Source organism: Onychostruthus taczanowskii, unplaced genomic scaffold (genome assembly GCF_017590055.1).
Source record: "Onychostruthus taczanowskii isolate IOZ18803 unplaced genomic scaffold, ASM1759005v1 scaffold8, whole genome shotgun sequence".
NCBI lineage: Eukaryota > Metazoa > Chordata > Aves > Passeriformes > Passeridae > Onychostruthus > Onychostruthus taczanowskii.
Genome location: NW_024505892.1, coordinates 15238300 through 15356989, shown reverse-complemented (window position 1 = coordinate 15356989; position 118690 = coordinate 15238300). Strand labels below are relative to the sequence as shown.

The 118690-nt window shown below is 37.7% G+C and overlaps 1 protein-coding gene across 6 annotated transcripts; it reads left to right on the top strand.

Annotated features, from left to right (window-relative positions):
• The first annotated feature begins 8619 nt into the window (after positions 1 to 8619).
• On the top strand, positions 8620 to 118431 carry ADGRG6 (adhesion G protein-coupled receptor G6). Of its 6 annotated transcripts, none has more exons than XM_041423943.1 (25): positions 8620 to 8797; positions 14484 to 14584; positions 50869 to 51210; positions 56770 to 57390; positions 61920 to 61988; positions 64863 to 64946; positions 72047 to 72132; positions 73495 to 73547; positions 73628 to 73681; positions 82536 to 82678; positions 83351 to 83465; positions 86506 to 86567; positions 87906 to 88113; positions 88578 to 88743; positions 91734 to 91874; positions 94913 to 95029; positions 96135 to 96180; positions 97889 to 97995; positions 100750 to 100877; positions 102188 to 102456; positions 104033 to 104147; positions 105168 to 105451; positions 109371 to 109472; positions 111401 to 111553; positions 115662 to 118431. In XM_041423943.1, coding segments are annotated over exons 1-25 (3747 nt in total). In that variant the 5' UTR covers positions 8620 to 8795; the 3' UTR covers positions 115841 to 118431. The 6 variants fall into 6 exon arrangements, with proteins under 6 accessions (XP_041279877.1, XP_041279875.1, XP_041279872.1 ...); XM_041423941.1 differs by lacking the exon at positions 64863 to 64946 and adding an exon at positions 113544 to 113590 and having other exon boundaries at positions 115662 to 115792; XM_041423938.1 differs by lacking the exon at positions 64863 to 64946.
• The last annotated feature ends 259 nt before the right edge of the window (positions 118432 to 118690 follow it).

The following is a 118690-nucleotide window of genomic DNA, read 5'->3' as shown; positions in this document are numbered from 1 at the left end:
AGGGGTTTGTTGGTTTTTTTTTCCCCTCAAACTTATATTAATCTTACTATTTTTCAAAACACATGCAAAATACAGATTTTTGATAATTTAAAAGCTATGTTATATTTTTTCATTTAAGTAGGTCTTAATATAGGGTGAAGTTGAATAACATTTATTTTGGAATGTCTAATTGAAGATCAACTATTTGTAGAGGAAAGGTGCAGGAAGAAGGGGCAGGGAAGTGGGGGAAGCAAGGTGGAAAAGAAAGAAGGGGGAAGAGGGCTCAAAAAAACTATAGTTATTATAGTTGCAAGAATAAAGCACCAACATTTCACACAGGGTTAAATGGAAAATATGCTCTTTTCTCTTTGCATATTTTCCTGTGACTTGTCAAGCCCTAATTTTGAGTTAGGGAAGCAGGCATTCTTTCTTTCCCCTTCCCCACAAAATTTTCCAGGACTTATTTATTCCTCATGAAGAAATAGGAATATGAGAAACATATTCCTCATGAACCTCAAGTCTTTTTCTCATGCACTCTCTCTTAAATTAAGGAAAAAAGTATTGATATAAGCATCCAACACATGCCCCATTGAAATAACACTATATTACATTAACTCCGTTCCTAAGACTATATTGTATGACATTTTACTGTGTCTTACTCTACAGTAAAAACAGAAGAAAATGCATAAAATTTCACACAGGTCTTAAAATATTTTTAAAATAAAATTAAGTGTGACTTGGGCTATGATAAGTAAAAAGAACAGCCTAAAAATGTAGTCTTAATTACCCCTCACTAAATGGAAAATTCAGAGGACTGAATATTGATATTGCAGTACAAATAGATGAAGTCTTATTTCTATAATGAGACTTACAGCAGTGTTTAAAAAGAAATAAATTAAAGCCATGTATCTAGCTCAACTTTCACAATGAATTGAACATGTTCAGATGCTGGACTAGGTCTTCCATGACAACTGTGAATTAAAGCTGTCCATAAAGCTTTGGTGTCTGTTTTTCCACTGCTGATTTCCTTTCCCTGTTTTGCAGCTGGTCTGTGGAACCACTGATAGCTCTCATCCCCCACAATCACACAATCACAAAAACATACTCCTGTTCCAGTAGCACTCTCTAGTCTCCAGTAGCACCTCTTAATGAGGTTGTGCCTTTGCTTTTCAGGACTTTTTCATTGAGTTTTACCTTTGTTTTTAATTATATTCTGCTTGTGAACGGAAAAGAGAAGACACGAAGAAATAGCCAGGAGGTCAGCAGAGATGTGGATTCCTACATCATCATATGGAAAAATTCATGTTTGGGTGAGACAGATAAACATTAACTTAGTGACTCTGAGTTCATTTTGGCTCATCTCAGTGGTATTCCTTTGAGTAAATAAATTATAACCTGTTTCAGATTAGCTGCTTTCCCTCACAGCTTTTTCTTCTGCAGTTGCAGAATGTTGTATTTGTGTGTCAGTTTGGAATAAGATATGGTGGCTTAACTGGAGGTTCTGGAGGTGGGTGACCCACTTTCAAGTGGAGCCCAGTGAGCTGCACATGGTTAAGTAGCTGTATAACAATATATATTGTGATACAACTTTTCACTTCTCACCACACCCTCCTCCAGGTTCCAGCTGTGTTCATTGGTAGGAGTCCATACATGCACCTACAAGAATCACAATTAGTTTTAGAATTTGGGATGCCTCTTCATTGTGTGCAATACCTGCAACCAGTGACAAAAGGGGACCAACACACGGGAAAGGAGCTGAAGGAGAGAAAAACCATTTTAAGGAAGATATGAAGAACTTGTTCCTACTGCTGCCGTAGTGTCTTAGATTGAAAAAAATTCATTACTAATGCACTTCCACCTCCCTATTAATTTTTACTATGAGGAAGACTGAGCTCTACAGGAATGTATTTTTAAAAATTCAGAAATGTTATAAATATAGCACAAAAATCACAAGGGAAAATATTACCCTAAGATGTTTAGGCTGGACAATTATTATGAGGGTACTTTTCTGTAATTTTGTCCTTAATCTCTCTGCCTGTCAGCTCCTTTTTTAGAACATTACAGTAAATTCATGTATTCACTCAAGGGTACTGTGTAATCAACCATTCAGATATAATGGTGAGGGTAATTCAAAATGTGCATTGAAAAGTTCAGGGTTTGGACTGCTTTTCTCAAATCACTCTTTTAATGGAAAACACTTTTTAATTTCAATTAACTGTTCTCATACTGACTGGGGCTGCAAATCCAAAGCATTGATTTAATCACTTCTCAAAATTCACACCGGAGTCTGTCCTACTTAGTCCAGCTTTTAAAGAACCCTAATCATTTAGTTTGAGGAGCTGAAGTCTGTCAGACAAAGTGTTACCTGTATCACTCCATCGTGTTCTTCAGGCTCAAGAAACTGTCTCATTTCCTCATCTTGTGGAACAGATAGTACATGCTTCTGTTATTTATCATAATGCATATGCACAGGAAATGGAATTTAAGTTCTAAAGATGGGTCAAATTTTCACTTATACTTATGAAAAAATATTGGGTAGTTTTGTTTGGTTGGGTTTTCTGTATAATTCATTGAAAACTGGAATTGCAAGGACTTTTAATCATATCTCAAAAAAAATTACTTCACAGTAATGTTTGAAAACATTGGTGTGAAATTCCTGTGGTTTCAGCCTGAACACAGTGAAAAATTTCAAAAGAGCTGTGGATAGCTAATTAATCACAAACAGTACTAGCTCATTTTCTCTTTCATTTTCTTAAAAGTTAGAAAGGTTTTATGTTTTCTGCTTTCATCCTACAACTCAGATCTTTGAACACTTCTTTTAATTTTATGTTGCGTTTAGCATCTATTTTCCATTCTGCATGGAAGGATATTTTTTTATGACATGGGAAATAATTAATTGCTTATGATTTACATGCAATTGTTTCAATTTCTATGTGATCCTGTGATTTTTTTTTACTTGTGCTATTATTATAAAGAGTGATGAATGAATTTCGTGCAGTTACCTCTGTCTTCAGTTCTGATAAGCATCCAAATATTTTGATACTTGCTCAAAACTTATCCAAAGTTTCCTAAGCTCTTGAGTCTGCAAAACTAGTCTGAACACTCAGAGAAGAGCTTTCCTCATGAGGTTTCCAGTTGTTCCACTAGTGGAACCTGATGGAAATACCATGAGGTCAGCTTTTCTTCCAGTTGTTCCATATATTTAACATCTGGACAGAAAACGGAAGTGAGAAATCCTGCCCAGAAGTTGTATAAAAGGAAAAGTTGGGTTCTTAAAATAGGTGAAGAATGGCTTGTTTTTTAACTTCTCCAAACTGGCCAAGGCATGACTGAAAAGAAGATCAAGAATCTAGAATTAGAGATGAATAAAGTCAGCTGGTACCACAAAAATATAGCCTGCTCAGCTGAAACCTGTTGCTCCTTAGAATTTGGCTATTTGTGAAGTAACATATGTGGGGAAAATTTTATATTTTGTGCCATTTTACAGTCTTTCAGTGATGAGTATTTATTCCAGCCAAGTATTTGTTCATTCACGAGCATGTTGTACACAGATCTTGGTGGGAAAATGGTCTTGTACAAAATTATCAATGTGTTTCTTCCCAGTACCAACACTCTGGAAGAGACCCTAGCTAAGTGTTACCTTTTCTAAATAGCTCTAATTTCAGAGTTGATCTGCTGAGGAGATGGGACAGTTTAGGTGGTAATGAACTCAGCATTGAGATTACTTGTAGCCACAGAGCCACATTTTTAGACAAAAGAATTGATAGATAAATTATTTTACTAATTTTTTTATTTGTTGGAATCTATTAATTTCAAAGTGTACTTGGCAGAGATGAATTATCTCTTGTTGAAGCCCTTCTTTACACTACTGAGTCTCTACACCCTGTGCTTTGTATCACACCATGAATGACAGATTCTCTTTGCATATCCTCTGATTCTACAAGCTCTTTCTTCCACATTTATCTTCCTGTTTGAACACCAGATACCAGCTCAGATTCAGGCTGCAGATTCCTCTTTACTGATAACATCATCCTACAGAGTTCTTTATAGTAAGAGTGCATCACCATGCAAAGTGAGCACCACTCCCAAGTTCATTCATCTGAAGCTACAAAAATGTTATGAGGTTTCTCTTCCCCTTTATAGAAATGAAAGTTCAGGAAGCAGGCACCTCCAGCACCCTCCCACCCACACAGATCAGAAATGTGTGGAAAAACACCAGTGGCAGCATGCCCCAGCAGGCTAAGGTTCAGGACCCCTGGAGTGCTTGATCAAAAATAAGGAGTTGAAATGGGCTCAGAAAACAAGACAGTGATCAAAGACATGAAATGTTTTGTGAAAACCATCCAAATTAATTTGCTGCCTGATCTGTCTCTTGCTTTGTTTGAGGTCACAGACTTTACAGGATTTTATGGAGTGCAGTGTGTGCAGGCACTGTATATGCCATGCTCTCAGCACTTCATCAAAGACATCTCATATGGCACAAAGCACAGCATTTTAGCTGGTGGTAACCTCCCTGACAGGAAATATTTCATAGCCTAAGTTTTATGCACATGAAAGCACAAAGAGAAAGTACCAAATGAGATAAACATACGAGTTTATGTTGGCTCCTGAAATCCTGCACATGCACTGTAGAAATATATTAGAGTTACAATTAACTTTATGCTTGTTTTCAGGGGACAAATAACTAAATTCAAGAACATATAGGTCAGTGCAGTCCTTTGCAGGCAGTTTCACCACTTAAAAACATTAGTTGATACAGTGATCACAATCTCCTTGCCTCCCAGGTTCTTGGAAATCATTCTGGCTTGGTACTTGGTTAAGCATAGAAACTGTGTGCTATAACCCCTATCTACTGGGTTAGGGGCCTCTAAAACATGCTCACTCACCCAGCATCCAGCTATCCCTGCCCAGCACTCAGGTGAAACCACTGCATTAAGGCCCACAGTGAAAACTAACTTGACACCTCTTCAGCATCTTACTAATGGGAATGAGCCCTGTCTGGATGGCACTTTGAAGAGAAAACATCTCTCCAGAAAAAAAAACAAAAAACAAAACAAACAAACAAACAAAACCAAACAACAACAAAAACCCAACAACAACAACAAAAAAACTAAATAAAGAAAAAAACACTTCTAATCCTGTTTGCGCTGCATTTACACATGAAACAGTAAGGTAAGCCCCTTACTCACTCAGATAAGAGAAAATAAAGAAACATGAGCTTCTTGGAGACCTTCTGAAAGTAGAAAAGCCAGGAGGTTTGGTCAGATTGTCCTCCAGACTGTGAAAAATGGATACAGCTGTGCCCCGGGAAGGGGCAAACAAGGCTGATTAGTGCTGGGAAATCTGGGAGCTAGTTAAGTCATCTTTAGAGGGCCAACAGATTCTCAGAAAGGAAAAGCTGCAAGAGAGATTACTTTATGTAATTTATGAAATCAGTTTATGTAAAAGTATCATGAAACAGCGCTATACGTTAGAAGTCTGAAGTAATTCTTGGACTGATGTGAATTCTTGAATCCTTTAATTGATGTGAACTGTTGTTACCAACAATTCACATCAATTCTGCTACTTCACCTTTTAGATCAATGCCCAAACCTCTATCCTCAAAACCAGCATTTGGGAGCTCACCTTTGAACTTTCAGACTCAGCTGTGTAACGTATAAAAATGACCAGAGAGAAAGCCAGGAAGAGTTGTAGAATGCAAAGCCAATTTTTTTTCCATTGAAATTTTTGAGAATGCATATGATCTTGAATTTTCTTCATGAGCTTATAGCACTTTTAATGTACTAATATTTTCAGCTTCCTTTTTATTGTTTCAGGTTGTTTTATCTTTTACACTGTTACAGGCAAAAAAAGTTTCAGTATTTGCACTTCTCTAGAAAATAAACACAGATTTTCCCAAATACAATTGATATAATATAGAAGAGACTTTCAAAACAAAAGTTCATTGACAAATCATGTGTCTCAAATGTTAAAATGTAGTATCCAGATATAAAATATTATTTCTTACTATTATTTCATGAAGCATTCTTTAAAATTCTTATTAGATATTTAAATGAGTCAATGCAAAGTTGCACACAATATGAGGAAATGACGCTAGCCGTAAATTTACAGAAACACATGAACAAAGCCATAAAAAATCAGGGCCTGTAAACTCATGCAAAATATTTCACTAATCATCTCAGAATATTCATTAAACACTCTGCAATATTTGAAGAATATGCAACCCCTGTACCTAAGAATATTCAGACCTCACTTTCTTGAGGTGTAATAAAAAGTCATGTAAAGCAACATTGTGACTACAGATGTGGTAAGAAAATAATAAAAAGAGCTGCTTGACTTTCTGCGGGTGCTGCTCACTAGATATCAATATAAAGAACCCTTCTGGTTATAGCACTGCTTCCCAGACTTCTGTAATTTTTTCCCTTTTAATCACATTGTGCAAAAGACAGCCTGCAATGCTAACCTGAGTTGGGTGTTGTAATGTAGCCTGTGGTTTCTCATGCTGAGACACAGATCTTAAAATCACTGTGATCTACTCAGAAACTCTCACTCTTACTAAGCAGCAGCCAGAAATGCAGCCCTCTCCAACTACCCACACCATGCCAAGTTGTTTCTATTGATTAAAAGCAGATGTGGCACAGTGAGCTGCTGCCAGATAATGATCAGCATTTTCTCATTAGTGATTGGGTTCCCTTCGCTGCTGTGCAGCTCTGAGACTGTCTTCAGAAACGTGCTACTTCATTGTCCAGAAAATCTGCACTGCACATTATCCCCACTGGACATCACAGGCATTTCTCACTGGGCTGCGTTCAATTTGGAATCCAGAAGTAGCAGTACTCCTGCTGTGGAGGGGTAAGCAAATTGATGTTTGCGAAAGTGTATGACAGCAAAATCAGAACAGGAGAATTAACCAAGAAATAGCTGAACAAAAACATGAAGGGGAAAATCCCATTATTTCTTTTTTTTTTTTTAATTTTTATTTTTTTGAGCTTGACTGTCAGGTTCTGGAATTGCAGTCACCTCTAATGCCTGCCAAGTAGGAAAGGAAGATGTAAGTTTCCAACGCCAGCAGATGAACACTACACATGTATCACTAATCTGGATATGAATGGCAGATTGATTTCTTCCAGATGCTCTTGATTTACTGTGTACATCTCATACCGGGTGGGTTCAATATGCCCAGGAGATGGTGAGCTCATGTACAATGAGTCGAGTGCATTCTAAAAGCACAGACTTTGCTGTGCATGTAAGGTAAATGCAATAAATGCAATAATCTGCGGGCGTACAATTAGCGTATTGTAGGTTGACATTGTCCAAGCCTGCACCATTGCCCAGGTGGATTTGGCTAACCCACTCCCAGCAGTTCTTGTGCCTATGTTCTGTGCCAGGAATTTACAATGAAAATAAGCCTATAGATTTGTTTTAAGGACAGAGAATAAAAATTGACCAGAATAAGTGAATATCATTGTTCAGTATAAAGTTCATGAATTTATTTATTTTTTTTTTTTTTTAAATGGGGACTGTTTGCTTTTAACTGCCATTGCATGCTGATACGTTCATTGAATAATTTACTGTGCCAGCTCTTTTATTTCCCATCCTTCCTAATCCTGCCTGCTCAGATCCATGGACTACTGTGAAAATTTTGGATTTCTCTGATGACCTTTTGTTTTTCCCTTCCTATCAATTCAATGCTTTCCTACCTACCTGTAGTGAAGTCCCATGTCCTACAGATTTTAACTGAGCAAAGCAACTCAGGATCATTAGCAAATGGTACAAACCACCATCCCCAAGAACGCTACCAGGAGCGAGGCGTGGGCAGCAGTCTGTGGGTGCAGCACACCGCCTTGCACGCTTTAAAGTGGGTCAGAGCCGCGCCACCTCCACCCACCCATCTCGTGTCCCTAGTGTGTTCGGTGCTTCAAAGGAAACTGACACACTTTAAGTGCCTCGGAGTCTGTGTCAGCAGCTCTGGGACACAATGGGACAGGTTTTTTTCCTAAGGCGAGCAGGTGGGCTTATGTGCGCTTCCCTCTGCAGTGCGCAGTGTGTGCAGGGTGTGCTCGTCCCCAGGGCCCTGCTGCCACCGCGATGCTGCCAGGTGCTCATGCTCAGGGTGCTGTGACCAGCAAGGGCAGTGTCCCCAGTACGGAATCTTCTCAGTGGTGGCCCATGGGAAACTTTTTAAAATTTCAATTAACGTTCTCATACTGACTGGAGCCCTTTCCGGGTGGCTTTGGGCCTGCGGCTGTCATCTCCTGAGGGGTGTCTGGGGGCTGCACACCCCTGGCCTAGCCCCTAACCAGTGAGCCGGGTCGCTGCACGCCCGTGTCAGCCTGTGGTGCCGCCCGGGGAGCGCTTTTCCTGGCCGGGGTGGGCATCCCTCTCCCCAGAGAGGCGCGCCGGTCCCGTGGAGCAGCTCCTCGGAAGGGTGCTGGAGGCCCCCGGTGGCGGCGGCTCGCGGGGCCCCGTCCTGCCCCGGGAGCGCGGTGGGCCGGGCCAGCCGCGGGGCCGCGCCGGGGCCGCCACCTGACTGCGGGGCGCGGGCGGGGCGGCTCTGGCCCTCGGCGGGGGCGGCTTCCCTCCACACCGAAGTTTCCCCGACTTGTGCAAAGAGAGAGGCAGGTCCCGCCGCGGCGCGGGGTGGGAGAAGCATCGCGGCGGAGGAGGAGCGGATCGGCGCGGGCGTGGAAGAGAGGTGGGCAAGGAGCGATGACCTTTGCGAGGAGCCGGCGAGGGAGCGGGCCAGAGGCAGAGCGAGCGGCGGCGCGGGGGGATGCTTGCTGAGACCCGGAGGAGAGCCGCCCCGTAATGTCACCATGTAAGTCCCCGGACTCTGGGGCGAGGGCTGCGGCTGCCGCCCGGGGCGCTGGGGGAGCGCGGATAGCCCCGCGGGCTGCATCGCGGGGCCAGGAGCCCCGGGCGGATCGGCAGGGCTTCCCACCACCCACGGTAGGTGGTGAGTAATGTCAGGGCTGAGCCGTGCAGGTAGGTAGGGCTGAAGGAATGGGGAAACGGGGAAGTTTCAGGGAGCTCGGAGGGCAGGGCTGGCTGGGCTCTGCCCCGTCCGGGCTCCTTGTCCGTCGGCGGCTGCCCTGCCGGCTCCCGGGCGGCCGCTGCCGTTCCACGGCGCCCTAACCCCGTCCTTAGGACCGCTCTGGTGGATTTCCCCGTGCTTGCGACCAAGTAGCGAAACACTTGGCTCCGCTGGCCCCCTGCCCTGAGCGGCGGTGCCCCCGCATCCTCCCGGCCCCTGCCTCTGGGGCCGGGGCCGCGGCCGCTCACGTCGAGGAGCCCTGGCACCGCAGGCAGCCTTCCAGGTGAGGTGCCAGCACAAGTAGGGAAAAGTAGGGGAAGGGAGGGCAGGGCAGGCTGCACAAAGCATTCGCATCCCCGCCGCGACCCTCGACAGCGCGGGCAGCGGGGCCAGGGGCGCACCCTCGGGGGGCGAGGGGCGGGCGGGGGCGCCGGGGGCTCCCGCTCCTACCGGGCTGCAGCAGCCCCGGGCCGGACAGTGCCCTGGCCTCCGCACGCCTTCCCCGGGATATTGCTCCTTCAGTGACTGTCCCTCGCCGAAGGTAAGGCGAGGTGCTGAGGTTTGGGGTTCGGCGTTCCGCCGGTGCGTTCACAGCCAGGAGCGAGAACCTGGGGATGCGCCCGAGGGAATCGGTGCGAGTGAAAAGGGCCGGGGGTTCTCACACCGCGCCGTCAGGTTATGGAAGAAATCAGGAGTTCCTAAAGATTTAGTGTTGCGGTGCTACCGGGTTGGAAACAGCCGGCAGATTTGTTGCCTGCAACTGGGAAAAGTTCCCTTTGAAAGGAAAGCCAAGGGACTTAGATGGATCTGATAGGACTGATAGTGTTTAAATTAAAAGACAGCGTCTTTTTTTTTTTTTTTTCCGTCTCTTTTGATGAGCATGAGGGTGTTTTCAAAGCTGCCTGTAAGAATAATTAGGAACAAGTAGTGCTTAACAAAATGAAAGTTTTAAGGGGTATTGTGTAATTAATCTTTCAAGATATTCATGTACTACAGTTTAAAGCGATGGTTTCAAAGTTAAAATCAACTTCTCTATTAATCTTGGGGAACTAAACTGAGTTGCAATCATCTTTCACTGGCAGTTCCACTTGGGAGTGATTAAGCTTAAAATATTTTTGTTTACAATCTGTGTGAGAAAAAAAATTGTGAAATTGATGTTATCTTTCTTTTAATTTAAAGTGTCATCAACATTTTCCCTTAATAGCTTTAGACATGTCAAAGACCAAAAAAAGTCACATCAGCGTGCCTGAGGCAGAATTCACATCCTACTCCAGGGAATTTTGACAAAGTTTTGAACACAGAAGATGGTGTATTCGAATTTGTATTGCATGTTTTGGATGGTACAGTCTACAAATTAAACACTCCAGCATTATTCACATTTTGTGTATGTTGTCCTGCAGAGCTGTATATTCCCTAAAAGGCAATGCTATTTTGTCTGCTAGCTCGCTGCTGGCATGTAGAATAAAAGATTTAGTAGCTGGATGTAGCAAAACTCCCAGTAATTCCATCTTGAACTGTGTCAAGTTACTATCCATTTATGGTTTAGATAATTTACATGTCTATTTTGCTCTTCTGAAATGAATTGTGAATAAGCTCATTGTCTCCCTATGTTATAGGAAATGAAAGTAGCTGTGGACTAGATTGGACTGAATTGGTAGCTAGAGTGCATAGCTGGTCATGTCACACAGTCTCTACACTGGGGAATGCAAGTCTATAGAAAAATTAGTACTTCTGACTTCAGAAAAATCAGACTCCACAGAAAGCCGAAACCCTCAAAATACCCCAAAAAGTTAAGAGGGGTTGCTGTTTTCAGACTATATCCATCTATAGTAGATGTACTTCTACCACAGGTGTCCTAATAATTCCCAGATATGTTGGGTGAAATGTTTTGGTTCTGTGACAAACTAGAGTGATTTCTTCAGAACTGCTAGTCTGTTACCAGCTGGGGACAGAACAGGGATTTTTCATTTAAACCGATACAAAATAGAGAAGAAAACTCACTATGAACAGTGTTCAGCAATTTTTATGTAACCAAAGACAAAGACTGAAATAATACATGTCTTTTCTGAGATCTTTGTTACAGATCCATCTCTTTGTTACAGGGTCCATCCCTTTGCTTACCTAAACTCCTGGTGTGTTTTACTACATTGCTGTTCTGAGGTCCATTCCCTGTTAATGAATATTAAATGATAGAATGCATCTTTTTAATGCTATTTAAAATAATAACACAAGACCAAAGAGGTCTCTTGGGCCATCAAATCAGTGCTGTCAGGGGACCATATCATTCCTTGATAAGCCGTAAACAAGCTCAGAACTTGCTGATTTTTCTGTTGAACATTATTGAATTACTGTTTGCTGATTTTTCTGTTGAATTATTCATATGCTGTTTGTATTCAATTCTAAATGTTGATTAACACTAGTAACCAAGAAAAAGAACCTTAAAATAAATATGGTGGCTACTAAGAGGTGAATAATGTCTGCAGCTAAGGTGTGGTTTTTTTAAAGCCTGGGATGTATTTATCAGTTACTACAACACTGTATCATAATTGTCTGAAATGTCAAATTATGAAAATATCAGGGATGGATTTTGTTGTGGAAGAAGCCTTTTTGTTGGCAATGTGTTATCTGACTTCCATCCCTGACAACTTCTTGCGTGAACAGGAGTGTTACACATCACAGTGTAAGGCTGTGAAAAGTCCACTTTCTGAATTTTGACTTTTTGGCTCTGCAAGATCCTAGAAACATATAAATAACTTATTTCGTCACTAATTTATAGCACTCAGCTAGTGGTTATACTTTGTAAAACAGTTCTTCAGCAATCTTCTCCAAAAGAAACAGATCTGACTCATGGTGCCCACATTAGTGGAGTGTTTTGGTAGCATGCGCTTCTGTGTTCATTCTTGTCAGAGTTTGATAAACCTTTTCCTTGTCAACTGAGACAATGTGCTATAAAGAGAATTGTTTTGTCCTTCAATGATGAAGAAGTGGAGAAGACAGTTTGCTATTTTTTATATATTTGTTTTGTTATTTATTTTGGTGGAGAAATGTGTATTTTTTAATAGCAATTATGTAATTGTCTAGCTTTTCACTCTGAGGAAAAGTCTTTGTAGCTACTCCTTTCTGCCTTATTATTTGCACTTATTTATGCTCTGCTCTGTTGTTGCTTATCCATGTTCTTGAAATCATTCTTGACTAGCATTTTTTACATGGGTGAGGGTGAGGAAACAGACTATAAACTATCACTCTGGAGTACCACGGAGTACTGGCTTGTAAGCATTACTGCAATGCAAGTAAACAGTAACAAATAGAAACTGGCCAAATTAAATACCTCTTTCAGGCTAACATAGAATTTCATGTTCTTTCAAAAAGGCACTAGAGGAAATGTGACTGGATACATTCACACCAGACCTAAGCAGCAGAAGCTTGTCATGTTATTTTTTCCCTATCTCAAATGTGGTGTTTTGGATTCTCCAGTTATTAAATGGGCAAAAACTGTGTATGAGCTCACAGAGATATCAAGAGTGATGATACAGACAATTTATCAGTTTGATGGAAATCAACATAGATTTATTCTGAATTAAGAAATATTTGTTTGTTTCTTAGTCTGATAACTGTTAAATGTGCTCGCTCAAAATAAACCAGCAACAAAAACCAGTAATGCAACTGCTTCTACAGGTTTGCATTGGTAGATTAAGCAGCAGGATGCCATGTATGTCATTAGTACCTTCAAACTCTTCTGTAGGAACAGAAAAAGTGTCTCTGGTGTGTCATGCTGTTAGCCCAAACACTTTCATTTCCCCACTCTGTGAGTATAGGTGTATGCTGTATGTGTTTGCATGTGTAACTGTTTTCATGTCTTCAAAGGACTTCTGTTCAAATTCAATTTTCTAAAATAAATATTAAAGTTTTATTAAAGTTTTTCATTAATATTAAAGTTTTGTGGATTTATGTATTATATACATTGGAAAGCAACAGTTCTAAAACCTCAACTTTCTGTTGTCTGAGATTTTAATAGGGATTTTTGGATCACTAAGTGGAAGGACAATAATTCTATTGTTTGATAATCCAGTTATTTTGTATGTCTGGCTTCATGAAAGAGATTCTTGTATTCCAGAGCCCCATGTTTTCTGAGCTTGTCTTCAACACTTGTTAAGTTTGACTTTACAGTATCTCAGAAAAAATAAATCTGCTTCAGATTCCTAATTTGATACAACTACCCACAAAGAACTGAACTTCTTTTGTAATCAGATACCTGTTCTGTGTAACACTGCACTCAAGGGAAGCCTAACTGATTGCAGCAGTCTGCTGAAGTGTCATTTACCTGGGCCCATTGGCATCTAACCCACAGGAGTGCTTTGATGAATTACTACTTTTAAAGCTGAAATATTATTAGTTCCTTTACAGTAGTTTATCTCGCTGCATTGGTTTCCCTTTGGGAATTAACAGAAGCTTACACTGGAAAAGGTTTTATATTTGCCCCCCAGCTTTTGCTGGTGCATTCACAGCAATATCTGTGGAAAAGAAGGAAAAGTTTTGTCCTTATCTACCTCAGTATAGGTAGATAATATCTTAATGAACAAAAGCCAGTTATCATCATCAAATACGAGAGGAAGGAGTTGGTCAGAATAATGCATGTTGTATTTCGTTACTTGTTACTTCCTTTTGCTTGCTGCTAACTTGTTGAATAAAATGAGACTTGAATGTAGTGGAGCACCATTCATTTTGGATGCATGGTTAAAGGTCTAAAGAAGTTATTAATAGTTTTGCTTTCTTTTCTGCCCACAATGGAGGAAGCATTTTGGTTTAGCCGTTAAATATCCACTAGCCTGCAAGGGAAAGAAAAATTTAATTTCCAGCTATAACTGGTAGAGCTATAACTGCATTTATTTTATGAAATAATAAGGATGTCCCTGACTCCTCTGGCAGCACAGGTGAGCTCCTAGATTTTGGCAAGGAAAGTTTCAGGATTTTCATAAAAGTTGTCAGCAGAAGATGTCATAGCTGTCAAAACATTAGAACTGAAAAATGGAAATCTTTGTTAAGGGCAGAGGCAAATTATCATCTACCATCTTTATTTAGTTAATAACAAAGATGTACTTATTATGTATAATTAAATAGAATAAGTGTGTTTATGTGAGTAAAATTTCATATCTCAAAAAAACCCCTACAACTTAACTCTTTCAGACTGTGCTCCTTGTTTCTCTTACTAAAATACAACCCACATCTATCTGCTTAGAAGCCCAATGCTGACCAGTTTTCCATTTTACTGTCTGCTAAGAACCAGACAACATAATTTCTGACCATTTTTAGCAGACTTTTTTCTCCATTTAAGCAATACTAGGGCCATCCATAATTTTCGCTACATTATTTACTGTTTTACAAGTTACTAGTTTGACTAACAACAGTCTTCCTCATTTTCGTGTCTTGTAAAACTCCCTGAATTCTTGGTTGATTTTCTTTTTTCCCACAGGATGTCGCATGGAAGTGCAATGTGGTGCTATCACTGGAAATGGAAGCTGCATCACTGTCTCTGCTTGTTTACCACATATGTTATATGCATGCAGCAAGCAGGTAAGTTAGCAATTTATCTTCTTGCATAAATAAATGATCTAGGAGCCAAAGTTTTAATGACCAAGGACTATGCTTATGTATGGCTGAATTCTGTACAATATAACACTTTGATGAAATTGATGCATTATGATCACTATTTGTGATTTTATAGCTCGGTTCCTGTGTTCTGCTACTGCTGAATTTTATTTTTGCCATTTTTTACAGTTGTGCTGTTATTAATTGTTACTATTTTTTTTCCTTCAAATTTCTTCTTTGAATTCTTTAATTTTGTTCTTTCTTTATGTTTACCTTGTTAATGCCTGCCTCTTTTGAATTTCTTCTGGTTGTTGAAATTCTGTGGCTAATCATGTAGTTCTTCCATTTTCCACAGTACGGTTTATGCCTGCAGATTGTATTTAATAACCCTTCACTGTAGTTCGAAGTGGTAAAAAGATTTTATGACTCAAATAATAGAAACATATCTCAGCAAAGTATATGCAAGTTATGTGTAAGATAACTGTACACTGTAAAGAACCATCAATTTAAACTTGACATCATCTTGATCTGTGGTGACACTTCAACACAGCATAATGTAACATTCTGACTGTTTTCTTTAAACATATGAATGAGAGATTTCATTTAGTAAATGTCTTGTCCTAACCACTGAAGTGCAAATTATTTTAGGAGATCCAGCTGCTTTGCTGGAAAAAAAGATGTCTGGAGTTTATTCTGGAGCATATGAAAATTGGAGCAGCTTGTGGTGCCCAGCTAATTCTGTATCAGATGGGTAGTTTTGCTTTGACAAGCTTGCCATTGGAAAAAGGATTGTTTATATATAGAAAGCGATTCTAACTTCTTTGGTAATGTTTTTCCTTTTTAAAAAAGTGCTTTTTTTAATTTTTAAACCTGCACTTTTTTTAGAGATAAAACAATGTTGTCACTGTGCAGTAGCACTTTCCATATTCATGCCACTTTAATAGGTGTTTTCCATTTCCATTAAACTGTAGCCAGAAATGCATTTAGGATCTGCTGTCACCTGTGGCTTCATTGACTGATGGATTTTGTGTCCTTGTGTTCCTGGCCCATACTTGATCTTGGGCCATGCAGCTGCCACTCTTAGCACAAAGTAAATCAGCAAAACCTCCTCTAATTTACATCTGCTGTGTGCTGTTACCTGGTGGCTAGAACACTAGGATGCCAAAGTTATTATCCTTTGCTAATTCCTCTTCATAGCAGATAATTGATAACTGAAAGTACAGGTGGCACAGCAACCTAAGCCCTGTGAGCCAGAAGGTCTCAGTCAGTGTACTGTGAGGACAGAGAAAGCCAACCACAAACTCACCGTGCATTCAGCTAATTGCACCCTGGCTAGCTGTGCTGGTGCTGAACAGGTAAGGTCAAAAGCCCTGTGCCAAACTCCAGGATACACTTCCATAAAATCATATATGCTCATGGCTAACCTCTTCAGCAATAAAATGATTGGTGCCATTGGATTGTAAAAGCAGCCGAAGTGTTCCAGTCTCAAATGCATCCCTGTGGGGGCTTTTCCTTTCTTGCCTCCACATGAACAGATTTGAAATCTACAAAACTTTCAATAAATGGAAAAATATTTCCCTGTTGGCCTGACTGATAAGTAGATAAATAAAGTACACTGGAAAAGCCCAGGTTCAATAGAAAGAGTTTGCTGTTCAGTAGTGAAAGAGATGATAGGTCATCTGCTGTTAATACTGAACTGAAATGAAAATGAGACATTTACCTTTACAGGAACATGTCATTTGGCAGTACTTGTCTGTAGACCCTCAGGGTTCATATTTCTTTTTATGTTGATGTAAAAGCATAGGTTATGCTGCAAAATTGAGTATTTTCATCTGCCTTTTCTATTAGAGCAAGACAGACAAATCAGGAAACACTGCTGCTCCTGCATTTTTTATTTCGTGCTCTTAAAAGGTATTGGTCACTTTGGCTGTGGATTCATATGGTATTCATAATCTCTCTGGCAGCTTAAGCTTGACTGAATTTACAGTAGAAATCTCATAAAAAGCCTGACATTCATCCAGATTCTCTAGTGAGCTGTAAGCTTAGAAAGCTATTGGTGCTTATTAAGCTTTGCCCAGAGGAGGTTACATACAAGCAAGGGATTAAGATCATCGGGTCCAGGTTTTATGGATTATTTAAGGGGCTATTCATATGGATAAAGATATCAGTCACACTGTGACATGGAAAAATGCAAAAGTAATAATTTTGTAGTTTAGTTTGAAGAAAACTACAGTACTGGGCCTGCTTTCAGAAACAAAGTTTAGGAGAGGGATTACACAGCAGAAAACTTAGAACAGGAAAGAGATGGTCTGTGGAAAGAATATTCAGCCACAGATTGGTAAGGTACTGACAAGCAGGTCCACAAGTGGAGTGCATTTCAAAAGTATAGGTCTGATACCTCAGAGGAATCAATGGATGGGTTGTGACACTTGAAAGAGAAAGAAATTATTAACAGGAAAAAATTATAAAAATATAGCATGTAGTTTAGTTAAGAACTCAGCAGCCATAAAGTTTGGGCACACTGGCTTCAAGTTATGTGTCAGGGGGAAGTTACTGCACAGCTCAGTTAGTAACTTGTCAGGGTTCCATTCCTGTCTGAGGTAGATGTCCCTGATAGTCTTAAGTGGGTCATTTAGCTGTGCCTCAGTTTCCCTGTGACGAGTGTATGTCTCACCTCCCTTGTAAACAGTTTTCCTGTCTTACAGTGAAAGGGCTGCATGGCAGCTGAGATGTCAGAATGAGGGTGTTTTAAACAGAATTAGTTAAATCTGCTTTTATAGGAGACTCACATATTCCTAACTTTTTGCTTGTTTGTACATTTCATTCATTTCAGAGAGCCCAGGAGAGAAAAAATGGAATGAACAGAGTTCTAGAAAATGTAACTAATGAAGGCAGACAGAAAGAACTAAGATTTTTTGGTCAGTAATAGACAAAAGAGGGAATGCATAAGAACTGAGAATATTTATGGAGGTAGGTGCGGTGGGAAGGGATAGACTGATCTCAAGTTGAAAGGGCAAAAATAAATGGGCTTAAATTAGAAGAAGATAAATGAGGGGACGACATCTCATCAAAAGGTTTAGACAGCAATGAAATAGATATCAAGAAAGACTGGGAAATCACAGTCCCTAGAAATGTATAGTAATATCTACCAGAAACAGCTTAAATCTACAGTACTCTTTCCCTGGGTCTGAGAAATACATTATATAATTTCCAAACTTCCCTAATATCTATAGTTCCGTGTTAATCATCGTTCTGGAGAATCTCTTTTGGTTAAAAATCTGGGAAATGAGAAGACCCATTGGAAATTTCACGTCTTGGAATACGACAGTGCTTTTCCTGTGTCTAAAAAATTGTTTTGCTGTTTGTCCTGTCACAGTGGCTTCAATTTATCTGACATAAAGTAGCAGCAGTTCAGTATGGAAAAATCAGTTGTTTCAGGTGTGTGTAACCTCACAAAAACGTTCAGTTTAGTCCCTCCCTTGCTTTTTTGCTTTTCTGCTGTCATAATAAAATGTCAATTGTTTCAGTATTGTGCTGTCTTTTGGAGTTGTCTGCACTCTCTATAGTAACTCAGGAACAGAACTGGAGTTTTCTCAGTGACCTTAAATGCAAGTTGCAGTTTGCATGATTATTTTCCAGTCCAGTTATCAAGTGTCTTGTCAGCACTGGACTTTCAGAGTTTTGAAGACTTGAACATTTGAGGAGATGGCAGCATCCTCATAAGAGTTTTCACCTTCTTATGTCATTAGTAGTCTTATAATTGCATAAGTCAATAAATATTTTAAGTTTTGACTGCTGTGCAACCATATTTAGTTTTATTCAGAATGTGAAAAATATTTATTTTAATAAAGCCATGAGGACATCTATAAGTCTTAATATACTATTTCTGCATTATGCCCCATGCTGATGTTACCAGAAAATTACTGTGGCTGTAGCTAATGCCAGAATGAACCTTTGTCCTTTGGTCATCCATCAGTAAAGTGCACTGGTGTCACATTTCCACAGCCTCAGAGCAGTTTAATCAGTTCTCAGGAGCTCACCAAAGTGTAAATTTCAATTCTGTTACAGCCCCTGGAATCTTAATTTTAGTGGTGATTCAAAGCAAAATTTCTGTATTTAATTCATTGAGGAAAAAAAATCTGAAGGCAGATCCTTCACCCACAATTGTGATGATGATCCACTGTATGAGATCATCTTTGTTATGCTCCTTAATTGTGTCTGTGTAGATAAAGGAGGGATTAAAGTCCTCCCTTGTTTATGGGAGGATTTCAGGGTGAATCTGTGGGTTCAGAAGCCTAATAAGAGATGGGAAGTCAGTATGGTGGGAAGTATTGCTCATGCCACCAGCGCTAGCAGCAAGAGTTAGTGACACAGTAAAAATGGATTGGGCTTTATCTGGCACAGCCAAGTCAGGAAGTGTGGTTTTTTCACCACGGATCTCAAGCTGCCTACCCCAGACAGGGGCCAAAGATCCTATCACTGGGCAAATGATGAAATGGTTGTCAGCACATTCCTTTATCTTCCTCCTTCTTACCATGTGCAGAGCAAGAATCCAAGTGCCAAGGCATTAGCCCAGGCGGTTGGCACAATCCTCACATACAGCAGGGGGTGGTTTTACAAAGTTGTTACTGGTGCTTTGTCAAACTCCTCTCATGGCATCCCAGGGGTGGGAGCGAGTGTGCATTTATTGCTGAGCAGGGTAAATGTGGCTGATAGTTCTGTCCCTGACTCAGGCATGGAAATTCTTATTTCTGAAAGTTATGGAAAACATCAGGAAATTTTAAAAGTTTGGAAAAAATATTCAGTCTGGCAGTCTTTCCTTACAGAGGCATACATAAATCATGAGTAATTGAGAGATTAGTCAGAAAGAATCTATGTATTTAATGAATTGCTCTAAGGTTTTTTATTCTTTCCTCTTTCTCTGTCAGGTGTTGGGTTTTTTAAAACATATTTTAATTTAGCTTAAACAAAACATATAATAAGCTATCTCTTTTATGTTCTGTTTAATATCTAAATTTTTGCTGGCTTGAGGCATGTGTTTAGAATTTCTGTTCATACAAATCTTGCAGAGAAAAAGTTGCTAGTCATCTTTCTTGTATTTCCCCTAGTTGACAGTTTGTTAATATAAAAGTAAATGACTGTTGAAATGAATTTCACAGGAACCTGCCCTTCATTACTTCTGTTTACTTTTTTTAGCTGTAATCTTTTGGCGGTGTTGATAATTCTTTTCCCTTCTTAAATGTTTCAACTTTTTGCATTAACCATGACAATACTGCCTTAAAAGCACAGTGATTTTCCCCCTCCTCTGATATGCCCTCGCAGCCAAACTGATATGGAATGTGCTCAGGCATTTCTAAGCTGACTACGACCTCATTGTACAGGGTCTCTGCTTGGAACAAAGGCTAAATAATGTACCTCTCAGTACACCTTCAAAGATATACCTTCAAACAGTATACCTTCAAAGAAAGAACAACCTGTCACAGAAGGTCCAACCTTTACGACCTACAGTATTTTAGAATCTGTTTATAAATTATTTTTGCCTCATTTTCTCTGTTCACTGTTAGAAATTAAAAAAACATAGCCAAGAGAAGCTTAAATATTTGTCAATACTATTTATCACAACACATAATAAAATTACCTACCTTAGCAGCATATCCAAAAATAGCCTCAAGATGACTTGTGGCCATCTGGACTGTGCTTTACAAAAGGCTGCCCTGATAGAGGTTATTATGTGAAAAAAAAAAAAAAAATTATGGTATTTGTCACTTGCTCTCAATAAAGTGAATGAAAATTTTAGAAGATGTGTTTCTGTCTTATTGGAAAACTGAGTCTTTGAGAATGCCACATTTTTTCTCCTGTGGATTACTAATGTGAGAAGCATTGTATCATGAAGTGAAGGTGTTAACTAGAAATAGAAGTTTTCCTAACATAAAAGTTCCTAACATACAAGTCTAGCAATTGTGTGATGTTCATTTCAATAGGTGTCACAATTAATACTGTGTAATTAAACTGGTTGATTTAATATCCCAATTGACTTTTTAGAAGTAATTTCCACTGTAAAGTCAGCATTTCTCAGTTAATCAGAAGGGCTGATCTTGCAGATTTTAGATGCTTATTTTAATGTCCATTATTATTTTTGCTAGAACATAATATTTGTTTACTTAGTGTGATTGCTTAAGCTTTTTGCACAAGGTGTAACATGTAATGCTTGCTAGATCAAGGCCTCAGTTATCACTTTCTGATAAAGAAATGTTAACATTTACATTTTCACACAACCACAACACAGAGATGTCTGAGGTAGATATACTATACTGAAATGAAGAAAAAATATATGATGTTTATTTTTCAATAATCTGAAAAAAAGTGAAGAAATTGTGACTGTGTATGAATAACATCTGATTACGTTATTCACTTGTACTGTTTCTGAATTTCTCTCATCGTGGAAGAGAAAAATATCTCTGCTGTGGGAGGAAAATAAAATATTTTAGCTATAGACTGTGAACATATTCTACAGAGTTAACAAAAATATTAAAATAATAATGTTAAGTTACATCAGAGAAGTACATCCCTTGCTGTGATATGTTGAACGAATACTACTTTTCCTGCCCTAGGTATGATAATACAATTTATTTTAATAAAGCCATGAGGACATCTATAATTCTATAAGCATGCATATCAAGGGAAGGGCAGGCTTCCAGAAACCCCTCTTGTTTTGTCTGTGTTCAGTGCTTGTTGGTCTGCTCAGTTCCTGTAAATGACAGAGTAAGCTCTAACTCTTGCTGCAGTGCAGGAAAATAAGTGTATAATTCCGAGTTAGAAGTCTGCCTGTGTAGTCTGGCCTCCAGATATCTTTCACACAAGTCAATTTCAATTGCCGTCTCTGAAAAGATCAAGCCACTTTTCACTCTAAACCCAACTCCACTCCTGTATTTTTGGTACCACTGTGATCTTGTGCTCTTCTTTTATGATCTTTCATGTTGTAGGTTTTGTGGAGTTTTTTGGTTTATTTTTTTCTCCTATCGTCTGGGGCTACAGCTGCTTGAACAGTATTTGACTGTTTTCAATTTGTTAGTTGGAAACAATTTTCCTAATTGTTCTCAAGATTGCAGCTCCCAAAGATATTTACCAACTCCCATTCTGTGAATTTAATTTTCAGTAATTTCTGAACATCTTTTCAGTTATTTACTGGTTTGTCCAAATTCCAGTGTAGCAAATAGTCAAATTTGACAATAGAGGCCACTACAGTGGTAACTCAGATTGCATTATCCTCTAAGACCACTGCTGTATTAATTAAGATGTAAGACAGTTAATATTGTATGGACGTGTCAGCATGGCATATTTTCAAAGAAATTAATGTGTGAAAAGTTCTTGTAGACTGATAAATTGTGTATTGGAAAATAATTTACTCAAAGAGTGACAAAAAGTTCCTATTTTTAAAACCATTTTTCTTTTGAATATCCCCAAAGCAGTCCAACTGTCTCCCAGTACAGTTTTTTTCCAGAGCTAAATATCTGCAAGACCTTGCAGGGTAGATCCATGAACACAGGGTAGATCCATGAAAAGATTGTCACACAGCTAATGTAATTTTTGAAAGGCTACAATGCAATCAGATTTTTTTTTAGTTCCAGCTTTTTTCACTCATGAATATGCTTCTTAATGGGTGTCAGACTGAAAGCTGCAACTCCCTGTCTCGAACAGAGTTTGTTTTGTTCAGATGCATGTCTGGCTTCTCAGAGCTCTTTTAATTAAGAACTGTGCAGTGACAAATCCATACTATGAAACTCAAGGCATTTTTAAATCAGAACTTGCTTTTCAGGTGGAGAGAAAGACCTCATGGTTGAAGTTATCACAGAGGCAAGTGACTCTGTGACTTTTTTTTTAAGTGTGAGGGCAACTGGTTTTTCTGATTGTCTTGTATTTACAGGAAAAGTCTATAAATGGGTTTAAATTTTGAATATTTTTTCTTCTTCTGATTCTGTCTAAATATCTTCCATATCCAAAGTATGATAGTCACATATTATACTGCACTTTATAGAAACTGAAAGTGTACAGACAATCCTGAAGTCACTTGTCTGATGAGTTGTTATACAGAAAGGACAGAAAGGAACAGTTAAAGTACAGAAAGGAACAGTTGTGTGTCTTTTGCAATGAAATCTAAAATAACTGAGAGATTTTATTCTGGGTATGGGTCCCCACCCATCCAATATTTTGAATAACAAATCATCCAAGTGGCGTGAACTTATCTTGTGCATTAGCTTTGGTTTAAAGAACAATAATATTTCATGTATGTATGTAATATACACACAAAAATAAAAGGGCAAAATTCTGGTGTTGAAAAACTACATCATTTGTACAATGGGTTAGAAGTTGTGGAGTTTTAAAAAAAATTGCTTGACTGATAAAGGGACATAAAGCATAACAATACCCATGATGGGCCCCCTCCCTCACATGGGTAAGCCTGGTATGTCAGATGTGCACTAGCTGCTCTGGTTACAGCTTATTATATAACTGGTTTATAAAGTGTATTTTTTTTTCTTTGACCAGTCAGGTTTTGTCAGTACACTATTTCCGTGATGTCTAGTATTTTGATCATATTTTGATCATTTTTGGTTGTGCTTCTGCTAAAATTTTGCCATTGGAACTGGCAAAGGCATTGTATATCAGAAATGCCACCAGTCATGTCTTCCCTCTGTCTCTGCATGTGAGGAATTGTTAAGTGATTATTTCACTACTATACAAATGAATTGCATTTAATCCTTCTTCATTCCTGGAAAGGTCTCTGGGGAACTCAAAAAGGCAGAAGTAAAATTGGTAGAATAATAAATTTCTCCTTCCAGTGGCACATGGCAATCAAAAGATACTACTGGGGATTAAAAAGGCAAACATCTTTCTATGTATACACTCCCTCTCTAATAAAATACACACATATTTTTTCATATGGGTAATAACAAATTATAAGTTTCTAAATCTCTGGCCCAGATCTAGTAACTTAGAAGTCACCTACAAATAATATCTGGTATAGTTGTCTTTAGTTTTGGGTGGGTTTCTTTCCTTATTTATTGGCAGTGTTGACGTATGTGACACAAGTATTCTGTTTTACACAACTCCTGTGCTTGCTGACTCCTTTGGCTATTACTTTCAACAAAAGTATTTGAAGTTGTTCTTTTTTTAGAGCTTAACAAAATTGAATTACTGGCCATTTAATAATAGAATCAATAGTTGAACTCAAAATCTTAGGAAGAAAATGCTTGGCTGCATAAATCTTTTCTGAATAGCACATCATAGCAATGGAATGTAGCAGATGCCAGAAATGTAGCTGAGAAGAGTCCCGTTTTTAAAGCTATTGTTTTCAAAACATTTGTCTTGCCTTATCGTCCTAATAATTGTTCTGGTGTAATAAATATTCTGAATCTGAAGGAGAAAATTACAACATTAATGTAAAAATTTTGCCATGTTCTCTTAAAAGCATTAATTTTCTTAAATAAGTATTCTTTTCAAGAAAGCGAAGGAAAATAACTTACTAATAACAGGATTGAGAAGATAATGAAATAATTTTGTAGAAGGTGTATGCTGTGCTTTTTTATGCTTAGGAATGGGGAAATTGAGACAAATCTGCTTTAATCTTCAAATAGTTTTTGCACAACTTCTGGACTAAAATATAAGGAAATTCTTAAGTGGCTGTTCAGCTGTGTATGTTCTGGTGGTTCCACCATGGAACATGGTGTAACATTCATTTTACTGGATCCCCCCAAAGTCAGTGCAGGTTTTACTGTCCTTGAATAAGAGCAGAGTTACATCACTGTGAAGCTCTTTGGAAAATCCCTCCCCAAATGTCCAAACAGAAACTATTTGGAAGTTAGTGTCTTGGCCAAGCAGTGCTCCTGTGTCAGAGGAAGCCAAAGTTCTGCCCCATGGCTTTAAAAGGTTTAATTTGCATGGTACTGCATCACTGTTCAGTGTTCAGAAAGGAAAAAGGCTTAAAGAATGAAAGAAGAGTTGCTGTGTACACTTGGCAATGATTATATGTTGTAACTTGTGGGTTTTGTCTGCAGATTACTGTGATCTCACCCAGTGAAATGGAAGAGGTTTTTGTATTCTGTTTTTTTTTCTGTGTAATCCCCATGTTATGTGAATCCTTTCTTGGTACTTAAGAATTTACTTGATCTCCAGAAAGAAATTCAGATGCACGAACTCTTCTGGAAGGATTGATACTGAAAGCCTTTTTCTTCCAGCACTGTTCCTGCTTTTTTTTGGGACATGGTACTGTTTGTGGGAGTCAGAGTGCCTCAGATTCCCTGAGATCCAGTGTTAACTGAATATTCTCAGCACTCTCTAAAACTGAGCCAAGGAGAAGCCAGCATTTTTGCTCTATCACTCTCTTTTTCTCTTTTTTTACTACATCAGTTTGGGGATTGTTCAGTAATTGTCAGTGTCAGTTAAAATATCATGAGGATCCAGTCATCCACTCTGGTTTTAATCCTAATGCGCAGATGAAAGCTTTGTTTCTCCTTTTGAAATGAATTGGTTTTGATTATAGTGGCATGATTTTTTGAGTTTTCCTCTTATTTTACTTTAGTGCATGTGTTTCTAGTGAGAAGACAGCTCAGCCTGGCCAGAGTTTTAATCTTTAGGGTGAGGTCTACAATGCTTCTTATCTTAATCAGCTACTGTGTTTATTCGCTCGAAATATGTGAAAATCCGAAGAAACATCTTTTATTAGCAGGGATCAAGCCAAACTTAAAAAAAAAAAAAAAGGAAAATCAGGTCTTTTAGCAATTTGTGTTATTTCATATTAGATTTCTGTTAGTTTCCCTTTGCAGATTTCAATATGAAAAATTATACAAGGACAGCAGAATGGGAAAATAATGTTATATACTGTAATAACAAAAGGGTCTTAAACTAGAATCTGGTCATCAAAACGTGACCACTGTGAGTCACAAACATAAATTACTTAATAGCAGTTGATGAAACTTTTTATTTTCCTTGCCAGGAAGCTCTTGTGTGGTATTTGAAATTTGTTCGTCATACTTTGTCATAATTTAATTCTCTTCATGTTTGTGATTTAGTTTTTTACACTGACCCTCACAACAGTCCCCATTTATTAATCTTATATCATTCCTCACAGTAATTATGATGTTGGTGTGTAAACTGAGAAGCGTGTCTACAAATACTGATAATAACAAATATGACAGTCAAATGCTGTGCAAGTAGACTTTGTATGGCTGAGGTGCTATATACCTTCAAGAACCAGTTACTTAGGAAGCAGGGAGATACTCTGCGCTATTATCTACCACTGCTGGGCTACGTTTACCAATTTGTCAACAGTTATGAAAAACACCGAAAACCAATATGCCCAGTCTAAACACTGATCTAGGAAATACGGTCCCTTATGGATCTTTGTTGGACTTATGCTATGTATTACACACATGAAGCCTTCAGTAAGATTAACAATTTTCCTGTTATGTTTTTAAAGCTATAATGCAACTCAAAGAGGATTGCCCACCTAAAGTCATAAGATAAATATTAAATAATAATAATGTGGTATTTTATTATTTTTCTCTATGTAACATGAGCTTTCTTAACTAAACAAGTACTAGTTAGCATTATCACTGCTGGAAATATACAGTCTGCAGGTAGCATCAGCTCTGTGCTTGTGTACTGCCTTAAATAAAGCTACTTGTTCTTTGATGTTACTTTAAAATATGCAATTACTATAAATTATAAAAATGTTTGATAAAATGATTCTAGAACATTATATGTTTATGATACAACTTGAACTTTAACAGAAGCACATGTTGAAATAACATTTTGTATAAGTTTAAGGACAAATGTCCATACGGAAACACAGTATTGTGTTTATTTGGATTATGCAGGTGGATCTCCTGTGTGCACTGACAGATTTGTAAATCCAGCCACAGAGCACAAAGACTTTGTCCACACTTGAAGTAAATTATGTTATTGAGTATAGGCTGCTTTGGTCATGGAAAAATATATCTTATGAGACTTGAATGAATAATGGCTTTCATTGTGAGCATCTCTTTATCAGCAGCAATAAGAGAGGTTTGAGTAAATATCCAGGCTCCCAATTATAGGTGGGTAATGCCATATCCTTGTAATCTATCTTTTCTAATTATGACACAGTATGTTTATTTCTGAAATGCCACATGCTATTAAATGGCTCTTACTTGTCTGTTACTGCTTTAAAGTAACACAACCTTTTAATCACACCAATTCTGTCAAAGAGTAAGACATTAAGGTATTTTTATTTTGCAGTAATTTCCTGTCTTATGTGGAGGTGAAGAAAAGCTTGGGATTCAGCTAGTGAAATATAGAATTATAGTCTAGAATCAGCAGTTGCTAGTTTAGTTGATATGTCAGAAACCTGTGTGGTAGACCAGCAGGGAAGGTTTCCTCTGATTGTTACACAAGTGCAGTTTTTAAATTTAACTTTTTGTAAATACTAGAATAAAACTTTAGTAAGAAAATAGATAAAAGAAAGTACTAAGTCTTGAAAGCTGTTAACCCAGTAATTAGGAAATAACAGACTTGAAGAATTCCGCTTGCCTATGGATTTTTCCATTTTCACATCCATGGTGATCATGCAGGGTGTATTACAAAGCCACCTGCTTTTTGTGTCTGGCCATCAGTTTTTAACAAGGTAGACGTGCCAGGAGGCTGCAAATGAACATGGTTTTTAAGGTCTTTGCCTAAAGTGTGGCCAGAGGTAAAATGTGTACACTGAATTAGGAACTGGATTGCAAAAAGATCTCATGGCAAGGGTGGCTGAAGGCTGTGCTGGAAAACTGAATTCTGTCTCTATTTTGTGTTATGGGTGGCTCAGCAAATGAATTTCATGCCTGTCTTTAATGTGTCTCAGTTTCTGTCACTAATTTAAACCTATAGAATGATTTGCGTCTCTGATTGCAGCTGAGGTGAATAGGAACTGTCTTTGACTATATTAACATCTATATAGTGCTGCAAATCACAAGTTAGATCTTGCATGTCTGAGACACCTAACATCAAACATTTTTCTGAACTTGATATTCCTCAGATATACTTCTGTAAAATGAGTTTAAGAATACTTCTTCCATCACAGCCGTATTGTAAGTTTTTTTAATAAAATAACTGTTGGAGAAATGTTCAAGTGTTACACTAATGAACACCACAGAAGAGCTCATGAGGAAGTCAGTGATAATGCCTCAGGAGAGAACTGGAATCGCTTCAAGGTTGAGGGTAATACATCGAAGAACAGAAGTAAAGCAGGATACTGCAAAGTTGCTTATTTCATGGGGTTTGTCCTTCCTGTGCACTGAATGAGATCCTGCAAAAACAGTAGTAGGTGATTATGTAATTGAAGATTTTTTTTCAATTATCTGTGCTCAAGGGCCAGAGGAAGGTTAACTCTGGCATTTCCTGACTTCAATCGTCCTTGATTGTGCAACCCTAATGGTGTCTGTTTTTGGGAGGGGTTTATATTGTTGAGATGACTGTGTATTTGTAGATAAAATTATAATTACATTAGAGATGTTTAGTTAGAATTCTAATGTATCCCATAAGAAGAGCAGAAAGTCTGCTTAACAAAATGTAACTTTTTCTTGTTTCATGCATTCCCACTTAATCAAGATATTCTCCACTATATTTTTGTGACATTTTAAGGAAGCTGAAGATGACAATGATTGGAGTAATCAAACTACTTCCCTATGAAGCAATTTGCTTAGGACTAGAAATTCCTTTTTAATTTAATTATTTATTGCAGCCTTTGAGTGATCCAGCAGTTAAAACAACTGCAACCTGGTTCAGTACAACCTATGTAACACCAAAACACAGTATTTCATAATAAAAAGGAAAAAAGGAAAAGAGATATTTTATTGTTGTAGTTCCAGCATGCTCCTATCACTTGAAAGATTTTTTTTAATTAATTTTTGTATTCTATGTATAACTTCAGGGGAAGTTCTGGTTGGTTGAAAAATATAATTTCTTCATCTTCATCTTCTCTGGTATTTTCTCCAGGGTGATGCATGGGTGCAGTTTGGTTTGGGGGAGGGGGAGAGTTTAGCTTGCTTGTTTGCTTTTTGTGTTTGTTTGTTTTTAAGGCAGTGTAATTTTATTTTATTGTTGATTGGTTTGTGTTGTCCTGTTGGAAATAGGAAAGAAAACACTTGGCATTAGGAATGGAGAATTCAATGTCACTCTTAGTAAAAGAATGACAAGAGAATATCTGTCTAGGGAAAAGATGTTAAGGCTTTTACTTCTGCAGTGTTAGTTTCTGAAGGAGCACCTGGGGAGTGTTTTAGTCTGGAGGAGCAGGTTCGGTGTAGACTGAGGTTTGAGGGGAGGTGCCATTTTTCCAGGAAATGGGGTTCTCTGAAATGCATACAATCTTTCTATGTGTCTGTGGTAATGGCAGTGTGCCCAGAGCTTTGTGGAGAGATTCCTACTTCTTCAGCAATAAATAAAGTAAATAAAGAAGTACAGTTAGTAAAGGGTAGGATATCTTTGATGTTAAGATAGTCTGTTAGATGAAAGACTGGAACTGGCATGCAGTGCCAAGCACCCCCTGCTTCCTTAGTGCCTTTGGTGCCAACATCCTCAAAAAGAACAAGGATCATAATCCTTAAAACAGCAGATTGAAAAAGGATTTCCTTTAGAGCTGAGGTTGTTTTTTTTACTCTCCAGACATGTAGCTAGTGGTACGACAAATGAGTCTTCTAGAAATTATGAAATGTCTAGTAACTGTCAGTTTTCAGATTACAGATTGTATGAAATCTTTTTTTTTTCCTATAACTGTGGACAAAGTCTTGATACTCATCTGCCTTTGGAAGAGATGTAGGTCTGTTGCTTTAAGATGGGGTCAAACCAGCCCAGTGTTCATGTCTGGGCATCTGGAATAGAAGAGTTAAAGCAAAGCCTGTGTACTTGATACTTTTCCTCAAAACTCCAAGTCTTCAACTCCTTCCATTTTGGGAACGCAAATCTAACTGAGTCTGGCGTGGCTTGCTGTTTGGTCTGCAATGGATTTCTGCCAACTTGGTGCCCACTCCCTTTGAACTTGCACATCCACAGTTGTCCTCAGGCAGGGAGTGCCAAGTGTCCATTTCCTACTGTATGGAGGACCACCTTGTTCTCCTTACTTTGAAACTGGCTTCTGTAACAAAGGGTCACTAAGTGATGACAGTGAGCAGGTACTCCTTATCTTTCTTCTCCCTGTCACCAACAGACCTTTTGTAGACCTTTGTCCTCCATTACATTGTCTCTTTCCCAGTTTGAGAGTACCTGGCTACTCCCTCTTTTGCCCTGGCCATCTCCACCCAGGACCCACACCCATGCATCCTCTTCCTGTGGCTCAACAGCTTCATGAAACCCAGTCTGGGACATCCACATGTGCCCTGGGCTGTCACCTGGCTGGGAGCAGTGGGTGCTCAGTTGCCCATGACAGAGGAAGATCTGGAAGGGAAGCCAGGCTGACCCCAGCACAGACAGGGTCCTCACTGACTGGATACAGTCTCACCACGTCTGGGCTCCATGTCAAAAGCAGGTCCGGGGTGCATCCAAAGTCTTGTTAGGAGCAGCCAGAGACAAAGGCCAGAGACAGATACACCTACAGCACATGTCCGGCAAGTACTGAAAGCCAATTAAGGGCTTTTAGTGCACTCAGGACACTGTCATGCTTATCTTTGTTGAATTTTATTTGTCATTTTATTGCCCAGTCACTCTGTCTTATAGTAGACTAATTTTTCTCATCTTTACAGTTTGCCTTCAAGGTATCTACTGTCTGGAGCAGCTTTCCATCATCAGCAAACTTTGTCTGTACTCTTGTACTGCTTTTCCACATACTTTCTGGATACACTAATTAGTGTGGATTCCAGCAAAGACCCCTGTGGGACTCTGCTGGTGAATTTTTTGTGTTTTTACACCTTCACATTTGTTCCAATGCCCTACTTCCTAACCAGTTACTTATCCATGCCAAAACTTTGCTTTTTATACAATGACTTCTTAATGGCCTTTAAAGCTTATGGTGAAAGTCTTTGCCAGAAATTTTCTGGCTATCCAAGGGAAATATGTCAACTGGGTCATATTAGCCCACATAGCACAACTGAAGCCTGCAGAGAACTCCAAGAAGTTTATAAGACAAAATGTCACTTTACAGAAGTCATGTTGACTCCCCAAATAGATTTTGTTTATCCAGGTGTCCACTAATTCTAGCATTTCTTGTACCACAGATCCTTTGTGGTAGCCAAGGCACTGGTCTGGTCAGAGGGAAAAATTGTAGTAGACTAGTTTTACTTGACTGCTTGTTACCAGCAAACTGTACAGGTGTTAACATTATTAGCGAATCTTCAGGATGTATGACTTGCAATTTCACTCCTGTTGCAATGCTCTAGATTAAGACTGCATCTGGTAAAAATGGGCCCGAAAATAATAACATGTGTTTGATCATGTTGACAAGCAGTGGAAAGGACTGAGTGGTACTTCAGGTCCTCTATTAAAATGTAATGAAAGCTTCGAGCAGCTCGCTGGAGTGGTAATTCGTCACAACTGTGAATATTAGCAGAACAACCTTCTCAGTTGCAAGGAATAGCTAGACCGCCCTCTCACATTCAGTTGAAAGTGTCAAATTACTGTTTTTCCCTCAGACTGTGAAGGGGAGAAAAATGAAATCACTGCAGAAGGAATGGATTTCTTCTTTCTTCTGAAATTCAGAAGAGACATAAAGGAACTGTGATGCAGAAGGAACCAAGTTAGTCTGCGATCCACTATGTATGTTATAAGCTCTTTCTCACAAATGAGGGAACAAACCTGTTATTCTGCACAGTGCAGATCTGGTAGCCATAGGACTAATGGTCCTACCTCTCCCTAAAAGGACAGAGCACTTTAGAATATCCTTGTATCAACTCAGATATGGTCACACAGATTATTTCTTATTGGTGGGCAGGTCAGCGATCAGCTGGTTCAGACATCAGAGGTTTATAGACCTTTCTATTTGAAAGACCATGCAGATGTCAGCTCTAAGCAGAAGACAGCATTGTTGTGCTAGTTTTGGTTTTTTAGTAATACAAATATCAAGAAACTTCTGATACTATTACTTCCTGTAAAGTAGTTGCTTTCTCAGAACAGGGCAGCTTGTTGCTTGTAAATAAAGTAGCAAGGTTTTCATGTGCAGGGAAAAACAAAATTGGCTTAAAGGAGATTTAACTGTGAGACAAAATAAAGTTAAATATTTATACACTGGAAATGGGATTTTTTATTGTCATCATTTTTCATGAAATAGTAACATTTCACATTGCATCTGTGCTAAGAGTCACAGATAACAATGAGAATAGGATGATTTCTCATTATAGCTGCAGCTTTGGCTTTTGAAATGAAACTGGACCTTTGGTTACTGTCAGGGATACAGTCCTTGGAGAAGGACTAGCTTCAGGCAAAACAGAGTTGATTTGACCAGAATTCTGCTGTAGGTAGCAGACCTGCTGCAGTCCGGCTACATAAGGTGTGGGGTTACCTTGCTGCCATTAGGAAAGGGATGTCAATGTATGGTTCATACTTTTATCACCTTGTAGTGATAAAAGCAGTAGATGCTTGGCTTTCCAGACCTCTCGTGATAACGCTGCATCATGCCTGTATTGCTCAGCCCACTCTGTCCCTTATACTTTGCTGAAGCACCTATCTCACAACCCTTTTTCTACAGACAGGCAGAGTAAGACCATTCTTACCCTGTTGATAAGGTTTGAATGTAAGCATGGCGGTATTTATTTTTGTTGATTTATCCCATTGGAATGTTTTGTACGATCCACTCTTTTAGACTAAAGTATTTATATTCTTGCCTCTGTTATTATTTTGCATTTGTTTCATCAGTTGCCTCAGAGGTAGCACTTGCGTAGAGTCAGGAAGCTTGAAAGAAAAGGTGCAATTCTCTGTCTAGTTATAAATGAACTCACTTCTGGCAAATGTTTGCAAGTCATAGCTGGTGAAGAATCTAGGAGTTGCCTGATTACTTACAAACAACACTTATGCCATTTCCATAACTAAAAACTGCTTAAAATTGCTGCTGGCACTACATGGTAGTTATGTTTAGAGTTCAGGCTGGAGCAGACATACCAGATGATCCAAAAAGAGGTGTAAGACTGCCACCATTACTACTCCATAGCATAGCGTAGTATCTTCAGTGGTGGAACAGTTTCAGAGGCACTTAGGCTGACATCACCTTTTTGTTTATACGGCATTGCAGGCATGCAAGTGGTACCGGAGTGGTTCTGTTGGAAGGAAGGCATTCCAGCCGACCATTAAGCACTGCTCTGCAGCTTTCATAACTGGTCCAGACTGAAGAAAATGTGCAAGCAGTTACCATCAGAGCTATTATAAGAACTTTTCCTTCATGTGGTTGTTGCAGCCTGATTATAATGACTCAATTACCACATGCTACAAAATGTTGTAATTGCTGTTAGTCCTGCATACTGTCAGAGCCTGTTTTGGCTGTTCTGGCTGAATAGTTTTGAGTCTGACTACAGGAGGTGATCCGAACTGCCTGGATGGAGAAAAGCCAGCAGTCATGAGAGTCACAGGAGAGCTGTGTAGCACACCCAAAAGCTTTTCATACTACAAATGGATCTCCAGCTCTCTTTCTCACCGCAGAATGTGCCGCATAATAACACTTAAGAAAACTACAAAGAGAAAGAAGATATGAGAGTTACTGGAAAGCTATTTGGATGAGGAATTGAGTTGCTGTTATTAAATAAGGTTGATTTTTCTCCCCAAAAAGATTGGTTTTGTTGAAACTTGAAGGGTATTAATTTTAAAGAAAAGCAACAGGATAAAAATTCTGGCTTAAGTGCTTTAGTGATGGAGAAAAAATGGCTCTGAAAATCAAAGCAAAATTGTAAATAATTGTTTTGAATTTTCTTTAGTATTTTAGAAAAGGTTTTCTAAAAGTTTTAAAGGCAATAACAATCAAATGTTTTGACACTTATGAGCAATTACTTTGCAGAATATTTTTTGAAGGAGATTTATTTTTTTCCTTCTTTTTTTCTGAAAAAAACCTTCCCATCTAATTACTATACTACTTATTTTCAGAAGGCTGATTTCACCTATCATTTTTTAATCTTTTCAGTTAATCTTTGCTGCACCAAATTAATGTCTGGATCAGCTGACTAGGTATAAGGTTCATATTAGGTTTAACACTTGCAGGTATTTTTTAAAACATTTCTCAGCTTTTCCTTGCACACTTTGGGAGAGCTGTACTGAAACTATCCTAAGCCATACTGAAGAGTTCCCTGTTGGTTTGCACGCACTGCTCAGCAACTTTTGCTGAAAAACTTGCAATGATTGATGCTAGTGCCAACCACACAGCTACTAAAATAGATTTAATAGATTTCATAAGAACTAGGAGATCTGGAATAGCCTCTCTCTTAAGGAAGTAGGTACAATACATTTTTTTTAACTCTCAACCAGCAGCAGTTTTGCAGACCTCGGCACTAGGGTCAACTGGAGTAATGAAAATAAGAAGGAATACTTTCCCTAAGGAGCTCTTTATATTGACTGTAGCTTAATTGACCTAATAGCTGAGAGTCCTTAATAGAAAAGCCCTGAAGAGAGCAATCAGTAAGTTTTATTGACTGAACTCCTGACCAAAGTCAGATGACCTGCCTAAAAATTCTGCCATTCTTGCCTTGGGAGTCTGCCATAGTTCTGGGCTTAGTCACTGGCTTTTGTGGAAGAAATAATGCTATTACAGGATAATAGCAAGGTGGATTTAGATGAACATGACTGTAGAGTAAAATGACTGTTTGGTTATGCAGATACATAGTGTGAAAGGAATTTTTCAGTTTTTCTTATCCATAGCAATTAGACACCATGGTCAGGTTGAAATGCAAGACTTCCTTTATTTCCTGTTTATACAGGCTTTATTCTCTTTGCTCAGTGCTTCTTGCTCGTGGTTTGCAACTCTTTCTCCTTGTTCCTCTGTGCTTTGACAGCCTGTCCAGCTTAGTTCTCCTACAGCCATGGTGTTGGACTAATTTTTGCAGAGCTGTTGTGAAATCACTCATGACTCATTCTTCTCTTGCTTCCATGAGTAAAATATGCCCTCTAAAAAAAAAGAATCTCATGGCATGGCAAGGAACACTTACCAACTTGTTAAGTATGCTGAGCTGTGTTTAAGCAGGTCTATAAAGCGGGTTCCAACCTACACAGTGCAGCATTAATATGCCTCTTCCTAATTCCTATCAGGACATTGTATATCATATTCAGAAGGAGACACTATTAGGAGACAGGGAGAGTCAGATACAGCCCTCACTTTTTTCCCCACTAGGGAAGAAAATCTGCTTTTGTCTGCTTTTTTTCACTTAGCAAGTAAAGTGGTGTTTTGCCGTTCCTTACCTTCTTTTCAGTGTCTGTAGTTTTTCTTTTGGGACTCTGTGTTAGAGCCAAAACTCACTAAACAACAGTTATATGTTTTTATACCATGTCTTGCCTTTTCTGATGCTACCTCTATAAAGGTAACACATTGCCCAAAAGAGGCCGTGTACTAATGTTTGTCTTTCCTTCTATAACAATACTGTGATCTGCTTCATTATCTTACAGTTTTTATTACTTCCGGCATTCAAATATATGTTAGAGGGACACAGGGCACTGATGTTGGAACAATTTTTCAGATTACTTCTTGTTTCTGCAGACGTTTTCTTCATTGTGTATGCCTGGTAGGGACGACATTGAATAATGATTCAAAACTAACACTGTAGATTTATTAACATAAAGGACAAAGAACAGCTTTCTCCACTCTGTTGGCTGCTGTTTTCTGGTCAGATATTGCAGTCACTCATAGATAATATGCTTTCCATATAAAAACTTGCTAAACCCATGCTTTAGTTGTTCACCTTAAGCAACTTTAATATTTTTGTTAAACATGATCAGGATCTTAAGGTAGGTAATTTGTTTCTATGACAGAAACTGTGTAGTACCAGCACTCAGGTCACTTGATGAGGTTTTGTTATTGTCAATTATTGTTTTTCATGTTTGAGTCTAAAGGCTGTGGTTCAAATCCTGCTGTGAGAGCATTTCTATTGAGTTTTGAATGAAGCCTAAAACTAGATGGTCTGGCCAAGGACGATGAAAGGAGAAAAGCTTTTAATAAGCATTAAATGTTGAACTAAAATAAAGAGACTTAGATGTATTTGATGTGTTATTTGTTAAATATGTTTAAACAAACCTGCTTCTTCAAAACTTTTAAACTTATTACCCCGAATTCCTGTTTTAAAGTGTTCCTCTGCACTTCTGATAAAATATCTAAAATATCTGGGTGAACAACAGTGAATGGTGTTCATGGTAACTTTCCACTTGACAGTCTGATAGGATGCAGATGTGGGAGATAGCCACTGTTCCCACCAGTCTCCTCAGACCACTTTTGAACACTGCACTTATATGCTTCAATAGCCCAGAAGTAAATCTTCAATGCAGGGAAGTGGTCACTGAGATAAACACTAAAAGAGCCAAGACAGAAGTCAGGGATGGATTAATTTATGAACTCAAGTTTACGGTTTGCAGTTTAATAGTTTACACAACAAGTGTGTAAAAATTAGGAAAAAAAAATATAAAAAAAAGAGCCCCAAGAACACTGCTTTATTCTATTCTTGCAGGAGGTGAGTTTAAACACCTTGCAGCTCTGCTTGGTGCATTTTGAAGAGTCCTACTGGTAACAACATAGAATGTACTATAGCAATGGGCATATGCTTTATATTTTGCTGCATTTTTATTAATTGTCACACATGGCAAATTGCTTTTCTGTTAATCACTTTGTTCTGTAACACTGAGATATTTCTCTCAGATTCTCCCTCCAAACCTTGCAGTTAACGCTTCATAATCATAAACCTGTGGTCATGGTAAAAATATCCTTACTTTTAGCTATTTGCTTCTTACTTTTGTTATTGACTGTTATTGCCAAGTAAATTTACATTCAGGAGGTCAAATCCCCTCCCTCTTTAAGAGAAGTAGATTATACTTTCCATGCTGTTATGTTTCCATTTTTGGGCTTGCACGATTGATTGTTCCAAGGATAGCTAAAAAATTACAGTATTGCAAATGTTGAAATTTTCAGTGTCTGCAGAATCAGAGTAATTTTGCTTAAAAACTATAGTAAAAGGTAAGTAATGTGAAAGCCGTGGGAATTCTAAGCTCTCTTGGAACTTCAGAGTCAGATTTTTGATATTGGAATTTGATTAGTGTCTCTTCCATATTTACTACTTTTATTAGGTCCAGTTTGGTTTTGATCTCTGCCAGCCTTCATCACTGGAAGACTCAGGGCTTACTATCCTGAAGGAGTAAATCTTTGTGGGTTTAAGAATTTCAGCAGTAGAAAACTTGAAGTCAAAGTGGGCTTCAGTTCTCAGAGGTGTCCAGATAATCTGTCTAGATACTCAAATTACTTTAATATTTTTATTAGTTTATATTTTAGGTGCAGAGACAGAGAAAATTGTTAAATGGACTCCAACTCTAAATAAGATGGTATCTTTTTCATTGTGGCTTTGAAACAGGCTTTCCTTGAAAAGAGTTGAAATGTAATATTAAGTGGTGTTAGAAATGGTGTTAAGCTGGAGAGTGCCACAGTCACTGGTGTATGCTGAGGTAGGTTTTGCTAGAAAGATTAGATGAAAAGTTGCACAGTGAGGATGTTAAGTTTTGAGATGATGACACATGTTGGCTTGCTTGAACTTCAGAGCTTTGTTGAATACAGAACAACAGCAGAGTTTAATATTTTGGGAAAATATTTTAAAAAATAACCTCACACAGAAGGAATATGGAAGCAACCCAGTACTTGGCTTTCTTTAATTGAATACTTAAGGCAATTAATGCAGTACAATGTGTTAAAGGTCAAGTGAAGGGACAATATTTGGTTGTAACTGTGAGTGTATAGTCATTTTTAAGAGAGAACAGTTTGTTCACTTAGTTTTGTAGAAGGATGATGCCATTAAATTTTCTCATACTAACTTCCCGTCTCATTTTAAGGAACACTGTGCACCTGTCATTATACTTCCTAATCTTTTAAAACCTCCTTAAACAGTGTCTCCAGAGCTAACAAAATACCTTTTTCCTGTCTGCTTTATATGTAAATAACAGATTAATGAAAGAGGTTTCCTTTGCTTGATTGGCTTGGTTTGGTTTCAGAAATTACAGAGCAAGTCAATTGTAAAACTGCAGTTTCCATTAAATGGCAAGTGCTTTAGATGTTGTTTTCAAATAGTGCTGATGACTGCAGAACCATCACAGAAAATAAATTCCTTCACATGAAGCAAGTTTTCTTAAGACTAAGAAAGCACTCTTGGTCTTATATTAAGCTGAATAACTTGCTGATTTTGATTTGGGGAAACAAGAAGTTTCCCCAAACAAACAAGAAGTCTATTTTCAGAATTCCTCCTTCAGTTAAGAATTGATTTCTCATGGTATTTGAGATTGAAGCTGTCTAGTATTGTGTAACTAAGTGCCATACATGTTTTTAACACAGAGACCAGTTTAACATTTTTGCAGACATGTTTCAAAAACTTCACACCAGTGTCTGTAAACCTGTTCTTTAAGATTTAGAGTAGACAAATACTAAAAACAAGACAAAACATTTTAGAATCTAACAGAGAGGTTTTAAAGCCAAACTTAGTCAAGCTTATTGTAGTTTTTCTTGATTAAGGAGAGAATATTTTCAGGTTTTATGAGGTGAATAGTCATAGTTGAAAAAAAAAGGACACAGTTAATCATTTACTTCTGGTCTGATCCCTGTAAATTTGGGAGTTTTTTTCAGTAAAGAAGCAAGATGCAAAAAGGGAAGTGGGGCACACAGTATCCATACTCAAGGAGTTAAATGTATGTAGTTTAATCAGAATCAAATTCCTAATTTTGAAGTCCGTTCATCCACGGAATATTTTCTTTAGGGAACTTGTAGAAAAAGGTTTTAGTGTTGGAAAAAGCACTGGAATGTGTGGGGAGAATTTTTGATTGATTGCAGTGGGAGTTCAGTGTGTACAGCAGTTGCTGTACTGGATGGAGGTTAGAAAAATAAATCACATAGCCCAGACTGATGAAAAATAAAAGGTTCAGGTACAGTCACACAAAGATCAGTCATTGTAAGCTTAATGGAAGCAGTAAGGAGATACTTGGCTGTTCAGCACAAGACTTTGCAGCCTGAGTTCACAAAGTTTTCTTTTCAGCTGTTATGTGAGAAATATACCAATATACCAAGGGTGGAAACTAATAATACATCCTTCACATCAGTGAAGGAATTACTGTTTTGACTTAGGTATGCCAATCCCTTCCATCTTTACATCTGATAAAAACAATATTATAAGAAAGCAGTTTTAGATGCTGTATAACTGAAATTATTCAAAATTACAATGAATGGCTTGTTTGAGAATATAGAGCAAAAAACAGTATTAGAGATAACAAAGTAGCATTAAATGTCCAAAATTCACACACTTTCCTACCACAATAGATATTAGTCTGTCATATTGTACATGGCATTATTCTGTTCTCATCAATGAAAAATACTGAGAAGTAATTTCTGATCTCACTTATACTTGTGTAGCTGGATGACTTCCACAAAGTCCCTAAATAAAGTAGGAAAGTAGAAATCGTGGCTTAGCAAAGAGGCTCTAGCCTTTTCCAGTCACCTCACCCCTCCATTGAAAGTGTACAAGAAAATACGTGACGTCCTTATTCAGGACATCTTTTCAGTTTGGTCTGGGCAGACTCATTGAATAATGTGTGTTAACACTGAATATGTTATTGTCTGTGGAAGGTGAAAGAATGGCTGATTTTCTATGATGGGGTAGACCAGAATATTTCTGTGTGTAATAGGAAAAACTCTTTATAAATTTGTAATGTTAAAAAATCCCAAAGTTTTGTACTTATATTGCTACATCTTCTAGATCATGTGAGACAAATATGTTACCAACAGTATCTATTTTTAATAACTTAATAAAAGGACCCAGAAAACACTAAAGTACTAAAATATAAGTAGCCCAAAAAATACTGATATAGTTACTTTGAAAACTCATAGAGAGGACAAGTAATAAAATGCTTAAAGTGTTTCAGAGGCTCTGTATGAAATCAGTTTTGAGTTGGTATTTTCTGGTATGTCTCGAATGCCTTGGTATTTTATTATAACAGTGAATTCCAGTGTAAAGTAATTTTTCATAGTTTCTGTAATTTGTTAAACAACAGCAAAATGTAGTTTCAACATCTACTGCAAGAGGTCCATGTAATCAATACCAGATTTTATGGAATAGCTAATTTTTTTTTTTTTTAATCTAAACACAAATTTGACCTGAAAACAGACAAAGCTTTAAGAATATAATTGACAAACCATACAATAACCCCGCTACCTTGTGTTTTCTAGAGGTCTTCATAGGACTTAAAAATTATGCCTATTCAGAATACTGATAGTAGCAGCCAGAAAAGGCATTCCAACATTGAAGCCTCGGAAAGAAAACTCTGCAATTGAACTATCCTTGTACAAACAATAAAAGATTTTGAATTCATCATGGATCAAATGGATACTGCTTTGACTATTGGGTGTGTGTAGGATTTGCTGGGTAAAGCACCTGGTGAAAATGCAGTATTTTCTACTTTCACTGCACAGAATATTCTGTTATCCAAGAATTTAATCCTAACAACTTCTTTAGTCTGTTTCCAATGTATGTGTAAAAGAAATGTGTGCATCTGTATGAGTGGAGCTTACCAAGATCACCTGTGTGTCATCATAACTTTATTTTAACCCATGTATGTGCAGTTTGGTGGGAACTCAAGCTCCTACAAACCACTCTTTCTCATTAAAAGATAGTCAGCTGTTTTCCCACTCATTTTTTGAACTACTTCCCAGAGAAGTGTGACATGTGTTTGCACAAGTGATACCTGAGGATGTATTTAGCCATACAGCTCTTCAGTTTGTGCAGACTGCTATTAAATCTAACTGCACTCATCGATTCACTACAGCTGAGGATGTGATCCTCATTGCAGCAATGCAGCAGCAGAACAGCTAGGAGCCAACAGCCAGATCTTCTGGCTGGAGCAGACAAAATTAAAACATTCTTGATCATTCCTCCTGTAAATCCTAGCATGATTCATGATGGAGAGTGAGATTGAAAAACATTAGGTTGCATGCAGCAACCTCACAAAAAAACTCCCACCTGTTCCCACCCTATCCCTTCCCTGACTTAATTTTCTTTTTTACAGTATGCTAGCTTATGTGCTTAATGCGCTCACCTGGAAAAAGGCCCAGTTAATGCCTTTTTAACCAGCGTATCTAAACTGAACTGTCAATACCTTTCTTTGTCCCAAACTTCTGCTACTTTGTGGAAAAAAAAGTCCAACTCAAGCCAAAACTAGCAAGTCAATTCTGTTATTTTTATAAGATTATCACAGGAATGCCAATGAAAATATTCTTAAGTTACAATGGGTGTAACACAGGATTTTCACATTACCCCCTCCCTCTGGGGGAAATCCATAACTTTGTCTACACTGTGAACTCCACTCATATGGGTCAGGGCTGATTTACCCAGTCAGTGTGTTTGTTTCCACTTCCATTTTCATTGGCACAAACCCAAACAACTAAGGGGAAACAGGCAGTGCAGGGCCCCCACCCTGGCTCTGAACGTATTTTCTTCTATTGTAGCTGGTTCCCTCAATTTCCCAGATCAATCAAAAGCTGCTGGAGTCACTGCTGTGATAAAGTCAGTTGCTGTCAGGGAGTAGGATATCTGCACTAGAGTGATCAAGAGGGGTCACAGTTTTTTTGCTGGCAATGATAACCCTACAGAAATAAATACCTACTAAATTCCAGCATAAAATGGGGCCTGGGGGCAACACAGAATATCTTGAAACACACTGAGTCTCTGATGGTCTCTGTATTGTGCTGGCATCCCACTCAAGAGCTTCAGCTCTTACCTTTCCAAGGCTATCCTAAAGTTTTAGAGATCCAGCACATAACAGATACTGATAATGTCGGTACTTGGATGACTCCTTTGAGGACTGGACAGGATGCTAATCTTGAGAAGTCAGTTCCCTGAAATGTCCTGTCCAAAGTGTCAACAGCCTGCATATGAATGGTACACCTTAAACCTGTGTAAAGTTCCAGTCCATCTGTGTGCCTAATGAAAAGATTAGCAATCAAGCTGTTGCTTACATATTCATTTATGAAAAAATAAATAACGTAATCTCTCTTGGCATAGGACGATGTTGCACAGTTGTGTCAAGGGGAAGTGCAAATCAGCTTCTGCTGATTTCTGGTTTTAGTGAAAAACCTGTTCTTGGATTTAGTAGTAACTGGTTACTGCCTATGTTCATGGTAAATGCTTCCCGAGTCAGTAATTTACTATTCTCATGTCTGCTTTTCTAATCTTAACCTGATTTGAAAATTAAGCTTTGCTCTTCCTGATTTTTTTGTTACATTATTACTGCTACTGACCTCAAGGGTATCCTGAAAGATAATTTTGATTATCATGTTAGAAACAGGATGTAATACCACCTGTTTCTCCCAGATTTCTGTGTAGTGTTGGAACATCAAAACTAATGAGAACTGCTCAATTGTCTCCTATCAAAGATACACAAGATAGAACCTTGTGCTCAGCCTCACATGGCTTTGTCTGCTCTCCCACAGTGCCATGGTCACATTCACTCCAGTAAATGGGATGTGCCCAGAGCTGCTCTCTGCCTCAGAGGCCATTTCATGCTGTGTTTCAAGCGCACACAGTTCCAAAAACTGGGGTACCTGCATCCAGGTTGCAAACTGGGAATGGCCTCTGACCTGTGATGGCTGCTCAGCCGTACCCGTACCCTGGAAGGGTTTGGAGAAGACCTGTCTGGGCTGGCCTTGAGCTGGAGCCGTAAGGGCAGGAGACTGGGATTGTGTCCACGACCAAGGTGGAGCTATTAATACTGTTCCTGGACAGTTGGTTAAGATTAATTTTAAACATAAGCCATGAGGTTTACAATTTCTTGCAGTTATGTCTCATTAATTTTTTTTATCTGGAGGGATTCAGAGATCCTCTTAGATAATTGAGAAGATGTCTGTGCACTGAGTTTTATCTTCCCTGCTTTGATAGTTTTCAGGTCAGAGTTCCACAGGCTGGCATTGTTATGTAAGAGAAAATATTGTCTTTTATCAGTTTTCAATTTGCCACATATAATTTCATTAATTAAGTGCTTTGTTCATGTCTTACGAAAGAGAGAAAATACTCAGTTCTAATTCCATGTGATGACAAATATAATTTGTTAATAAACTGATAAGCAATATGGGCTAGAGCAAGAGGAAGCAGAAATAATAAGTGAATTCATAGACAACAATTAAACTTTCATATAAGTCTCTATACTAGCCTGTAAGGAGATTTTTTTTTTCCTTACACTTATTATTCCTAGGTGTACCAGTCAGTTCATCCATTCAAAGCATATGTTGCAGGACATAATGCATCAGCAAATGATGATGCAAGGCAAGCTGATAGGACTGGCCAGGGCATAGTACACTCTTTGTCTCCTGGCTTCAGTGGCCAAAACCAAATTGTTGAATTATTTTGTGAGAGCACAATCTTGTCTTTCATTGAATTATAAAAGACTCTGCCAGGGTTATGTGCTATTTCCAGTCAGGAATATGGAGGCTTTAAATTCTTGCTGGGTACAAGGAGTACTGTGAAGATGAGGCAATGGGAATGATGCAGAATGACAGTCTGGACTGAGTTTTTAATATTGCTTAAAATAGTGATTCCTCAGAAATCAACCAAAAGAGTCACATTTGCAAATGAAGAATAACACAGATACAAAAGATTCTTGCTAACTGCAATTTTATTGTACTTTTGCTCAAAATACATCTGATTATGTGTTACAGAAGAATAATGTAAAGTTTCAGTCATATAAAGCTTATAAAATTTTATTTTATAAAATATGCTGGTTATATTACTGATGAGTCTATGCAGATGATTTCATAGAAAAACTTGTAATATTTATCCTGTTGGGAATTCTCTGTATTCTACAACTATTAATAATAATTATAAAATATTTAAGAATGTTTTAGAAAATTATTTAAATTTTACTGTGTTCCATTTTTTGATTACCCACACTACACTGCCTGGGATTTTTATGACCTGCAGTTTGACTGTTCAGTGTTTGGAGAAATTTAAAAAAACTCAAGGGTGAATTGAAATGTATTTCTCCACACCCAAACTGTCCAGCATCAAAGCCTGCTACTGATGCCTTTGCAATGTTGAAAGTTAGTGTAACACCTTACTAACAAAGGGTGGTGGGATGGGTTGGAGCCCTATGCAGAGGAATAATGCTTATATTTTTATGTGGGGAGTCCAGGGAATAAAAGGACATTTATAGGACGTTCATGGCTGACTTGGAATTAAACCTTACCTCTCCTGGTCTTTAGGCATAAAGTAATTTGGTAAGGAAATTCCAAGTCTGGAAGGAAGTATTTCATTGCAGTTTGGTGTAAAAAATCAACCTCCTTCTCCCACCAAATTCAATGTGCATTACTTAATTTCATGGAAACCACATTTCCATAAGCATCCTCTGTGTTTGAGAGTGGATCTCTCTCCCTGAATGGGTCTTTGCCAATGTTGGTCCAGTGGTTACTCCTTTCACTGAAAGGAAAAGAAAATGGTCAGACCTAGAAAGGATGGCACAGCCTTCCTCGCTGCTCGGGTCTGTGCTGTGCCTGCCATGTGGTTTTCAGACAGCAGCAGTTACGGAGTCGTGCTCTCCCATTCAGCCTTGAGGGGGCTGCAAGGCTGAAGACAGGACTGCAAAGCTTCAAATACAGAACTCAAAGACACCATTGTGCAGAAAATTACTTTAAACAGTTGTTGAATTTTAAGTCCATGCTTAAATTCAAAGCATATCTGTGAGGTTATAGTATTTGCTCAACACTTTTGGAAATTTAGAGCTGTTGTAGAAATGTTTTAGAAGCTTTAGAAATGTTGTAGAAATGCTGTAGAAATGCTAAATTAGATATTGTTCCATATGATGATTACAAAACCGGGGGTATCTGCATTTATACACAATCACAGTCAGATTTCCAAGCAGTAGACCTCAACCTGGTAACATTGTGAAGGGACAAACTTTTGTGCACATCAGAATGAATCTTACTTCCTTTCTGTTTATTACAGAGATAATCCTTTCTTTTATTTTTAAATCTGAATGTTTAAATAGAATTAGGATTGTCTGTTTATTTTGACACTTACGGTAGCTGCAAACATTAAATTAGGTGTGGTGCGTAGTAATTTTTATCAGCATAGTGTAGCAGAATAAAGATCTTTTTGAGAGATCATACAGCTTCTACAGTTTAGAAAGTAAATAAAGAAGCAAAAATAAAACTGCCCCATCTCCTCATTTGAACTTTCCCAGACTGAGCTCAATCAAAGTGTGGGTTGCCCAGAGAGCAGAGTACGTGGTTTGTTCTGCAGAGGCTCCAGAAGAGCACTAAACTTCCTGTTTTGCATTAACACTTTGAAAAGTTTTTATCTTGTTACTAGCTTAAATGTGACTAAGCAGAGCAGGGTATTACTTTATGTTCAGAGCAAATGATGGAACATTTCTTAATTAATATGCTCCCACTTTGCATATGGACATTTCTCTAGATCTACAGATTGCCTTTACATTCAAAATTATTTTTGAGGTGAAGATAAGCTACTGTCCAAGCCTATGCCATAGGATAGCTGTTTTTGGTTTGGTGTTTGTGTTTTGCTGGAATAACACGGGTTTGTTTGTTCTGTAGCCATTCCAGCCCACCCACATCTTGGTGGTTTGGCCCTTCCTTCTGCTTGTCTGCAGGTGTGCCCATTGCTGACCTCATTCACCCACCTATTTGCAGTCATAAATACATCTAACCTAATGTTTGGCCATATTTGTGTTGTGATATCCTTGAAATAGAAAAAACCCTGAACAATTAATTGCTTCTTACAAAGCAAAACTTTTTTCCACCCAATGTTCATCGAACTAGGTGGGTTTTTTTTTATGCTGTGACACGAAATGATTGTAAATTTTCTCTTTTATTTTGGGCATCACCACACACTTGCAAGTGCCTCTGCTGTGTCACCTGCCTGTGCTTTCTCAGTTTAAATGACCATCTTTGTTAGTACTGCCTTTTAAAATATATGTAAAGTGCTTAAAAAGTCTCAGATGTCAACATGAAAGCAAATTATGATTAATTCTGTACTCCTTTTTTATGTCTAAAGTGCTAGGCACTCTAGCTAAGATTTTCTGTGGTTTAGAATTGGCCTAATTCTGTCAAGCAGGGGAGATTTTGTTGTTCAGTTAAATATGACTAGAGTTAACATAAAATACTTGGGTTTTCTTTCTGAAAATTTAATTCCAGAGCTACATAGATTTATTTCAGGATATTTTCATATAAAAATTGTATCATCCACTGAGAGAAGTAGATTTAATTTTTATGCCAGAATGAAATCCAGAAGCATTCTGTTTTATGAGGGAATCTTTTAATGTATTTTTAAAAAATACTGGTAGTGTTAATACAACCCACCCCAGTTGTCATTGGTATCCTGTGCTACTACCTAAGCATGTGGAGTCATTTACACTAGTATCCAGTGGGAAACTGTGTGCTTCAGCTGTGAAAATGAAGTTCCTGTGCAAATCATAACTTAGATTGAAAAAAAACCTGGATAATGCATAAACTGCAAGTACGGGCTTTTTTTCCGCACAGTGATCTTGTTTTCATGTGATGTAACCTTCACAAAATTCGGGTCTTTGGGGCTGAAATAGATAGTGTTCCAAACTGGATTGCTTTTGTGCTCTTGTAAAATTTCTTGGCTAAACAAAATTTGTTGTCCAGAACTTCACCATAGTTGGATAAGTGCAGAAATGAAAGCAGGTGGAGAGGTCAAAACTCATGCCTGTGAAAGAAAATAAGGACAAAATACAGGTTTTAGGCGTAAACAATGACAATGGAGAGAAGTAGAGAAGTGTGAGAAATTAGAGGAAAATGTGAATATTAGCACAGATTTTGGAGGCAAATGCTGGAATTTGTTAGTCATTCAAGAAAAAAATTTGAAAAGAGATGTACATATGGGATAAGATTATATCAACACTGTTTCCTTCCCAAATCTGCAGTTAGGCATTATAGCTCTGTGTCTGGCTGTGGCTTTAGCTTCCCATAAATGACTCATGAAAGTCACTTTTGAAATTGTTTATATCCGTACTTACAGTTGTCTTGATGAGTTCATATGGTGGAATTCAGTGCTGGGACTCCACAGAGGCAAAATCAGTGGACAAAACAAGCTGGACAATTAATTTTGTTTCATAGGATATGAGGTTTGCATTCTTCAGATAATTGAACATGGTGTAGGAAAGACTAGGATAGGGTATTTTCTGCCTCACCCAAGTTAAAAGGTATATATGTAACATAGTCAGGAATAGTCAGGAAATAGTCAGGAATAGTCAGGAAACTCCTAGAAAAGAGGGAATGGTTTCATGGTTAGGAAAACTGGCAACTGTGAAAATGGGATTCTAGTGCTGCTTTTACTGATAAGTTCTTATTAAAAGTGGTCAAATTGCTTTGACCAAAATTTTCCATTGGGCAAAAAATACTCATTTTTGGATTTTCTACAGTGGGCCAGATGGTCAAAGTGCTCTCCCAGCTACGGTTTAAAGTCATTGGTAGTGTGCTTTGCACATATAAAACCCTGTACAAATATGAAGTAGTTAAGGAAAATCGGTAGTTTAATTTCGTTTGTGAGGAACCAAAAATCTGTGGAAAGTTTTTCCATTTTTGTCCATTATCTCCATGCCATGATAGGAAAAAGCCATTTCCCTTACAGTCTATTCCACTACTGAAGTCAATTAACACTTCTGAATCACTTAGATATCTTTGGTGAAAGCTCTAACTAGCTGCAGAGGAATTTGTTAATTTCCCTTTTCAGTTTAGTATTGAAGTATCACACTAAATACTTCAATATTCTTTACTATGGGAGCTAGGAATGTGATGCAGAAAAAAAAATTGGTTATGAAAACCATACTCCAGTGTATTCCCCTGATGGAAACAAATGAATTGCCCAGTGAAGCTTTCAGTTTAGGAAATGTTGAAAATAAGTCCTTGATTTCTCTATTTGAAAGGGGTGTTCATTTTGGTTTGGGAAAGAATGGAGGGGGAGAAAGAGAAAGTCCTTTATTGTATAAAATATATTTAGACGGTGAATTTCCTTTGTTCTGTGGTGGTGAAAAATTACTTGACAGGCAGATTGTGGATATGTGGGGCTCCTAACCAGGAATATCATAGCTAAATTTGTTCCCATTAAAATCAATAAATTATCTTGGATTGCTTCTAGAAATGTTTGTGGTGTGTATTGCAACAAGTATTCATTCTCCACAGTTCAGAACTGCTCTGGGCCAATGGGATTGCAAAATATCTGTCAACTTTGGCTGACAGCCTAACGTTGCCACAGCAATTTTTCTCTTTAATGAGTAAAATAGGTGATGTTTATAGAAAAATAACTGTCTCATGAGAAGCTGTGCAAAACGTTCCATTTAAAACCATTCTGTTTATATATAGTTTTGTTGTTTGTTTTCTTTTCTTTTTACTTACTACTGTGGACATTTACATGAAAACAGGATATTTCTCCTTCAAATTGCAGTCATGGACAGAATAGCTACTATACCAAAATGGAGCCAACCCACTTAAAACAAAAACCCAACCATTTTACTTACCAAATCTGTTTCTTCTGTGCATGCAAAGTTTTGAGCACTTATTTTCCTACCTAAATTTAGTGGCTGGGGTTTTTTGCATTAGTTCTGTAAAATCAACAAAACAATATGGATGTAATATAGTAAGAATAAATTTCTGCAAAGATTAAATTATTAAAAAATCATAAATAACATTTATGTTTTAATATTTACAGTGACATCCGGGATAAGAATATTTTTTGTTATATGTACTGGTTTTTCTTCTTGCGCAGCCCAGAAACAATGATAAATACTCAAGAGAGAGAGATAAATAGAAAAGCTGAGTCCTGTTTTTGGTTGCTGATGATCAATAGAATTAATGAACACAAAGAAGATCAGAGTTCTCTCTGATGGACAAATTTATCTTTCCAGTCTCAGGTTGAGTGTAATGTTCTACCAATTAGGTACATAGACTTTTACTGACAAGTAGCATATTTTCTCTGTTTTGGCAATGTCTTATAATGCCCTTAAGATTACTCTAGGTGTCCTGGGATGACCCAGTGTACATTAACACAAGTGTACATTAACCAGTGTACATTAACACCCATGTTCCTGTATGTATTTACATCACTTAACACCTTAGTCCCTGGCTTCAGGTCCGTCTGAGTGCCCAAGGAAACTTCTTAGCTGCCCAGAGAGCTCTGTGTCATTTGTTTCTCTGGCAGCAATAAGGAGAGTGAGTGAGGTGTGCTGCCAAATCCCCAGCCTGTAAGCCCTCATCCTGGCAATCAGGATCCTGGATCACAGAGCCTTCCAGCTGGAGACAGCTCTGGCCGGAGCGGTCTTACGGGGGCTCTGCCCTCAAGGGGCTCACTTGCCCTGGACTGGGAGACTGCCTGCAGTGACTTGTGGCACAGAGCATGCTTTTCCTGCTCCTCCTCCTCTCAGTCTAAGGTGCTTCTCTGAAAGCTTATACCTATTTGCCAAATCCACTGGATGAAGCTGTCATCTGTTTGCACAAGTGCAGGATTTACAGTCACTAATAAGTAAATATTCCCTCTCGGGTTAATAAATGAAACACCAGGATTGCAGTGCCAGTGAGCATAGTCCTCTGACTGTAAAGATTTACAGGGAAATTAAAAATGGGCAGGCTTTTGTTTGTACTACACAGATTAAGTTTTCAAATTCCAGGAGCACCACTGGTTCCCAAAGCTACCTGCAAATCTTTCAGACAATATTTTTTTCTCACTTGAACAAAGAAGTCCCTGAGCTTTCCTAGTGTAACCAGCCTGCATTTGGCTCTGAGAGCCCAAACAGTCTCTTTACCTCATTTGGGCCATATGAATTCGTGCTTTGCAAATAAAAATTATAAAAACGGTGTAAAATATACCTCTAAATTCTAACTGCAGATGTAAACTGCATTTTTGGCATGCAACTTCACAGAGTCAGGGTCCATTTGTTCAAACACCATTTAAATGTGACTGAAAAATATAAGGATCCTGTCTGGAAAGAAACATCAAGGGCTCTTTGGAGGAATTAGTTGCATTTATTCCTATTTTATAACTGTTCTGTATGTAATTTATACTCAGCAACTTTTTAGGTTGTTTTAGTTTGGGGCAACTAATAATGCTTGTTTTTTCATCCTTGTAGGATTTGACACAGGATTTGTGGCTTGGTGAAATGTCTGCAAAGTTGTTCAGCATAAATGGGCCGGCCAGTTAGTTTCTTTGGTTATCTCTCAGTGATATTCAGTTCCCACCTATTTTGTTCAGTGCTGCTTTGGCAAAGTGTTACAGATTTCAGCAGCAGGCAGTTCACAGTAATTGTATCATATAATACACTAAGTAAATATGTGATAAATGAGCAAATGTTAACCAAACAAGAAATGCAACCCTGGGCACTAACTGGGCTTGAAATTCTCATGGGTAAACACAGCAGGTGAGCAAAGGAGTATGACAAATAGGGTAAGAATTTCGTAAAGCCTGACTGCCGCAAATATGTCAATGGAGCTGAGTCAGCATGGGAAGGACACAGTAATTTGCTGTTGATTCAAAAGCCAGTAGCTCACTGCTACCCTTCTGGGTGATGTGGAATGCATCAGCTGGAAATGCAGATGACTAACCTTCAGGGACTGCTGCTTCTGCTGCTCTTCAGCCCAACTCTTGTGCTGCTCCTTTCCAGGGACACTTCTCTGGAAACAACAACATGTCATAGAGCTGTTGGGATAACCTACAGTCAGACCAGCAACCAAAAAGATGTGAATTATACCGTCATCTTTTTAGAAGTTGCAGTTTTACAATTTGCCTTTCTGAATTGAAAAACATTGCTTTCATTTTGCCTTCATCAGGCCAATATACATAATAAATATATATATGTATCATGTGCACAAATTATTGTTTAGCAATATAATTTGTATTTCTTTGCTGTAGGATTTCTTACATAAAATATGCTTTTCCTATGCTGTTCCTCCAACATTTTCCCCAGTACAACAAGGTCTTTTTCTGCCTTTCTTCCTCCCATCTCTATTTTTCTGTGTAGACATACATTTAGTTCTTGTGTTGATGGTTACTTTACTCCTAAATTGCGTCTCTGCCTGACCTCCGGCTTTTCTCTGTTTTCATTGTCAGCTCATGGATGCTATGACTGTAGGACTGTGCTAACTGACCCCTCTGGAGTTTTCACTTCGCCATGCTTCCCCAGTGACTATCCCAACAGCCAAGCGTGCAAGTGGATCATCCGAGCACCTCATGGATTTATCATACAGCTAACATTTATTGATTTCGACATTGAAGAAGCTCCGGGCTGCATTTATGATTCACTGACATTAGACAATGGAGAAAGCCCAATGAACCTTTGTGGCATCACTGCCAAAGGATTATCCTATAATTCTATTGGAAATGAAATGATTGTGTCATTTAAAAGCGACTTCAGTATCCAAAAGAAAGGTTTTAATGCCAGCTATGTACGAAGTAAGTAAGTCCAAAGCATTTCATCCCATTATAGCTGCTATAAGGAAATGTCCTATAAGGATTAGAATGGCACTTCCCAAAGAAATCAAGTCCTCCATAAGAGAATTAATGGGTGAGGCTGCACTTTACAGGGTCAACTTGTATCTTTTATTAGCTAATTTATTTTTCTTTGGATCAAAATTATTTTATTCCAGGACATGACAAGAAGTGCGTTAGAAAAACTTTTCACATCCAAAGATTTTAGGGCTAACAATTCTCTCCCTGCCAATTTATGCTGGAGGATTTGGAAGCAAGATAGATGTTTTTCAGGTCAGCACACCTGCAGAGGGACATAGAAACCTAAAGGAGAGCATGAGAGGCAACTTAGTTGAGCTAGAAAGATCAGCTTGGACCTCTGGCCCAGTGTAACTCCCAGCAGTGGGGAGAAGTTTGTGCAGAAAGCAGAATTTCTCAGAGTTCACCCAGCCTCTGGAACAAACTCCCAGGGATGAGCCAACGTTGCAAAATGGCTACCTGTCATCCCAGTTCCTTGACCTTTCTTTCCCTTCCCTAAATATGTAACAATGGTTTTAAAGGTTTAAAAAGACACTCATGCTTTTTTCCCTAGAAGATAAGCATACAAATAATGCCTGATTGGACCATTAATTATAATTAATTAGAGAGTAAATTAGATAGTAAAGGACAGTGAGGTAACGAAGGGCATTTGGACAGTCACTGCCAGGCCCTATGCATGGCTCACTGTTCAGGATCGTGGTTTCCAGTTGCATGCTCTCAGTAGACTTTCTTTTTGTAGTGGTTGCACACCTTAAACTGAGCACTAGTATTGTATTTAGCCTTCACATTATTGTAGCAGAGTTATGTTCTGCAGGTTGGCTGGCTGTAAAAACAGAGCAGGGAAGTTTGGCAGTTCTCTCTTCAGTCATAAGCACATCTTTCTCATGATTATTTTAAAATATTTATTACACATTTCCTCCATATTAAAATAATTAAGATAGTAAATCCCAGGAATCATAAGACAAAAGTAGGCATGATTATGTCATCAAAATCTGTGTGCAGTCCTGAAAAGAAAAAGGTAACATCACAGAGAAGCTAAAAACACTTCTCTCTACTGAGAGTCCTTTCATGCTGACAAAATAATGTAGTAATAATTGTAGGATCATGTTTTCTTATGAAAGTCAAAGCAAATTTTCTGAAAGGCTTCTCTGTTTGAAATTAACAAAACTCTTGCTGTATTGTAAGAAGCTGTAAAATCAAGTGGATCATAAAAAATCATATGCAGTCAGATTATGCAAAATATTTAATATTTTAATGTTTAAGTATCACTGTAAGAGATTAATTACAAGTGGAATTAAAAGATTCAATATTGACCTCAGCTGTGTTTAATAAGGAGAGGAAAGGTAGGCAGAGAACCCTTTGTGTATGTATACCTAGAGTAATGTATTGTAATGGAAGCAAGACTATTATCTCGAAATTGAGTAGTACCTTATGCTCATGGATAGCACCATCAAAATTAAATAGTCTTGGAAGAAAGCCTTTTATATATTGAAAGAGAAGGCTGTTCTCCAGTGCGAGTAAAAGTATCGAAGACCTTCACCAGTGACTTACATTTAGTATTTCATAAATATATTATTTCAGAAGCTCTTTGTTAAGGTTTGCTGTTAAGCACCTAGGTTGAGACTGGCTTCATCTGGTTTCATTACTCTAAATGTGTGACTTTCACCCGACATCTTGATTTTGACTGTGGATGCTGGGAGAGCCATCTGAATTCTTCTAGGGCGAATTATAACTATATTCTACTTATTGCTCACAGTTGTGCAATTGTATTACTTTCAGAACATAGTTACAAAGATCATAGTGAAACTTAACCTGGAAATGGATACAGAAAAGCATCTGGGAAAAGGGATCATAATGTACTGCTTTCCTTTCAAATTGTAAATGCATGTGGAAAATAGCACATCAGTGTGCATGCCCACTGAAATGACAATGCATTCACATGGCAAATGCCTGTACTATGCTCTGCTGTTCTTGCAAAGAGTTTCCAAAGCCATCCAAAAGATTGGACACCACTTCACATCATGTGAAAAATTGCACACCCCCTCACTTCACATGAAGTTTCAAAGCTTGTAGTTTAAACTGACACCATCTTTAACTACTAAAAATGTGACACCACAGCAAAAGCATTAATTTCTCTCAGAACTAGGGGAATGCTGTTATATTTTTTTCCATTTCTAAGAAATTATATTTTATATATAATAATAAAATTAATTTGTTCCACTTTGAATTTCAGAAAGTAATGCAAAATTGGAAAGTAAAAGGCCATTCAAAGACACGCAATTTCCTATCTAGAAGTGAAGTTTAAAAAGACATTAGTGATACAAACATCCTAATATGCAGTATGTACACAAGACAAAATACATATGGGGAAAGACAGACGTAAGAGAGTGAGTTGTGGGAGGAAGTTAGTTGGGGAATAGAACAGCTTTTGTGTGACTGCTCAGTTTTATGTAAGTTTCAAACTGAGTTTTGCAGTCCTGTTGTCCACATCAAATTGGCCACCCACACAAATGTTTGTTTCCTGCCTGCCACCTCCTGCAACACACCAATAACAGATGGACAGGCCATATCCTCAGCTTCAGTAAACCAATATAGCTTTGCCAGTCTTAGGGGAATTATGTCAATTTACACCAGCTGAAGAGATGTTATGGTAAATAATTTCCTAGTAACACTTAACTGTAAGTAATAATTCCACCAGTAAGTAGAAGTCAGTCACTAAAAGGGGAGGAAGGAGAGACAACAGACCTGTGTTAGTACCAAAATGCTTGAGGCAATTTAGCATACAGTTAGGCAGGACTCCAGTAGCCTGGATTAAAAGCAGAGCTCACTGAGGTAGTAACAAAACAGCTCCAAACATACTTTGTGTGTGGACACTTGCAGACCTCATTAAGGTTTGACGCATTTCTTCCAGCCTCAGAGACAGGGAAGATGAAAGCCGGGGAGCTAGAAACAGCAGAAGGCGCCCCTTAAGCACTAAACTGTACTGAAAAGCCCATCAGCTGGCAGGCGATGAGTGTTCACTGCAAGGGATTATAAAATAAAGCCTAAGGACTCCTGGCTTGCTTATGCATGAAGGGGTTTATGAGATGTGAGACAGCGAGATGCAAGTAAGGTAAATGTTTGTACGTTGTTTGTAAGAAAATGTGTCAAAAAACCCCATGCCCATTGTAATCCAGTTATCACAGGACAGTCTGAGCTGAAAGGGACCCAGAAGAATCATCAAGGCCAGTTATGGTGCGAATGACCCATACAGGGATCAAACCCACAACCCTGGCATTATTCACACCATCCTCTAACCAGCTGAGATAATCTCAGAATCTTCCTGAGAGAAAAAATTTAACATCATTCTGAAAGTATTTTGAAACACCTCAATGAGTATTCCAAGAATATATGTATATTCTTCGTCAGAGAATAACCAGTCTCTCTGATACTAACATTGAAATTCATCGGTGTGATGACTGAGTGTGCAACAGCAACCAGGAAAGAGATCTGCACTTAATATTGATGGCAGGATTCAGTTTTTTCCATGTGGACAAAATACTTGTCAGTTTTGTCTTTTCAGTGTATGGGGAAGCAGTGGTTAAATCTGTACGATGAATACAGCAAAACTGAGTAGACTTCTTCAGTACGGGAGCAAAGTCCTTCCCATTTATTTCACTTTCTGTACTGTTTGAATGTGACGAGGTGGTCCATAACTTTTCTGACCACCTGGTCTGGATAGTGCTCATATGAATAAGCTTTCTTCCTTTTCGAGTCTTGAATCCTTACGCTTCTTCTGGAACACTTTCCATGTTACGTAAAGGAGCTTACAGTATAATTAACCCGCTAAAAAAATGCCCCTGTTTTCAATGGAGAGTTGAACGCATTTTCTATCTATAAAATTGTTACAGCATGCTTTTTCCCTTGGGAAGAAAAATAAATCTATGAAGTAAATCCAGTAACTATAAAAGCCCAGTATTTTTCTCTCTTCCCTCCTATTATGCAGTTGCTGGGTTGGCAGATAATGTGCAATGCTTTATGTTATTTTACTACGTAATTTATTGGTCAAATTATATTCTTGTGTATATCCAAATATGGTAGTTTGGAGCTCAGAGTCTTTGCAAGCAGCTGGCAAAGGGAATTTGCAGTACCACAGACAACACAGAATCCTTATACACCATGTATCTGTGTCTCTTCCTGGGTATGGCGTGACAGTCACCCTTCCCTCATGTCTCTCACTCTCGTCTTTGAAAGGGTTTTATTTCAATCTGAGAAGAGAATAGGTGTAGTAATTAGTATAAGTGTTGTGACATCACTGATAAATCCCAGCAGAGACTGGGAATTAACTGCTGTGGCAGTTATTCTTCATGTTCTGCAAGAAACAGTTTCACATCCAGTGTATAAAATGTGAAAATGTGTAAGATGTAGCAGACATTTGTGGGAGATACGGGTCTGAGGCAGAACGGAGGAGCCAGAAGTAAAACTGAGGGCTGTTGCAATCTGTACCAGACACCTTTGCATGTCTGGTAGCTGGAAACTTTTCTGTGGAGAAATTTGCTGTAAGAATTGTCCTGTCATAAATGTGACAATAAAACTGACCATATTGACATTCTCGTTTGAAAAATAATGTTCTCTGAAATACAGTGAACAGAATTTTCATTCATGTACTCATGGAGAAAAAGTATGTGTCATGTGATACTTTCTCATTTAGTGGTTGTCATTTTGCCCATGCAAATGACTATACTCAACAACAATTAAAGAAATTCTGCCTAAATACCCTTACAGCAATATATAAATTGCTGAAGGACTAGAAATTTCTAGATACTTGTGCGAAGTCCAAAACTGCTGACCCAACTGTTAGTAAATAGGGAACAGCTTGGATAGAAATATTCATGAGCACACAACTGCAGTCAGTATTCGACCAGAAAGCTTCTGGGGACAAAATGAGAAGATGCCTAATGCTGTGAAGAAATACCCATTAGTTGAATTCAGCAACAAAAGGCTTCACTTTGCCAAGGAATGTAATGGGGCCTTTCTTCTATTGGGATATTTAAAAGAAGAAGGCCCAAACTTCACTGGTGTAATGCAGTCATGTAGACAAGTAATTAAAATAATATATCTTAAAAGCACATCATACTGTGTTTTTTAGATAACTGGTTTATTCCATTGCTTAATGCACCCTTACTAGATGAATGAGAAATAATTTTTATTAAGTGAGGTGAAGCAGAGTTGGAGGTCAGTAGGTAATATATCCTAATATTGCTCTTAACACAACTTAGGGGGTTGTTAGCTGGGTGTCACACAGCATTCTCTGTGCCATTGAAAGGGTCGCTGCATATTTTCAGCTGAGTTCACTCCCAAGATAAATTCCCCTTGGTGTGTTCTCCAAGTATATTACAGTGATAAAAACGGCCTTATTAATGTTTGATTTCATGAATGTTTAACCCCTGCTGCCAGTTGCCTCTATTTCTATATGATGAATTTTTTTTTTTTTTTGATAGTTTACATATCTGCTCTTGGTTCTAGTTGCCGTGTCTCTGAGGAATCAGAAAGTCGTCATTCCCCAGGTTCCTGACATTGATGCTGTGTCTGTGGCAGAGACCGTCTCAGTGCCAGAGCTTAGACAGTTTACACTGTGCTTTGAAGCAACCAAGGGCAACAGCGATGACAACGATGACTGGAAGGTTTTCTCCTACACTGATGCATTGTTGAGAGAGCTCTTCAGCTTTGGGAAGACCACAAAAGGCCATTTTCTGTCCATCTTAGGCACACAGTGCATCCTTAAAAATGCATTGCCCCGAAATGCAGAGTTTTTCACAGGAACCTTTCAACAGGTGTGTGTTGTATGGGACAGCTTCTCAGGCACTATAGGTATATATGCCAAAAACACCTATCATGTGGTGGACTGTCCAGAGATCTTTGACAAAGTTATCCCTGGAAATGGGAGGCTGGTGCTGGGCTCTAACAGCAATGAAGTGAGCTCTCTAAATGGGGACATTTACAACTTCCGCCTCTGGAATTTCACCATGAATGCGCAAACACTGGCCAACCTCAGCTGCGATGTGAAAGGAAACATTGTAGACTGGGAAAATGAATTCTGGAGTATTCCAACTTCAGCGCTGAAAGCAGAAAACAATTTGAGTTGTGGTGAGTATGCCTTGCCAAAACTTTTTTGCTTATTCCCCCCTCCACAATTCTGTATTGTGCTGAACATACCACATATCAAGGTAGAAAAAAATGAGAGAATTCCCATGAAAGAAAAATAGCAAGGTGTTACCTTTATTAGAGTTTAGCTCAACTCTTACTATAAGCAGAGGATTTGAAAGGCTGTGGAGTTGATTCCTTAAAGGAAAAGGACAAGTCCCCTAAGTTTGTTGAGTTGCTGCTTGAAATGATCTGCAGATCAAAGATTTCCTAAACACTCTGGCTCATACAAAAGGGGAATAATGACAAGTACCTATTAGCCTCAAATAAGATTATGGGGTCTCTGGAGAAAAAAATGTATGTTAGCTAATTAATTACTAAATGATTTTGTACCCGCCCTTTGGCCCTTTCATTAGCCTGAGGACCCCATGCTAGCCTCATGCTGTACATGCAGAGCCAGCAAAAGCAGTGACAAAAGCAGTGCATAGGAGACAGGAAACTAGACTAAAATATTAAATTAGAAGAGGTGGACAGAAAAGAAGAGTTTGAGATAAAAATCATAAGTTTTTTTCCTCATGGTGATGTATTATCAGTCTTTTTTTTTAACTGGTACTTACTGAAGGTGTTTTTTTCCTGTAGATACTGCAGAAGATAAATTTCAATACATTTACCAACCTATTCTCATTTTATGGCTCAGACACTTGATTCACATAAATGTCCTAGAGTATTTTTGTATATTTGACAGAGCATCTGTCAGCATTCTGAGAATCCTTAGTTTAGAAGAGAAGGTGCCATCACTAAGGAATGCTAGTTTCTGTATCTAATAGTTCTTGAGGGATTAAGAGGGCTAAAAAAGCTGCTTTGCTTGCTTTATTTTACTCATATCAGAGTGTGGGATACTCATTCACAGCTAGAACTACCGAGAAAGATCTCAATATGCCTCTGCTAAAAAAAATTAAGCAGTACCTATATGAAACAACAAGCAACAGGTACCTTTGCCTTTCTACCAGAACAAAGAAAAGGCTGATCTGACCATGAGTGACAAACAGAAACATTTTTGCTGGACACAACAAGTTGTTTCTATTTCATTGGTAGAAACTAATATGATAGAGAATAACTTCCCAGAAAATCATGCTCTTCTTACTCTGTTACACCATGATGTCTACCATAGCACTTTTACCAGACAACCTATCTCTGTAAAAGCTGCAATCTCATTTAATTTTGACTGGAGTAGGAGTCTTGTTCTTCTCTCTGCTGAAGACGTACAATCCTAAGACACAAATACAATATCACAGCTGTGATATTATAGATAGAATTTTTTCATTCCACAACTTTATTCCCTGGGATGTGAGTTATCAGTAGTTTTCCTGCAGCAGAACATCGTTTTAGAAAAATATATTAGTGTTCCTGCTTTAGGCCCAGTATCTATTCAAGTAATTTAAAATGTATCTACATATAAACATTTTTGTTGCCTCTAAATAAGCCTATGAGGAAACTGACTCACTAGCCAGTCTTTTTCTTTCCTTGACATGAAATCATCCTCTGTGATACAGACTTTCCTGAGCCATAGTATTCCTAAAAGAAAATTCTGGGTGCAGTGCCATTTCAAAGATCATTACTAATCCCAGAGATTAAATTGTTAGAATTGTCTTCCCTTCCTCCTCTCAAGTAAAAGCCTTCTTTGTAAAATCAGCCTTCAGCAGGAGAGTTGATGAGTCAGGCTATCAACCATGAATAAACCACTGACATCGGGGAGCTGACTCTGATTAGGCTTCATTTAATAGCAGTGAAAGGATTTATGCAGAAAAGAGTTTTTCACACAGTTCCAATAATGCTACACCAGGAAGGGGCCTGTAACTTAAAAAAAAAAGCAAACGAAGCATTTAGTAGTGATCTCAACATATCTTTGCCTGAACAGTGCTTACATTTTCAAGGGGTATTATTTTTATAGTTTCTCAGACAAAGCTTTTACAAGTAGATTTATGGGGCATAAAACACCATCAAATTGTTTCAGATAATCTTTTAATAGTTTTACCTTTTATTAGTTTATTCCTTAGACTAATGTTTTCACAGCTGTGCAGTTGTGGTGGGGTGTTTGCATAAGACTTGACAGAATTCGGTTTTTATTGCCATACCTTTGTGCAGATTGCATGTAAAGGTATGCATGCACAGCCTAGGTATCCAGACTTATTTTAAAACAAGTAACTTAAGTAATGATAGAAGTATGGCTATTGCCCACCAGTTCAGAGTTCAATGCAGGAAAACTGAGGAGCATTTAATCAACTTCTGGTTCTGATTCTGAAGCCTGCACTGGCTACAGCTCTAGCAAGATATGATCTTCTCATTTTAAGGGTAACTTGGCCACATTTCTGTCCATGCCTGCAATTGATTTTTTTCATGTGCATTTAATGAATTCTTCATTCCCAAAGGCCAAAGGAATTCTTAATTTCACTCTCAGATTTAATTCAGTGTGGGATGTGTCTGCCTTAGGCAGCTGGCCAATGTTTCAGGCTAAGATAATTGCCCTCAGTGCTGTTTATGAATAGTGGAATCAGAAAGGCTATTCCACAGGTCAGTGCATCTCATGCTGGAAAAGATGTCTCAGTGAAGTCAAAGCTCTTTTGCTGTAGGAGTGTCTGTTCCTCTCCACTGACTATAAAGTCTAGCATGACAAGCAGATACGGATGTCTGAGTTTTAGACATTTGAAGTGAGATGTATCACACAATGTGTCTGTAATAGAGGTTCATGGGGTCACAAGTCCTGTCAGCAAACCTGCCCCAGAATGGGCTCCTGTCTTCATGGGTCCACAGGTCCTGCCAGGAGTCTTCTCCAGTGCCAGTTTTCCATGGGGTAACAGCCTCCTTCAGGCATCCACCTGCTCCAGCATGGGGTCCTCCACAGGATGCAGGTGGATCTCTGCTCCACCATGGACCTCCATGGCTGTGGAGGCACAGCTGCTTCCCCACGGTCTGCAGCCTGTGCTGCAGGGGAATCTGTGTTCAGGCACCTGGAGCACCTCCTGCCCCTGCTTCCTCACTGGCCTTGGTGTCTGTGGGATTTTGCTCTCACACATTCTCACTCCTCTCTTGGCTGCAATTGCTGCTGTGCAGTAACTTTTTCCCCTTTTAAAATCCATTATCCCAGAGACACTACCATTGTTGCTTACAGGCTCAGCCCTGGCCAACGCATCCATCTTGGAGCTGGCTGGCATTGGCTCCACTGGACAGAGGGAAAGCTTCTGTGAGAGGCTTCTCAGAGAACTGCCCCTGTAATCCCCTTGCTGCCAAACACTTGCCATGCAAGTGTCTCAATGCAAGTCTTCTGACTTAAATGTCAGAATATATATTGACTCAATGCAATAGTCTTCTGACTTAAGTGTTTTGTAAATTTGGATTTGATGCAGGGGGTAGTACACTTACCTAGAACATCCTTCCTGGAGTTCATAAGAATTGTACTAATAAAGTGAATTTGCCTCTATCTCTTAATCCATTAAAAAAATCAGTGAAATGTAATATTTGTTGAGGATCATTTAATATTTGTTTTAATTACACCTTATATTTGTTGGCAACACGTGTAGTGGTATCTGTGTCATTATACAATTTCTGTGTCAAAGCTCCATGCTTCATTTGTTCTTGCATCACAGGAAATATTTTCTTAGCTATCTTTACAAGCCGATGGGTGGTGGCTATTTAATTTTATGGACGGATAGTGTGTTTCATGAGAGGACCTCATTGAGTCAATACGATTCTGAAGTGGCAAAGCAAAAGCCAAAAGGGCAAAACTCCTAGTGGGTTCACATTTTGCCAGAGCTCTATGGTCCCATTGTGTTCAGCACAGTGTGCAAAGGCAGCCATATCTGCAGCTGAACCTCTGGGATACGTGAAGTGTAATTAACACAGTTGCACCATTTCTTTTTCTGTAGGCATTCTTAGGTGCCTTGGTTTTGTCTCCAGATCATCAAAGTGTAATGCTTGTTGTTACGAATAATTCTGTAGAGGTACAGACTTATAACATTATCTGTTTATAAGTCATGCATACCAGCATATTAATCACACCCTTGCCCTGGGCAGAGGAGCAAGTTTAATCACCTTTTATCTGGTTGGTGTCTGTCCCAGGCAGATTACTCACAAGTGTGTGCTGGGTAGCCTGTGCTGCAGCAGCAGAGCCTGGTCACTCCTCCAAGGCACACATTGTTATGAAAATCACATAAATCCTGTGGCTATACTGACCCTTTGCTTAAGCCCATTTCACAGAGTGCACACAAGCTGCATTCCTGTAGTGTGATGTTATTCAGTGAAAGCTAAGAAAACCGCGGGAGGATACGTGAGTGACTCTAACTTGCAAGTCAGCAGGGTTTTCAAGGATCCCTGAGCTGCAACAGACACTGAAACTTGGAAGTCTTATAGGCAAATGGCAGTGTCGGTTTTGCCACTGAGAGAAATTAGGAAGAGGAATATGTCACTGCACGATATACTGTGTTTTAGGCCCAGTAACTAACCCTTTCTAAATTATTTGATTTCTCCTTTTAAAGGCTCATATCTAATCCCCTCTTCTTCAATTGAACCAACCAGTTGTGCAAACCTGGGAAGCCTTTGCCAAGGTAAGAAACCCAGATCCTTTTCGCAGTTTCATCTTCGGAAAATGTTTATTTGCCTCAGAGTTTTATTCCATTTCTTTTTTATTATCATTTATACAAGGGTGAGCGGCAATAAAAAATAGCAAGGAAAGGAATTCTTTAGTCTCATCAAGTATGTGGGTGTCCTGTTTGTACAATATGTGGAAAAATGTGATCACTCCCTTGATAATATATTTTCCAAATATTCTCAGTTATATCAAAGCTGAATTAACTGACTGCTTTAATTTCTTTCTCCACCTCTTTTCCTCCTGGGCATTTTCACAGTAAAATATTAACCAGTAAAAGTAGTAGGTAGATCTGTAAAAAAAAAAAAAATAGAACAGATGTAAATAAAGGAACTAGCTTTTATTCATGTTTTTTTTTTTCAATAAGATATTTTGAGGCTAGATACTTTGAGATTAGCAGGTAAAAAATAATTACCATCAAACTGCAAAATTCAGCAGCTTTTAGAGAAAGAAACACATGCTATGGCACTTAATGAAGGATTAATAATGTAAAAATCACCACATACAAAAATTCATTAAGTGTTTTTAAAGGTCAGCTCAGTTGAATGCAAGGAATAGGTGAACCCTGCAGATTTCCGTGTCACATGAATCAAGGGGCATGCAAGGATGGTTAATTTGTATTGTTCTGCTCAGATGCTGAAGTTCTATAAAAAGTGCTTGACATGAGCAACATTAACCCATTTCCATGATGCCTTCATGAACCCCAGCCTTACAATGTGTTGGCATGCTATGTTAAACTTTAATTACAGCAGCAACTGCACCAAAACTTTGTAACCTCTTTCCAGCTGAATGGTGGAAGAAAGAGACAGGAGAAAATAAAATATAAGAGGAAAACAAGAAGTCTCAGAACTCTTTCAAAACCAATATTTTTAAGTAAATCAGAATTAGCTTAAAAATAAAAGGGAAAATGCCCTCTACTTGGAAAGCCAGTAAGAGATCTATGTCAGTTTTCAGTGCACTTTTCCCAGATTTTCCTGAGGTAAATTTGGTTCAGGTTCTTGGAGCATATTGTACTGGTCTCCGTGGGGAAAATGAAATGCCATTACTGTCCATAATCAGATTTTAAACAGTAATTTTCAGGCATCATATTCACAAAGCAGAGTACGATCTAAATACTGCAACTCAAATAATTTGGGTAAATGAGGCATCCACAATTATTCAATATTAGTCTTTTTATATGTAAAGGGTATCACTGTACAAATATCTTTGTCCATTCTTTTGGGAGATCTCTGAGTGTTTTCGTCCATTAAAATGGCATGGTATGGAAGGGAGAAAATACCTTTCATAACATCGGTGAATATGGCTAGAGAAATGGACACATTCTCAGCTGAACAAGCGTGCTTTTCTAAAAACCTCATCCTTTGTCCCAGCTTTATTAACTTGTCTGGTAGATATTGCCTCTGATAAAAGATGCTGCCTTTCAAACTTGCCTTCGTAACTTCTTAGACCATCAATAAAGACATCAATAAAGACAATGAGTATTTTCATGAAGGTAATACTCTTTCTTTCTCTAAAAGTATTTGGTAAAGTGTCCCTTGTGTTCAGTTTGTCACTTTGGAAGAAGATGCCAGATCAGATTTATCCTGCTCAGCACCATCATAATTATTGTCATAATAATGAAAATCATGAAAATATGTCTGTCTGTTTCTGTCAATACCACAGACTTTGTCTAAACTGAGAGGCCAGTTTGCATGCCTTTATTTGTTGGGAGTTGTACAATAACAACAGTAAAATGGTTTGGGGATGCCAGGTTATGTCAGCTATGTCTGATGAAAGAACTGATTTCTCCATTATAGTTAGTAAATATTTCTGTTCATTAGATGCCTCCTTTAGAAGCATTGGCTGTAAGACACAATGTGTAAGAAGCCTTGTAAATTATTCCTCAGACCATATAGCTCTGAAGTTTCATGGAAGAGCTTTTTTATATTTCAAGGTGTCACTGCTTGATACCTTGCTTAACTACTTAAACTTCCTAGGTTGATTTTTCCAAAATCATCCAAAGCCATGTAATGCAGGGAGATTTTACCATACCAACCTTCAGATTTTAAATAAGGGTTTTCAGGAAAAAAATCTATTAGTGAATGGATTTGCATTCCCTGGGAGTTACTGAACAAAGCTAAATTATTTTCCAAACCATTATTTGAAAATTTAATGTCATGATCTTTGAATTCTTCTAGCACATATACCCTCCCAGTCCCTCATGGGGGAAATATGCAATTTTGGCTCCTCCTCCTAATTTTGAAAAGTGTTCAGCTGATTTTGTGGAATGACTCCTGTTGGTGTCAGTGGGAACAGTACAGCTGAGTTTCTACAGAAAGCTTTCAAAACAGGTATTTTACTTCACCTGTTCCAAGCCTGATCTCAATTCTCTTCATTGTTTTGAGTTCAGTGGAGTTAATTGAATCCTTACATGAGTGTTTCAGTTTCTTATTTTTTTGTCATATTCAGTCTTTGAGGAGGGGCAAAGATTATTTTCACAAGCAGCATTCTAAGTGCATTCATCTTAGAACTTCCCCATTTTCTGTTCTTCACACAACCAAGGCTCTCATGAGAGGATTTTGAGTTTATGAAAGGAGAGCAGGACTGATCCTGCAAAATTTACACTGGCAAAATTCTCACTGAAGTGAGTGCAAGGGAGGATTGCAGGATTGGGGCCTCAGTTCATATCTTTTCATCACTTTGTACAGACAAAAAATAATGTGTTTTTTTAACATTTATGGCATTGTGTGTAGATGGTTTCATTTTACATTGTCATGCATTGTTCCCATTTTGTCTTACCTTATTAACATTCATATTTCATTCAAGTTCACCTCTTTCTCATCTTTATTACCAGCTACTGTAAATGCTACTACTCCTACACCACCCACTGTCACCACTAACATGCCCGATACTAATAGAAACGATAAGCCAAACAATGGTAAGAAATCCTGTGTTACATTTTTCCTTGTACTGTGTCTAAAGCAAATTTGTTGTATTTTAAGGTGTGTTTTTCCTACCATCATAATGTCAAGGGTCACATCTCAGTTCTGTTCTCATTTGCACTGAAAAAATCAGGATTAAATCTCTGGACCATGTCAGAATGATGTAAATGAGAACAGAACCAAATTGAGTGTTTATGTGTTTATTTGTTTTGTTTTCCTGGCTCTTCTGTGAAAGGGACTAACTTTGTGTCTCCATTGCATTTAACAATGCAAAGAGCAAGGGAAGGGAGAGGGTTGTTTGGAAAGGGTCTGAAAAGAGCCATGCTGTTGAAGGGTTTCAAGGCTGCAGGTTGTCAGATGTTGTGTAGCTCCTGCTTGTGCAGCCAGGGTGGTAGTAGGCTTGGATTGTCCGTTCCTCACTAGTTCCTCGCCGTTCCTCAGGCGCAGGAGCCAAGTGGAACCATTCCTATGGAGCAAAGCCACTTCCACTGAGTCAACAGAAATCTTTCCACTGACTTAAAGAAGAGTTGGATCGGACTTTACTAAGGAAAATGTTGACAGTATCAGATATCGTTTACTTTTCATTTAGGAAGATTAAGGGAAAAAATAAGGTAGTAAATGAACCTATTATTAGCAAAGGAATTAAGCCAGGATTTCTTTTGAGGCTTTCTCAAATTCTGTGATATCACTGTCTCCTAAAGACTGAGCATCATTTTGTGAAGTGCTGCTAAAATATTTATTAGTTTGTTAAAGTTGGTTGTTAAACACAGAGACAGATTTTGCCAACTTTAATCACAGGCTTAAATGTATATTTTTTTTAAGATTTATTTTTTCAGTGTACTCCACAGAAATAAATTAGAATCTGGGTGGGGTTGGTAGTTTGGTTTTTAGGTTGCTTTTTTTTGGTTGGGTGTTTTTTTTCCCCCAATCCATCAGTTGTTACTGTAGGATTTAAAACTCTTGGAGTATTTTTTCTCTTGGCAGATATTTATTGTACACTGGTGATCAGGCAGTACAGTGCATAATGTGAAAGAATTTCTCTGAATCCAGACTGTTTGGTTTTAATAAGCTGTAGAAGTAAAATAAATTATTGAACATTTCTTCCAAGTAGTGTTTGCTTCTTTTTTGGTGGAGCCACTTACAAATGTCCACCATAAGCAGTTAACTCTGGGTTTTTTTAATGACAGAATGAACTAAATCTTATTAATATTAGTATGATAAAAAATGGACAAATAAGTCCTTTCTCTAGCTTTAAAAGTCCCAAGAAACAGTAGAAAGACTATGAAAATAAGCCAAGTTCACTTATGGCAGAAGCAAATTAAACTTTCACTCAGCTAATGGGCATAATTTTCCACTCTTGGTAAGTTGATTTTTAGACCAAGAACAGAGAGTCAAGTTACATATATTTTCTTTAATCCATTAACTATGTGGCTTGCTACACACAGACCTGCAGGAGTTCAGACTTCCTGCTACAGTTATCTTCAGAATGAAGAGAAATTCACCTGAATTTTCCCATTCACGACCACAGTGGCAGCAAGAATCTAAGATAGAAGGGATCAAAACAATAGGAATTATCTCAACCCCAATTATTTGGCCAGTGAAGCAAAGGCCCCTGCATTTCAGTAAAAATTCAGCAGATGATAATCCAGAGAGAAAAAACCCATACAGCTTGTTCCTTCCAACTTTGTCCACACCAGCTTCTTCTGAGGAGACCAGCAACAAAACCTTGTCTGCTTATACAGAAAACATCAACCTAGATTATACTGTAGTGAATCAGTTGCCAAACAAAAATATTTTTAATTATTCTAGAAGTCCATTCCATGGTACTTCTGGTGCAGCAGATGCAGTTACAGAGCCGCCTGCGAATGCAGCAGTTCCTCTTCTTCACAGCAGAAATCCCAGTGCAGAGCTAGCAAGGACTTTGGCAAGTAGGCTCCATCTTTCTGACTCTGAGCCATCGTTCCACTCTCCCGTTAGCAGCAGCAGCACTGCTTACGAACACAAAAAAGAAACTCTGTGGATTTCATCCTCCAACAGCGACACAAACAATTTCATGCATACAAGCAATGTCTTGGAGTCTGTGAGCTGGCGGAATGAGCCTGTATTTCATCATCGTATCACCTCTGATATTCAGGAAGACAGACATAATTTTCTTTCTAGCTTGTCTGTACCACCTACAGATGAGAAGCCACCATTCCAAAAAAGTAGGTTATATTTGCTAGACTCGGCACCTGAAAATTTTTACCTGGAAATGATAGAAGGTGATGTTGACAGGAAAACATTTTATACACTATCAGCAAACAGTGAATTTCAGTTTAGAAAATCTGTGTACATTAAGGACCATCACTCAGGGGGCATTACCAGTTTAACCTCTGTGGAGACTCTACATGCAAAACCAACAAGTTTTTTTCAGAACATGAAAAAATCATACACAAAATTTATGCATGACAGCCAACTGACAAATTCAGTCCAAGGACACAGTAGAGAACTATTAACATTTTCATCATTTCAGGGAGAACCAGGCTTGACAAGCTCAGCATTTAAGCATGTTGTAATAACCCTGCCTGTTTATCAACAGCTGTTGACTGACACATATTTGAAAAGTGACAGCATATTCATATCTAGTAGTAATTACTGGTCTCATTATTTACAGCATTCATTATACTTTCAAAATCCAAGTGAGAACCTCAGAAATGGAGTACTGGAGAACAATTTGGACACATTTCATGGTAGTAATGAAAATGAGAAGTGAGCTTTTTCCATATTAGAGCCAGAGAACATGAATCCAGTTGCTGACTCCTAGGACTCAGATTACTTGGATTTTCCAACAAAATGTGTAGATATATCCCCTTCTTTAAGAGCAAGTTTCTGGACTGTTTCCCATCGTTTGAAAGAAGCATCTCAAGTGTTTTCTGGGGAGCCATCAGAAAATTTCTGGCTGTCATTTAATAAACTGCTTTCTTCCCCAACAGAGAGATTGCTGTCCATTAGTTTGTATGCTAAGTCTGGCAGTGTCTCTGAACAAACATCTGCCATTAGATTTTTAGGTCACAGAGCTGAAGAAATTAATTTTTCTAGTCATGTATCAACTTTGGAAACACAAATCTTTAGTTCATTTATTCCAGGTGTTTCAAAGAGAATTTCAGGAAGTAATGGCCAGTCAATATCACAATTGCAGTCAAAAATGAGCTTTGCAAACCTAACTGTGACTTCCAACAGTGAATTTTACTTTGATTTTCCTTTTCCTTCCCTGGAAGCACCTTCCATTCAATCCTCTGTATGGGCACAGGTAAGCCCTTTTGATCAGGTACTTGAAAACTCTGCAGGTAGTTTGCACCTGCAAATTCAAACTGCCATAGTAAGTGATCAAACTGACATGACTTTCCTAAACAGCAGGCATCAGCTCGCTTCTGTCTTTCCAACACATTCAGGAACTCCTTTCTTGATCAGTACATCTGGGACTCAGGTTACTTGGGGAGTTAAGACTTTCATAAGCAGTACAAGAACACACAAAACACAGCAGTCTCAAAGTCTTCTGGAGAACGATGCTATAGCAAACACCATTGATAAACCAAGTAAAGTTCAAAAAGGTGCAGGTATTTTTTTTAAAAAGCACCAGTTCAATGAGTTCTGACTTTTTTCCATTGTCTTTGGAATTAAGGCAATTTCTTCATTCAGAGTCCAAATTCAGAGACAGTGTAACTCCTAACACCTATTCCACACCTCCACTCCCACAAAGTTTTCAGAATCATCTTGATACAATTTCTCCAAGCTTGCTCCCTCAGTGGGATGTAAAAGAGTTAAACTTGCCAACAACAAAAACACCAAGAAATTATCTAACTATTTTAGGACAAAACTCCATTGAAAATCAAGTGGACAGTCCAAGATACTCTCTCTGGGCAGTAGAACAAGAAATCATTGACAATGATAAAGACATAAGGGATTTTTCTGTTCTGACATCTACAAACATGCCTGGGCTTTCTGAATGGAATTCCGAAGGGGAGGTGTACGGACCCTTTAGCAGGAACAGAGAAGCAATATCTATCATTACTGCTAATGCCTTGGATTTTGAAAATGCTGATTATGGACATTTTGCAAATCTCTCTTCTGTTCTGGAGTCATCAAGAACTGCAGTAATGAATGATGTGGTATCTTTGCCATCTTCGTATAGCAGAGGTTTTAATCAGGACAAAGAGACCATCTTGACAGGCACTCTGACAACAGCTGCAGCAGCCATCCCTCACTCTCTCGTGCAGATCCAAGCATCACTTTCTGCTGTGACATACCATGAGTCATCAGTTTCAGCCCATGTTTATTCCTTGGCTAATTTACTGTCGGGGACAAGCCAAAACAGCACCTCTTACCCACCACTGAAACAACTTATTAGCTCTGTTACAGTCCTTTTGCCTTGTTTGTGTGACTTCTTCACTGAGCTGGGCTGCCTGTGTCGACCTGAGTTCCACTACAGTATGTCAAGCTGCTAAGTTAGATGTAGAAAAAAACCCAGATCATCTTATCTATTAGATATTCATTTGTAGACTGAATGTAGAAGTAGCTGTCTTTCGTCCTTTAGATGTAGGACCATTTAGCATATGAAGATGTTTTGGAATAATAATATACTTACAGTAGAAGGGAATTTGTAACATCTTAGTGATAGTAAATGTCATCAGTGTGTGATTTCTCATACTTCTGTACTTCTCTAAGACAGCTCTCATGAGACTGTGAGGATAATATACTGGTTTCCATTTTATATGATTTAATGACAATTTATTGTCTGGGAGTATATGAATGTTTTTTATTGACATGTTTTTGAGGATTTCACTTTCAAAAATAGAAGATTTTTCAAAACTGTTTGAATAATTTTCCTAACAGAATTTTTAAAAATACTTACATCTGATTGATCATTATGTTTTTGTAGTTGGTGGCAGGTGTAGGGAGCATTGTTTTCCAGGCTATTTTTTCCTTTTTTTTCAAATTTTCTTTGGCTACTTTTCACCAATTTTATACTCTTTTTTTTTTTTCTCATTCAGCATTTTGAGGTGGGATTTCAGCTGTTTAATTTGAAGAGGGATAAATAAGTTTTAGTTTTTACTATCTACTTTACAGTCTCCTGAGAGTATTTTAAAATGCAGATTAGTTCTTGTTCTTTTTTTCTTTTTGCCTCATTAAAACATGCTTTGGGTCACCAGCTGGTGGAGATCTTTAATCTATTGCCTAGTTTGTCGTTACTGTGTATGATTTTTAAAATACTTTGCATTCCTATATTAAGGTGATTTCATCACTACACATAATTAAGGTTATAATTAGATATATAATTACATATGAGTTTTTGAGTATATAATGCACATATTCTCTATGTGTATGTCTGTATGGCACATACAAAAGGTATATTATAGATTTAAAATTGAATATGTGTTTACGTAGAGATATATACATGCAAAGGACATCTAGGTCTTGCAAGTGTTTTCAATTTCCCCAAAGTCAAAATTTCTACTTCCAAAGACTTGATTTTTAATCCTTTTTTCTTAAACTATCACAGTAATAATAAACTAAAGCACATTTTCAGATTAAACTATGCACCAAATTTGTGTGCCTCCTCAGGAGAGTTAAAAAGGACAGTAAAGCAAAGCAAAGTTCATTCTGCACATATCAAAAATGTAATCATATCTTACCAAAGAAGGTGGCTAGTAAACCATCTTTATTGGTTCGTCGTAAAGGAATTTTTTTTACCAATCTTAATATCCATATATTTAATTCCATATTGTAAAGAAAGAACAATACTCCAACAATTTCATGAATAGTAAGCAATGCATGCACATTTAAATTGGAAAATACTGACTTCAAATTTTTTTCCAGGTGCCTTTACTTCAAACTCTTTTACAGTAATTATCTATGAAGTAGTAAAATTATGACATTTGCTCCACTTAGAATAAAAGGTCTTTTATTTAGAGTCCAAAAGATAGAGCAGTTCCTTTCCAATCTGAGACAGAAAGGGATTTCTGTATAATTATTGTCATGTCCTGCCCTGTCCTATGCAGTGTCTCTGTAAGATTTACATAAGATTATATAAATGCATGAATCTGTGATCGAGACCCACAGCCTTGGTAACAGCCCAAAACCCCCCAAGCAATGCCACAAATGCTCATAAATGCAAGTGAATTGATCCAGAAGTTCTTAAACCTCCCCCACATCCTGGGAACTTTCACCCAGCTAGAGCTTACAGAATGTTTAGTAGCTTAATGAAAAAAAAATAGGCTTGTGGAAAGTACAGATTTTTAACACAGAGCATAACTATGAAATGAATTGATGTTATTTATTAGATGTGAAATCTTGTAATGCTGCCTACCCACTCATGAGCTTAAGGAGAATTTATATTTACCCAGTGCCATTTCAAAACAGTTTTCTGAATATAAAATTGCACCAAGCCAAGTGTTACACATTTTGTGACTGAAAGATGGTTTGTTCAGCTGCCAGTTTTGTAAAGCTAATATGGGTTCTTCTACTGTCTGGCCATTGCCAGGCCTCAGAGCAAGCCTGTACTTTGGAAACAAGAGCTCTATATCCCTTCTCACACCTAATTCTGTCCTCAGTTACCTTGCTACTTTTAATTGATGAGCTTTATTTGCTCTCACAATATTTAAACTCTAATCTGCAGTGGTTCCATTCTGGAACATATGACAATATTATAACAATATGCCTAGGAGCAGAATTTATCTGTGTTTTCAGACTTCATTAATTATAATAATTTTTAAAATTCCTGACACTATCATGATCTTGATTTTACACACCACATTAGAGGCATGTGCAAAATACTATTTAGATGTATGTTGTCTGTGAGTTTCCATGTCACATTTCAAGTGCCTCTGAAAATACAGAGGGGGAGGGAATTCTTGTCAAAATCAACAGGACTAGTGAGAATGGGCCCAAACCTGTAGGGCTTATTCATTTCAGAGTTTAAATGCCAACAAGAGTATGTGAGGTGGTCTTGTATTTGGGGTTCAGCACAATTTTTATATTAATCATGAAGCTAAAATCTCATTTTAAAAAGCTAAATTTTCTCTGTTTCTAACATTATAATGCTGTTTTTAATGGACAGGTGGGCTATTCTACAGGATATCTATAGTTGTCTCTAGTTCCAACCCCAACTCAGTGTCAAAAGTACATGATGTCGTTGCAGAATGGGTAAGTTAAGTTTTCTTTCCTGTGTGATTACATATATGAATCTGTCCCATCACAGTTATCACTGTTATCAGTTGGGGGGAAAAAAAATTTAAAATAAACCCAAAAACCCAAAGTCTTCACATGTGTTTTCCAAATATCTTTCTTTTATTTATTTGTGCAGTAATTAATTTATTTGTGCAGGTCTAGCTGGGGCTCTTCAGCACTATGGATAAAATTTGAAATGTCTGCACTATACTAGCTAGCTTCCTAAGAAATGTGGATAGTAAGTGAGATTTTGGAAAGTATGGAGAAATCAGAATTGTCCACAAAAAGAGGTACATGTCTGGGTTCAGACATCACTATACAGGACAAAAACTTTCTCCTCAAGTGCTAATGTGGTTTTGAAGCTATATCATGGCAGAAATCATAGAAACACCAGGCAGTGTTGATTTGTATGAAGCAATAAACTTTTCCAATTTATCCTTATGTTCTTTACTTCAAAAGGTTTCTGCCATAGGTCAGCTGCTGAGGTTTCTAGTAGTCCCTGGTTTTTCAGCCCATTTTAGCAGACATAAACTTGTCTCTGGGTGAGGAATTTTCAAAGTTCTTCTTGTCTGAATAAAAATATTCTCTGTCCTTTTTGACAGTTCACAATGGTCACACAATTTGTAAAACCTTTATACCAACTACTTATGTGAATATATGATATAATGAAATATAACAACTATTCTATTTTTTTTTTTTTTTCATTTAAAAGACTTGGAGATTTTAGCTATCAAAAGCTAAGGACTCCATAAACCAGAATATATGTAGAGTAATCTACAAAACAGAATTGCAGTCATGCACACCTGCCAAGGCTGTTCCCTTAGCAGCAGTACCCAGGCAAAGTACATAGGTGCCTGAGCCAAAGAAACTAGAAAGGTGTAAGGGTATACAAAGGTGTCTCTTGGAGGAAAACTGAGCAGCTGTTGAACACTCAGAATAGAGATTAAAAAGGTCTGAAAAGATCATCCTAGGTTTGAAGACTTTCTGGTGAAAATTTAGCCGATAGCTTTTTCAGTAAATCTATTCTATTCAAAGTGTATCTGAGGATTTAAGACGTGGAAAAGAGGGAGAGAAGGAAAAGGTCAGGATCCTCTGCATTCACCTATTCACTCTGTCGTGACCTTATAGAGATGTCCTTCTGTCCGCAAAAAAAGCCACATCTCTCACTACCAGTTGTGCAAAAATCACCTCACTGAAAAGCGGGTGTTCTCTTTGCTTTGCAAAACTGAAGGGGACTTCTCAAGGGCCAGAAGGGTGAAATTCTAACACAGCTTTAAGCAACAAAGAGCCCCATTAACATCTTGCCATTCATGTGATCAATGTCTTCCTGTTTTTCAGCTGAACCGTACTTTCCAGAACTGGAATTACACTGTGTATGTTGTCAATATCAGGTAAATTAAGGAGGAAGATAATTTTGCTGTATTCCTTTGGAGAATTAATACACCCTAATTAGTGTGTGTTTCTTTCATAGCATCCACCCTGCCTCCATAAAAGAGGGAACAAGACAAAAAAGAAGTATTAAAAGGTAATATTTTGAAAGACATTTTCTCAATAGAGGCAACATCGGCTATTGCAAGTGGCTTTACAACAGGCTTTATTGTCTATTATTGGATTTGTTGCCTGTTATTTGGCATATGCTGCAGGTCTGTAAATACATGGCTGCTGGCAATCTCAGTGTTCTGAATGTTCTTAGAAACCTAATCCTGGTTATCATGTTTGTTTTGGTTTAAACCTATCACGCTTTAAACCCAAAGAGATAATTTGTTCAGAACTCATGTTTCATCTGTCACAAAACTGAATAGATACAGGATATTTAAGTTGTACAACACACCCAGCTTTCTTTAGCAACAAGCTTTGTTACACTGGTATCTGTGCACTGTCTCTGCATTTGTTCTTTTGAACCAGACACTCTTGAGTTAATAGACAACTTACTAGATGGAAAACACTGAAAAATCATGCTAGAATTGAAAGCTAAACGAGTGTGAGTTAAACTATTTACCATATGCTCTCATTTCCTGACTACTGCTGGGCTTGGAGGCGCTGGAGTTGGAACGACCTCAAAGGCAGCCAGAGAAAGTTAGATGGGTCAACCCCCTGAAAATCTGGCCTCCATGGACTTCTTTGAAAGCAGCAAGCTGATTTCTGAGGGTTGTCTTGAGAGGGAGGGAATCAGCACTAAATTAAGGAGAGGAAACCAAAACATAATTATTCTTCTGAGGATGGGGCAATAAGTGGGTATGGGTTGTATCTGTTTGCAGTGTAGAAAAAAGTCCTGTTAAGAATTTTAACGGCTGACTCTTAAGAACTGCCATGATAATGGGAGTCAAAGTCAGGCTTTTTAATATCAGAGCCCAATATTCCCAATTTACCATCAGGAAGTAGTTAGTGGTGCTTCTAGTTTTCAAGAGTTTGCCTAGACATGAAAAGATCTGTAGAAAGGTACTATCTCCTTCCCACATAGCCGCAGCAGAAAGAAAGCTTTTATTGGCAAAACCTTTTAACTGGTACACTGTAAGCCCAGTCCCTGAATGGACTATTTTGCTTCTTGACCTACATTTACAGTAAGGTGTAGTGATGTGGGTAGGATTTTTTTTCACACTTCTAAATGGCACGGTTACGCCAGCAAGGCCTTTCAAGTGGAGACCACACATCGGGTCTTGCCAACAATCCAAGACTGCTGAGGAATGTAAAGCTTTCCCCATCCTTATTCCTGTATCTTTTTATGAGTCTAGCAGCTGAGCTGTACACCTGATTTCTTCTTGTCTCACCTTCCCACCATCCTGACCTCTGTTTTCTTTTCTTCTCCTTATTCTACTCAAAAAAAAAAAAAAAAGGTTGAAGAGGTACAAACTATTTTAGTAATTTCCCTTTCCTTTCCTTTGCCTCCCTTTTTGACATACAGTAAATATGCCACTAAATTGCTTCTCAGAATGTATTACTCTTATGGGGTAGTAACCCCATCTCTATTTCTTTTGCTTGTATGTAATTTCAGAGGCAATGGAATTACATATTCATAATATGTCATTTTTCAAGGAAAGCCTCGTCTAATGAGAAACTCTAGTGCAATTTGTGTCAAGGTCAAATGGCATTTTTTCATCATTCTGAATAATTTAGTATAAATGCTGGTCATTTCACACCAAATTTTAATGTTCTCCAAATAATCAGGAGTGTCATGCTGTGAACGTTCTCTTAACAAAACAAAACAAAACAAAAAGACAAGTCAGGATCCTGGTCAACCTAGAAATCCAGATGGGATTAAGCAAAGACAATTAAAAATTAGTGAGCTACATGATAAGTGACTAACAAAAATTATGCTTTTTACACACTGTGTATGTACATACATATATATAGAAATATATATACACATGATTTTCTGCCTTTTTTCATATAGCTTACATGTCTTGAATACATTTTCATGCATCATTTACCTCTTACAGAAGAAATATTTGAAAAAAATTGGTTGAAGCATCTTTAGGTCTTCTATGTATATATGATTGTACATCCCTCCCTTCTGAAACAAAAAAAAAAGGATCAGCTTCCCAGTAGTCTTCAGTGTTCCTGGTTTTGATCACCAGCTCCTTACTTCTTTGAGGCTCTCACATCTGTTTCTGAATTTTGTGGGGAAGAAATCTGTTGAATTTTTGAAGATCCATAAAGCAAGCCTTTTTTCCTACTGCTTCCAGATAATTGTTGTCAAGATTCTTTGTTAGACTTTCCCTGGATTTTTCCTGGATAGGATTCTTAAGAAATCCTACAAGATGCCAGGGTAACACTTGAGAGTATAGAAGATTAGCAGTTTAGAGGGTAGAAATTCTAAATACCTGATGGAAGTAATGGTAATTCCTGACTGCCTACGTGATTCACTGTAATGTTATGGCTGAATTATTGAATATGACTTGCTCACAGTGTGATTTCATGCAGTTACTATTAATTTAATATTCCTATAAATTATTTCTGTGGAAAGTTGCCCAAATATTTTCTTATTTCTTCATTTTGGACAGTCGAGGACAAGTCTGTTGCAGTCTTAGACATTCTACTATTTCCCTTAGTTTTTAGGTACTTCTTGTTCTATTTACCTTCATGTTCATTAAACAGAAATTCCCTCCACAGTTAAAATGTAAGACCTAAAACAGAAGTATTATGGCCTTAACTTTATCTTTACAGAAGTGAACATATTACTCTTTACTCTTAACTCATTAAACCTTATTTCTCTTTTCTGAATTTTCTACAAGATCATAGCCTTCTTTTTTTCCAAGGCAGTATAAAAATTCTTAAAATTGTTCTTTGAGAAGATTTTTCCTCTCTTTACATGTATTCATATTCTTGTAATTCAGATCACATATTTTTTGCATTCCTTTTGGATTAGTATTTTATACAGCAGTTTAAAATAACCCCAAAACCAACAAAACAACATCCCCAAGCCTGTTCTATGCATTTTGCTTTATTCCACCCTTATTTACCACACTGCCTCCTCATCAAGGAACTTCATTCTCCCCACCTAGTCTTCTTGCATGGGAAAGAGGAAGAATCATTAGAGAGAATGATTCCGAGAAGAAATAGTAGCTGGAAGTGGGAGGTAGGAAGCTGGCTTTTTTTGTCACATTAAAAATAGGTGTTTTCCAAAAAAATATTTTAAACTACTGCATTCTGGAGAAGAGCAAAACAAAACAAAATTATTGAAGTGGATTGTTGCTTTTTCATTGCTGTGTTGTATGAGCTGCAGAAATCCAAAGTACACCGTGCTTGCTAGGCGTTTATGTACCCAGTGATGAGAGACAGAGTGCCAAGTCCAAAAGTGCATATTATTATCAGCACCTCTAATACTGGAACATCTCTGGATGACAGCAGTATGTATCAAGCTAATACTTTGGTAGATTATTAACTACTTTAATAGACAGAGTCTTATAAAAGCTATATTTGACTTTATGTCAGTGTTCAGTTTTTCCCCTGGTTGTAGTGTTTCTGCCTCTTAATGAAAGGGCAGCTGTTCAAAATAGACAGGAGCTCAGCATGAGCTATGGATGCAGCTATTTCTTTGTCCCCATTATTTTTGCACAAACCATTGAAAATGAAACCAATTTGTGGATTTTATCCAAGTGAACAAATTTTGTAGATAAACTATAAATGTGTTTGTTTCTTTCATTAATTCTTTTCCTTTTGTGACTCTGCAGCTTTGTCAAAACTTCCTGTGACTGCTGCTGCTGCTTTTCTCAGAAAAGTACTGATCCTAGGTTTTGTAAGATAACTACATAGGGCTGCCTCACAGTAGGGGAATTGGTCTTTAATAAAGAGTTCAGCTCCCTTGCTTCTCCTTTCTTCTCTTATTTTGCAAGCAATTTTGAGAATTCAGACCCTAATTAATTTAAGAATTTTTCTCCACTTAACGTACAGTAAGTTTATGCTTGTTCCAACTTCCACTGCTTGATTGTCATAATTTTGGCCTATTTCCAGTGTTGGGTTGCTCCTTCTATGGGAAACTATATTAATGTTAGTACTTTTAAACATCTCATCCAAATTAAAAACCACAGTGGTAGCCATCTGTGTAAAAACTACTAAATCGAAATAGAAATCCCTTGTCTTGGAAATGAAAATAAAGAGGAAAGCAGTAAATCAGAGCTACCCATGCCTAGTCCTGCTCTTTTGAAGTCTGTGGGAGTTTTACCACCCAGGTTAGTGGGGCATATTCAGGCTCCTGCATGCTGTGATCTTGGGTGTTGTTTTGCTTAATAGAAAGTGTAATGCACTTGGATAAAATGTTAATTAGATTGTGTAATAATTTTAGACAAGAGTTAGCAACACTAGAACAGCATAATTTTGGTTTTCTAGTCTTAAGTATTGGGCTTTTTACATTCTTTGTAGATTCAAATTATTTTTTATGAAATAACTTTGCTGTTCTTGTTATAAATGCACATATCTGTGATGTCTGATCCTATTTCAAAAGTTTTCTGGGTTTCTACTGGTGAGGTTTTACGAAGGGTTTGGACCTGGCCCACCCCTACTCCACACAACTTTAACTTCACTGTAACTGAAGGTAGTAAGGGGCAGCCTTTACTCAGACTGTGAAATATTTTAAAACGCTGCATAACATGTACATTATATGTAATATTTCTGTTTGAAAACCCAACCAAAAAACAACCAAGTGAAAATCCTCAGGTTTCTACACACTGCCCTGCTGGCATCTTGTGTCCATGACCTGTGAAGAAAGCCTTCATCACAGATTCTAGAATTTGGGATTTCCTTTTGAGTGACTAAAGGATGATCTTAGTCTCCTGCTGAAGGTTCCTGCCCTTTTCCAGCTTCCAATGACTTCTTTTGTCTTTCCACTGACTTTTACTAGATTTAGTGAAGATCTGACATTGTTAGATGCCATTTTTAGGAAAGCAGTGCATTGGGGAATAGGGAATGGGGGTTTTCTTCATTGTTCCAGAACATAGTGCAAATGTAACCAAAACTCATTTCAGCAAAGACCAGCTGTTCCATGTGAGGGATTCCAGTCCTTTCTGGTTTGACTCTGCAACATTCTCTAGTAATGAATAGACTTCATACCAAATTAGCACATAAGTGCTTTCTGTTGAAAAGCTGTAGTTGATTGTATTCCCACACCAAATCTGCAATGAGGAGCAAGACCCAGAGACACAAGCCAAGGCACGAGGCGTGACCATGGATGCTTGCAAAATTCTTCTGCTACAATGGTCATTAACTTAAAAGGAAGGCTTAGGATGCTTTTATTTTTATTAGTCCAAAAAGTAGCTGCAATTTTTAGCTTTGTGTCATGAAGTCTCAGATTTTTTATTCTAACTATAACATCACCTTTTCCAGGGAAAGGAAACTCTTCATCCTTGACATTTCTTTGAATGTGTCTGTTATGTCAAGTCTTTTTTTTTTTTTTTTTGCTCTCAGTTTGAACACTTTAATGTATTGCAGTCAAAATCACCTCAAGTAAAAGATTATTCACAACTCAGATGCTTCTGTGAAATGCTTTTAGTTTTCCTCTGCTTTCAAACTTATTTCTGTCTTACTCTGTGAGTTCTCTAACATTTTGTCTGCTCTTTATATTGCATCTTCACTGAGTGACTTATGGAACAGTCAGCTCTTTTTTGTCTGTCCAGTTAATGCGAAGAAGTTAAAACTTCACAAGTGACTCAGTGACTCTTCCTACCTGTGTGGCCAGTCTTCAGTTATAGCTATCCATCACTACTTATCTTCAGAAAAAACATAACCATGAGATTAGTAAAGAAGTTAATGTTGACATTTGAAAACTATTTAAAATATGCCAGGGTAGTCAGCACTGAAATTCCCAGGACTTTTAATGGAAATTTAGATTCTGCAAGTATTTAGGTTCTTTAAAAATAGTTCTTTATATTCTTTAAATCAAGTTATATTAACTCTGAAGGAAATGAATAGTGATTTGTGAAACAGTTTGACAACAACAGTAATTCAGTATTAGTTCAGCCTGTCTAGTACAGCAGAAACGAGAAATGTGCATTGCTAATTATCAGCTGCATCTCTCCAGGTGCAAGGCAGCCGGTGCTGCAGGGTTCCCGTGGTTTGTTAATCCTTCCTCCGGGCTCCTCGCAGGGCGCAGCAGCGCGACCACAGCCCGTGTGTAGGCACAGTGTCCTGGAATAGCTCTGAGTCACGCTGCTGGAGAAGAAAGCTGGCTTTGTGGTCCGAGCCATGGCAGCACAGGCTCCACCACTGCCTCCTGTGCCTCTGATGAGGATGCAGCTTCGTAAATTCCTCTCTCTGAGCCAGCTTAGCTCAACAGACCAGGACAAAGTGGGATAGACACTGGTCTTCCCAAGCTTTCCTTCTTGCTCCAGCTGTCACCATTTCAGTCAAAGAAAAGAGAAACATACTAATCCCTGTTGTGTTTACCCACACCACTGTCCATTTTTTTAAACTTATATTGATTGCAGTAATGTTGGCAGTACAAGTTACTATGGATTATGTGGACTTTGTAATTGATTACTGCTGTGAGAATTTATCTGTCTTATATGTCACACAATAAAAGATTTGAAGTTGGGTGTAGCAAATCCAGTGACACCAGCAGAGCATGGCAGCATTGCCATTTATTTGAGTGCAGGCCTACTGTTTCCCAAATTGAGAATTTGCTCTTCACCATTACAATGTTTTCTTTCTGGGATCTGAGTGTGACAAAAGTGGAAGGAAACACTGAACTTCATATTGCGTCAGCTGTCAAGTTAAAAGGTATTTATTTAGTCTGGGAAGCTAGCATGAGTCATTCTGAAAAGTTTGTGGAAATTGTTTTCATCATATTATGGAGTAGGCTCTTATTATACAGTATACATGACTTGTGCTTTAAGAGTTTCTCAGAAAACAACAGATTGGTTTAAGGGATTATTTTTGCCAATGCTTCATAATCAATACTTTTCTCTGTAATTTTTCAATATAACTGCAACCAGTTCTACCTCATCTATCATTATTCCTTCTATTTTGTTGACATTGTCCTCCCTCACAGGTATGGATACTAAATATCATTTTGGTTAGTTGGGAATCCTGAAACAGGCAGCTAGGCAGTAGTGGTGACTGTTCAGAATGTCTGTTCTGCAGCCAGAGTGCTGAGGTAGGGAGTGGCATCAGTATATTAAGTTTTCCTCTTCTGAAGTAAAGGGAATAGATTAATGAAGCCAGAATCTTTTAGGAAAGATGGTTAAATGCCAGGAGACTCTGGGGCTGAAGTGCTGGAGGGCTGAAGGAATTGGCAATCCTGTAGGCAATTTCCATACTTCTGCTAAAAATAAATGCCATAATAAATTTGTGCTTGTAACACATCTGAGGTATACAGAAAAAGCCTGCTAATGCATATCCACCCTAGTGAGGCTCTTTGCCGTATACATGTTAAACACCCCACAGAGACCAAAGGAATGTTAGGAAGAACTCAGTATCTCTGGGAGCAGGGAAGGAGAGACCTGGCCTGAGATAGCTGGAATTTCTCTGCTAAAATACATCCACTGGGAAAGGAGAAAGCCAAGCCTGCAGGTGGTCACATTTTTATCTTTCTTCTCCAGCAACATGTTACCAGTAAAACAGTGAATATGTCAAGAAAATTAAAAACATCTGGAAAGTGCAGTTCTGAGCTGTCATCATGGGGATGTCTTTCTAAAAGATTTTCTTAGTTGAAATCTTGGTCTGTCTATGAAGGAGTACCTGAAAACCCTACTGGCCCTCTTCAACACCCCTACAGATTTTTCTCTACTACTCTTCTTTCCGTAGTCCATAAGCCCCTTTAACTCACTGTTGCTTTCTTGCACGGGGGGGGTCACAGGTGAAAGCACCCCTGATGGGTGTGTGCCCTGCTCACTGTATGTGTGCTGGCACTGCCACTGCTCCCCAGGCTGCCAGGAACAGCTCACACACTCCAAAGGTCTGTCTTTATTCAGGCTGATGGGTATCCAAGGGCAAGGCTAAGATGAAGACAGCCCAAAGCATGTTTGCTTTTTCCTTTTTTCCACATTTTGGCTTCCATGGGCATCCAATGTTCCATGCTTTAGCGGCTTACATCCTACTAGCCAGAGCCAAGTAATGTTCTTGGGTACCAACATATTCCCATTTCCAACATTTCCTTTTGTCCCAGGAGGAAATTTCTGTGCCTTCCACTCTGGGCTTATTTCCTGTGTCCTGCTAGAACTGGTTTGCTGTTCATGATTTCCCTTCCAGAAAAGCTATGTTTTTGGACAAGGGTGGGGACTGTTCTATTTTGTTCAAAGGAAAGAGGCTTGGGCACTTTGATCTACTTCTGATGTCCAAGAAAGTAGCAGTGGGCTACAATACAGACCAGCTATTAGTGCTCAAACTTCGATTAGTCATCTGAGGAACTCAACTTTCCTAATTATGACTAAAAGCTTCAGAAGTATGTCAGCGTGTTTTTCACTCCATAAAAAAATTAAGAGATTTAAATGTTAGGTATCTGTTCTTTGTTAATCTCCTAGTCTTTCTCTGTAGTCAGTGTAGAGGTGGATCCTCTGGAGGATGACTCGTCCCACCCTGACAAGTTTTGTGAGGTGGGATGAATCAGCTCTTAAGTTCCTAAGCCATCAGCAACCAGATGTTTAAAGTTAATTAGGGCCCATTTAGAACTCACAACTTTATAGTTTCGTCTTCTGAACTCTTCTGAAAATATTTTTTAGCTCTTTTGATGAGATGCTTTTTAAAGGTAACTAGGAGATGAAATTTCCCAGCCATATTTTCTTGTCATGGCCCTATATATACAAAAATATTCATTTACAGATAATGAGCAGCACTGTTTTGGTGACACTGTTCCATACTCAGAAAACCAGAGTTTCTCAGATACTTTTATTTCCACACATTTGGCCTCTGCTCTCCTGACTGAAACACTTGGATAATTTTCTTTGCAGTTTTAGTGCTTTGGCTCTTCTGGTTTATAATTCTACCAACAACATCAATTTAGAAGAGGAAGACATCCGACAGAAGCTCATAAGTAATAATCGAACCATGGAAGAGGGATATCAACTTCATACGGTGGATGTTGATCCAGTGGGTAAGTAGTGTTGAGCTTTGTTACACAACTTTTTTTTTTTTTTGCTTGTTCATAAATATGCATCTTCTGTGTTAAAATAATCACACATTTCCAAACAGTATGATGGCTTCAGATTTTGTCCCTATAAACCTAGTTGTTCCAAAGAGCCATGCTCAAAATACCACTTTTAATACAAACAAATTTGTCCAAATTGCTTTAGTCAGTGTTTTGCTGTCTGGTTGAAAGAGGCTTGGAGGGTACCTGACAGCTCCACTGGTGGTTTAACGAAATATGCTTTATAGCAGAGCTAAAATGAGACACAAGGCCCCTCATCCCCACTTCTCAGTGGTCTTTGTGTTTCTGACAACAGTTGCCCTTAATCAATCTTCTTTTAGCTCTCATCTCTTCCCATTCAGCTTCTACCAAAGATTGCCCTTCCTTTGGAAGGGAGGAGGTGGAGGCTGATGGAGTGCACATGGATGCAGCATGCACATTCAAGTCCTACCTTTGAGCAGCAGCAGCATGGATGATCCCCTGTTGTGCACCCCTCTATTGCCACGCTATTGCAAACAACCAAGCATTTCATTTTAAGACAATTTTGTGCTGTAGGCTGTTTGATGAGCTGAGGACAACAAATGGAAGATGATTAGGTGGAGAAATTTACTATTAACATTGATATACTCATTTTTACAGAAAAATGTTTGGCTGAAGAAAACCCTCCAAATTATTTTTGGCCAGATACCAGGCCTACTGTGACCAACTTCACATTTTGCCACGGGAGCTCAGTTCAGACTGCATCAAGAACCTGGTAGGTGTTCAAATATCTGAGAAGCTGAGTTGTTTCTGATGCAACTTTCTGGTTATATATAGTCATTATTTGGCTATATATAATGGTTGCCATTGACTGGTATTGTGTTTCAGGAAGATTTTTTCTATACCATGAGAGATTAGGTTGGTGCAGTAATAGTTTGCATTTCATTGATAAGAAAAAACTCATATACCACTTCTGTAGTGCATATTGGGGCCCACAATTAATACATGTTCAACATGATTATAAAAATAAAATCTTCTTACAGAATGAAACTGTTTTATTCAAGTCATAGAATCATAGAATGGGTTTGGCTTGGAAGGGAGCCTAAAGACCATCTAGTTCCAAACCGCCCTGCCATGGGCAGGGACACTTCCCCTTAGACCAGGTTGGTCAGAGCCCCATCCATCCTGTCCTGGAACACTTCCAAGGATGTGGCTTCCACAACATCTCTGGACAACCTGTGCCGGTGCCTCACTAACCTCAAAGTAAAAAAATTTCTTTCTAATATCTAACTGAAACCTCATCTGTTTCAGTTTAAAACCATTTGCCATTGTCCCATCACTACATGCTCTTGTAAAAAGTCACTGTCCAGATCTCTTGTAGCACCCTTTAAGTGCTGCAAACTCTCCAGAGTTTCTCTTCTCCGGGATGAACAACCCCAACTCCCTCAGCTTCTTTACAGGAGAGGCACTCGACCCCTCTGATAATTTTTGTGGACCTCCTTTAGACTTGCTCCAACAAGTCTGCATTTTTCTTAACTTGCAGGCTCCAGAGCTGGATGCAGCTGGATACAACCAGGATATGGTTGGCTTTCTGGGCTGCATCTTCCACCAACATCCCCGAGTCTTCCTCTTTAGGGCTTTTAATTCTTTCTCCTCCCAAGCCTCTATTTGTGCTTGAGATTGTCCTGACCCACATACAGGATTGTCCTGACCCACTTGCACTTGGCCATGATCTTTATTTTACTGTACCCAGAGCTTCACATTTGCTACCACTCCACCACTTCTATCTGACTTATGTAAGAATTAGAATAAAATTCTATGAAGAGGAGATGCCTCTGTGGTTTAATCCAAAACACCTCATCTCATTAGGGGAAAAGTAAAAGAAATTGTGAAACAAATATTTTGTCAGTAGTTAGTCATAATTGAAGGTGGGGATAATCTTATGCTTAAAGATTTGAACTTCTTAAGGTTTAAGAAATTTTCCCTAAAGTAAGGGTTTTTTTGCAAACATCTACAAAATACTTTGACTCTGTATGTCCATTTCCCATTTGTAAAATGGGAATATTATTACTTCTGTTTATATATTATCAAAACATTATGGCTTTGATCTCCTTTGAGTGCCTTAAACATGGTTATGATGATGCAATATTAATTAATTCCTTCAGTATTTAGGATGATTGCTATTAAATGCAATATATTAGTCTTATCCACCCACATTGCATCTGGAACATGTTCTGAGAAGACCAGATCTCTTACTTTTTCCAAATAGTATGGTAACATGGATATGAATCAGCTTTGAGTTTCAGTGCCAAACAGGAAAGCAACCCGCATTATACTTAAATAACTCACTTCCTCAGCCTCCTAATCTTGTACAAGAACTGATTCTGACTGACCAACTTTTGTTGTAGAGTGAGTAGTGCAGAAATCAAATTGTTTTTATGTCACAACCTCAGAATCATTAAAAATTAAGGTTTCTGGCCTTTGCTGTCCAAGTATTGCTTATCTTTATTACTCATTTGTGGTCTACAAATGATTGTGTACAGCACTTCTCATTTAAAAAAAAAATTCCTGTGTTCTGCCCTGTGCTGTGCCTCTGCCTCCACTAGCTTTTGCCAATATGGAGCACTGGTGGGATTTGTTTGGAGGGAAGAGGAAGTTCTTCTAAAAGTCTCTTCTAGTAATCTGCATTCCACAGTAGGTGCTGTGCTGCTACAATAAATGTATCAGCTGAGGACTAATGTTATTTTATCATGTGCTGAGTAAAAGGATAATTTTTTCCTGTTTACCATTCTTCCTTTCTCCATGCTGTGACAACACGATTGTCTTTAAAGAAAACTGAGGCAAAAGTGTGTTTAATTTTGGAGCCATTTTTACAAGGTGACAAATATGATTAAGAGATTGGAGCATCTCTTCTATGAGGAAAGGCTGAGGGAGCTGGGCCTGTTCAGCCTTGAGAAGAGATGACTGAGGGGACCTCATCAATGTCTAGGAGTATCGGCAGGGAGGGTGCCAAGAGGATGGGTCCTGGTTCTGTTTGGTGGTGCCAGGCAATAGGACAAGGGGCAGTGAGAAGAAACTGATGCACAGGAAGTTCCACCTGAATATGAGGAAGATCTTATTTACTGTGTGGGTTACCAAGCACCAGAATAGATTGCCCAGAGAGGGTGTGGAGTCTCCCTCACTGGAGGTACTCAAGAACTCTCTGGACACAATGCTGTGCCATGTGCTCTAGGATGACACTGCTTGAGTTGGGAGGTCAAACCAGATGCCCACTGTGGTCCCATCCAACCTGACCTATTCTGTGATTCTGTGTTTTGCTATGGTAAGGCTTTAAAAAACAACAAAAAAGGAATCTTTATATCTGTCCCTAACTTTGGACCTGGATCCAACCGTTACTTACCCTAGTTTTCATTGGTGGAATAAATTTATACCTTCATATGGCTCCTGTGCATGTTCTCATGAGAGGCAGTATGTCCTACTATTGGCTAGATCAAAGCCATTTATGTCAAGAAGAAATTATAGAAACAGCATATGACTAATAGTGGCCTAATAGTTTGTGTCAATATTTGGGTCTTCACTGAAATAAAAGGCCAGAATTTCTGCTGAAAAACTGGGGTTCCTCTCAGCACTATCATTTAATCAATCATCTACTTTCACTGTCAAGTATATATATTGTGTTTCACTAAGGGCCATGTTGCTACAAATATTGGGAATTGAGAAGAGTTGACCCCTGTGAAGACTACATAGGAATTAAGAAATAATTATGTAATTTTGTTATGATATTTCATGTGAATTTTCTCATTTTCCCTCTTTAGCTATTTGGGTCTGCAGAATTATACATCATACTGGGGTCAACCTGATCTTAGAAATTGCACAGGTGGGTATATTAGTGTTGGTCTTTGGAAGAATACATTTTTTCTTTATGTTAAGTTGTTTAAAAATCTTTTTTAAAAAGGCAGTGCAAAGTAAATAATTAAACTCTGGGGAAGTGCACCCAAGTTCAATTCAGTTCACCTGTTTAGAGCTCTGCAAACCAATTACTGAATTAAACCAAACTCTTCAGGCAATTCAATCAAGAGTAAAGGAAGGTGGTATCTTACCTCTATTTGATATTCAAGTTAGGACAAATTTTTAAATATTTTGAATGCCTGCTCTCTTCACTGGACTTACAATCAGATATTTGCAGATTTATTCTCTGTTTCTAAATACCCTTTATGTAATTTTGGCCATGGAAGAGTAATAAAACAACAGGACAACAATGTTATGGTCCCTTTTTTAGTGCCAAAGCTAGTGAAGAGAATTATGCAGTCATATGTGTAATATGCAGAGCACCTACAGTAAGGTCTTGTTCTGAATTGCTGTCTTGGAGAAGCCTCTTTTGGTGTCCTAGGGAGCCTGGCTACCTAACTCAGTCAATTGGGTACTTGCAGTCAGGTTATATAAAAAACATCATGTCATGTAAAATGAACATGCCACAGTAAATATGTCAGAAAAATGCATTATGAAAAACAACCCACAGCCAGTTGCAAACTAAAGAAAGCTGATCTTTCAAAATCTTATTTACAAATTCCATTAAATCTCAAATATTTTGATATTATTGAAGGTTAGTGTTCATATTAGTTTTCTGTCTGGGTGGTATTGAAATTACATTTTTTGCCATTGGACATGTTACCAAACTTCCCTTATCAGGAAGATCCTTGTCATGAAATTTGCTTGTGTGTTGTGCTTGCCATGGCTCTGACAAGTAAGAGTACTCTGAAAGTACTGAAGCATTTGCAAGGGGGTCGGACTTTCTTCAGAAAGCTTAAAAGAGTGAGCACTTTTTCAGTAATAGAGACTAGATGCATTTTTTTCACTTGAAGAGTGAAACTTTTTCCCAGTTAAAAAGAAAGGATAGCATGAGGAGGAAAAAGAAAAGATACTATTCATTGTATTCCTCTCTTTTTCGTTCAATCCCCCCTTTCTATAATAGTTCTGATTTACAAACTCAAATCAAAACAAAGAAAAGACACAGCCAATGAGGATACAATCAGCAGGTCCTATATACTTTTAAAAAAATTATAAGTTTGACAAAATGATGAAATCCTCTGTTCATTACATATACCATTGAACATACCCTAGCTTTCAACAGTGATGATAAAAATGTGTATTTCTGGCCTACTTCAGGACTGCAATGCATTATTTTCTCTTTTTGCTTGATTCTGTTTGCCCACAGAAAATGCAGCAGATATTGCCAATCAGCTTCTGAATCTCACTGGTGAGGGGCAGCAGCTGACCTCAGACAAAGTAAATGATGTTGTGCAGAAGCTCAAAAAAATTGTGAACGATGAAGAAATCGATGAATCTCTGGGTTCTACTGTGGTGACAATTTTTTCCAATATTCTAGCCAGTTCAGACAGTGTATTGGCAGCCTCATCTTCAGAGTAAGTATTTCTGCATTTGAGAAAAGCTTTTGAGAGCAACCTGCAAGGCTGTAAAGATTCATTCTTCCATGTAGAGACAAACCAGAAAATCAAAGTTTTCTGATTTCCATCAAAAACAATTTTCCAAAATAGATACACAAATATTTCTTCTTTTAGTGTGCATGGTACAAAGTATTTGGATGGAAAAGAAGTCTTCTGATACATGACACAGCATGGATATAAGTATTGTTCAAAAATTATTTCAGGACCAATGATACATAGTCACACAGTTTCTGTCAGTCAAAAGCTTTTGTTTTCAAGAGACATGCATAAATTTACAGTCCAACAGTCTCCTTGTGAATACACAGATGGGTGATAGAAAAATAGTAACAAGAGGATCATCTTGTTATGTGAAGAGCATGCAGAACATAGGTGGGTTTTTTTCTGTGTTCAATTTTCAGAGAAATTTCTTTTTCTGTTTTTAGAGCTCTAAAAACTATTGATGCCTTGGCTTTAAAGATCCATTTTACTGGACCATCCATGAGTATTTCAACACGAAATCTTGTGCTTGGAGTGTCTTCTATAAATTCAACTTCATTCAAAGGTGGTACTTTCAGCGTCAGTCCACAGAATAATGCATCTGATTTCCAGGTACAGAACAAGCAGCTGTATTTGAACATGAAATGTGCCTTTTGTTCCAAGTGTGTTTACTGTGGTTCCTATAAATCCACTTACAACTCCCAGTTCTCCCCCTACTTTCTATTTCCTTTTTCCTACAATCATCCAAACAGATAACAGATTAATGTAGTATTTCCTTGAGTGACAGGAAACACAGATAAACTTACATTCCATGCAGATAAAAAGTAATTTGATTTATAAATCCACAACACACTTGACCTTTTTTTTTAGCTTTGTGGGGTTTTTTTACTAGTGAAAAAGGAAAATAACTTTTAATAATCTGCGGTACTGATGATTGTACATTATCTAACAACTCTTTTGATATCTTGCAGCTTTAAAATAAGATACCTAGATATAGGTATCTACATATACATTTCTGCAGATACAATAGTTCTTCAGCCTTCCAGTGAAGTTAAAATATTTCATGCTAAAAGAAACCTAAGGCTTATCCAGTTGCCCACATATAGGTTGATTGGCTTGTACCATTTAGAATATCTGAGGCAGTTCAGGTCATTTGTGTGGAGCTTGACCAGCCTAGACATTAAAAATAAAATGAACAGAGATCACACGAAATTTAGGAAGGTCTCCAGTGCTACAGTATCTAGACAGGATACTATTGTTAAGATATTTATCATCACCTCAAAAAAATTTTTCTTTGCTTTTTTCCTACAAATAGAAAAAAACCAGACATCTTAAAATTTGAAATACTGCTTGAGAAGCACATGAGCACCTACAGGATTTTCCAAAGGTTCTTTTGAAATTAGTAGTGATGAGGTGCCAAAAATTTATAAATGCTTGTCTGCATCTTAAGGCACCTAGAGTATAAGTATTGTATGGAAACAAATTTATTCCTGCTGCAATCTGGCAACACAACAATCCTAATAAACATCTGATCATTTTATAAGGTACTATTTACTGTAAAAATTAAAATAAGAACAAAGACAGAAAAATGTCTACATCCTAGAAAAAGTAGTAGTAATATAGTAGGCTTTAGGACTTGCGCATATATAGAGACTTTGGATCAAAACACAAATGCTTGTCTAAATAGATAAAAATTGATTTAATGTACTTGAGTTTTTACATATTTATATTCCTAGATATTTTAGCTAAAATTCCTTTGAATCAATTTTAAGAGAATTTTTTTGTTATTGTAAATCTACTTTTGTTTAGCTCTCATATTAATGAAGCTCAATAGCTGTTTGTGAAGCTGAATAGTTCTTTGTTATCAAAGGAATGTTTCTCCTGCAGATTTCATCCTTTATTTATGGAAAGAGGAAAGGAAAATTCTGAAGCCAGGTTTTAGATGATCATACATAGAACAGGAATTACCATCTGTGGCTTGAGGACATCCAGGAATTTTCTCATCCAGGAATCATTTATTACAGCACTGTCTAAATAATTATAAAATCCAAACTCCGTCAAATTATTTATACTGTTCCTATTGAAACATGAGCTTCTTCTCGGACTTTCACATTTCCAACAGCTGATTGAGAATTCTTAGCATCCTTCCTACCAGAAAAGTTGCAGCAGCTGTGGGCACCGTTTATATTTTCCATGCCTGTCAGAAAGATACTTTCTATCCCCACTGAAGGGAGATTCCCTTGTGAAAGCCCACGTTTTTCATCAGTGATGTGATGATCTATCCTAGGCTCATCAGGGAACATTAAGCTCTTCAAGCTGTATGTCAGAATGTTTCCAGATATTTTTTTTCTAGTATTTTTTCTTAAAGTAGATACCAAGCAAATTTATCCATGGCAATTTGGAAAGATTCTATTTCAGTCCCCTATGTCTTTATGTTTCTTGCCAAACCTTTGACTAAGTTAGGTTTTGGTGATTCATATTATTAAATTGTTCCTGTAATATATCCATGCTTCTTTGGAGAAGCCTCTTCTACTCTATTTGCAGACAGTGCCTAATGGGACATCTTTATCACATACACACTTTCTGTTTACTGTGGCAGAACCAACCTCTGAAAACCTGGTTTTGAACTACATTTATCCCTGTCAGGAGATGTCTGTGAGCTGCTTCTTACTGATTTCCAAGGCTGAATAATCTGTCAATAGTCTATGACTTTTAACTTTCTATTAGCTAATGGTGCTTTTAGAATGACACAATTGTCCATGAGAGGCATAAGTACATGGCCAGGATGCCTCTGGAGAAGTCAGTAGTGGGAGTTCCCATATCTCACAGTAAAATTCTGAAGGGCTTTTACTATAGAGCTGGCTTGCTCCCCTTCCTTCCATGGATATGGTGGCACACCTTGAGTAGGCCATGGTGGGAAAGTGATCAGTCACAGAATTGCTAATAAAATGCAGGGTTGCATCCTCTTTTATTTCCTACTCACTTGTTATATTCCTGGGCCACAGAGGGCTTTTAGATTTCTGATACATTGCCAATAAAGATTAAATTTATATGATGTCAGAAAGTGTCTTTTTTGTGTTACATAGCACAATAAATATGGAAAACTGACGCTAATAATTTTTAGGTCTCCTTTCCAGAGAAACTATAAAAGCTCATAAGAGAATTACTTCAGATGTGTAGATCAAGCCAACTAATACAATTTAACAAAGAAAAATTCAGAGCATATCTTCTAGTTCTCAACATTGTTTGCTGTGAGGAAATGTATCTTGAATGCTACTGAAAATGGTTATGACTGCCATAATTATCATATCATTGTTTCCAAATCATCATTATACCAGTGGAGGAGTTTATTTCTTTGTTGGTTTTATCTAATATCTTTTTGTAGGAGAAGGCTGATCTCATGCTGGAAAAGTGGGAAACCTCCCCAGCCTTTAAAACATTTATTTATTGCATCAACTCTTATAGAGACACAAGTCATTTTAGTGTTGATTGGTTCTAGTCCCATATCTAGATATTTCTGTTTAAGAGTGTGAACCCAGTTGTGGACAACAGATGTTTTTTTTATTGTTTGAAAATGTTCTCCTGTTGTTTTTATTTAACAGATAGATTTTGACAAGGATCAGACAAGTGCCATCGCTTCTGTTGTTCTGCCACCAAGTTTACTGAAGAATTTAAGTCAAGATGAGTTTGAAGTTATATCCAGGGCTCAGTTTACTTTCTTCAATAAAAATGGTCTTTTTCAGGTAAGCATTAATGTGATTGAAGTCACTTCAGATAGGGTGAATCAAAGCCAGCTGCTAAAATAGTTTCCTGTCGTGTAATCCTTTCACAGTATTTCGTGAGTTACAGAAATTAAAAGACGACAGCAAATTTAGGCATTAAAGACAGTCTTATGTTCAGAGCAGCAAAATAGCTGAAGTGCCCAAGTTGAGTTGAAGTCAATGGTTTAACTGCAAATTCCTCTCACATGTGAAATAAACCTTTTCTCAGGGTAATCTATGGAAAACTGTATCCCAACTGCTTAAAATCAGAGGAAAGCAGCAAAAGCCTTTAAAAAGCCTTTAATTCTGTTAAAATGCATTAATATAGCTCCTTGGTTTTCAGTAGAGCCAAGTTCTTTTTTATCAGGAGGGAATTTGGCATAAAACACTGCCAAGTACTTTCCTTTCCTTTTAAGAGGTGGTTAGCAGTCGTATCCAGCTGAATGCTCTATGTTCAGTTGGAAACCCCAGGCTGATGGTTAGCAGACAGAGAACTTTTGTTCATATATGTATATACACTATTCTTTTCATACCTGTGTTCTCATAAGCATACCATATTTTAATAGGAACAAGGATAGCAATGCTCACACCTGAAACCTAAACATGCTCAGGTAGATTTGATGTTTTATTTTTTGAGTCTTATCATATGGTAATTGTAAATAGTGCCTGCATGGTAGGTGCCAAAAATATCAGGAAGAGTTTCCAGCTTGGAAAAAGAAAACCAAAACCACACTTACTTGGGGGGGGGGGGGGGGGAAGAAAAAATAGTTAATTAAGAAGGAAACATTGTTTCATGGTGAACTGTAGAATATGTCTCAGAAGACTTGAGTTTGTTTTCTCATCAGTATTTCAAGTGACCTTTGGCTCTTGTGCATCCGCAGAACTCTGTAGTATTGTATTGTCCCTATATTATCGTTTTTATTGGCAGTGTATCCAGATTCTTCAGATAATCTAGGCAAGAAAATACCCATGACCCACAGTTGCCTTCTGAAATACACCCCAAAGTATTTTTATTTTAAATTATATTAGTTTTAAGCTTGCTTTTGAGAAAAACAGGATGAGTATCTTTAATAAAAAAAAACCCAGAAGAATACAGATGAAGGCTAGTCATAATGGCATAAAATCATATGAAGTCAGAATGTGTCCCTTAATGGTGCCAGAATGCATTTCTAAGTGGCACTTAATAAGCCATTGAAAAACAAAAGCCATAAAAATTGCACCTTAATTTGTAACTAAAATGCCTTTCATTTTTTGTGTTTTTCAAACTCTTCATGGATGATGTGTTTAACACAATGAATTAAAAATGTGCAATCTCCACATTTTTAGGAAGTCTAAAAATAAAGTTAAAGAAAAAGGGGATTAAAATAAGGCCCACAAATAAACTCCACATGCCATCTCAAATCGAATAACTTTATCCATTAATATAAGAGTGTTTTATATTTATTGCATTTCATTTTTCTACCATGTGCAATTACAAATATCTGAATGCTCTTAGTTATCTTCCTTAAAAGTATTCAAATAACTGTGAAACTCCATACTTTGCAGCATTGGAGGTAGTGGGTTATTGTATTGCAACTGAGAGAATTCCAGTAAGTTTTGGCTTATAATTCATTATAGATTGTTCCATTACTTAGAGGACTACATAAAAGCTGTTCAGGGTGGGATTCACTTCACCAAACACAGGTGTGTTCAGTGTAAACATCTATGCCTGAACTGTTGAACTTCAGCTGAACACAGCCTTATGGATAAAAAAGTAGTAATCTGTATTTTACTTTAAAGCACACTTAAGAATATATTAAATTGCCTTCACTAAAGAGACTAACTGTTTCTCGTTTTTCTTATCTGCTACAGACAGAATCCACTGAAACCTGTGGAAATATGGCCAAGGACTTTCATAGACTTTGTCAGATGTTCAAATTTAGGTGGCAGCCAAGAGACTTTCTTGTCTGAATACTCAAGAACTGCCTAGAAATTTGCATTTTCTTTCCTCTTAAATTTTTAAGGTTTTAGGAAATTTTGCCACAAAGCTCCTAATCTGAAATACTGTGTCTGAAAATTCTTGGATATGGTTCTTAGGAAATAAAATATTCTACTCAGGATAATATCCACCTAATAACAGAGGCTATTGTGTCTCTCATAAGTGGTGGATCCCACATGCCCAGTGCTGAGCTGAAACTTGATGTCTTGTTATGTTAACAAAACTCCTACATGGAAAGAATCAAGGGTTCAGGAGTTTGGCAGACCAGATCTTGGGAGGAAAAAGTGAGTGGCAATAGAAGACTTTATTTTACTAAGATCTGCCACAGGCAGTGACCAAGCTTCCCAACCAGGCATCTAAATATGCAGGTTCCAATAGAAGCCTATCAAAAGAAAATAGCATTGCTAATGCACTTCCATTTCAATAAATAATTCGTTTCCAAGGAAACCACCTCTTCTGGGAAATTGTCAGCTGCAGGTTAAAAATCCTACTGGTCAGTGATAATGTCAGAATTCTATTTAGATTCCTATCAAATAAGACCTTTCAGAAAATGCTATCCCCTTCAGTATGTAACATTGCTCTGAATTTGTTTACTATTTCATAGTCATTAATTTTGAGATTGAGGGTGATTTAACAACTATATCCAGAAAATGGTTTATTCTCTAAAAACTTTGCATTGACTAAAGGACAGTGTCAACAATAGGATAAGTGAGCTCGTTCATGCTTGCTTAGGGAAATGAGCTAATCATATCATGGGTTGTTATCTGCCACATTGTTTGAGTTATAATTTTGTTTGCCTTCTAACCTCTCTCTATAATTGTGCCCATGCATGTTTATGGCTACAAGAAAAGTAGGAAAGCTTCCATGAGGCTAAACCATAATTTGATTTTATAAACATAATGTTCTTATGTTGTGTGATCAAAAGTACAGAAACGCTGACAACTTACTTATTCTGGCACGCTGCAAAAATGAAACTGTGTACTCTGGCTTTTATGTTATGTGCCATGTAAGCACTTATTATATTTTTCTTAATCTCTTGAAGGATGCAGAAAATCCTGCCAATTTGACCAGTTTCGTGGTAGCATGCAGCATTGGAAACTTAACCATTCAGGATCTTGAGGATTATGTGAAGGTTACAATCAAGCATACCAAAATTCAGGTAAAACAAGACTGATTGTTCAGAGGAAGAGGAATGCCGATTATATATGGCAAAGGCTAATATTATAGCCTGATTTGTATGAGTGGATTTTGAGTAAGATCGAAATCAAATCAAAATTAAGAAGTCTAGAACAAAAGCATGCAAGCACAAGGTAGAAACAAATAATCTCTCTCATCCTCATACATTCGCACTCCATTCATGGCCTAACATTTATCTGCAAGACCATTGATTCTGCCCCTCAGAAGTAATTCCTGTGCCAATAACTGTATGCGAAACCTTTGTTAATGACCATATTCAAAACCAGGGACATGATTTATTGCACTGTAACTTCATAATTACTTATTTGATCAAACATTATTTGCTTTGTTAATAGTTCCCAGAATTATTTTGTTGTTATGTGGTTTTCATCAGAGCAATGGACACAAACATATTAATAAAAGATGGCCAGAATAAATTTAGGGAAATACAGACCAAATGCAACCTTTTGGCACATATTGTTCCAGTTAGAAAATGCGTGAGCTTGACTCTGTTCTCAGTATCTAATCCAAAAGAGGCAATAGCACTTGAATATTAAAGAAAATGTTAAAATGTAATACCTAAGTAAATTGTTTATGTAATGAGAACCTGGTTTGTGATTTTCACAGCTCAATTGACTTTGTCTTGCATTGCATTACAATGAATATTTTAAGGTGGGGCAAAACAACCTACACATGGGATCAGCAGGCATTTGTACATTTTCAAGCTTTATGTAGAGGATTCATGGAGAAGCCCTAAGGAAGTAAACAGATAAAAGTACTTAGATTCTATAAAGACATCATATTCATGGATAACTTCAGTAACACAAAAATACTTCATTATTCTGAGGATGTGCAAAAAGAACCGTTGAACAGTACATAGAAGCAGTGCTCTAGATTTTGCAATTTGGACAAATCCATTTTTCTAGCAGAGAAAACCTCTAATTTGACACTAGGCAAATTTTCAACAATCAAATGACATGGATTCTTCAGCTCATTAAATGAAAACATATGCATTGCAACATCTGTTGTAAATTATGAGATTTATGTCTCAAGAAATATACAAAGTCTGCTTTTACATCTGTTCTTAGGAAGATCCTAAACCTACCTGTGTCTTCTGGGATATGAACAAAAATGGTAAGTTTGAAAATACTGTTACTTCTTTCATGAGGGGGATAAATATGTCTGAGTTTTTAAATTGGTCACGGTACTGGCTATTTTGCTCCCAAATCGATCCTTTCAGGATTCAATAACAGCCACATAATGAAGGGTATAATTTCTTCTAGGTAGCATAGTTACTTGTGGCAGCAAATTTTAAATACTCCTTTTTAAAGTTTGTTTTGAATGTAAACGTTTTCAACATTTTAAATTTTTCAATTAAGTTTTTCCAATTTTTTCTTGTATCTGCAGTTTTTCTCTGCTCTGTCTGTATGAGCAAATTAAATTATAATGCTATTCAGACACATGAATGGTGCTTAGTGATACTTTTAACTGTTCATTTTTTTAAGAACTGATTTATATAGGTGTAAGATTATGACTCATGGATTATAAGCTTTTTTGGTCACATACAGATGCTCACATTAATAAAGAAACATTTTAGACCATTCTTCATCAAAGAATGGTCACTACTGCCAAACCTGTGTGTGATGTTTTACTCAGACTCTTAATCCTTTGCATGGAGTTGTTCTCTGGGATGAATTTCCAGATGTCTCTGTTTTAGAGGTCACTGCTGAGATGTTTCTCTTCCTTACAATGAAACAGATAGAGCTGTAGGATTTTAGATGGAGAGGTTCAGTACACACAGTCTTGCAAGAAATAAAATTTAACATCCAAATTTGTATTTCAAGGTAGGAAATACAGACAGAGCAACTGAGGAGAATTCGGGAGGGTTAAAATGAGCTAAAAAATCATAGAAACTAGTTAGGAAGCTGAACTTAGGCATCAAATTAAAGGAGAGACACACAGGGAGGGAGAAACTATTCCCAGTGGTTGCTTGAGTGGAGAAGAGTTTTAAGTGGTTTTGGAACATCTTCACAGTATTCTTCACAGTATTTTGAGAGAACGTCTTGAATTTGAGTCTTTGATTGTCTTGAAGTTACAGAGCAAATTATGCTTTATTTTGTCAAGAGCCGTGAGAAAAATGTCTTTAAGAGTCAGAGAATAAGAATGATTTCACAAAACTAGCTCATATTTTGACAGGGAAAAAATGAACAAAGAAACAAATTTTACTTTTTAACATTTAATTTTTAAAACTAAAATCTTTCTACCTGTTTTTCAGAATCTTTCTACCTGTTTTTCAAGCGGGGTGGATTGGGAATAGTTCACTTCATGTGTTTTTTTTTTGTAAGGCCACCAGAGATCATTGGGATTACCCACTCTGACCTGCATTACACGCTGCAGAGAGGAAGGGTGGGACCCTCTGCTCCTGGGCCATAAAAGCTTTCATGTGCCTGAGGATAGATGAGTGGGAGGCAGGCAGGTGTAGACATCACATCAGTGGGGCAAAAGCAGTTCTAAAACAATCTTATTATTGGGTAAAACTGAGGCGTGTCTTAATGCATGATCCTCGTCTTACTCACTAACCAAAAAGCTCCCTGCCTTTATTACACATCTCCATCTGTTGCTTCTGCTCACTAGTCCATTTCTGGGGACTCATCTGGGGTGATTCTTTACAAAAACTAGGAAAACTGACACTTGCTTCTCTCCCAGTTTTTTTTTTTTAATGCTGGCTCATTCAATTTGAGAAAGTGCTTGTGCATTTGCACAAGATGAAGTGAGAAATCTGCTAAAAGAGAGGTTGACATGTGTTTGTTGGACACCCATTTCTCATGTTTCATTTCCACAGGTGGCAGTGGTGGCTGGAATCCTGCAGGCTGCCAGGTGGATGCAGAGTCCAATGAAAATGAAACTGTGTGCTTATGCAACCACCTCACACATTTTGGGGTCTTAATGGTAGGCAAACTCACTGCTCACCAAGTTACCTTTCCTAAAAACAGCAACACAGTATTTGTCTGGTGTCAAGACAACTCTCATTTTTGTTACTTGGGTTCTTTCTTTTGCATGTAATTTATAATAATAATAATAATAATACATGATTTCCCCCTTACTATCATAAAGTTATCTTGTCATAACAAAGTAGCTAGTGATAAGTATTCAGGAACAAGGTAATGAATAAAGTTAGCAATGGAAGAATATTATGGTTGTTGTTATTATTATCATTATTACATTCTTTAAAAGTGGCTAAATATTATTTTTTAAATAATTAAAACATACCCATGAGATTTCTCTATGTTTTAAAAATACTGTGCGACAAAAGACAGGAGCTTGAGACTTCTGAGTGACACCAAAATACAGGTAGCATATTGTAACATCCAACTTAATACAACCAAGGCCCAGTATTAACATTTCCACTAGAGAGACAGGAAATAATTGTTATCTTAATGAGTCCTAAGTTTCAGGGTATCTCTTACACATACACTTTTGTCAGATTTTAGACAAAAGTGACCTGCAGCTGAAGAAAGAGGTGTGGAACAAGAGGGAAGTGAATAAGAAAGTCTATTTGAAATTTCCAGATTGAGAAAGTGAGAAGTTGCTTACAGAGGAAAAAGGAAAAAAAAAAAGAAAAAAACCCATGAGAAATAGCTAGAAATGCTGTTTTCAGAACAAAAAGAAAAGAGACTCATTGTAGGGAAAAACAGGGAAAGAAAAACATCCTCCAGACAGCAGAAATAGTCATGAGGATGAAAAGTCAAGGGAGTACAATAATTCTCTTTCATCCTTAGAAAGGATGACTTGTCCCTTGCAAATCCAGTTCTCAAACTTGACAAGATTTATCTAATATCATAAACCATGAAGTGGCACCTTTTGCACAATGTGTAAACCCATATTGGATGTTTTCTTACTCAGCTTTACTCAGTTTTGGGGATGCCCCATGTTACAGGCCTTCTCTCGGTAAAGGACTGGTCACGGAGTGCTGGTACAGAACACACAGCCCATACTCTGTCAGAGCCTTAAGCAAAGTCTCCAGACAGGGTGGCTGGCAGAGCAGTGTCGATCCAGGAGATGAAAGAGGGAACCATATGGGGCACCTGAGCCTCAGCAGCATAGCCTCCAGCCTTCAGCTGCCTCCAGCAATTTGCACTTGTGAAGTGTTTTCCAGAGGAAAAAATCCCAACATGAAAAAATGGAATAGTGCTATCTTTTCTGAACTTTTGGTGGTTGTTTATGCTCAATCATGGGCTGATACATTTTTTTTCCAGCTGAAATTAACATTCTTTGGCCTGTAAAACATAGCTGCAGAAAATATGTTGGCTCCTGGTCACAGCAGGAATAATTCCTAAGTGGAAGTACTTGGTGTTTGAAGTAACTTGTGGCAGTGTCAAATAGGACTTAAACCATACAAGGGAGCCACATATGCTGACTTTTTCAGCTTTGGCCTTCCAGACCCTTCTCAATAGAACTGCTCTCGTCACATCATGCTGAGATGTAGTTATGGAATAGCAGCAAACTTCGTGTCTTCTTGCAAGCTAAATTATGGTCTTGTTCCACTTTTCATAACCAAAGGGATTAAGAAAAGGCTTTCTTTAGGATATGTTCAATGAGCCCCTTCTCTTCCCTGAATGTTTCAGTGGCAGTAGGAAATAAGGCAGAAGGTCTTTGAATTTGGGCTGCATTCCAATAGATTTTTACATAGTTTTGACCATTCTAGTTGCTTTTTCATTTTAATAATTTCTTCTGACTTTAATTTAGATGCTAAGTTATTTCCAAAGAACAATCTCCTTCTGTATAAATAAACCGTCATATAAGGCTGGTATGGACAGTAAGTAAAACCTACTCCTGCCTTTTCCTACAAAACATGCAAAGTTTTGTAGCATTTAATGTTTCTTTTTGGTAGCTAGTTTTGCTAGGGACAACAGTTAAAACTGACAGTAGAATTGACATAATCATCTCTTAGTGTTTGCTCACATTTTCTCCATAGTGATATAAATCCGAACATTCTCATATTTTCTTGTCCTTAAAAAAAGGAAATAACACTGACATTCATTCATGGTACCATGTGACAGTTGCAGTTAGACAGAAAAAAACAAAAGGAAAATCCTTAGAATGTTCCTGCTTCATTTCCAAATTTTTTTTCTGTTGTTTTTGTCACTACTTTTCTGAACAATTATATTTAAAAGTCTAGTTATTGTATGAAAACAGACCCTAAATCCAAAATGCAATATCTTGCCCTTGGTTTCACCTGTAGATGATTAGTTACATTGACTCCTATGGACTTTAAATAGCAAAAAGGCCGGAAATTCCCTACAATGTTGCACATTAAAAGTATGAATACTTTTAAGCTACATTTTTCTAAATCTTACATCTTCTGAAAAAGAGTTGTATACAAGCAACAGAATTAAAAAGTTTGGACACTTGCAGGTATTTCAATTCCTAGTACTGAATTATAAGGATCAGAATCAGGCTCTATCTGCTGTTCCCAGCAGTTGTAATACTTACAGCACAACGTTTTGAAGAGCTGTGGGAAGGAAGTGAGAGGTGTAACAACTGTAGACCGAGTACACGCAGTAAAAATGAACCGCAGTGTCAAGGTTACAGTGGTATTGCCAGAGTGCTTTTCAGTTTTACTTGACTGATTACCAAGGCAGAGTGCCGTGCTCATAGCAAAAGTGCTGCCTACGACCCATGTCTCTTCCTTCTCCCTCACAGGACCTTCAGAGAACCGTGACGCAAATCGACCCGCAGAACACCAAGGTCCTGACCTTTATCACTTACATAGGCTGTGGAATATCTGCTATATTTTCAGCTGCAACTCTCCTGACATACATTGCGTTTGAGTAAGTACTAATTCTGTGAAGAACATCACAAAGAAGTACCTGTATGTGCAGAATAAAATAAGTTAGTTACGTGGTTAGTGTGGTTTATTTGCCTAGGAGGGGAAGTCCATGGTTGAAAAAAAATCAAACCTGCAAAATCAGGATCACAGTGTTGTAAAGTGGAAACTTTTTCAAGGGGACATAAGTTCAGAGTCTTTCTTCCAGTTTCTAATGTGTTGTGCTGCTCAGACCAGGAAATAAGGGGAATGTGTATCAAAATTTTCCTTCTGGCAAGACAGAATCCTCTAGATTTTGAACAGATAGATATTATTTTAAAATTGCCAAACAGCCTTTTTATTTAAAAAAAAACAAAACTTGCCTATGTGAGCATAACAAGTTCCAAATTTAAAAAGAGAAATTTCCAACTAGAGCAATTACATTCTGTTGCCCTTAAGACAGAAGTGGGAAGAGATAAAATGAAAATAAATGTGAAGTGATACAACAATTTCAACAGAAGTCCTGCTGAAGTGTGAAAGTGACTCAAGAGAAAGCAAAAATTTTGAAGCGGTACAGTTCTGTGAACAGTGAAAAGAGAAAATGAAGCCATGTCAACACAAAGAAAGCATTCTGCCAGTAACAGGAAAGGACACAGTAGCTGCTAAAGAAGGATAATTTTCTGGGGACAGGAGGGGGAAGGGGGGCTGAAGAAGGGACTTTTCAAGTTTTAAATATCTTCAATGATTGCATTCCTATTACATTACCTATGGTATAGTGTTCTGGTTCAAGTTGGTAGAAATTGTTTGCTGCCCCTCGTTACCCACATTTCGGTGGGGATCAGTTTAAAAATAATTACATGTTTTTCAGTCTTCCTAAGATCCTATTTAAAAACAAACAGAAAACCTCATCCACTGGACAATATATTCCAAAAACTAAGCTAATATATAAGGCCACATATGAATAGATCACAGAGGACCTTCTGGTCAGCTATACTTTTTTTTTGTTTTCATTTAAAACATAAAGTATTTGTTTATATTTTATTTAAAGGTTTGGGGTTTTTCTTTAAATTAAAAAAAAAATCACTTGTTAAAATACTGCAGCAGTTAATTAACTGATCATGGACCCAAAGAACTGGTAGCTTACCCCCACCACACACAGCGGAAATCTTCAACACTTCCACACAGAAATACACACCACTATGTCTTACTGCACAAACCCAGCTGGGTGGGGTTCATTGTGTTTTATTGACTTTGTGAAGGGGTAAACCCAGCTGCAGTAGGTGCTTTGTGTCAGTGCAGCAAGTTAATCGTGTGCACCTGTTTTTCTCTCATTAGGAAGCTACGAAGAGATTATCCATCCAAAATCCTGATGAATCTGAGCACAGCCCTGCTCTTTCTTAACCTGATTTTTTTGCTTGATGGCTGGATTGCATCCTTTGATATTGATGGCCTCTGCATAGCTGTGGCTGCACTTTTGCACTTTTTTCTTCTGGCCACCTTTACATGGATGGGACTGGAAGCTGTTCACATGTACATTGCTCTAGTGAAGGTGTTCAACACGTATATACGGCGATACATACTGAAGTTTTGCATCATTGGCTGGGGTGAGTTCAATAGATGCAATATTTACATAGGATGTATGCTGCTGTATAAAATGCTTTCTGTAAATACTGCTAAATAAAAGCTCTCTATCAGAAATACAGAGTAGAATTTATATCAGTGTGTGGTTTCCTTCCCCAGCCTGCAGCAGTGCCGGCACACAGCCAGCCCTCTCTGTCACCGAGTTCCCCCGTGTGCTTCTGTGTAAATACACTCTCACTGTCACTCTCCACCCAGGGCAGCTCCCAGCCTCAGAATGAGCAGAGAGACCAGATAAACTGGTCTTGTTTTCCAAAGAGGCCACAGTGGGAGAGGGGAAATGTGAGTGTCGTGTCAGAGATGGAGAACTGCGTCACACAAAGAATGCAGAAGCTTTTGCAGTTACTGCAAAGCCTATGGAGGTTTTGCATTGACTTTCAAAAACTTTAATTCCAGCTTAAATTTTCTTGCCAACAAGCACAAAGCTTATTGTGGAATCAGAAACGACCAAAATTTTCTGAGATTCAACACAGTGTTTAAACCACCAAGAGATCCTGGCTGCCCTAAGCAATGTACACAGCAGGACAGATATGGAAAAAGTAATACTGAAAAATAACTGCAAGGCTCAGGCAGCAAGACTTTTATTCTTCATTTTTGTCTGTATCGGGAATCTGTGGTTTCTCCCTGAATGCGCATATTGTGTTTGAAATCATACCACACAATGCAAAGCCATTAACCTTACGGCTAGAGCACTGACCTCAGTACAGCTGATAATTGATGTCTTTCCATTGGCAACTAGCATCCTCTTTGGCAACCTCAGCAGAGGACAAGGACTGAGTGGTCGGAAAAGCAAATTAACCTCTTCCCCTTAGAATCTGTTCTGTTATAGCGAGGATAAGACATGTAAATAAGGCATATCAGGAAACATGCATTTCTTTTGTGTGAGCTGTACCTTTCTGCAGAGTTTTCTTCTGCATAGTTGTCTATTTTCCCAAATTTGTTCTCTGCTTTTTTATTAAGAAATACATAGTTTGCTTTACAGAAGCAAGGGGACCACATATAACATGTATAGCACTGTAGAAGATATATAATATGGTGTAGATAATACAATATGGTTTAGAGAAGCAGTGGAGAAATTAAAGTTCATGTTCCCCAGTTACACAACTTTATGAGTTCACATTAGCATAAAAAAATCCCTCAAAAACTTCTTAATACCATTCCTCCACTAGATCTCATTTTTGCAATAATTTTTTAATCTTTTCACTATATAATGAGAGCCTGTGTGGAGCTGCAAATTTAACTTTGGGTAATTAAGGGATTATTTTACTTCAGTTTACTATTTTACTTTAATTTCCTTATCACATACTAAACTTCTTCCACCTTACAGAACATTACAAGGCTTATTCATTAATGCCTGTTAATTGCTTTGATAGTTCTATATATTTGTACTGTTTGAAAAATTTCCTTCTACCTTCTCAGTGCAGTTTTCTCAGGATGCTGTGCACTAAAGTAATCGGGATGGAGACGTCAGTAATTCAGCTTAGCATGGTGAATTTGAAAGTTTAGGTGATTTGAGAACTCACAAGTTTTCTTGTGTTACAGGTTTGCCAGCTCTGGTGATAGCAATTGTTTTTGCAAGTGCTAATACAAATGCAAGTCATGTTTATGGCAAACAATTGTATGGCAGAGATGCAAACGGGCAAGGAGGAGATGACTTGTGAGTATTTCTTTTGATCTCTTGAAATTTAGCATTTATAGTTGCTTTGGAAAAGTTGATGGTGCATTAAACAAGCAAAAAGGGGAAAAACTCTGAATTATTAGAATCTGTAACATGAAGAAGGCTGTTCGAAAAATTGGAGGGAAATCTGCGTTACCCAATGCCAGAAACAAACATCCATCTGGCAAAAGTTTTTTCATGAAAATGAAATAAAAATACTTGTTTTGGTTTGTCTTAAATGAAAAGTATATTTTCTAGGTAAGAGCAGAGAAAGAATTTGTATAAAAATAATTTCCTTTGTAAATCAAGCAGCCTTTTGCCAGTGTAGTTCAATAGTCCTCTATGTTCTTCTCTTGATGTCCAGATAATAACTCCAAATGCCAAAATTTTTATGTGAGTGCTCTTTTCCTTGCCTGGCAAAGCCTCATTATGATAAATAAAACTTTCATTTTTAAAAATTTTATTATAGTATCATGCTGAGCATTCAGGCCATTTGCTGCAAGAGGAATTAGTTAGAACTCTCATATGGCTGACTGTCAAATGGCTACCTCAAAAGTCCTGCTTCTTCTCCAGTCATGCTCAAGTTCACATTCTTCCTTAGCTCAAGTGGCAGAAATTTGAGATTTTGACAGTGAAGATCCAAGTTTGGCCTTTCTTTTTCTAAAGCTCTCAATGCTTCACACAGATGACAGCAGTGATTTTTTATGTACTGAGTCTGAACTTTTTCCTTATGGGATTGCAGTTCCTACCAGTTCCCACTTTTTTAACTAGTTTTAACTAAAATGTGATACATCCCTCAGATTTCTCATATTTTAATATAGGCCATAGTCACTTAAGATGCCTCTGAGCTTCATCCTGTTTCCAAATAGAAAATGGACAAATGTTTCATTTTACATTATATTTCTGCATCAGTGGTATCAGAAACCAGCTCACTTTCCTTTAGTTGTATGATTAATGGAAGGATAGTCGCCATTAACCAAAAATGATCCTTTATTTTATTTTAATTTAATTTTTTTACAGCTGCTGGATCAAGAACGAAGTTGTCTTTTACGTGACATGTGCCGGCTACTTTGGAATCATGTTTCTAATGAATGTCGCCATGTTTATTGTGGTGATGGTGCAAATCTGCGGGAGGAATGGGAAAAGAACCAATCAGAGCCTGAAGGAAGAGATCCTGAGGAACCTCCGCAGCGTGGTCAGCCTGACCTTCCTCCTGGGCATGACATGGGGCTTTGCCTTTTTTGCCTGGGGTCCCTTAACTCTTGCTTTCCTGTACCTATTCTCAATTTTCAATTCATTGCAAGGTAAGCTGAATTTTTGTTCTGTGAATGAATAATATTTGATCTGTTACTGTTCTGGGGCATACTATGCCCAGTGATTGGACCAGGGAACTCATATCCAGGCTCTCCAGGTTTTCCTTTGATACTTAAACATCATTAGTTTCCCCTTATGTGGAATAATAATACCAACTACAGGTGGTTTGAATATCTTATGTAAATTAATTATAGTTTCAATGTCTTTTTCCATAAAATGAGCTATGTTATAAATAAAGCTCTCACTAGCTAACAATCTGCAGTGTTCTCTGTTGAGATACATACTGTATGACCTTCAGCATTTCCTTTCACTGATTATAACAAATATAGGAAGCCTTTTTCCTTACTTTTTTTCCTGTAGGGAATCTGTAAAACTCATAAATATTTTATTAAGGCATGGGAAACTCATAAAATGAAATTCAGTCCTGTCTCAGTATGGAGAGATAGCAGAGACATATAGGATATTCTTTGCTTAAGAAAAATCTAGTGACTGTTACAGTCAGCTTATTTTTCTTTCTGTTACTCAAGTTTTCAGTATTTTACTTTTCCAGCATAGATTGTCTTTCTGAAAAATGCTGTAAATTGTAATCACATGGTTATAAATTACAGAATGATACAGCTGATATTTTAAAAAATTCATCACAGGGTTAAAATTTGCATATGTTTCAATTGCCATAAAATTCTCTACCAGTGCTTGCCCTATCCACCTATAAAAAACAACTAAATATGTAATGAAGAGAAAACCCCAAGGTCATTGGAAGTGCATGTGTTATGCCACACACATATGGATATAAAAAATATATAAATTAAATCTTCTGGGGGGGAAAAAAAACCAAACCTGAAAAACCCCAAAAAACAAACTCAAGAATGTCATTGAAGGAACATGTGTTATGCAACACAAATATTGAGATAAAAATGAAATTTTCTTAGGGTCAGCAAAATATCTTCTCTTTATGGAAAAAATACTTAATATCACCCTGTGCAGACTTTGTCTGATACAGTTGAGATGTATTTACTGCACTGAAAGATTTATTGAGCTTTCATGGAAAGAGAATCATGTTGTGGGTTTTTGTTTGGGTCAGTTTCAACCAAAAATGCTAAGCAAAATGACAAAAAATACTTGGATGTGGTGTTCTTACTAGAGACTGTTTTTTCCAAAGGACACATTCTGATACTCCCCTAGCAGCATAACCAAGTATTTACTGCACTGTGTCTGTGTTAGAAATTCAGACAGACCTAGGGAGATCAGAAGTATGGGAAGAACATGAAAAAAGACTTAAATTCTGAAAACCTTGCCAAGGGTCAAATTGAACAAGTTCTCTGTAACCAGAATTTCCAGTGCAATCAATTAAGCTTGTATGTGCAGAGTGCATACAAGGTTGACCATCACTGCCTAAATGGGGTAATGGCACTATTTAATGGAAGATGAATATTTGGAAGGCAGTTAAGTCAGAAGATGAAACTGAAAAAGACAAGAAGTAAATGTAAAAAGAAGAGTGATGAGATTTTCATGGATTGTGGTAGCAATGATGATGCAGTCTACGCTCAGACACATCAGATCAAGCAATAGGAGATAAAAATCGTCTGTCTGAAGATACTTATTGCTGTGTCAGAAAGAGCTACACAAAGCTAAAGAATAAAGGAAGAGGATATTTAAAATCCTATGTAAGTGGTGCAGTGTTCATGTAGCAGTAAGGGGATGGAATGGGGCAAATTTGTAACAGAAAGCATTCCCTAGCAGCAAAAAGCATTTTAATGTGGCAAGTCTTTCATCACTATTAGCAGCTTAATTATGGAGATGTTGGTAAATATATCTGTTCTCTCTCATGTTTTTGAGAGCTACATGAGTATTTCAAGCCATACCAGCAGCCTCCAGCAGCAGTTTTCTGTGCACTGGCAATGAAAAAGCAAATTGGAGCAACTGTTAGTGTTACTGTACTTTGGTGTTTCATCTACAAAGGAAATTCTTGACGCTTTCTCCTTGACGCTCATAGTAAAAAATATGGGAACATTTCTTTTTTGGCTGCTCATTTTATATATATGCCTGGGCAAGCCAAATACTTTCAAGTCAGAGCCAAGTTAGAACTAAGCCTAGGATCTGATTTGTCTCTGGGAACCAAAACCAAAGCTGTACTACTAAAAGCACATTGTAAACTTAATGAATAATGAAATACAGAGAAAAAAATTTCTGGAGACCAAGCCCAGACAGGGCAAAGGCAAAGTACTTAATGCAGTACATTTGTTTTGCATTACTATGGAATATGTGTTTTCTTTTTAAATATTCAGAATATTCACTGCAATTTAATTAAGCATCAATTTACTAAGTTTGTAAGCTGTGTAAAAGCCCTAAGAACTTTGGGCCACAAACAACTTCATATCTCCAGCCCTATAAGAGCTGATAGTGGTTGCATTTGACTTGCTTTGTGCTTTAAACAAATCACATATAAAAATATTTTACCAAATTCAAATACAGTAACCATAATCCAAGAGAGGTTACATTTCAGATGCATTAAGGTCATGCCTATTTCAAAATGTGCTTTTCCATTTTTTCCCCATCAGCTCTTGAAAAACTTTGGAAAGATTGTGTCTCATGACCCAACCCCTGCCTGAAGTTAACTGATTCCATACGTCTCAACCTGGCCTGATAAGCAAATACAAGCCCAGTTCAATGGCATGCATTAGTGCAAAATTAGGCCAGCAGTTTGGAGGAGAGAAGATAATTTGATTCTCTAAAACATTAAAATCCAAGATATACCCTGCCATTATGTTCTGGCAGCTGAAACATAGTAGACGTTAGTATATAGAACTATTCATCAGGATCATAAAGGAATGGTTTTAGAGGAAGCCACTTGACCATGTTTACCCACATTATGCAGCATTTATTCACATCTAAGATAAAATCATGAGGGATCTTGCAATAGCATTTTGCTGTCAGGTGTTCAGCCTCAGGTTGGCTCTCTCACAGACAGTACAAGTAAAACAAGAAATTGGCTAAACCACAGAACAACAAAAGATTCCACAGCCAGTGCCAGCCTGAGAAGATTCAGGAGCATTTCCAACTACTATATTTAGCTCCAAAGTACATCTGTAGGTGATGAAAACATATCACACGCCCTGTTAAGACCTACCTTATCACATGGTAGGATGCTTATCTCCTGTCTTGAAAATAAAAACTTTTAAAATTCCATGAGAAAAATCAACTCCACAAAAACATTCCTGAACATATTTATTAAAATTGAGTATGAAAATCTGTTAGTTTTCTTTGGGAGTAAGTACTTGGACCCCTAATTAGAACTTGTGAGCATATTCTTACTGTTTTCATAATCATTCAAGTACATGCATGTGATGCACATAAATCCAAGTGTGCTTTTTCAGCATTTGGCCAGCACTCAACCCACTACATTAGGACACCCCCTAAGTGCCATTTACAAGATGTCTGGTTTTAAAAGAATACAGCCCACAGTTCTGTACATACAGAACCATATCCAGGAGATAAAGCATCTCCTTGCTAATAATGTTGGTATTTATTTTGCAGTCTATTTCTTGCAGTCCTGTTGGGTATAGAATAGTTATTTGCTTCAAAGAAAAGACCTTTCAATCATTTTCCTCTAAGCACAAAAAAAAAAAAAAAGAAAAAAAGGAAAGAAAAATATTAACACTGAGCTAAATCAACAATGCCAATAAAAGTCATCATAATCTCTGTATTCTGATATCCCAGACACTTACATGGCAACTAGGGGATGGGAAAACTTTAGTTAATTTCCATACCTCTTAAATGGTGCAAGGATAACAGTAACAAAATATTAAGATGATTTTTTTTGTTTGTACTTCATGGTCTTCTGATTATAAATTTCAGTTAATCTGTTTATAAATACATGCTTCATTTGGTGTTTATTTGCTTTTGTCACAGGTTTGTTTATATTTGTATTCCATTGTGCTATGAAAGAAAATGTGCAGAAACAGTGGAGGAGACATCTCTGTTGTGGCAGATTCCGACTGGCAGACAATTCAGGTAAAGACAGTTCACAACTCCCCTCCTTAGGTGCTGCAGTTGTCTACAGAAGTCCAGGTAAACAGCTTGTTATGTTATTTTAATATAATACAAGGTAAGTCAGAGATGTGGGTGATGGTTTTAGAAGGCACATCAAACCGTAAAAATAAAATTAAAAAAAAATAATAATCCAGAGATTCAAACTTCATCATTCCAAACCCAGTATTACTCATTTTCACCTATATTAAAGTATGTTGACTTTGAATTGTGTGGACTATTAAGCTGATGTAGGAGCAATTCTAAAATGTTGCATAGAAATATTATGACTTCTTTTGCTTTTATCTTTGCCTTTTCAAACTGTCCTGTCCTTTGCCATTGAATTCATAGACAATTAGAGACTCAGAGACGTAGAAAATTGCTTTAACAGAAGCCTGATTAGGTTCTAGAACTGAAGTTCACCTTCATCTGCAACAGTCAGAGTGAAAGGAGAGACACTGGTTTGGACACATGGAAAGTCCAATGCTTGGGCCACTATACTTACAGTTTCCTGAACCTTTGGCCATCTCGGATGGCATGAGACTGCTTTGCTCAGGCAACTGGCTCTTCCTTTGCTGTCTGATGTGGTGATTTGGACCATATAATTATTTCTCATATGGTTCTTGTTCAATGACCAGTGTTCAAATCTACAGCTGGTGTAAGGTGGCATTAAGCGCATTGCTTTCTACAGTAAACTCTCATTTGCAGTAAGAAAACTTCATTCATTATTTCAAAGGGTTAATACAAACTAGGAAAATCATATTCATTCTGATCAGACATCCAAATTGTTTCATATGTCCAGTTTCCATGTAATTTATCGTGTAACTCCTGAACTGAAAAACAAAGATGGATCAGATTATTTCCTTTTTTTTTATGCTGCTGTTGGGCAGCTTGTGGGTATGAATATGATAGAAATAAAAACAGGAAGGATTTGAATATTTCAGTGGTATAGTTAATGTGATGGCATTATGTCTGGCATAAACCAGTTTATCTCCATGGGCTGGTTTTAATCTCCATGAACCTGACACTGTTTTCAGGCAGAACAGTGAAATATAAATCAAATGTGAACTTCCATACCTAAACACTCTAGCAATAATTTACTACAAGGTATTTGTCTTTATTTAAACCAAGACTAAAGTGGCCCATGTGTCTTTGGCTTGGACCTCTCTTCCATTTTGTGAATTTCATTGAAGTGCAGTGAATAACAGCAAGATGACTTAATTGTGGAACTTCCTGCACTTACCTGAAATTGTATGGTACAAAAGTAGTTAGACACTTTTATTCTACTGGTATTGGGACACTTTTGGTGAGTTTCTAAGTGTTAGTTTTCTTCAGTCAGTTTATCGGTATTAGCTATTTAATTTAATTTTAGAAGTTGTTCCAGCATAGGAGCCTATTTTTTTAATGGTTTGGACTAAATTCTTTAAATGTGAACTACTGAATAAACTTTATTATGTAAACTGTGCGCCGACATGCTAAACAACAAGCTAGTTGTTAGTATGTAGTATCTTCCACAGCAGCAGCAGCAGATCAAACCCTCAGATGATAAGATCATTGCAATGATCCTATCACCTTCGGATTTTGCTCTTCAGGTCAGGAAAGTTTGGTATCCCTATACTGCTAGAGAGCTTCTCTGCTCTTCTGCATTCTGGAAAGCCAGGTCATACTTGCAGTTCTGCTGTATTATTGTTGGAATGTTAGAGCCATCAATTTCAACTGTTTTGTTAGAGTAAATCAAGTTGGAATAATTTTATCATTCTTAAGAACCAAAGAGGATACCTAACAGGAAAAGGATGGGGTATTTGTTATAAGCAATACAAGGAAATGCATCAGATATTTGAAATAACAATAATTGTATAAATTAAGCATTTATTATGATAGTTATTTATGTAAAACTTCTCAATCATTTTTAGATTGGAGCAAAACAGCAACCAATATTATAAAGAAGAGTTCCGATAACCTGGGAAAATCCTTATCCTCTAGTTCCATTGGCTCCAATTCAACCTACCTAACATCCAAATCAAAATCTACGACGAATACATATTGCAAACGAAACAGCCATACAGGTGAGTTCTTGCATTGCAACCCAGTGCATCTGTGAGCACATAGGTTTGTGTTAAAGGCCCAGCAAGCATTTCTACCCCAAGGTTAAAGAGGGAAAATGTCATCAATTCGTATAGTGCAGTATTTCTTGTAGATATGCTACTGTTTAATAAGACCCATTACCCAACGTGCAATACATCCAGTATATATATCTGATCTCCATATGTTCCCATACTAAATGAAATAGACTTGATGAAAGCAAATTTTGCTTATTATCCTATTGTAAACACAGGGTAGCCAAAGCACAGAGAGATGACGTTCTTCACCCAAGGTAACATGAAAGCTGGCAGTACAGCTGGAAATAGGAATCAAGTCTTCAGAGTCCAAGTCCACAGCTGATTGTCTTGGTTAAACTCCTTTCATCTAACTGTAAAACATTTATGGGTAAAACGACAAATGGAGCCTACTCGGAAATGGATACTGTATTCCCAGAGTATGCATTGTCTTGCCCTTCTACAAATAGCCATATCTACTGCTTATTTATTTAGATATCAATGGTATATGTAATAAAAGGCATCATCTGTATTCCACTCATACCGTGAAAATGTGCTAATTTTAAGGTTTAAGGGAGTAAAGAAAGACAGCAGCTGGAATGATTTCTAAGTTTGGTTGTGTCTGAGATAATACTTCAGAAATTCACTTATATAGTTCAGATTTTTTTTGTTACTCTGTTTTTGTGAGTGCATGTTTTTGTCCTGTGTAAAGTCACATAGCATTATTATACAATACTCTTTTATAAATATAGCAGAAATAAAAACTGCGCACATATTTAAATCAAAGGTGTGTTTACGTGTTTTAAAATATTTATCAGAAAAAATGTTTAGATATGAAGTAGATGATTTCACTAGAAGGCAAGTTATGTTGTTTCTTAAGTATTAATTATATTTATTAAGCCCCCAGTGTCTCATTTATGATGGGACATTCACCTTTCTTGATGCATGGCATAGTTTCCAGGAAATATAATCTATTATTTTAATTGATGATCATTACCTGCTTCAGTTAGGCACAAGCACTCCTTTTTTTAAAATTAATTACACTGTTGTTTTCTCACTGACCAAGATTCAGTGGATCCATTAGTATGAGGGATTGTGTATCAGGCATTTCAAGGGTTTAAAACTTTATTGTTTATTGAGAACATACAGGACGGACATCTGCTTTGAATACAGTAAAAATGAGAAGTATCTTAGAAATTCCTGATGTCTGATGGCACCTGAGCTTGCTCTCAGGACTGCTATTCAGAACTGCACTGGGAGCATGGCTGGTGCCTGCCTCCCTGGGCCGCCTGTCCCTGCTGCCAGGTCAGGTTTGGTGTGCAGTGCACCCAGCTGCCCTTTTCATTCATCTCTTCCCTGCAGGAACACTTCTGCCAGCAGTCTTCCACAAACAGCATCTTTAATATCAGGCTATCAATTAAGAAGACTTAGTGCTGGAGTTCTTGCAAGGTGTTCTTGAAGTAAAACAAAGAAACTGTTCCAGATAAGAAGTAGTAAAGTTAAAAGAAACTTGCTCATATATATTCTTCAAAAATTATTAGCTTAATCCCAAGCATAAATTATTCCTAAAAAGGATTGCAGTTCTTAATGCAATCAAAGTTTTTAATATGAAGGTTTTTTGGACATTAAGAGACTACAACAGTTTTCTTTTTATTTTTTGGAATTTTAATAAGTTCCATTTTGTTCTCCAAAATACACATCTTATTGTGATACTCCACAAGAATTTTTGATAACACTAGGTTTTTCAATACTGACATATCTTCTCATGTGTAAAAATAATAAAAGCAGTACAAAATAATATTCAGATTCTGATTGTTAATACAGCTGAACTTCTCAGTTTGCCAACTTAGCTAAATTGCAGGCAGAGAATGCCATAGCTACATGTCTTGGCAAGTCTTGTTGATATGGTAATAACGTGCTCCCTGGAATTGACACGAGCATTCGTGTGTTTGTGGTGTAGATAATGTCTTCTAAGGCCCTTTCCTCATCAGTGGTGGAGCATTACAGGTAAAGTGAGAATTGCTTTTGTTGAATGCATGGTTGGAACAGGGTGGAGGGATGCTTCTTGCATGATGTCCTCATTGATGCAGAGGATTTTGCTAATCAGAAACGCTGCTTATTTCTATTACATCTTGCACCACTGATGCTGAATCAAAGGACAAGCATGCTTCAAACTCTGGGTGTCTGCACTCTGCATGGGGCACGCAACATTTAGAGGATACCATTTTAGAAAACAGATAGTAATGTCCTGACATTAATGCCTGTGTAGAGTAGTCTGGGGAAAGGAGATTATCCTGAAATTACCCATACATAAAGCATACATTAAAAAGCAAAAAAAAATCTGATTGAGTTCCAGAAGATTGTCTAGTATTTATCAAAGTTATTACAGAAAATTTAATTTACTTGTATTTGGTCTATGGCCATTACTAGATTAGTCTTCTAGACATTGAGATTTTTCTATCCATTAGCACCCAAAATTATTCCAAATGATGAATTATATATGCCTGAAAAGCAACCTATGAACTGCTGCTTGAATACAGAATGCACCAACACAAATATTGGATGGACCCTCATGGGTGAACAAAAGAGGTCACTAAGGCATCTTGTGCCCCAGCTGTCTACAGACCCAAACCAAACTACTGGTAGAAAGTACTTAAATATCCTCTGTAACACTTCAGTGAATTAGAAGTTAAGATGATCTCTGCAGAGAATTTGGTCATACAGCTCACACTTACTTCAGGGATACGTAATTCTGACCCTGTACTTAGATGTGAAGCCCTTGTTAGTAAATGCATGCATTTGAAAGGCTCTCAGTACTCAGAAATTTGCCATTGGACATGGAGTTACTCACTGCAATTCATGAACATTCTTGTGTGCTTTGAAAAATCATCCTGATAAGCCTCAACATGCCTGTTTCTTTTGTAATGGGTGAAACTGTTTTGATTTCTCTGTCTGCAATCCATTTCTCCTTCGCAACACTTTGTGCTCTTTTATGGCTTGGTATCATGACTTTTCCAGGGATGGGTTACTTTTCTTTTTATTTCAAGTTGGTTTATTTCTAAGAAAAGTGTTTTATGAAATCATGGTTGAAGTAGCATGCTTAATTCTTAAATGATCCTTTAACAAGGAATTTTAGGAGATTACTTCACCAAGGTCTTGTAAACAGCCATCAAAAATATCACTTGTAGAAAATATTTCTTCCCAGGGTGCTCCACCTTACTGCTGGCTTGCAGTGGTACAGATCTTGCCCAGGTTCAGGGAATTTATTCAGTGGAAGAGATAAGAAAGAGAGCTCGGTTAGGACAGCATACGTGAGAGACAAGCTCTCTCCTTCTCATTTCTCACTACATTAGCTCTACCTACTGACCGTTCTCTGAACAGCACTAATGCAAGCCGCTGAAGCAGACTTTCCCAGTCTGGCTGGGAATTGTCTTGCTTCTTTACCTCTTCAGCTTCACCCTTGACCTCTAGTTCATGGACTCTGAAGGGAGGCCCAGTTGTTGCATCCTTTCCTCCTTACAGTTTTCGGCCTGTACATTATGGAAAAAGCAAGGTGAGGCTAGGCAAGCACATAGTTTTGGCTCTGGTTATCTGCTTTAGGATGAAAGACATCCTCTGCTACATTCAGCACAGATTATATTATTTCTGTGCATAGCTCAAAACATCCACTGTTGAAATAATTAAATCTGTTCACAGTCATTCTACAGTACTTTATTATGTGGAGATGCTATTTATGGAGATCCAGTGCTATCAAAATACTTTTACTTTGTAAGATTCAGAGCATCAGCAGTAAATTAATATATTAAAAGGTCATAGGAGTCAGTAACACTTTAGGCAAAATAACAGAGGGATAGTTTCAAGAGATACCTGAAAGGTCTACCCACAAAACCAGACATCTCAAAAGAATTTAGAAGAGGCAATCTGAAGCCAAAAAGTTATTTGTTGATTCTTAGGGCAGTAATTTAATTCAGCAGTAGTGGCAATTGAAGGCATATCAATGTGGGAGTGACACATCTTTTAAACTGTGAATTTGCTTAAGAGGCCCTAACTAATTCTTGTTGCTTTTTCCTTCTCTTAGAGAATGTTTTTCTTGACAAGCCATCTTCAAAATTTGCCCAAGAGGATGGAGAACAGACATCAATCATCCCTGTCCACCAGGTTATTGACAAAGTCAAAGGATACTGCAATCCTCACTCCGACAGCTTCTATAAAAATATCATCATGGCCGACACATTTAGTCGCAGCACAAAGTTCTAGCTGGGTTTCTGATTTGCTGTTTTTTAAATCAAAGGAATACAAAATGTCTGCCTGGAATTGAGAATATTGAATGTTATAGAATGTGACCTGTTCAGTTATTTTTCCCAGTTTATAGTGTTCTCCTGCAAACAGCTTCCACTTAAGGACTGATTTTTTTTAAGTTTTTACTGTTGTGGAAAACGACAGGTTTTTACCATGGTATTAAGCTTTTTTTAAAATGTGTGCCAGCCAGCATGATGCCTGGACAGCTAATTATAATCTTTTAAGACTGAAGAGCCACAAGCCTAACTTTAAATAATATAATCCAAACAGAAGCAAGTCTTGACTCCTGGTGAAAATAGCAGACATGTCATGCAGTACAGGCGAGCTTTTATTGAACAGTTTGCTGATGGTCTTTTTGTTTTGAAAAATATGGATTTTCCCTATGGCACTTGTTAGATTCTTGCTTCTTGAATGTCTAGTGCTCTTTATCCATAAGTGAATAAAACCCTACCACTACTTAAAGGGTTATTTTAAACCATTTTGGCCTAAATATACCTGATCATGCAAACCTTACTCACCAAAACAGCATATGCTGTAAATGCAGGCAAATTTGTATCCATACATAGAAAAACAGTTTACACAAAGTTGTGTTTCAGCATTTATTGATTGGTATGTATGAAATGCAGTGTCTTCCACCTCAAGTCTATGTTTAATGTTCTTTTTTCACAAAACAAAATAACAAAAAGACATTCAACTATATATAGATATATTTATATATACCTAGAACTCTCTCTACACATATTTTTATAATAATACACACGGTAAGTATGACAACATATACCAGAGACAATCTAAAAACTACAGACGGTGCTACAACTGAAGTTTAAATATTTAAATGCAAGATGAATTCTTTGTAAACCCATGAGTTTGTCAGTCTCTGTACTTCACATATACTGTATGTCCAGACACCTCCATCAGATGGCATTGCAACATTAGGATAACCTGGAACATGTTTACCAAAAATAAATAAACAACATCTTTCTGGGCACATAACATTATCAGTACCCCTTTGTTGCCCTGTTGGATGACATGATTGAGCTTGTTGGATGCACAGAGTTTAAATGTTCAGGCAATATTAAGGAATTTCACATTGTTATACTGTGTCCATAATGACACTGAGGGGTGTGGGGGGATTGTGTGCAGAGAACAGACAAGAGCATAAAATGCTTACTTGTTTTAATCTCTATAAATGTGTGACATATTAGCAAGTGACCTTGAGTGCCAAAAGGGCATCTCTCCTCATGAACTGTGTTTCACCCCATGACAAGCTTTATAAAAATTGTAGCTGCACATGTTTCTGAAGGCATGTGCTGAAACATAAAAGGTTTTTTCAAATACTGCATTTTGAGGAAAATGTCTCCTAATGGAGGTTTTAGTTTTTAAAATTACCCCTTTTTTAACCAAAATATTTTTAGCCACATATTTAATTATTTGAATTCAGAGAGCATAAAGTTGTACTGAAATCTTTCAGCTGCCAAGCAGGTGGACGCTCAGTGGTTAGGGATGTGGGTTTGTGCTTTCTCTGCTCTTTGCACATGCTTTTGTGTGCAGAGATCATTTAATGCTGTGACCGCACAAATGGCACATTTCCCCTGGCTGCAAACACCTGGTGGGAGGAGGATGTCCTGATGGCATTCCACCCAGGAACACTGCTGTCGCTACACAGACCTGAGCGAAACCTCAGTCTCATAACTGCAAACACATTTGTGGTGTATGAATGGAAGTCAGCCCCATTCACTCAAACTGTAATTAATAACAGGGAAGAGTGTTGTCAGATATCTTTAATATTTGAAATAATTTACAGAGAGATTATGTACAAGCATTTACTGAACTTATATTTTATCTTCCCACTTGCTTAACTACTGTAGGTAATAGTGTTCACATAGCAGCTTACTGTGAGATTTCTACCTGATTAAGATGTTCAAAAGTGAAGAGAAGGAAAACCAAACATTCCTGAAAAAAAATGAGAAACCAATAAAACATAACAGGTGAAAAATATATAAATAAAAAAACCCTCAGTATCCTGAATGAAGCTGAGCTATAACCTATCATTTTAATGTACATCTACCTGTATTTTTGCTGAATTAAGATTTTTTTCTCTTTTTTTACTACCATGTAGTAATCTTAAACTGTCTGTGTCACTTAGCTGCTCTTGAATGCTCTCAATTCTACAATGTAAAGCTTTCTGTTTTGTAGTTGACATGCTGTAACCTCCCTTGTACATATTTATTTATTTGTGAGGTTAAATATGTCAAATATACGTAGCACTATAATGACTGTTCTTGTTACTTTAATGCTAAGTTTCTGCTTCATCATAGAAGAAGAGGGAAAGAATAATTTCTTATATGTTTTTTCTAAATAACTTGTGAAACAGTTTACTGTAGCACTATCTTTTGCAAATTTGAGGAAACTTGTCAGTGTAATTTGTGATACTAGTCAGTGAAATATAGTGTAACAGGTTTGAAGACGGACTAAAATGGAAAGAAATCTTTTCAAGTAAACATTTTTTATGTTAGTGTTCCAAATAATTAAAGTCTTTTAATAGTGAATGGTTGACTTTTCTTTTTCCTTTTAATGTTTAATGGCAAAAATTACACAGTGGAATTCTGGAAAATAATCTTGTGTTTTTTTAAGTACTTGAGACAGGTACACACCTAGCCAAAATGTTGGAAATAAATGTGCAAGACTAACTCCACGTCATCAGGGGAACACATTTTGCAGAATATGCCTTTCTCTTTTGTAATTTACTCAATGCCACATTCAGTGAATGACCTGGAAGTTATGCAATCTCATTAATTTACAGTGGTA

Coding starts and splice junctions, on each gene's coding strand:
- ADGRG6 (XM_041423943.1), top strand. Junction 86,568..87,905: donor TGATCTTAGAAATTGCACAG/GTGGGTATATTA, acceptor GTTTGCCCACAG/AAAATGCAGCAGATATTGCC. Junction 109,473..111,400: donor CCGACTGGCAGACAATTCAG/GTAAAGACAGTT, acceptor AATCATTTTTAG/ATTGGAGCAAAACAGCAACC.